The sequence below is a fragment of the Rana temporaria genome, chromosome 3, assembly GCF_905171775.1.
Source record: "Rana temporaria chromosome 3, aRanTem1.1, whole genome shotgun sequence".
Taxonomy (NCBI): Eukaryota; Metazoa; Chordata; class Amphibia; order Anura; family Ranidae; genus Rana; species Rana temporaria.
In genome coordinates, this window is record NC_053491.1 from 251,370,377 (window position 1) to 251,492,272 (window position 121,896).

A 121,896-nucleotide genomic window follows, 5' to 3' on the forward strand; every position below is an offset into this window, starting at 1 on the left:
TATATGTACATTCCCAGCCCTCAGAGCCTTCACTTACCCCTAGTTTGTGGTAATGATGATGATGATGATCATAATCCTGTTGGAAAGGTGTTGATCGCGCTGTCGGCCCATGGTAGCAGCTTCAGAACCAATGCCCAACTTGGCTCATGCTGGCAGTTACAGTGGTGCTGTGGGTGTCTGAGTAGGGTCTCCTTATCCTTTGTAATCTTTCATTACAGCTTCTGTCCTGTCAGCCTGTGCACTGACACTTCCAGTCAGCGGTCCTCTTCTTTTGGTCCCTGTAAAGTCCCAGTGTTGATGTGATGCTCCTATGGTCTTGCCTTAATAAAGTAGAATATATCCTGAATTAGAATGAAGTAGAATAGAATATGGACTGAGAGAAGGTCAAAAGAGAAGTGTAGAAGATAAAGGTTACACTCATTGGCTAGATGTTTCCCGCCAAAGAATTTGTCACCAATCCAGTGCTCTGCAAGTATTTCTCCCTAGCTACAGCAGGCAGCTTGTCACCTGGAACACAAAACAGAAAGGACCAGCAAAGCAGCCATAGGGAGACATGTACTTAACAATTGTCATAGCTTTCTATTAAGAAAAAAAAAAATATTAAACAAATGGGTAACAATCCCATGGGGCCAAGGGGCGGATTGACAATTCATGGGGTCTCCAGGGAATAGGAGATCCTGGGGCCCCATGTTTTCCCAACTGATCACCAATGTAAGGGACATTCTTCTCACTGATCACCAATGTAAGGAACATTCTTCCCACTGATCACCAATGTAAGGGACATTCTTCCCACTGATGACCAATGTAAAGGACATTCTTCCCACTGATGACCAATGTAAGGAACATTCTTCTCACTGATCACAAATATAAGGGACATTCTTCTCACTGATCACCAATGTAAGGGACATTCTTCCCACTGATCACCAATGTAAGGAACATTCTTCTCACTGATTACTAATATAAGGGACATTCTTCCCACTGATCACCAATGTAAGGGACATTCTTCCCACTGATCACCAATGTAAGGGACATTCTTCTCACTGATCACCAATGTAAGGGACATTCTTCCCACTGATCACCAATGTAAGGGACATTCTTCCCACTGACCACCAATGTAAGGGACATTCTTCTCACTGATCACCAATGTAAGGGACATTCTTCCCACTGATCACCAATGTAAGGGACATTCTTCCCACTGATCACCAATGCAAGGAACATTGGGCCAGATCCACAAAAACCTGGCGTAACTTAAAAAATCCCATTTAAGTTACACTGCCTTAAAATTTCTACATAAGTGCCCGATCCACAAAGCACTTATCTAGAAATTTCAGGCCGTGTAACTAAAATTCCGCCGGCGCAAGGCGTTCCTATTCAAATGGGGCGAGTCCCATTTAAATGAGGCGCGCTCCCGCGCCGGCCGTACTGCGCATGCGCGAAGTTACGTTACGCCGAGTTTTGTGGATCGCGCCGGCTTAAAAAAGTTGCGTCGGGAAAAAAAAAAAAAATGACAGCGTCGCTCAGCATGCATTCCTGAGGGAGAACTCCATGCCAATTTTCAAAGAAAAAAACAACATGGGTTCACCCCCCAGGAGCATACCAGGCCCTTAGGTCTGGTATGGGTTGTAAGGAGACCCCCCTACGCCGAAAAATCGACATAGGGGGTCCCCCTACAATCCATACCAGACCTAAGAGCCTGGTATGCTCCTGGGGGGGAACCCATGCCGGTTTTGTTTTTACAAATTGCCGTGGAGTTCTCCCTCGGGAATGCATACCAAATGCCGTTGCTGGAATGGGCTTTTACATGGTGTTACTAGTTTACACTTTGTAACACCAGCCCTAGTTTTACACTTGCAAACTAAAACTTACGGCGAAAAAACAAAGCTGGAAAGCTTTGTGGATCGCCTTAAGTGCTAATTTGCATACTAGAAGCGGCATTTCGACTCGAAATGCCCCCAGCGGCGGATGCGGTACTGCATCCTAAGATCCGGCAGTGTAATTCAATTACACATGCCGGATCTTCTGCCTAACTTTGGAAAACTGCTTCTGTGGATCAGTTCCAAAGTTAGGACAAGGGATACGATGGAGTAACAGCAGTTACTCCGTCGTATCTCTTTTGTGGATCTGGCCCATTGGGCCTAATCCACAGCCAGCCGGTGTAACTTAAATATTCGGATTTAAGTTACACCGCCGGAAAATTTCTACCCAAGTGCCCGATTCACAAAGCACTTACCTAGAAATTTTCGGCTGTGTAACTTAAATCCGGCCGCCGCAAGGCGTTCCTAATTTAATGGGTCGAGTCCCATTTAAATTAGGCACGCTCCCGCGCCGGACGTACTGCGCATGCTCCCAACATCATTTTCCCGACGTGCATTGCGCGGTTTTACGTTGCGCCGGGTTTTGAGAATCGCGACGGGCGTAAAAAAAAAAATACGAGTTGCGGCGAAAAAAAAAAAAAAATTGAAAAAAAAAAAAAGACGGCGGGATAGAAGGGTCTACTTTTACAAGGCCTAAACAGTTTAGGCCTTGTAAAAGCAGCCCTAATATTGCGACGGCAAACTAATACTTACGGAGAAAAAACGAAGCGTAAAAGCTTCGTGGATCTCCGTAAGTGCTAATTTGCATACCCGAAGCGGCATAGGAGGAATATTGCACTGAGGTAAAGAAAACTTTTAATTCACACACCAAATACATGAAATAAGCCTTCAAACAAACCTTAATAAATCCACAACCATACATGCGATCGATAAAGCGACTTCACCGTTTGAAAGACACGGCCCTTGTTAACGCATTGATATTGTTATGTTGATAAACTTGTTGATAAACTTAAAAATATGGCCATGTCAGCGATTTAGAAAAGAGCGTCTTTGTGCGTTTTGCAGGAACATTTTTTAGACTTTTTAACATGACTGTCAATGGGAGGAATTTTGGGACTCTTGTAGAAGCTCCTGGAACTAAAAGTAAAATGCCTATCACAAAACTGACCACATTGCCTGAAACCAGACAAAAATACCTACGTTTTGATATATAAATTGTGTATGACAAGTAGATCTTGTGGGCGTGAGAGCAATTTGTTCCCCCTTTTTTATAGATAATTTTTTTTTCAATGATCTCCACTCTAGTGATGTCATCATCCACAAACACCCCCATAGGAACACATTATAATCGATACAATTTTCTGAAAAAAATCACTAAACGTAAATTGCTTTTTCACAAAAACTATAAAAGATATCAATCTGAAAAGTCATAGCCGGATAAATGAATATTTTGTAACCGTTTTAAAGTTTGTTTGGTGTCTGTAAGTGAAAGTATGAAGGAGCTGAAACTTTTGGCAGCACATGAGATTTTAAGCGGTAAAAAGGATGTTTTCATTGACTTCAATGTTAAAGAAAGTGTCTAAAAGCTTAATATTTTAAAAAGTATAAATAGTACAAAAAAACTTGAAGAAGTCCCATCGTTAGCTGAACGAGGTGAACATTTTAAAAGTTGAATGGTCTCAATAGCTGAAAGTATGCAGAAGTTACGCAGAGCCAAAAAACGTACGGAATAAAAATAAAATTAAGAATAAGAACTAGAAAATGCATTTCCTGAGGAAAATGCGAGTGGGAATGCTGAATTGCTGAGCCCGCACCAAAGCCATTCACCATAACCACTACACTATCTTTAGGACACACAGCTCCTTTCTCTATCTGCAAAGTAGAGAGTATCCTGACTTCCTGGTCGCCCCTCCCCCCTCAAGAGGTTTCCCCCCCCCCAGGTCAGTGAGGAGGACTTCACTGAGGTAAGGAAAGATATTTATGGAAAGAAATACCATTACAAACGCCTTTTAATTCACAGACCAAATACATGAATTATGCCTTCAAACAAACCTTAATAAATCCACAACCGTACATGCGATCGATACAGCGACTTCAATGTTTGAAAGACACGGCCCTTGTGAACGCATCGATATGAAATTTATGTTGATAAACTTAAAAATGTGGCCATGTCAGCAATTTAGAAAAGAGCGTCTTTGTGTGTTTTGCAGAAACATTTTTTAGACTTTTTAACATGACGGTCAATGGGAGGGAGTTTGAGGCGCTTGTCCTTTAGAAGCTCCTGGAACTAAAAGTCAAATGCATATCACAAAACTGATCACATTGCCTGAAACCAGACAAAAATACCTACGTTTTGATATATAAATTGTGTATGACAAGTAGATCTTGTGGGCGTGAGAGCAATTTGTTTCCCCTTTTTTTAAAGATCATTTTTTTTCAATGATCTGCACTCTAAAGGTCACATGACACACTCTAAAACTGTTCCATAGGATTACATTATAACCGATAAAATTTTCTGAAAAGATCACTAAACGTAAATTGCGTTTTCACAAAAACCGTAAAAGATATCAATCTAAAAAGTCATGTTTGGATAGCTGAATATTTTGTGACCGCTTTAAAGTTTGTTTGGTGTCTGTAAGTGAAAGTATGAAGGAGCTGAAACTTTTGGCAGAACATGTGTTTTGAAGCAGGAAAAAGGATGTTCTCATTGACTTCAATGTTAAAAAAAAGTGTCTAAAAGCTTAATATTTTAAAAAGTATAAATAGTACAAAAAAACTTGAAGAAGTCCCATCGTTAGCTGAACGAGATGAACATTTTAATAGTTGAATGGTCTCAATAGCTGAAAGTATGCAGAAGTTACGCAGAGCCAAAAAACGTACGTAATAAAATTAAAATTAAAACTAGACAATGCATTTCCTGAGGAAAATGCGAGTGGGAATGCTGAATAGCTGAGCCCGCGCCAAAGCCATTCACCATAACCACTACACTATCTTTAGGACACACAGCTCCTTTCTCTATCTGCAAAGTAGAGAGTATCCTGACTTCCTGGTCGCCCCTCAAGAGGTTTCCCCTCCCCCCAGGTCAGTGAGGAGGAATATTGCACTGAGGTAGAAAGCTATTTATGGAAAGAAATACCATTACAAACGCTTTTAATTCACAGACCAAATACATGAATTAAGCCTTCAAACAAAACGTAATAAATCCACAACCGTACATGCGATCGATACAGCGACTTCACCGTTTGAAACACAAGGCTTTTGTGAACAAATCGGTATAAAATTTATGTTCATAAACTTAAAAATGTGGACATGTCAGCGATTTAAAAAAGAGTGTCTTTGTGCGTTTTGCTGGGAATTTCTTTAGACGTTTTAACATGAGAGTCAATGGGAGGGACTTTGTCGCTCTTGTCCTTTAGAAGCTCCATGAACTAAAAATAAAATGCGTATCACAAAACCGATCACATTGCCTGAAACCAGACAACAATACCTACGTTTTGATATATAAATTGTGTATGACAAGTAGATCTTGTGGGCGTGAGAGCAATTTGTTTCCCCTTTTTTTGAAGATAATTTTATTTTTCAATGATCTGTGCTGTAAAGGTCACATGACACACTCTAAATCCCCTCCATAGGAATTCATTATAACCGATTACATTTTCTGAAAATATCACTAAACGTAAATTGCGTTTTCACAAAAACCGTAAAAGATATCAATCTAAAAAGTCATGTTTGGATAGCTGAATATTTTGTGACCGCTTTAAAGTTTGTTTGGTGTCTGTAAGTGAAAGTATGAAGGAGCTGACACTTTTGGCATCGGGTGTGATTTGAAGCAGGAAAAAGGATGTTCTCATTGACTTCAATGTTAAAAAAAAGTGTCTAAAAGCTTAATATTTTAAAAAGTATAAATAGTACAAAAAAACTTGAAGAAGTCCCATCGTTAGCTTAACGAGACGCACATTTCAATAGTAGAATGGTCTCAATAGCTGAAAGTATGCAGAAGTTACGCAGAGCCAAAAAACGTACGGAATAATAAAAATAACTAGACAATGCATTTCCTGAGGAAAATGCGAGTGGGAATGCTGAATAGCTGAATTGCTGAGCCCGCACAAAAGCCATTCACCATAACCATTACAGTATCTTTAGGACATACAAGCAGTGTTCCTTCAGTACTTATAAAGCCTAATATCACACAGCTCCTTTCTCTATCTGCAATATAGAGAGTGTCCTGACTTGCCTGGTCGCCCCTCCCCCCTCAAGAGGCTTTCTCCACATGAGGTGGGGGAGGAGGACTGCACTGAGGTAAAGAAAGCTATTTAGGGAATCAAAATACCATTAGAAATGCTTCAATCCACACACAAAATCAGTTATTGAAGCCTTCAAACAAAACTTAATCCACAACTGTACATGTGATCGATACAGCGACTTCACCGTTTGAAACACAAGGCTTTTGTGAACAAATCGGTATAAAATTTATGTTGATAAACTTAAAAATGTGGGCATGTCAGCGATTTAGAAAAGAGCGTCTTTGTGTGTTTTGCAGAAACATTTTAAAGTCTTTTTAACATAAGTCAATGAGAGTTTATTTGTCCCTCTTGTCCTTTAGAAGCTCCTGGAACTAAAAATAAAATACGTATCACAAAACTGATAACATTGACCTGAAACCAGACAAACATACCTACGTTTTGATATATAAATTGTGTATGACAAGTAGATCTTGTGGGCGTGAGAGCAATTTGTTTCCCCTTTTTTTAAAGATAACATATTTTTCAATCATCTCCACTCTAAAGGTCACATGACACACTCTAAATCCCTTCCATAGGATTACATTATAACCGATTACATTTTCTGAAAAAATCGCTAAACGTAAATTGCGTTTTCACAAAAACCGTAAAACATATCAATCTGAAAAGTCATAGCCGGATACCTGAATATTTTGTGACCGCTTTAAAGTTTGTTTGGTGTCTGTAAGTGAAAGTATGAAGGAGCAGAAACTTTTGGCAGGGCATGTGATTTCAAAGGGAAAAAGGATGTTCTCATTGACTTCAATGTTAAAAAAAAGTGTCTAAAAGCTTAATATTTTAAAAAGTATAAATAGTACAAAAAAACTTGAAGAAGTCCCATCGTTAGCTGAACGAGACGAACATTTTAAAAGTTGAATGGTCTCAATAGCTGAAAGTATGCAGAAGTTACGCAGAGCCAAAAAACGTACGGAATAAAAATAATAATAAAAAACGAATATCAATACTGGGAATGCTTATTAAGCATTCCCACTAATAATAAAAAACGAATATTAATACTGGGAATGCTTATTAAGCATTCCCACTAACTAGAAAATGCATTTCCTGAGGAAAATGCGCGTGGGAATGCTGAATTGCTGAGCCCGCACCAAAGCCATTCACCATAACCACTACACTATCTTTAGGACACAGCTCCTTTCTCTATCTGCAAAGTAGAGAGTATCCTGACTTCCTGGTCGCCCCTCCCCCCTCAAGAGGTTTCCCCCCCCCCCCAGGTCAGTGAGGAGGAATATTGCACTGAGGTAAGGAAAGCTATTTATGGAAAGAAATAGCATTACAAACGCTTTTAATTCACAGACCAAATACATGAATTACGCCTTCAAACAAAGCTTAATAAATCCACAACCGTACATGCGATCGATACAGCGACTTCACCGTTTGAAAGACACGGCCCTTGTGAACGCATCGATATGAAATTTATGTTGATAAACTTAAAAATGTGGCCATGTCAGCGATTTAGAAAAGAGCGTCTTTGTGCGTTTTGCAGGAACATTTTTTAGACGTTTTAACATGAGAGTCAATGACAGAAAATTTCAGGCACTTGTCCTTTAGAAGCTTCTGGAACTAAAAGTCTAAAAATGCCTATCACAAAACTGATCACATTGCCTGAAACCAGACAAAAATACCTACGTTTTGATATATAAATTGTGTATGACAAGTAGATCTTGTGGGCGTGAGAGCAATTTGTTCCCCCTTTTTTAAAGATAATTTTTTTTGTGGATGATCTGTGCTGTAATGGTCACATGACACACTCCAAAGCTGCTCCATAGAAACACATTATAACCGATAACATTTTCTGAAAAAATCACTAAACGTAAATTGCGTTTTCACAAAAAACGTAAAAGATATCAATCTAAAAAGTCATTTTCGGATAGCTGAATATTTTGTGACCGCTTTAAAGTTTGTTTGGTGTCTGTAAGTGAAAGTATGAAGGAGAAGAAGCATTTGGCAGCGCGTGTGATTTGAAGCGGGAAAAAGAATGTTCTCATTGACTTCAATGTTAAAAAAAAAGTGTCTAAAAAGCTTAATATTTTAAAAAGTATAAATAGTACAAAAAAACTTGAAGAAGTCCCATCGTTAGCTGAACGAGAGGAACATTTTAATAGTTGAATGGTCTCAATAGCTGAAAGTATGCAGAAGTTACGCAGAGCCAAAAAACGTACGGAATAATAAAGGAGAAAAATAATAATAAAAAACGAATATCAATACTGGGAATGCTTATTAAAGCATTCCCACTAATACATTTACGGATATCAATACTGGGAATGCTTATTAAAGCATTCCCACTAACTAGAAAATGCATTTTCTGAGAAAAATGCGCGTGAGAATACTGAATTGCGGAGCCCGCGCCAAAGCCATTCACCATAACCACTACACTATCTTTAGGACACACAACTCCTTTCTCTATCTGCAAAGTAGAGAGTATCCTGACTTCCTGGTCGCCCCTCCTCCCTCAAGAGGTTTCCCCCCCCCCCAGGTCAGTGAGGAAGAATATTGCACTTAGGAAAGCTATTTATGGAAAGAAATAGCATTACAAACGCTTTTAATTCACAGACCAAATACATGAATTACGCCTTCAAACAAAGCTTAATAAATCCACAACCGTACATGCGATCGATACAGCGAATACACCATTTGAAAGACACGGCCCTTGTGAACGCATCAATATGAAATTTATGTTGATAAACTTAAAAATGTGGGCATGTCAGTGATTTAGAAAAGAGTGTCTTTGTGTGTTTTGCAGGATTTTTTTTTAGACTTTTTAACATGAGAGTCAATGAGAGAAAATTTCAGGCTCTTGTCCTTTAGAAGCTCCAGGAACTAAAACTAAAATACGTATCACAAAACTTTTTTTAAAGATAATTTTTTTTTCAATGATCTCCACTGTAAAGGTCACGTGACACACTCTAAAACTGTTCCATAGGAATACATTATAACCGATTAAATTTTCTGAAAAAAACACTAAACGTAAATTGCTTTTTCACAAAAACTATAAAAGATATCAAGCTGAAAAGTCATAGCCGGATAGCTGAATATTTTGTGACCGCTTTAAAGTTTGTTTGGTGTCTGTAAGTGAAAGTATGAAGGAGCTGAAACTTTTGGCAGCGCGTGTGATTTGAAGCGGGAAAAAGGATGTTCTCATTGACTTCAATGTTAAAAAAAGTGTCTAAAAGCTTAATATTTAAAAAAGTATAAATAGTACAAAAAAACTTATAGAAGTCCCATCGTTGGCTGAACGAGACGAACATTTTAATAGTTGAATGGTCTCAATAGCTGAAAGTATGCAGAAGTTACGCAGAGCCAAAAACGTACGGAATAAACGAGAAAAATAAGAACTAGAAAATGCATTTCCTGAGGAAAATGCGCGTGGGAATGCTGAATTGCTGAGCCTGCGCCAAAGCCATTCACCATAACCACTACACTATCTTTAGGACACACAGCTCCTTTCTCTATCTGCAAAGTAGAGAGTATCCTGACTTCCTGGTCGCCCATCCCCCCTCAAGAGGTTTCCCTCCCCCACCCAGGTCAGTGAGGAGGAATATTGCACTGAGGTAAAGGAAGCTATTTATGGAAAGAAATAGCATTACAAACGCTTTTAATTCACAGACCAAATACATGAATTACGCCTTCAAACAAAGCTTAATAAATCCACAACCGTACATGCGATCGATACAGCGACTTCACCGTTTGAAAGACACGGCCCTTGTGAACGAATCGGTATAAAATTTATGTTGATAAACTTAAAAATGTGGGCATGTCAGCAATTTAAAAAAGAGTGCCTTTGTGTTTTTGCTGGGAAATTTTTTAGACGTTTTAACATTACAGTCAATGAGAGAAAATGTGGTACTCTTGTCCTTTAGAAGCTCCCCGAACTAAAAATAAAATGCGTATCACAAAACTGATCACATTGCCTGAAACCAGACAAAAATACCTACGTTTTGATATATAAATTGTGTATGACAAGTAGATCTTGTGGGCGTGAGAGCAATTTGTTTCCCCTTTTTTTAAAGATAATTTTTTTTCAATGATCTCCACTGTAAAGGTCACATGACACACTGTAAACCTGCTCCATAGGAATTCATTATAACCGATTACATTTTCTGAAAAAAATCACTAAACGTAAATTGCGTTTTCACAAAAACCGTAAAAGATATCAATCTAAAAAGTCATTTTCGGATAGCTGAATATTTTGTGACCGTTTTAAAGTTTGTTTGGTGTCTGTAAGTGAAAGTATGAAGGAGAAAAAGCATTTGGCATCACATGAGATTTTAAGGGGTAAAAAGCATGTTCTCATTGACTTCAAAGCTTAAATATTTTAAAAAGTATAAATAGTACAAAAAAACTTGAAGAAGTCCCATCGTTAGCTGAATGAGATGCACATTTTAAAAGTTGAATGGTCTCAATAGCTGGAAGTATGCAGAAGTTACGCAGAGCCAAACGTACGGAATAAAATTAAAATTAAGAATAATACATTTACGGATATCAATACTGGGAATGCTTATTAAAGCATTCCCACTAACAAGAAAATGCATTTCCTGAGGAAAATGCGGGTGGGAATGCTGAATAGTTGAATTGCTGAGCCCGCACCAAAGCCATTCACCATAACCACTACACTATCTTTAGGACACACAGCTCCTTTCTCTATCTGCAAAGTAGAGAGTATCCTGACTTCCTGGTCGCCCCTTCCCTCTCAAGAGGTTTCCTCCCCCCCCCCCCCAGGTCAGTGAGGAGGAATATTGCACCGAGGTAAAGAAAGATATTTATGGAAAGAAATACCATTACAAACGCTTTTAATTCACAAACGAAAAACATGAAATAAGCCTTCAAACAAACCTTAATAAATCCAAAACCGTACATGCGATCGATACATCGACTTCACCGTTTGAAAAACGCGGCCCTTGTGAACGCATCGATATGAAATTTATGTTGATAAACTTAAAAATGTGGCCATGTCAGCGATTTAGAAAAGAGTGTCTTTGTGTGTTTTGCAGACTCTTGCCCTTTAGAAGCTCCAGGAACTAAAACTAAAATACATATCACAAAACTGATCACATTGCCTGAAACCAGATAAAAATACCTACGTTTTGATATATAAATTGTGTATGACAAGTAGATCTTGTGGGCGTGAGAGCAATTTGTTCCCCCTTTTTTAAAGATATTTTTTTTTTGATGATCTGTGCTCTAGTGATGTCATCGTCCACTGTAAAGCTGCTCCATAGGAACACATTATAACTGAACTGAAAAAAACACTAAACGTAAATTGCTTTTTCACAAAAACCGTAAAAGATATCAATCTAAAAAGTCATTTTCGGATAGCTGAATATTTTGTGACCGTTTTAAAGTTTGTTTGGTGTCTGTAAGTCAGTGCTTCTCAATTATTTTCTGTCATGCCCCCCCCCCCCTAGGAAGAAGAAAACATTTCGCGCGACTGTAAATAGTATCATTTGTCTATAAAATTGTTATAAGTACACCTCTGCATAACAATGTATCCACATATCCCCCCACACAGTATTGCCCTTCTTCACATATCCCCCCACACACAGTATTGCCCCATCACATATCCCCCCCACACAGTATTGCCCCATCACATATCCCCCCACACAGTATTGCCCCCTTTACATGACCCCATCACATACCCCCCCCCACAAAGTATTGCCCCCTTTACATGACCCCCATCACATATCCTGCACACAGTTTCCCCCATCACATAACCCCCCTTTTCCCCCCACAGCACAGCCCCCCTTCCTCGTCCTTAACATTTCCATATATTTTTCCTCCCTTCCTCCCTCTCCACTCCTACCTGTAACTTTTCAGCACGGAGAGCAGGAGGCGGGACATTCGTCAAGTGAAGCCGCAGCAGCACTGGGCGGGGAGACTTTTGGGCGAACTGGTGATTGGCTGCTAGGACCGCCTCCTAGCAGCCAATCACCTGCCGTCCAACATGACAGGCTGCTACCTCTCTGGTCCCGTCCCCCAGTTCAAAAATGTCCTGCCTCCCGCTCCTCTAACTAGCGGAGGATGCTGGGGACAGAAGCGGATACTAAATGGCGCGATCGCCGCGGTCCGGAACGAGCCCCCCTTTATGGAGCCTCGGGCCCCCCCTGGGGGGCGCGCCCCACTATTTGAGAAGCACTGCTGTAAGTGAAAGTATGAAGGAGAAGAAGCATTTGGCAGCACATGAGATTTTAAAGGGATAAAAAGCATGTTCTCATTGACTTCAATGTTAAAAAAAAGTGTCTAAAAGCTTAATATTTTAAAAAGTATAAATAGTACAAAAAAACTTGAAGAAGTCCCATCGTTAGCTGAACGAGATGAACATTTTAAAAGTTGAATGGTCTCAATAGCTGAAAGTATGCAGAAGTTACGCAGAGCCAAAAAACGTACGGAATAAAATTAAAATTAAGAACAACTAGAAAATGCATTTCCTGAGGAAAATGTGCATGGGAATGCTGAATAGCTGAATTGCTGAGCCCGCGCCAAAGCCATTCACCATAACCACTACACTATCTTTAGGACACACAGCTCCTTTCTCTATCTGCAAAGTAGAGAGTATCCTGACTTCCTAGTCGCCCCTTCCCCCTCAAGAGGTTTCCCTCCCCCCCCCCAGGTCAGTGAGGAAGAATATTGCACTGAGGTAAAGGAAGCTATTTATGGAAAGAAATACCATTACAAACGCTTTTAATTCACAGACCAAATACATGAATTAAGCCTTCAAACAAAACTTAATAAGTCCACAACCGTACATGCGATCGATACAGCGACTTCACCGTTTGAAACACAAGGCTTTTGTGAACGAATCGGTATAAAATTTATGTTGATAAACTTAAAAATGTGGGCATGTAAGCAATTTAAAAAAGAGTGTCTTTGTGTGTTTTGCTGGGAAATTTTTTAGACTTTTTAACATTACAGTCAATGAGAGAAATTTTGGGGCTCTTGTCCTTTAGAAGCTCCACAAACTAAAAATAAAATGTGTATCACAAAACTGATCACATTGCCTGAAACCAGATAAAAATACCTACGTTTTGATATATAAATTGTGTATGACAAGTAGATCTTGTGGGCGTGAGAGCAATTTGTTCCCCCTTTTTTAAAGATCATTTTTTTTCAATGATCTGCACTGTAGTGGTCACATGACACCCTCTAAAACACCTCCATAGGAATACATTATAATCGATTACATTTTCTGAAAAAAACACTAAACGTAAATTGCTTTTTCACAAAAACTATAAAATATATCAATCTGAAAAGTCATAGCCGGATAGCTGAATATTTTGTGACCGTTTTAAAGTTTGTTTGGTGTCTATAAGTGAAAGTATGAAGGAGCTGAAACTTTTGGCAGCACGTGTGATTTGAAGCGGTAAAAAAAAACGGAGTTAGGCTTACCGGTAACTCTGTTTCTAGGAGTCTTCCAGGACAGCCTCTTGAGACCTTGGGCTCCTCCCTCCGGGACAGGAAACACGTACACCCTTTTCTTTAAAGGGCGGTCCTCCAGGTCTCCTCCTCAGTTTGCCTGAGAAATACCAGAAGATCCTGAAAGACATAATCTACTAACACATCGTTAGATCATCACCACAATACCAGTTCCTAAACAGACACCGGGTGGGAAAAGCTCCGGCTGTCCTGGAAGACTCCTAGAAACAGAGTTACCGGTAAGCCTAACTCCGGTTTTTCTCTAGTCGTCTTCCAGGACAGCCTCTTGAGATGACAAGCAAGAACTTACTCGTTTTTAGGGTGGGACCACTGCCTGGAGGACCCTTCGTCCGAAGGCCTGATCTTTGTCTAACAGCAGGTCCAACCGGTAATGTCTTGCAAAGGTTGAGTAAGAAGTCCAGGCTGCCGCCTTACAGATCTCTTCCGGTGAAGCTCCGGCTCTCTCTGCCCAGGAAACTGCTACTGCCCGGGTAGAATGTGCTTTAACTGTAGGTGGTTCCCTACCCCCTATCTGATATGCCTCCATAATCAACATCCTAAGCCATCTGGCAATAGAGGATTTAGACGTTCTGTGGCCCTTGCGGGCACCCGAAAAATTAACGAAAAGAGAGTCACAAAGCCTGAACTCCTTTGTGATTTCTAAATAAAATAAAAGGTTTCTTTTCACGTCCAATAAGGACAGGAATTCCCCTTCATCATCGTCTGAAGAGGAAAACAAGGTTGGCAGGATAATATCCTGAGTCCTATGAAAGGTAGATGCCACTTTTGGCAAGAAACTAGGATCCGTCCTAAAGAGTATCCTGTCATCAAACACTGTTAGGAAAGGCTCCCTAATAGAAAGGGCCTGAAGGTCGCTAACTCTCCTGGCTGAGGTTATAGCCACTAGAAAGGCTGTTTTTAAAGTAACATGCTTTAGAGAAGACTCCTCCAGTGGTTCAAATGGCTTGTTGGTAAGGGCCTTTAATACCAGTGACAGATCCCAAGAAGGGCAGGCTCTGACCCTAGTCGGATTAGACCTTTTGAATTTTTTTTTAACAAAACGATCTTGCTGAAGAGGAGTATCCAAAAAGATACTTAAGGCAGCCGCCTGTACCTTAAGGGTGCTGACCGATAACCCTAGCTCCACCCCCGCCTGCAGAAAATCTAGCACTACTGGAATGTCAGAAAGGTTCACCCCCTGTTGTATCTTCCAGGAATTAAATTTCTTCCAAACCTTTGAGTAGACTGCCCTCGTTATTGGTTTGCGACACTCCAGGAGGGTCCTAACAACTCTATCTGAAAACCCATGTGCCTTCAATAGTTGTTCTTCAGAAACCAGGCGGTCAGTCTCAGACTCTTTATTTGAGGGTGAAGGACTGGACCTATGGATAACAGGTCCTCTTTTTCTGGAAGCGTCCAAGGCGGATACAGGGCCAGCCGCTTCAGGCTGGCGAACCATGGCCGTTTGGGCCAAAAAGGCGTGACCAAAATCAGGTCCGCCGGTTCTCTGAGAATTTTTTTATTCACCCTGGGAATCAGCCTCACTGGGGGGAATGCATATGCCAGGCTGAAATGCCAGGGATGGGCGAAGGCATCTATCCCCTTCGCTCTGTCTTGTGGGTGAATGGAGAAGTACGCTGTAGTCTTCCTGTTCCCTTCTGCTGCAAATAGGTCCACCTCTGGAAGTCCCCAGAGAGACACTATCTGACGGAAAACTTCCTTGTCTAAAGAACACTCGTCCTGACTTATGGTCTGTCTGCTGAGAAAATCTGCCAGGGTATTCAGAGAACCCTTTAAGTGGACTGCCGAAAGGTAAACCAGATTCTTCTCTGCCCAATTCAGAATTTGAGTAGCCGTGGCCTGGAGGACTGGACCCTTGTGCCCCCTTGCTTGTTTATATATGCTACCGTGGCAGCATTGTCCGTTCTGACTTGTAGATGCTGACCCACTAGACAGGACTTGAAAACCTGAATGGCCCTCAGAACGGCCAACAGTTCCTTTTGATTTGATGATCGAAGGATCTCTGAGGATGACCATTGCCCTTGGGTCCAAGCTTCTGCTAGGTGGGCTCCCCAACCTTCCCTGCTGGCGTCGGTGGTCAGCACCAAGGCTGCTGGAGGATCCCAGAAAAGACCCTTCTCTAGATTCTCTCTGGACCACCACCACCATAGATCTCTCTTGATGTTGTTTGGGATGGGCATTGGGAGGTCCAAACCCTCCCTCCTGCCATTCCAGTGCTTGAGCATGAGCGCCTGAAGAGGGCGCAAATGGGATCTGGCCCAGGGCACCGCCGGGAAACAGGCCGACATAAGGCCCAAAACTCTCATCACCTCCCTTACGTTGGTCTCCTGATTTGTCTGGAGCTGTGCAACAGCCTGATCCAGCTTGAGAATTTTTTCCCATGGAAGGAAAATCTTTTTCTCTACTGAGGAAATCCTGTACCCCAGATATATTACCTCCTGGGACGGTAATAACTGCGATTTGTCTTTGTTGACCAGCCATCCCAAGGAACGCAGGAAGGACAGGGATACCTTCAGGTCGCTCTCTAGCTGAGGACCCGACGGGGCTATGAACAAAAGGTCGTCTAGGTATGGAATAATCGTGATGCCCTGGAGTCTCAGGGGTGCCAGGGCCTCTGCTAGGACTTTGGTAAATATTCTCGGGGAGGATGAAAGGCCAAAGGGAAGGGCCCTGAATTGAAGATGCTTGGTGGCTGAACCCAGCCTCACCGCTAGACGCAGGAATTTCTGACATTCCGGGCGAATCGGGATGTGTAAATATGCATCTCTTAGGTCCTCTTCCACGTCCCTTCTGGTTTGACCAGTGTTTTTTAGGACGGGAATCCCCATCTTTCTGGTTTTGCTTAAACCCTCGAAAAAAGCGTTTGTTCCCTTCCTTCTTCTTTCTTTCGGGAAAGGCTTTTTTCTTGTCCTGCGTTCTTTCCAATGCCTCTTGGAGACCAGGACCAAACAAATGATCGCCTGAAAAAGGCAAGCCACAGAGTTTTAATTTAGATGCGGCGTCCCCGGTCCAGGTCTTCAACCAGACCGACCTTCTGGCTGCGTTAACTAACGCTGCTGATCTAGCAGCCAGCTTCACCGATTCTGAGGAAGCATCCGCTAGAAAGCCGACCACCTTCAAGAGCAACGCAAAAGATTTTAAGATTTGTTGCCTGGAAGTACCGGCTGTTATATGGGCTTGGAGCTGGTTTAGCCAGCACTCCAAGTTTCTGGCTACGCAAGTAGCCGCCAATGCTGGTTTCAGCGCAATAGTGGAAGCATCCCATGCCCTTTTGAGAAGGATATCACCCCTTTTATCCATAGGGTCCTTAAGTGACCCTAGGTCATCGAAGGCCAGGTCGGTTCTTTTTGAAACCCTGGCCAAGGGCGCATCCAGCTTCGGAACCTTGTTCCAGGGCTGCGCTGCGTCCTCCTCAAAGGGAAATCTTCGTTTCAAATTCCCCGCAAAAAAAGTCTCTTTTCTGGCTGCTCCCACTCCAACAAGATCGCTTCCACCAGCGACTTGTGAACAGGAAAAACCCTGGTCTTTTGAGCACTGCCCTGATATAGCTGGTCGTGCTTAGACAACTGGACCGGTTCCTCTCGGATCTCTAAGGTTTCATAAATGGCATTAAGCAAGTCTCCTACATCTTCCAGAGACAGCTTGTACCTAGTCCCCCTGGAGGAGTCTTCCTCTAGCTCAGAGCCAGACGCAGAGTCTACCTGGGAGGAAGCCTGGGATCGAGTATACCCTCCTGCTTCCTCCTCCTCTTGCTCATCCCCTCCAGCAGGAGCTGCCAGGGACGGTGCATCTCCACCCTGTCCATCATCCCTCTGAAGGACCTAAAGGTGGATGCCAACTCATCCTTTATGGATGTTAAGACTTTGTGACATTCCGCCACAGAGTCGTCTTTAACCAAACTGGAGATGCACTCAGCACATAGAGGCTTTTTCCAGCTGGAACCTAATTTTTCCCCACATACAGCGCACTTTCTCTTAGGGGCCTGGACTGGTGTCTTGTCCTGAGCTTTGACCTGAAAGTAAACACAAAACACCAAGGAAAGTCCATTTAGAATAAATAAATACCCCCTGACCTTACACCACTGTGCTTATGTCAGAAAAAGAGTGTGCGGGGGATCCCTCCACCACAGGTTCCCCACCCAGGGAGGGAGAGAAATGGTCCTGAGATCTTTTCAGACCTGGTCCCCCAGAAGTAAGGAAAAGTCAGCCTTGCCCCCTTACCTGGGAGACGCCGGAGCCGGTGGACCCAGGGTCTGTGGCCGGCCTCGCTTCCTCCATTAGTCCTGGTGCCTTAGTGCTGCCCGGCTGTGTTTTAACACACACCGCTCCGTGTGCCTTCCTTCCACTGCCGCGCCTGAATCGAATGGGACCAGATTCGACGACCCCCCCTTTGATGACGCCGTTCCGATGACGCACTTCCGCCCTGTGGAACGCATCTGCCCCGCCCCTCGGGGCCGCTCCAGAAGGAGGAAATCTGCAGTGCAGACCGGCATGGCAAAGCAAGCGTCTCTCGCCGCCATCGCTGCTGTACCCCGCTGGCCTCCGCAGACGAAAAGCCTAACGCACACAGGTACTGGGGAATGTGGGGGGGATGCCGCCAGTCAGGGGTTCCCACTCTCTCCGAGCGTCGGACAGCAGTGGAATCGGTGACCGTCTCTTCCTATCAGGAGCAGAGGGGTACCAAAGCAGAGAGGGAAAGTCCAGCGTTTTTTAAAAGGTCCCTAAACGAGCTCCTTCCCTTCTGGCAGGAAACACAATAACTGAGGAGGAGACGTGGAGAACCGCCCTTTAAAGAAAAGGGTGTACGTGTTTCCTGTCCCGGAGGGAGGAGCCCAAGGTCTCAAGAGGCTGTCCTGGAAGACGACTAGAGAAAGGATGTTCTCATTGACTTCAATGTTAAAAAAAAGTGTCTAAAAGCTTAATATTTTAAAAAGTATAAATAGTACAAAAAAACTTGAAGAAGTCCCATCGTTAGCTGAATGAGATGAACATTTTAATAGTTGAATGGTCTCAATAGCTGAAAGTATGCAGAAGTTATGCAGAGCCAAAAAACGTACGGAATAATAAAGGATAAAAATAAAAAACGAATATCAATACTGAGAATGCTTATTAAAGCATTCCCACTAATAATAAAAAACGAATATCAATACTGGCAATGCTTATTAAAGCATTCCCACTAATAAAAAACGAATATCAATACTGGGAATAATTATTAAAGCATTCCCACTAATTAATAAGAATAATAAAAAACGAATATCAATACTGGGAATGCTTATTAAAGCATTGGTTTCCTTGCTCACCGCCCAGCAGGGTGAGAATATAGCGTACTTGTACGCTTTAGCTTTTCCCCACATGATGGCGACAGTGCACAGCCGCCCTATGTGGGGGATGCACTCTCCCCCTGCTGGCGGCATGTGTAACCGCTCCCACACCCTGTCACACGCACCGCGCGTGGCTGGTCCGCGCGCACGCGGTGACGTTACGCTGGGGGTGTCGGAAGCGGCAGCTGGTGCCGACGCCGTTGGCGTGTCCACACGCCGAGGAGGCCACCGCCTCTATGCACCTGGCTCTCAACCAGGTGCATAATTGGGACCCTAGACCTACCAGGGAGGGTAGGACTTATGTGCTTGATTAGGAAAGAGGGTGGGTTGGGACAATTTAGTTTTCCCCTCCCTCCCCCTCTTTTTGGCCACAGGTGCATTACTTATACCCCTGCCCCCACCGCTTCTTTGGGAGGATCACACCTCCAAGCATAGCACACTGCTCGCTCCTCTGCTACAGGTAAGCTATGGTCGCTTATTATTTAAGCCTTCCTAACGGCCGTATTCTGTCTTCTTTTTTGATGACCTATTTGCTCTTTTACCACAGAGGGAACCACTTTGATAATTGCTGCTGTCATTCAGTACCAGCGGCCTTTCCATCTGATAGTGTGATTTCTGCTCTGGATGCCTGCTAATTTCTTTTAAATCAAAAAATGTTTTCTATATTTTATAAGGTACTGTTCTCCTCATTTCCTATTCACCCCTACGTCCCGGGCTATTTCACACCCCCTCATTTATCCCCACTCACTCCTTCCACTCCGAGTATACCCCCACTCTTGCACCACTGCTCCACGTTCCATCACCCCCTCTTTATCCCATTTTCCATTTTTTTCCCCCCGCTCCTTTCTCTCTTCTCCCTCTTTTCTTTTCCCCCCTTCTTTCACTTCTCTCCTGTCACATGTCCCCTTGTTTGTTTTTCCTCCCCCTCCTCTTGTTTCCTCACCTCCCCTTCTCATTCACTCCGATTGTCCACCACACTTCCCTTCCCCCCTTTCTTCTTTCCCCCTCTCCTTTTCCTTTCTGTCCCCCTCTTTATTTTCAACACATTTTCTGCTATTTTCTTCCCTCTCCCTTTCATTTTTTACACTCAATTTTCTTTCTTTCTTTTTCTTTTCCTTTTTCCCCTTTTCTTTTCTCTTATTTTTTCTTATTTTCTCTCTTCCCTCCTCCCCCTTCCCCTTCCCATTTTGTCCTCTGTTTCTTCCCCCATTCTTCTTCTTTTTTAACACCTCACTTAAGTGTGCCTCCTTCACGCTCCTTTTTCTGTTTTACCTCCCATCACTATTTCTCCCTTTTTTTGATTGTTTTCCTTTTAACACTAGGCATACGCCATACTCCCTTTCCACTACCTCACAGTCTCCTTGGCCCTTTTTCTTCTCTTCCTTTGTCTGTTCTTTTCTGTTTTTCCACACCCATTTACCCCTCCCCCTTCCCTATGTCCTTACTTTCTCCCCCCCCCCTTTTCCCTCACCATCCCTGCCATTCACCTTCACCTCATTTACCCCCTTCGATCCATCCTTCACCCACTTTTGCACCTTACCCTTCTATTCCTCCTCCCTCTCCCCGTCCTTTGGAGATATAGGTTTTTCCTATCCCTCAGGGATATACCATCTTACTCTTCTATCTACAGCATCCTTGAGCCCGCACTTTACTTTTGGTTCCCTGAGGTTAACACCATTTTACTTTTTACCCTCAGCCTTCTAGAGCTTGTAATACAAAATACCCCATTAGTATGCACCTGATATGTATAAACATACATTTCAGAATGATAACATTATTATTCTGCTAGCAGGCCTTTCCCTATTTTCTCACACATTTTTCCCCTCCCCCTGGATATTTGGTCTTTCCAACGCTGGCCCCACCCCTTGGGGGTGACCCCCTGTCGTGTTGAGCAAAAAACCCTCCTTGGCGTGGACGCCTGTATGTGACACCGGAGAATTGGACCGTCCCTGGATGAGCTGTCGGACGTTGCCGTCCAGTTTATAGCATCACATTGAGACATTTCTTACATCTTCATTAAGGTAAATAATAAAGTTTATGATCTCTTCCTTTTGTTTACATATATATCACTCTGCCATTTTATTTACTTTAACCACTGCTTCCCTACTTCAAGGTTTTTCTATGTGGATGTAATAGCAGATGTAAATTTTAAAAGTGTACCCTAAAATTAATATTATGAGATGTTTAATTGGTATGTGTTCCCTTTCAGTCGCACAAATCCTCTGAAGAAGACCTGCAAGGTCGAAACGTTAGGATTAGTCTATACTGCAATGCAAATTGTTGGCTGTATAGATACATATTTGTGTACTGTAACATACATTTATGTAAATTGTGTCTGTGTGCCTTGCTACAACTTATGTTCTATTTTGCTACCCACCCTTGCCCCACCATTGACTTATCAATTTTATAACATGTGAATAAATACTATTTTTTACTACATGGTATTATATCTTTCTATCTGAGCTGCCTAAAAACCCCACCTGGGAAAACCATGCTTATTAAAGCATTCCCACTAATTAATAAGAATAATAAAAACGAATATCAATACTGGGAATGCTTATTAAAGCATTCCTACTAATAAAGAAGAAGAATAATAAATTTACGGATATCAATACTGGGAATGCTTATTAAAGCATGCCCACTAATAAAGGATAAAAAGAATAATACATTTACGGATATCAATACTGAGAATGCTTATTAAAGCATTCCCACTAATAAGTGGGAAGAGCAGGTTGATGAAGAAAAAAAGAAGGAGAACCTTGCAGTATCAGGCCTGGATATTAATTGAGCAGTCCTTGCTCAATAGAGTACCAAATTATAACGCGTCGCCACTCTTAGCTGGAGTGGGTAAAGTTCCCCCGGACAGACCCCTCTCACAAGCCTGGCAGCCGAAGCGTCACTTAGGATTTTCTGGGAGAAACAGGTCTCTCTCACAGACCTGGCTCTGGGGCCTCTGCCACAGGCCAATTACTTTAAATGAGCTAAGTGGTTAAATGGAGCAAATCCTCCCAGTAGATTTCTGCATAGGTCACCAGATGACAGTAAAGCATACCTGTCAGCATTCCGGTCACCAGATCCCCGATTGGTTCGTTCAAGCCCTGCTGGACAACCTGCCTCCGGGCTCTCCTCAAGCCGACCCCCCAATCGAACGGCACCCAGCCTGGGATCCTCTCAATAGAACCGGGAACCCAGTAAGTCACTGGGGTCCCCTTTTACCTCCGGGTGAGGGTTTGTGTAGCCTGCAATTCTGGCCTGGTGAGCCGCGCTGGCGGGGTCCATGGATGCGCGCACCCTGAAGGTGGATGCCGCACCTAGAACTGGGACCCTGCAAAACTTGTCCAGCACATGACACCTGTCACAGATATACCCCTCCCCAGCATGCCTTGCGAGGGAGAAACGTCTCTAATTGGCTGCTGGGGAAAGTTGCTCTGCCAGAACCCCTCTGGTGCCAACTGCTGGCCAGGGATGGTATTGCATCCCTGGAACACAGACTAACCCAATGGACGTTTCTGGAGTGACAGAAGTCCCAATTTAGCAAATTGTGAAAGGGAGCAAAATAACTCTCCCATTCCCCACTAACTTTAGCGTAGTGCCCATACTGAAAGTAAGGGGGCGCTACACACATATGTGTTACAACAATCCATATAAAATAATACACAAGCATCTAAAAGCTCTATGCGTTTCATGAGACATTGCTTGCTTCTTCAGGAGTGTATGTGTATGTAGTGTATCTGAAATAGAGAATAACAATTGAAGATATATATCACCGTAGTAGATGTATTTTTTTTAACAAATTGTAAGGGGAGCCTTAGTATGGGAGACCCCCATACTTATCAATTGACAAGACTAGGGTACCAAAGGCTGATTTCCCAAATGTGGCAGCGGCATTTGTCTAGCCCGGGAACTGAAGAGATGGAATCGTCAAAAACAAACAAAAATCTGGGGCCAATTGGAGGGCAAGCATAGCATGGGTGAAGGATGTACGTCTCACAAAAAAACGATATTCTATTTATCCCATCCCCTCTGTTATATAACAATATGTGTCCCAGTGTCTGATCTACAGTATATAAAAAGGATGTGCCTTATATCAGAGCATCTCCCGGCGCTCACATGACTCCTCGGCTGACGTCATCGAGAGAGCTCGACCCCTCCTGCTATAGCTGTCAGCCTAGGAGAGGAGAGAGCCGAGGAGTCAGATGCTCTGATATAAGGTAGAAATCTGCATCTTTTTTTATATAGATCAGACGATGGGACACATTGTTATATAAAAGAGGGGATGAGATGAATAGATTATAGTGGCTTAACAACCACTTTAAAGTGTATGAAAACCCCCACAATGAACTGCTCTTTTTCCATCTTGGTTTGTAAAAGGCAACACTTTTTTTTGCTGTTGTTCTGGATAGAGTGGACTTGGATTAGAACACTGGTCAGTTTTTATTGATGTCTGTGTCCTCGTAAAAGGAAATTCATATTCTTTACTTGTCCTGTTTACTTTCACTTTGAATGATAAAAAAAAAAAATCAAAAATTTTGGGTTGTCCCCAGAAAGGTAATAGAGGGTAAATCTTCAGATGGGGACCTGAGGGATTCCCCTTAACCACTTAAGGACGCGTTTACATATATATACGTCATTTTATTAAAGATGGATATCTCGGTGCCGGCAGCAGCCGCTGCCACAACCGAGATATCCATCTTTCCTGTGAGCGGTCCTTTAACCTGCCTGGCGGTGTTCCCGAGTCTGACTCGGGGTTAGATTTTCCTGCTACGATCGGTAACCCCGAGTCAGACTCGGGCTTGCCTCGCTAGATCCACAGGCACTTTTTACTTACCTTGTCCCTGGATCCAGCGATGCCACCGCGCTGTGTGAGCGAGCGGGACCTCGCTCGATTCACATAGTGCCTCCGTGTGACGCCGATCTCCGTTCCCTGCGACGTTACGACGCACGGGGACGGAGAACGGCGCCAAATTCAAAAATGTAAACAAACACTATACATACAGTATACTGTAATCTTATAGATTACAGTACTGTATGTAAAAAAAACACACCCCCCCTGTCCCTAGTGGTCTGTCCTGTGTCATGCATGTCATTTTATATAATAAAAACGTTTCTTTCTCCCTGCAAACTGTAGATTGTCCATAGCAACCAAAAGTGTCCCTTTATGTCAAAAATAGTTTTAGATCAGCTAAAAAACAGCGATAATAAATTATAATCACTTGCAGAATTGTGCGATAGCGATTTGTGGGGAAATTCGTCATAAAAAAAAAAAATAATGACAGCAACAATTCTGCAACTGAGCAAATTTCAGTGATTTTAATTTGATTACATTATTGAATAATTTTTATTATAATTATATTATTATTTGTTATAATTATTTATAATTATTTATTATATTATAATTTATAATTTTGTTTTTAAAAAAATGTCATACCCGGGATGCCTATTAGAATCTTGTTTGGTCAGATTTAAGTGAGTTATTTCTAAAAATTACAGACCTACAATATAAAACGCCAAATTTCCTTGCAAATAATGGTACCGCTTTCAGCATGTTTTTTCAGAAAGAATCATACCGCCAGGGAGGTTAAACGATAATGGTGGTCTCCGCGGCGGATTCGCCGCAAGATCACCGCTATCGGCAGCGGGAGAGGGCCCCTCCCACCGCTCTCCTGCGCCCTCCGCCGCTTACCGGAGCCGTTGGCAGCGGCGGAGGTGATCGGGTCCTGTCGCCTGCTCGGGTGGGATACGAGTGAGGGCAAGATGGCCCCCACCCGTCTCCATAGCATAGCAGGGCGGAAGCGACGTCAAAATGTCACTTCCGCCCATGCTTAAGGGCATATTTTCTTGTAATTTTTTCAAATTACTTTTTTTTTTTTGCATTTTAGTCTAAATATGAGATCTGAGGTATTTTTTACCCCAGATCTCATATTTAAGAGGACCTCTCATGCTTTTTTCTATTACAAGGGATGTTTACATTCCTTGTAATAGGAATAAAAGTGACCGTCGCCTAAGGAGATTTTTAAGGGTAAAAGTTTGACGCCATTCTACGAGCGGGCGCAATTTTGAAGCGTGACATGTTGGGTATAATTTTACTTGGCGTAACATTATCTTTCACAATATAAAAAAAATTGGGTTAACTTTACTATTGTCTTATTTTTTAATTAAAAAAAAGTTAATTTTTTTCCAAAAAAAGTGCGCTTGTAAGACCGCTGCGCAAATACGGTGTGACAAAAAGTATTGCAATGACCGCCATTTTATTCTTTAGGGTGTTAGAAAAAATATATATATAATGTTTGGGGGTTTTAAGTAATTTTCTAGCAAAAAAAAAAAAACAGTTTTAATCTTGTAAACACCAACTCACTTCCTGTTTGGCTATGGAATAGGAAGTGAAGGGAAATATCTTGTGAAGAAATGTGACAAAATAGGTATTACAAGTGCAATATTTCAAACGAGATATTCATAGAAAATACCAATATAAAACAGTTAAAAACTTGATCAATATATATATATATATATATATATATATATATATATATATATATATATATATATATATATATATGAAATCATGAAATTACTGTGTATATTCAAAAACAAACAAAAAAGTCCATATAAATAAGGTGAAGTGTCCACGATATGGAACTCCGTAGATCTTCCAATACTCTAAAGCCAGGAGAATAATATCAATGCCGCTTACCAGATTCGTAAGATCTCAAATTATAGAGATCAAAGACGCCTGTGCATCAGCCTACGTCGGCAGAATGGTGCGGGCGTGTGCCCCTGCCGCAAGCTCCCTGACTGTGCCTGCAGGACCCGCTGTCCACGCGTGTCCCATGATCGCGTCACGGAGCTGCCTAGTGACAGGACAGTGATCTACTGCTCCCTGTCATCGGGAGCAGTGATCACTATCGTGTCACTCGTAGCCAAGCCTCCCCACAGTTAGAATTCCTCCCTAGGACACACTTAACCCCTTCCTCGCCCCCTAGTGGTTAACCCCTTCCCTGCCAGTGTCATTTACACAGTAATCAGTGCATTTTTTTTAGCACTGATCAATGTAAAAATGACAATGGTCCCAAGTTTACTAGTAGAAAAAAAAAATATTAATAAAAATGCCATAAAACTATCCCCTATTTTGTAGACGCTACAACTTTTATGCAAACCAATCAATATACGCTTATTGAGATTTTTGTTTTACCAAAAATATGTAGAAGAATACATATTGGCCTAAACTGAATAAGAATTTTATATATATATATATATATATATATATATATATATATATATATATATATATATATATATATATATATATATATATTTTTTTTTTTTTTTTTTTTGGGGATATTTATTATAGCAAAAAATATTGCTTTTTTCCAAAATTGACACTCTTTTTTTTGTTTATAGCGCAAAAAAATTAAATCGCAGAGGTGATAAAATCCCACAAAAATAAAGCTCTGTTTGTGGGGGGAAAAGGACGTCTAATTTGTTTGGGTGCAATGTCGCACGATCCAGGCCATTTTTTGCGATACGGCACTGCGTCGCTTTAACTGACAATTGCGTGGTTGTGCGACGTGGTACCCAAACAAAATTGACAACCTCAAACAAAAAAAATAAACAAAAAACAACTACAATCTCTCCTCTATATGGCTTCTTGCCTGGATATCTGACCGATACTTTGCCACCTGCCTGTATGCACTTCTGACCCTCCCAAAGAACATTAATAGGGAGGAGAGGAAATATACTGATATTTCCCAGAAGATCACTGCTGTTTATTTTGGAAGGTTTGATGTTATGTAGCCTTACTTTCCACTATAAAGTATCCACTAACCAGTCAGAGTCCCAGCCGTCTTGAAGCTCATCTGCCAATGCAAATATAACTTCAAACCTTCCTGCCAGATTCCCTTGCATTCCTAGATAGGCTTCAGATATATGACTCCTGGTTTCTATGTCATGGGAAGCAGTAATATGGTATCTAAGCCCTGTTCTTTCAGGGACCTTACATAAATACTGGACTCTGCACTCCAGCTGTGGAATATGTGCCCCAGCCCCTACAATCCTCTCATATGGTGTGCTTTTGGCTATTGGCCTAGAATTTAACAACATGACTGCCCGTGTGAGGACCCGATCCCACCCCCTTAGAGTATGTGTGGGTGTAAGTTTGCGGTTATCTGGTCCTTCAATAGCCCATTGTATCTTTCAATCAAACCAGCTGCCTGTGGATGGTATGGGATATGGCACAATTAGTACACTTCAAAATCTTTTGCCCACTGCTGACCTGTTGATCCGGTGAAGCGTGAGCCGTTATCACTTTGGGACTTGTTTGGGACAACCATAAACAACGACAAGTTTCTGAAACAGATGTAGTGTTGCGGATTGATCTGCACAATTGCAAGGATGAACAAGCATTAGTCCTGAATAGGTGTTCACTGCAGTGCAACAATATCTCAGTCCATTATTTCCCCAGGGCAGGGGACCAATGAAGTCAATCTGCCAGATTTCTGCAGGCCTCTCACCCCTCTTAATCAACCCGGTGGAGTACTTTTGCAATGGCCATTGTCGCACCTCTCCACACACTGTACAGTTCCCTATTACAGTCCTTATCATGTCCAGGGATATAGGCAATTCTCTGCCCATTCATATGTTGCTTTCTGCCCCAAATGTCCAGATTGCTTGTGGGCCCAGTTGGCCAAGTTCATCAAGACAGAATCAATTGGCACAACTGCCTTCACTTTGACGATTTCATCTGCAACTCTGTTATAGTTCTCAAAGTCTGGGACTAGGGGCACATGTGCATCAACATGCCCCACATTTATGGTGCAGGAGTGATCTTCCTTCCAGATGTAGTCCGAGACGTCCTTGCATCCCCACACCACATTTCTATGAATCATCCATTCATTGGACTTCTACATGGGCATCCAAGTTGTCAGTCCTTTAAAAACGGCCCAGCTGTCAGTGTAGATAGTGACATGAGAAGAAGGATCCTCCTGAAGAGTGATCACTACAGCTTTCAACTCAACTAGACCCTCCAATTCTGGTCTCCTGCAGGACTGTGTCTGTACTTGGGTTGTAGTCTGCTGCTGTCCATTTACACCCAGATGAGGCGACTATGGCTAAACAATCAATGAACCATGCTGACTCCTTCATGTCTTCTGACAGAGACTCAAAGGGTGGGAATTTCTTCTTCTGGCCGGGTGCTGGTAAAAGTAACAAGCCCTGCCAACTGTTTTGAAATGTCTCTAACATCCCTAGCTGCAATACCCCCTCTTTCTTGAAGGTACCACTTTAATTTCATCAGTGTCTGGTTCTGGGCTACAGCTGCCCCAGTAGTCAGTCCATTATCTTTCACCCATCCTGCTATTGACAATTCAGTATGGATGGTGACTGTGTCCTTTCCTGTAATGGTCTCTACATGTTGAAGTGCTGTGTAGGCCCCAAACAGATACTTCTCTAGGGGCATGTATCTCTTCTGTGCCCATTTTAGTTGTTTGGACCAAAATCCAATGGGTATTGCTCTTAGTCCTTTCTTTTCATTTGGCTGCCACAAACTCCAAGATATGGTACCATGTTGCTCCACTACATCCAGCTGAAATGGTACTCCTTGTCTCACGGGCATCTTTAGCAGCAAGGAATGCGGTCTGCTGCTATAAACACCATGAGAGCTCTTTTTTCTGGTAACATTGTATATAGGCCTCAGAATCAGTCCAAAATGTGGGATAAATGGTCTCCAGAATCCCACAACTCCAATGAACTTCTGTGCCTAATTTTTGGCAGTAGGGGGCGACAGCGCCTGGATAGTTTACACAACTTTGTCTGGAATTTTCCTCTCTGGCCCAGTCCACATCATTCCTAGGAATTCCACCTCTGTGGCAGGTCCTCGGACTTTGTCTCTGTTGATAGCCCACCCTCTGTTCTCCAAGTGCTGTATCAGCAGGTGCAGTGCTTAAGTTACATCTTCTTTTGTCCCAGAGATCATGATGTCATCAATGTAGTGAAACACAGCGACTTTCAAATTCAGGGTACTTAAATCTCAGGCAATCAGTCCATGACAAATTGTTGGAGAATGAACATAGCCTTGCGGAAGGACAGTGAAAGTGTACTGGTGGCCGTCCCACACCATAGCAAACTGGTATTGACACTCTGGGTCCATCAAAATTATAAAGAAAGCATTAGCCAGGTCCATTACAGCATGATATTCTCCTGCCTCTTTAGCAATTTTCTCAACAATTGAGATAATATCTGGTACAGCTGACTTCAACGGAGGTGCAACTTTGTTTAGACCTCTCTAATCCACAGTCGTTCTATGTCCCATCAGGTTTCTTTACTGGGAACACTGGAGACGAGAAAAGGACTTACAGCAGGTCGAAGGATCTCTACTCTCAACAGTTCTTGAATAGTGTCCCAGATTTCTTTGCAGCCTCCAGGAAGTCTATACTGCTTGAGACAGACTGGCTTCTCTAGTGGAGGAATGTAGCCAGGGGTCCATTTTGCATGACCTCTGACCACAGCCTTCACCATCCTAACCACATACGCTTTATCAGGATACCCCAATGTGAATGTACCGCTCTGAATTGACCGACCTTGAAGTACATTCAGCCCAAGAATATTTTCGGGTAACTCTGATACCAAAACATTAGTCATAAATCTTGATCCCTTGCCAATAGCCAATTTCACCCATATCCTAACTGCTGGTGCGATTTGCCCTCCCAAACCTTCTACATAAATCAATTCTCCTTTGTGATGGGAAGGATTTCCTTGCAAAAGTGTAACTTCAGCTCTGCTATCAACTAAAGCCATTACATGTGTATAAGAAGATGAATTCCCCCACCATACAGTGAGAGGTGCATATGGGCGTCGGTCTCCTGCTGTCCATACTCTCATTGCTATTACAGGAGACTCACCTTCCCTTCATAAAGGATAAGGAACCTCTCAATCCCCTTTTCTGATTCTTTCTAACTCCTCCCCAGGATAAAGGGATTTGGGTTTGGGTTCATGATCTTAGGCCCCATTCACACCTGAGTGTTTGTAGCTTGAAGCTACAAAACGCTTGAGGTTGAAAAAAAAAAAATCTTCTCTATGGAGATGGTTCACATATCCACTCCAAAATGCCTGAAGCCAACCAAGTTCTGGAGCTTTTTTTGTCGCTCGAATCAGGCAGATTTGGGCATTTTTGGAGCGTTGGTATTCCCATAGAAATGAATGGAAATTTGCCATTTGCGTGTCTAAGGCCCCATTCACACCAGAGCGTAGAGTTTTTAGGCAGAAAGTTGCGTGATTTTAACATGTTTTTTGCCGCAATTTTGTACAGGTCAAAAGGTCACCAATGTAAAAAGCAGAAAACAGCATTTAATCTGCCTAAAAAAAGTTCCAGAACTTGTTTGAGCTTCAGGCATTTTGGAGCTTCTGGCTTTAAGCGTTTGAGTGGAGATGTGAACCATCTCCATAGAGAATAATACATTTTTTCCCCTCCAGCATTTGGTAGCTTCAGGCTTCAAGCTACAAAATGCCCAGGTGTGAATGGGGCCTAGGGCATTTTGCCGCTTGTATCTGCTCAAGTGAAATTGATTTCCATAAAGGAAATTACATAAAAATGGTTAGCAGCCATGGAGGAAAGCAACATGGATGAGGCAGTATCTTTTTTAGAGACGAATGGTAAAGAAGCACCCCTGCCTCTACGATTCAAAATATCCATGCTACAAGTCCAGAGTAAGCAAGAGGGCATGGAACCAGATTGCCAGCCAAGTGTTCCCAAACTGGGCAGACATAAGAAGTGCCCATGTGAAGGATAATAAAAGGTAAGACAAACCCCTGCAAACTGAACCAACCACCAAATCCACCATAGGGAGATGATATGACTTTATTGTTGTTTAGTACATTATCTATACAAGTTTAAACAACAGATTCCTAGCACCAGAAAATATTCCTATGCGTTGCTCACATGATCATACATATGAGTAGGGTTGAGCGAACCCGAACTGTAAAGTTCGGGTTCGTACCGGACTTTTGGTACCCGGACCTGAACACGGACAATTTACTGTAAGTTCGGGTTCGGTGTTCGGCAATGTAATGGCGCGCTGCAGGGCAGCCAATCAACATTAGTTTAACTCGTGACCTAGAAGCCATCACAGCCATGCCTACTAATGGCATGGCTGTGATTGGCCAGTGCAGCATGTGACCCGCCTCTATATAAGCTAGAGGCACACAACACAGCACGTCACTCTGCTTTAGATAGGGTAGGGAAAGGCTGGCGCTGCTGCTGCTCTGAGGGAGAGAATTAGATAGGAGTCAGACTCCATCCTGCTTCAGAAATCAAATTGCTCAGCGATCTACATAGCACAGCAAGTCACTCTGCTTTAGATACTTTAGGGAAAGGTTCCTGGTGTTGGTTCAGTCCTGCTTCAGAAATCAAATTACACCAGCACTGCATAGGTTACTGTGAGATACACCCTTTGGATACTGTTCTTCTATTGTTTGTGCTATTCAAATAACATCCATTTAGGGGGAAATTTTTTTGCAGTGTTTCCACCATATCTGTACGTATCTAAAGAGATAGGCCTAGATTCAGGTAGAATTAGGCGGGCGTAGCGTATCTCAGATACACTACGCCGCCGTAAGTTTGAGCAGCAAGTCCTGTATTCACATAGAAATTGCGCTGAAACTTACGGCGGCGTAGTGTAACTGGGCCAGCGTAAGCCCGCCTAATTCAAAATAGGCTGGTTGGGGGCGTGTAGTATGTAAAATACTAGTGACCCCACGTATTTGACGTTTTAAATGAACGGCGCATGCGCCGTCCGTGGACCTATCCCAGTGCGCATGCTCCAAATGACGTTGTCAAATCTTCATGCTTTCGGCGTGAACGTAAATTACGGCCAGCCCCATTCATGGACGAGGTACGCAAACAACGTAACATTTTAAAATTTCGACGCGGGAACTACGGCCATACTTAACATTGGCTGCGCCATGTATTTGGTGGAATAACTTTACGCCTGAAAACCCCTTACGTAAACGGCGTATCTTTACTGCGACTGCCGGGCGTACATTCGTGAATCGACGCATCTAGCTGATTTACATATTCTAGCCGTAAATCAGCGTACATGCCCCTAGCGGCCAGCGTAAATATGCAGTTAAGATACGACGTGTAGGAGACTTACGCCGGTCGTATCTTAGCAACATTTAAGCGTATCTCAGTTTGAGCATAGGCTTAAAGTTGCGACGGCGGGGATTCGGACTTACACCCGTCGTAAGTCTATGTGAATCCACCCCATACTGTTCTTCTATTGTGCTATAGCTAGAGATTGTGCGTTTCCTGCATATCTCTACGTGTAAGATACACCCTTTAGATACTGGTCTTCTATTGTGCTATTCAAAAAACACCCATTTAGGGCAAGACCCTACATTTGAGAAATATGAGGAGAACGTCAAATAAGGGACGTGGCCCCGGTCGTGGTGCTGCTGGTGGAGCTCCTGTTGCAGGGAGAGGACGTGGTCGATCTGTGCTAGCTACACGCACAAGTGAAACACCTTCTTCAGGTGCGAGTAGGTGACAGAGCCTGCAGCGGTATTTGGTCGGGCCTAATCCGGCTCTACAAATGTTGAGGCCAGGAGCAGTACAGGCGATAGTAAATTGGGTTGCTGACAGTGCCTCCAGTTCCTTCACATTGTCTCCCAACCAGTCTTGTGCTGAAAGATCAGAGTTGGCACCTGCAGCCAATGTCCATCAGTCTTTCACCTCACCCCCCTTGCAAATCAGCCAAGCAGTCTGAGACCAAAATCATGCAGCAGTCTCTTCTGCTTTTTGATGACTCTGTTAGCAGGGTTTCCCAGGGCCATCCACCTAGCCCTGCCCCAGAAGTGGAAGAGATTGAGTGCACAGATGCCCAACCACTTACGTTTCAAGATGAGTACATGGGAGGACCATCGCAGCACGTCTCGGATGATGAAGAAACACAGTTGCCAACTGCTGCTGCTTTCGCAATTGTGCAGACCGACAAGGAGGGCAGGAGTGAAGACTGGGTGGAAGATGATGTGGAGGACGATGAGGTCCTCGACCCCACATGGAATCAACGTCATGCAGGTGACCTGTGTATTTCGGAGGAAGAGGCGGTGGTCGCACAGAGCCACCAGCACAGCAGAAGAGGGAGCAGGGTGCAAAAGCGGAGCGTCTGTCCCCTAGACAGTACGCCTGCTACTGCCCAACGCAGCAAGGGACCGAGCACACCAAAGCCAGGTCCAAGGAGTTCCCTAGCGTGGCAGTTCTTCACACAATGTGCTTATGACAAGACACGAGTGGTTTGCACGCTGTGCAATCAGAGCCTGGAGCACAACCTGCATGACCAGGCATCTAAGTGCAAAGCACGAGCTGCTGTGGTGTAGACACCTCAAAAACCAAGAAAGGTCTCTGGCTCCTCCTGCTTCCTCTTCTGCTTCAGTCTCGCCTCTTCATCCACCTCTGTAGTGACAGTGGCAACTGCCACCCCGCAAACAGAGGATCTGCCAGCAACACTACCACCTGGGTCCCATGGAAGCGTTCAGCTCTCTATCTCCCAAACACTGGAGCGGAAGAGGAAGTACCCCCCTACCCACCCACGATCCCTGGCCCCGAATGCCAGCATTTCAAAATTACTGGCCTTTGAAATGCTGTAATTTCGTCTGGTGTAGACGCAGAGTTTTAAAAGCCTGATGGCATTGGCTGTCCCACAGTACGTCGTGCCCAGCCGCCACTACTTTTCCAGGCGAGCCATCCCTTCCCTGCACAACCAAGTGGGGGACAAAATCAGGTGTGCACTGCGCAACGCCATCTGTGGCAAGGTCCACCTAACTACGGATACGTGGACCAGTAAGCAGAGTCAGGGACGTTATATCTCCCTAACAGCACACTGGGTAAATGCAGTGGCGGCTGGCCCTGAGGCAGATAGCAGTTTGGCGCATGTCCTTCCACCACCGAGGATTGCAGGGCGCTTCAGTTTGCCTCCTGTTGCTAACTCCTCCTACTCCGCTTCCTCATCCTCTACCACCTCCTCATCTGGTCAGCGTAACACATTTACCACCAACTTCAGCACAGCCATGGGTAAACGACAGCAGGCAGTTTTAAAACTTTCCTGTTTGGGGGAAAAACCCCACACCGCGCAGGAGTTGTGGAGGGACATGGAACAACAGACCGATGATTGGTTGGCGGCAGTGAGCCTCAAGCCAGGCCTGGTGGTGTGCGATAATGGGTGAAATCTCGTAGCAGCTCTGGGCCTAGCCGGTTTGACACACATCCCTTGCCTGGCGCATGTGCTGAATTTGGTGGTGCAGAGGTTCCTTAAAAATTACCCCGATATGCCACAGCTGCTGCAGAAAGTGTGGGCGTTCTCACCCTGCTGCTGCTCGCCTGTCAGCGCTGCAGCATAACTTCGGCCTTTCCGCTCAACGCCTCATATGTGACGTGCCCACAAGGTGGAACTCCACCTTGCACATGCTGGCCAGACTGTGCGAGCAGCAGCAGGCGATAGTGGAGCTTCAGCTGCAGCATGCACGCGTGAGTCGCTCTGCGGAACAGAACCACTTCACCACCAATAACTGGGCCTCCATGCGAGACCTGTGCGCCTTTTTGCGCTTTTTCGAGTACTCCAACATGGCCAGTGCCGATGACCCTGTTCTCAGCGTTACTATCCCAGTTCTATGCCTCCTTGAAAAAACGCTTTGGGCGGTGATGGAAGAGGATGTGGCACAGGAGGAGGAGGAGGAATCGGGATCATTTCCAAGGCTTTCAGGGCAGTCATTCACAAGTGGCTCCGAGGGTGGATTCCTGCACCAACAAACGCCAGGTACACAATTGTCCAGCAAGGGCACAGTTCTGGAGGATGACAAAGTGGAGGATGAGGAACCATGTTCTCAGCAGGGTGGCACCCAGACCAGCTCATGGCCACCGCCAGCACCTCAGAAGGCAGGGTTAGCATGGCCGAAATGTGTAAAAGCTTTGTCAGCACGCCACAACAACCAGCACCACCAGCTGATATGGAACGTCTTAGCAGGAGGCAGCATTTCACCAACATGGTGGAGCAGTATGTGTGCACACGCCTACACGTACTGAATGATGGGTCTGCCCCCTTAAACTTCTGGGTCTCCAAATTGGGCACATGGCCTGAGCTTGCCCTTTACGCCTTGGAGGTGCTGGCCTGCCCTGCAGCCAGTGTAATATCTGAACGTGTATTTAGCACAGCAGGGGGCGTTATCACAGACAAGTGCAGCCGCCTGTCTAGAGCCAATGTGGACAAGCTCACGTTCAATAAAATGAACCAGGCATGGATCCCACAGGACTTGTCCGTACCTTGTGCAGAACAGACGCGTATACCGGCCTTACCCAGCCATTCTTGTACTTTTGATGTTGCTCACTCTTTTGGGGTGTACCCTAATTTAAAAAATAAATACATTAAAAACAAAAACCTGTGTTGGCTACCTCGTCTTCCTCCACCGCCGCTTCCACCTACACCGCCACCTCCACTGCCACCTCAACCTCCATATGGACCTCGTCCTCCTAGGTCAAAATTATTATTTTTTTATTTTTATGTATTTTATGTTATTTTAAGTTTATTCCCTATCCACATTTGTTTGCAGAGTACTTGCCATGCTCTTACCAACATTTTGCTGCCATTTGCAGCCCTCTATCCCTTTCCATTACTTTTTTAGAGACATTTTGGTCCCCATTGACTTTAATGGGGTTCGGGGTCAAGTTCGGGTCCCGAACCCGAACATCCAGGTGTCCGCTCAACTCTACATATGAGCATACAGACAATAGATTCTGCAATTGCAGTTCACTATGGCCATATGTGTACACATGCACACAGGAATCTGGTATACCTTAACTTGCATGTGTGCAGGAATGTGGCCATGAACTGGAATGGCACATCTATTGCCTCCTTGTTCATAAGTATACAAGTATAAGCACCTAAACAATGCATAGGAATATTAGTATAAACTTGTATTGTTTACGGGTGCTAGGAATCTCTTATTTTTGAACACAGTAATTTGCACAGCACCAGAAAAACAGCTCACGTTTACATGCTCATATTCCTAGGCATTGCTCATTATGGTGTCCCATAGCAAGCTGCTGGCTGTGGAGGCACTCAATAGGAGGGAGGGACCAGGATCAGCGAAGAGGGGCCAAGAAGAGGAGGATCCGGGACGCTCTGTGCAAAACCAACCTAAACTTTTTTAAATAACAAACATAAAACCTTACAATTACTTTAATGTTGCCAGCTACTCTGGCACCTGTGCCACTTCTTTCCCTCACACCCTGTCTCCGCCATCAGGAGTGTTGAGCAGAAGGTGCAAGAGAGGCTTCCTCAACTTCCCAGTCTTAAGCAGGTACTTCCAGCAGGAGGTATAACAGGGCTACATGGGGATACACAAGTAGATATGTGTCAGCATGTCACAAACACATGAGGGTACTCTCTGACCCCTAGTGGATATTGTATGGATGATGTGCACACAGATAAACATATATATAAAAAAAAAAAAAAAAAAAAAAAAAAAAAAAAAGACTACTTATCAATAAAGCATTTTTTTTATTATTCAGTACAGCTTAGAATATAGTTATATTAAAAACAAACAGATACAGGGTAAAAATTCACACTTTAATATAAATGTAAAATTATTCAATTGCCTCAAGCTTCCATGGGACTTGTCTTTCTGGAGACATAAAGTAGGATGCATATTGATCCCCGACATGTGCACCTTGTCTGCTTCCACACACACACCAGTCCAATGAGCTCTTACCATATTATGAAGTAATAATTCTTCAAACTCAAATCCATCCCCGCTGCCTTACACAGTTATGCAAGGCACATGCAGCTTTGACAGCACAGACCACATTTTGAATGTTCAAGATTATGGGAGCGTGCAGGACCTTTCATTTGTTTGACAAAATGCCAAATGCAAAGTCGACAACTCTACATGCTCTTGTTAACCTATAATTGAACAATCTCCTGTACACTTAGATTGTGCCCCGAATAGGGCCATAGGAGATGCTAACCCAGAGTAAAGGTATCATCCCCCACAAAAACACTGAGTAGGAGAGGTCCATTTGTGCCCGGAAGTGGACTGTTTTCCGGAAGGTCCAGACTATTGGTACGCAGCATGTGTCCAAAACAAGAATTCCCCAAAACACTAGAGTCAGTGCTGCTGCCATACGACCCAATATCAATATAACAAGAGCAATAATTAGCATCAGTCACTCATTAAAAAACAAAAGATAAATACTTATTGTAGTTAAAATAATGGCATGCGCTGCCCATGGGCTTTATGATCCTAATATTCTTCCCATCAATAGCTCCAATGCAATGGGGGGAGTTGCAGTGTTGCCAGAAAACTTTAGCGATCTTTGACCATTCTTCTGTTGTAGGCTTTTGAAACACAATTTCCTTCAACATATCCCAAATGGCAGAGCAGGTGTCACAGACTATGTAACCGGCAATACATTTTCCAACCCGAAAGGCATAGTGTAGACGTGCTAATGATTGTCCGGTTATGTATATTAGGAGTGGAGCTGCGGCGTGTGCTCCTGCAGATTATGTCCATGCCAAAAACTTGTAGTTCCTTCTGCCATTTGTGACTTTGGGGCGGTAAGCTATCATCTGTATGCATGTCATTAACCACTTCCAATACCGCGTATTGTAATGTGACAGCCGCAAGGTGGCTCTGCCATCCCAGGTGGCCGTCATATAACGTCCTCTGCTTCGGCGGGCACCCGCGATTGCTGGTCACAGAACAGGAACGTGGATCTGTGTGTGTAAACACACAGATCTATGCCCTGTCAGGGGAGAGGAGACAGATTGTGTGTTCCTTGTATATAGTAACACTGATCGGTCACCGACCCCAGTCAGTCCCCTCCCCCACAGTTAGAATCACTCCTTAGGTAACACATTTAACCCCTTGATCTCCCTTAGTGTTAACCCCTTCCCTGCCAGTGACATTTACATAGTAATCAGTGCATATTTATAGCACTGATCGCAGTACAATTGCCAATGGTCCCAAAATAGTGTCAAAAGTGTCCGATATGTCTGCCGCAATGTCACATTCAGAACAGAAAGCTTCTGAGAAGATCCTACTCAAAATGAAGATTTGGATTAGGCTGCAAGCAGACCAAGAGCCTATGGAGGGCCAAATGTCAACTCCAGCACGCTCTACCTATTCAAAACTTGTGGTAGACGAGGCGTCCACACCACCCATTTGTCCTTGTGTACCTGCAAGAGGAAACATACATGCAACAAGGAGGGCTCCTGACCCGGATGTTAACCGTATGCGAGACATTATGGCCAGTATGTTGGAAAGGATGAACACCAACAGGACTCATGTGCAAGTTGCAAGGTCTGATGGAGAAGGTACAATTAGTACTCCAAGCAGACATTTTGGCAGGTACCATCCAATAAATTGCCACTTTTATTCCGCCAACCACCACATATAGGTCCTTAGAACCTCCACCACCTTATGGTCCCTATGCAAGTCTCCCTCCGCCCCCTCTGCCAACACCACATTCTTTAACCCTTCCTCAGTTGCCAACACCACATTCGGCCACCCACCTTCCTCTGCCAACACCACCACCTTCTAATTGGCAGAATGTTCCTCAAAATTGCTCTACCTCCACCTGGTCACATTATGGCCATGCCATGAATGTGGTTATGTCACCTAATGAGCCAGTCAACTCTTCGCAAACTTACCATTGCCTCTAAAGTTTGTTTTGTATGTTAGCTCTATTTTTTTTGTTCTGATGAATAATGACTCCTTGTTGTTGCGTGTACGATTGCCTGTGTGTGACCAGGACTGGAAGTCAGAAACCTGTATCCATGCTGTTAGTTTTTCATCATGGAGTACAACTAGTTTTGGCAGTGTAGAGCTTGTTGTTTTGTCTTATTTGTTATTATTTTAAAAACATACATTTATACTTTGTTACTTTCTATATGTATATGTGAAGAGAAAAAAATATTTAAAGTTTCCAGAATATTTTATATTTAAAAAAAAATAGTTTTGTATTACTTTAAAAACGTGTGTTTGATGTTTATTTTATGCATAAAAAAAATTTAAATATTGGTTTCTTGATGTATCAGTCTTAAAAAAAATATTTACAAAAAAAATAAAAATAAAATACCTCAGTGTGATGATTAGTTGTTCCACAGTGGGTATATTGTTACAGAAATATACCCACTGTGTCCATTTGTTGCAACCGACTACTGAGTAAACCAAGTAACTCACCAAAACTGAGCGAAAATAAAAAAATTAGGGGTTTTGTGGACATAAAGAACAAATGGCAAACATCAGGATTCAAAAGAAGTTTGAATAACCTTTTTACAGACATCCTAGTGTAGTCCCAAAAAATTTCCTCATGATCACGTAGGTCACTGTACAAGACCCAAAATTGGCCTCTCTTCTCGCTCGGCAGTGTCTGCTGCCACAAAACATGCCATCTCCTCGTCACTCATCTTTGTATAGCAATTTACGCCGCACAACACAGCCAGGAACAGGAAGAACAACGAAGAAGAAGAATATTCACCCAGAAAGCAGATGAAAAAAAATGAAAAACTAAGCAACAAATGATAAAACAGATGATCATTTTTCCTATTAGCTAATTAAAAAAAAACGCCAAAAACGCCTGCAAAAAGGCCACATGGAAATGCGCCATAACATGCCTAAAAAACGCTACGCTCAGGTGTGAATGCAGCCTTAGGCTACATATACACCAGTGATTAGGACAAGTGGAGATAGTAGCAGCAGGAATCAAGAAGTTCCTGTCAAGCTGTCATTATAGTGAACAAGGCCAGTGGCCACCACTAGATGCTGAGAGCTGCAGAGGAAATCTCTTATGCCGCGTACACACGATCATGTTTCAGCATGAAAAAAAAAACGTTTTTCAGCATGTCGAAAAAACAAAGTATTCCCAACTTCATCATTAAAACGATGTTGCCTACACACAATCGGTTTTTAAAAATGATCTAGCAAAGTGCGGTGACGTACAACACGTACCATGGCACTATAAAGGGGAAGTTCCATTCGCCTTTGGGCTGCTTTAGCGGATTCCGTGTTAGTAAAAGACGATTCGCGCTTTTTTGTCTGTTACAGCGTGATGAATGTGCTTACTCCATTATGAATGGTAGTTTTACCAGAACGAGCGCTCCCGTCTCATAACTTGCTTCTGAGCATGCGCGGGTTTTTTTTTTTTTTTTTTTTTTGATACTGAGAGCACTAGATCTTTTTTATTCTCCTTTATACATATGCTCTGTGAAGTGAAAATTCACTACATCACCATCTGATCATTGGAGGTATATGTCCCATGATACTGAGAGCACTAGATCTTTTTTATTCTCCTTTATACATATGCTCTGTGAAGTGAAAATTCACTACATCACCATCTGATCATTGGAGGTATATGTCCCATGATGTGGGAAACTGCTGAGTGACCTTTTCAGGTCACACATATGAGGTTTATTTTAACAGTGAGTGCCACGACTCTGCAAGGCGATCTGCACACGCATTCAGAGGCGACTTGCAAAATGACTTCTGTATTGAAGTCAATGCAAGTCGCCCAGAAAGCTTTTTCTAAGACGGAGCTGAGTCGCTCCAATTAGAACGGTTCCATAGTACAGAACGGAGCATGACTTGTCAGGCGGCTAAGTAGCCTGATAAGTTGCCCCTGTGTGAACCAGCACTTAGAGACAGAATAACAAAAACATCCAGAAAAACACATTTCAAAAAAGTTATAAATTGATATACATTTAATGAGTGAAATAAGGATTTGACCCCTATTGCAAAACATTACTTAGTACATAGTGGCAAAACCCTTGTTGGCAATCACAGAGGTCAGATGTTTCTTGTAGTTGGCCACCAAGTTTGCACACATCTCAAGAGAGATTTTGTCCCACTCCTCTTTATAGATCCTCTCCAAGTCATTAAGGTTTCAAAGCCAACATAACTCGAACCTTCAGCTCCCTCCAGGACCTTAATGTGCTTCTTCTTGAGACACTCCTTTGCGATTGTGGCCGTGTGTTTTGGGTCATTGTCATGCTGGAATACCCATCCATGTTCAATGCCCTGGCTGAGGGAAGGTGGTTCTCACCCAAGATTTGACGGTACATGACCCCATTCATTGTGCCTTTGATGCAGTGAAGTTGTCCTGTCTCCATAGCAGAAAAACCTCCAAAGCATGTTTCCTTCCACCTCCATGTTTGACAGTGAGGATGGTATTCTTGGGGTCATAGGCAGCATTCCCTCTTCCTCCAAACACGGTGAGTTGAATTGATGCCAGAGTTCAATTTTGGTCTCATCTGACCACAACACATTCACCCAGTTCTCCTCTGAATCATTCAGATGTTCATTAGCTAACGTCAAATGGGCCTGTACATGTGCTTTCAAGAGCACGGGGGCCTTGCAGGCTCTGCAGGATGCAGTCCTTCACGACATAGTGTGACAAAATTCTCCCTTGTAGTTCTGAGCCGACTTCTTATGATCACTGAACCTCCACGAGGTGAGATCTTACATGGAGCTCCTGACCGAGGGGGATTGACAGTTATTTTGTGTTTCTTTCATTTGCAAATAAATCGCATTAACTGTTGTCACCCTCTCACCAAGCTGCTTGACGATGGTCTTGTATCCCATTCCAGCCTTGTGTAGGTCTATAATAATGTCCCTGACATCCTTGGACAGCTCTTTGGTCTTGGCCATGGTGGAGAGATTGGAATCTGATTGATTGCTTCTGTGGACAGGTGTCTTTTATACAGGCAACAAGCTGAGATTAGGAGCAATCCGTTTAAGGGCCCTTTCACACGGGGCGGATCAGTAATGATCCACCTCCATGTGTCCGTAAGCTCAGCGGGGATCACTCCGTATATCCCCGCTGAGCCGACGGCTGACAGGGCGGTCCCCGCACACTGTGCAGGGACCGCCCTGTCTTTTCTCCGCTCTCCCCAATAGGGGATCGGATGAACACGGACCGTGTGTCTGTGTTAATCCGATGACGGAAGAAAAAAAAAGGTTTTCTTCCGTCTGCATAATCGGATCTTTGCGGAGGCGGGTGATTACGGGTGTCAGCGGATGTTTATCCGCTGACACCCGCAATCACATAGGGACCAATGTATGTCCCTTTTTCATCCGCAAACGGATGGATGAAAAAGCGGACATACAGTCCGCACATGTGAAAGGGACCTAAGAAAGTGCTCTCATCTCAGCTCGTTACCTGTATAGAAGACACCTGGAACCAGAAATCTTGCTGATTGATAGGGGATCAAAATGTGTTTTTCAGGATATTTTTGCTGTTATTCTGTCTCTCACTGTTAAAATAAACCCACCATTAAAATTATAGACTGATCATTTATTTGTCAGTGGGCAAACATACAATATCAGCAGGGGTTCGAATACTTTTTCCCTCACCATACACGTGGCAATATTGCTTCACATTAATAGACCTAGCGAGAGCCTCAAAAGCCTTCTATTCTTTTCACTGGAAAGGGTACCTAAGCTACCTCACCGTTTGGAGCTCATGAATTCTAGTCAGAGCAGTAAACCTGCACATAACTAACCTCCATACAACAAACGTTCTTTTACTCAGCCTGTCACCAATGTGAAGACACGGTGAGTGTAAGCTAGTGAGAATACTTGCTTGTGATGCTCATTATTCCTGTACCGACTACCGAGCTCAGTCCCTTCACGGACAAGACACATAAAAACACGTTCCCGCCTTTCAACCTCCACTATGCTCCCCCTCCAGCCGCTGACGTCGGTGGGCTCATCTTGCAGACGTTTTGTCCAAGCCCAGCCCCTGTACTTGGGTGACGTAAGCGTACCACGTGATTCGGAGCCACCGCAGCAAAGAGCTGGCACGGAGCGCCGTACATACCGGTTGTATATACTGTCTGCTGCTACACACCGCACCACCGTGAGTTTTCCCATTCATTGTTATTTCCCGCCCTGTCACCTTATTCTCACTCCATGACACACACAGCGAGACAGTGCTGTTCTCTGTCAGTGTGCTGCACATGTTCTGAATGGTGTCATGTATGGAGTGGGCTCAGGTGGGGGAGATGCCGCTGCTGTTTAGGATGGGGGTTTGTATTGTAGTCTTACCTACATATAATAATAGACTGCCAATTGTATGAATGACAGTAGGTGGGCTACAGCCAGCGGTGCAAGGCTTCCAAAGAGAACCTGTCACCGTGCAATGAATGCTCAGGATGCAGCAGTTTGCTTGTAGTGGTGATATATGACTTGCTAAAAATGTCACAGTCTGGATTCCTGCTACAAAGCCTCCCAGTGAGTGGTAGTGATCAGCCATTCTGAATGGGCTTCTGCAATGGTGTGTGCAGAATAATGGTAGCATTAGAAAAAGCAGCTGTTCACTAGGAGGTTAGGCCATAGACACGCAATGGAGGAATAACGGTGAAAGAATTACTTTAACCTCTTCCCACCCAGCTTATTGTAAAATGACGACAAGGCAGGAGTTTTTCTAATCTTGGGTGGGCATCATATGATGTCCTGCAGGAGCGTGCCTTGTGGGTGCACAACATCACAGTCTGTCACCTGCTGTGTACAGCAGAAGACAGATTGTTGTACCAGGCTGATCCCAGTACCATGTGATCGCTGTGACCAATTGCATGCCAGTAGTACACAATGGCTTTCATTCATTGCCATTCAATTTGTATTATTGTCAGCCCTCAAATTTTCCACTCTCCTACTCACATTTTGGAAAGTGAGCGTGGGCTGCCTATGAGCAGGGGGCGAGCACCGTCAGCAGGCAGTATTGAATGGGAGCCATTCTCCCAGCAGTTGCCCCAGGGGAAGAGGTGAGCCGGCCGGATCACAGAGCAGGGATTGGCTGCTGTAACAGCTTACATTTGAATTGTCACAAAATATTCCAACTGCACACCTTCCAGGAAAATGGCCAATAAGTAAAAGGGTGCTGAAACGATCACCAGCTGGGAACCGGAAAGCAAATCATGTACACATATTCGCCAGCACACCAAGGATCATTGAAAAAACGTCCAAAAATTTAATGCATAATAGCGATCCAAAAAGCAACGTTTCAAGGTCACGCAGGACCTCTTTGTCAGGCAAAAGATCTTTTGCCTGACAAAGAGGTCCTGCGTGACCTCGAAACGTTGCTTTTTGGATCGCTATTATGCATTAAATTTTTGGACGTTTTTTCAATGATCCTTGGTGTGCTGGCGAATATGTGTACTACATTTGAATTGTCTGTTTGCGGTCACACACAGCCCCGCCTCCTGACGGGGCGCCTGTGATAGACAGAACACCGGTCCAATGCTGGGATGTGTTCTGTCTGCCACAGGTCAGGAGGCGGGGCTGTGTGCAAACATAAGCAATTCTAATATAAGCTGTTCGAGGCAGCAGACAATCCTCTTCCTCCCCTCTCTCTTCCCCTGTGATGATCTGGCTGCCTCCTCTCTTCCTCTGCACAGGTGAGGCTGCAATGGTGGGCACAGGTTCAGTCTACAATGGTGGGCACAAGTCACTCTGCATTTTTGGGCCGCCAGTGTGAAAGGGCCCTAAAACTTTGAAAAATAAAGTTGGAAGCTAATTGGTTGGCATGCACAGCTGCCTTACATTCTTTCTGCTCTAGTTTAGATAAATTCCATTGAATGTATTTACAGATTTCTACACTTGTCTTGGACACGAATATTCCCTGTAGTAGATTTGCATTAGAATTCTGTTATCTCCCATTCTTGCTGTAGTGTAGAATGTGTCAGGGTTTATCTACAGAGCAGTTTGTGTATGTTTGCTGATAAAAAAAAATGTACAAAGCCTTCACTGCTGCTTCTGTGAAATGAATGAAGCTGCCTATCAAAATCTAAATGCGTATACTTAGGACCCAGTGGCACCAAAGTGTTGCAATAATGCATCTCACATGTGCATGTTGCCTTTCATGTTGAATGGTACCACAAAGAACCTGTATTGCAAAAAAAAAAATCAGTACAGGGATTTCTATCACCTGACACCCAGGACATGTAGTTTGGTTACCTGACAGGTATTTTTCAGTGTTTAGTCCTGCTGCAGGCAAGCAGTAGGGTTTACTTGTTGGATGTACGCATTCGGGCGGCTACACTGCTGACCGAATGCTTCCATACACCCCTTTTGTATTCCAGGCTCCGCTTGGCCATCTGCGAGAACCGGATCGGCATAGCAATTGACTCCAGGTGGGGGGGAGTGGACACACATCCACTCTCCCCCCCCCCCCCCCTTCATGTTCCTGACCCAGAAGCGACATGTATGTTGTCACATTTGGGTCCCCGTTGACGGTTTCCTTGTTCGGAATGTGAATTGCATTACATTTACTAGAGCACAGAGAAAACATGCAGCGTCTTTCAGACGCTGCATGTCTCACCAAAAATGTTGACATGCAACTTTTTGTGATTTAATTTTTCTCTATAAAAATGCACTGATTACTGTGAAAATGACACTGGCAGTGAAGGGGTTAAGTGTGCCCTATGGGAGTGATTCTTACTGTGGGGGGCGTGGCTTGACCTGTGACGTCACTGATCGTCGTTCCCTATGACGGGGAACAGACGATCAGTGAGAGTCTGACTAGAAAGCACGGCGAGAGGTTTGTTTACACTTACCTCTCCCCGTTCTTCAGCTCTGTGATCCGTTCGTGGGACACCAGCAGCGATCAGGTCCTGCGAGCGCAGGCATGTAGTACCCGACCGGGTCGCGAGCGCCGTGCATGCGCGACCCACGGCTGTGCATACTAACCACTTCCCTACCTCCTCATTGTGAAATGACGGCGGCAGGGGCCCCTTCTCGATCAGGGTGGACGTCATATGACGTCCTGCGTTCCTGGCAATCTAGGGCGCGCGCCCGCGGCGACGCTCGTGACCCGGCGCGGGCGGCCGCGATTGCCGCCGGGTGCCCGCGATTGTCGGTAATCACGGTAGGAGTGTGGATCTGTGTGTGTAAACACACAGATCCACCTCCTGTCAGCGGTGAGGAGACCAATGTGTGTTCCCAGTACAGAGGAACACACATCGGTCTCCTCCCCTTGAGAGTCCCCTCCCCCTACAGTTATAACACATCTTAGGACACATATTAACCCCTTCCTTGCCCCCTAGTGGTTAACCCCTTCCCTGCCAGTCACATTTACACAGTAATCAATGCATATTTATAGCATTAATCGCTGTATAAATGTGAATGGTCACAAAAACGTGTCAAAAGTGTCCGATGTGTTCGCCGCAATGTCACGGTGACAGTAAAAAAATCGCAAATCGCCGCCAATACTAGTAAAAAAATTAATAAAATAAAAATGCCATAAATCTATCACCTATTTTGTAGACGCTATAACTTTTGCGCAAACCAATCAATATATGATTATTGCGATTTTTTTTTTTTTTTTTTTTTTTTTTTTTTTATTTTTTTTTTTTTTTTACCAAAAATATGTAGAAGAATACGTATCGGCCTAAACTGAGGAAAAAAAATGTTTTTTTTAAAAAAAAATTGTGATATTTATTAAATTAAAAGTAAAAAATATTGTGTTTTTTTAAATTGTCGCTATTCTTTTGTTTATAGCGCAAAAAATAAAAACCGCAAAGATGATCAAATACCACCAAAAGAAAGCTCTATTTGTTGGAACAAAATGATAAAAAAATTGTTTGGGTACAGTGTAGCACGACCGCGCAATTGTCATTCAAAGTGCGACAGTGCTGAAAGCTGAAAATTGGCTTGGGCAGGAAGGTGCGTAAGTGCCCGGTATGGAAGCGGTTATGGAAGAGGATGTACCTGTTCGCCAATATGCGCAGCCGTGCCATTCTGCCGACGTACATTGGCGGTCGGTAAACGGTTAAAGGAGCAGGATCAATTTATTTTTGTTTGGGTTAACAAACACTTTAAGGCCCCATGTGTTCAGAGGCAGTTGGACACTCATTCAATGTTATCTTATGTGACCATGTGTACACAGGTTAATTTACTGTCGATTTTAGGCAGTTGTGTTTATAGGCCTTTTTTTTTTTTTTTCAAAGGCAAAAAAATTAGTTCAGACACCATACGCGGTAACCCGCTTTTAGCAGCGTTTCGTTTATAGGCGTTTTTCATTTTTCCCATTGTTTTTTTAACACAAACGCGGCATCTACTGATACGCCGACGTAACTCGGAATCTAAGCCCGTCGTAAGTTTTTAAGTGTACGTTCAAACTGAGATACACTTAAACCTAGCTAAGATACGACGGCCTGCGCCGTCGTATCTTGGGGTGCAATTTTTCCGCTGGCGCTTCCGTTGATTTCGGCATAGAATATGTAAATTACTAGATACGCCGATTCACGAACGTACGCTTGCCCGTCCGTAAGCGGTACGCCGCGCAAAGATAAACCTGCCCCCTAGGTGGCGTAGCCAATGTTAAGTATGGCCGTCGTTCCCGCGTCGAAATTTGAAAAAAAAGTCGTCTGTGAATGGGGCTGGACGTAATTTACGTTCACTTCGAAACCAATGACGTCTTTGCGGCGTACTTTGGAGCAATGCACACTGGGAAATTCCACGGACGGCGCATGCGCCGTTCTGGAAAAGCGCCAATCACGTCGGGTCACCAAAAATTAACATAAAACACGCCCCCTCGTCCTCATTTGAATTACTTGCCTCTCTGACTTGCGGTGTAGCGTAAATACCATACGCTGCCGTAACAATGCGCGCCCCTACCTGAATCCGGCCCATTGGATGTAGGCTGAAATATCTGACTGCAAAAGATCACATCTCAAATACTTGCTTAAACATGAAATTTCCCTAGGGTTATTCTCTCAGAGGGAATCGACAGGGTGTCACTTGGAAAATGAAATAAGTTTATCCCCAGTCTGATCCTTCTGGGGGGCTTTGCTGGGGGCATGTGCACTCAAGGCAGCAATTTAAGCATCAAATTATTTGTCTTGCTGACATTTGCCATTTAGCTGCATTTATAGGTTGAGGTCAAATTAATCCTCTTTGTATTTACAGAATGCATTTTATCTTTCTGTTTTTCTCAGAAATCTGAATCTTAGCATTTTGCCTACCAATCCAATGTATTCATTCTGCACACTATCACTGTATGAGATTTCAAATGCATAATGAAAATCTGCCACGCTCTTTTGCTTGGCCCTCAGGCTAGTTTTCTGGATTTATATTTCATGTCTGCTGTGTTGCTTCCTCTATGCTGGGGAATAAGAGATTTGAAGCATGTGATACCATATTTGTAAGCATTTTTGCACTAGTCAGCATGTTGAAGGTGCCAACACTGTAAAAGGGAAAACCTTTGACCTCTTTGTATTTATATAGAATGTAAAACCTACACTGGTGCATGCCTTCATTGCACTATTTAATGTCACACTGGCTACTGGTGTTTCTTTGATTTACTACTAAGTCAATACAAGTCTGTTATTGATTAGTGCAAGATCAATAGTTACAAGGAAAATTGCTTGTAGGTTTAGATGGTGTTTGTGAAGATCATCTTGACATATGTTCATGATATATGATTCACTTTCTAATTTGTACTATTGTTATTTCCCAGATTACTCTTATGAACCAAGAGTGAACAAATCCATGCCCCACCGCTAAATTTTCAAAAAATAAATAAAAAAATCAAGCTTGAAAAAACATCTGTTATCTGTTTTTGGGCCTTCAGAGCTACTATTTAGTGTACCAACCCCCACAACAATTTGCAGAGCCCATGTGGTACTAAAGAATGTTGGGGTAGACCTATAAAAAGCTAAATTTATGAACTCCCTCACCAAAGGATTCAGTGGGCTCACACTGATTTTAGATGTTAAAAATATAGCAGTGTGTGCATATTATGTATTGTAGATTAATCGGTATGCTGGATCCTAGTCGGACAAATATGAGATCAGTTTTTGGGCACATTAATGATATCTGGTTTTCAATGGCAGCAAATATGGTGACTTGACACTCCAGATGAGCAAGACCTGTCAAATGTGGCTAAATGAAAGTTTGCAAAAATCTGAACATACAGTTTAATGTAATCTGGTAGTCATGTAATTGTTAGTCAATGCTGTTAAAGTTGAGAAAGATTTATCCCTGTTTCACATAGTATGCATTACAATTTGTAAACAATGGTACATAATATCTCTTCATACACTGATAAGTGATAACTACTATTAACCAATTTTGTGACAATTTCTGCATCCACCACGGAAATGGAAATTGATGCCACAGAGCTATGCTGTGGCCACTTTCATGTCCTTAAGCTGGCTATACATGGCTCAGTGTGTTTTTATTTTTTATTTTTTTTTATTTTTTTTATTCAGCCAGCTAGCTGAATAAAATCAACTGATTTTCCTAGGGCCGAAACAACTAATCGATTATGAAATCAATCGATTAATTGGCCAGTAACATAATGGGGTTAAAACAACTAAAATTAGCCCTTTATACTACAAAAAAGCTAAATCGCTAATGTAAATATTACTTTCACTGTCCCACAGTAAAAAAAAATGAACTGGGGCGGCACGACTTCGGGGGCGACTCGGCAAGTCGTCCTGAAGACGACTTCAGAGGTGACTTGCAAAATGACTTATGTATAGAAGTCAATGCAAGTCGCCCCGAGTAGCCCCCAAAGTCGTACAAGAACCTTTTTCTAAGTCGGAGCGACTTGCGTCGCTCCTATTAGAACGGTTCTGGTGAATAGAATTGGACGCGACTTGTCAGGCGGCTGAGTCGCCTGACGAGTCGCCCCAGTGTGAACCGGCTCCTACAGTAGTGGTTATTTGCGCTTTTTGTACTTATTTTTTATTTTTTTTTAACCCCTTTATGTTACTAAACATCTCAGGCCTGGGTTCACACCTCTGTTTTTTGGTGCTTATTGCAGAAACGCACTACAGTTCATGTTTTCCTATGGCATACATTCATTCACATCCATGATTTTATTTTATTTTTTTCAGCTGCTGCGTATTTGGAAAGGGCAAGGACTTTTTAACGCAAAACGGTGCTATTATGTTTTTTTTTTTTGGTTCAATATACTTCAATGGAGAAGCTACAGAAAAGCATGTAATGTGTTTTTGCGGCAATTTGTGTTTTGTAATCTGCCCAACAACATATTGGCCCAAAAAAATGTAAACTTTTTATTTCTTTAAGGCTTTTATCCGATTAATCTAAACAATAATCGGCCAACTAATCGATTATGAAAATAATCGTTGGTTGCATCCCTAGATTTTCCCCATCTACACATTTGGATAGGGAAATTCTCCCCACTGTATTGCCATTGTATTCTGACCGTGAGACTCCCCTGCCCTCAGAATACTCTGATCAGCCAATTGGCTGAATGCGTTGGACCTTCCCTATGCCAGTGTCAGCCCACAGATCTTAGAAGGTGGCCTCCTTTACGAGACCTCAGCTGGCAGCTCCCCCTTGCAGGGTTTCAGCCAGCAGCCTCCTTTTTATAAGTCCTTAGCTGGCTCACTCTCTCTTTTGCAGAGACTCTGTGAGGGGTTTCCCTTGTGGGGCCTCAGTCATACGGGACCTCAGTGGTCTCCTTTTACAGGTCGGCCTCCTGGGTGGCTTAGCCAGTGACCATGTTGGGCGGGTCCACCCCTTGGAGCATGGGCACATGCCCTTCTTGGCATGTAGGCTGGCTTCCACCATGATTTCCAGGTTTCATGTCACCATTGTTGGTTTACGGATCCTCGTATTACAAAGTATGAGGGCCATGTACTGTGTCTGTCAGACCACATTGTGGCAATAGTTCCTTCCTGCAGGTCTTGTTCCGGCCCTTCAATGCACCCGCTGATGGAGGCAAGCGCTCCTAGACCTACAAGTCCATCTGGACCGTGGAAAGTCCGAAGGTGGACTCCTAGGTCTCACTGCCAGACAACGTGGGGAGCACCAGATGCTCCCTGCAGGGCTTCGGACGGATTTAGATCCTCAAGAAGTCTGCCCTGACCGAGAGACTGCAGTATCTTAGCAGGCCTACGTGTCTCTCCAGGGTGGTCAGACTCTGGCAGGTGCAGGCTGCAGTCAGACTGCTCCTGTTCTTCTTGCGGTGTTGCATGTGGACTCTGGGTCCTCTGGTATCCGATTTCAGGCAGTCCTATGTGCTGTCCATATGAGACTTCGGCAAAGGGAACTGTCCAAATGGCACAAATCTACAGGCTCCCTAGACAACCAGTTTCATCTGGAACGATCAATGAGGGCTTTCCTCTTATGGGGATTCCGGTCCCCTGTCCTGCAAGCTGGGAAGTACTTCCTCACCTTCCTCTGGACGGTCACTACTACGGATGCCAGCCTGCCCTGCCAGGGAGCAGCCCTGTGTTTGAGATTGGACTTTGGAGGAGTTTCACCTGCTCATCAATGTCCTGGAGTGGCGAGCATTTGTTTATTTTGCCTCAGGTGGACTGGACTACGCTTCTCCACAGGCTCCAGGTCAGAATCTATTCGGACAATGCCACCGCAGTGGTCTATGTCAACCATCAAGGCGGCAAGAGAAGTGTAGCAGCGGCACTGGAGGTTTTCTGCCTTTTGCAGTGTATGGCACTGCACGTTCTGGCCCTCTCCACTGTGCACGTTCCCGGTGTCAGAATTGACAGGCAAATTACCTTGGTTGTCTGATGCTGGATCAGGGGAGTGGCCTCTGCTCCTGGGTGGTTTTCGTCACATCTGCCTATGGTGATGTTTAGGGCTGCAACTAACGAATATTTTCATAATCGATTAGTTGGCCGATTTATTGTTTGGATTAATCGAATAATAGCCTAAAAATAAAAAAATTGAAATAATTTTTTTGCCAATTTGTTGTTGGGCAGATTACACAACACAAATTGCCGCAAAAACACATTGCATGCTTTTCTGCAGCTTCTCCATTGAAGTATATTGAACCAAAAAAAACAAAATAGCACGGTTTTGCGTTAAAAAGTCCTTGCCCTTTCTAAATGCGCAGAAGCTGAAAAAAAAATCATGGATGTGAATGTGTCTCACTCTAATAGATAACTGGATGACAAACAGTTCTCTTAAACTCAATGGTTCGAAAACAGAACTTCTCCTGTTTCATGCCAACCGGAAAAATCGCCCCACGTCAACATGGACTCTCCCACCCATTCTGGGTAAAACTATCACCCCTAGCACCAAAGTCAAAAGTCTCTGAGTCATTTTCGATACCTACATGATAATGGATGCACAAATAGGGTCAGTAGTCAGCGGATCCCACCATCTGCTGCGCCTACTACGCAGACTCGCGCCCTTTATCCCGAAAGAGGACATTGCAGTCATGGGGGGAACAATCATCAATTCCAGACTCGACTACGCAAATGCCCTCTATCTAGGACTCCCCAAATACCAAATCGCATGTCTGCAAGTCGTTCAAAATACGGCCGCTCGACTAGTGACTGGGAAAAAACCATGGGAATCAATCTGGCCTTCACTGAGATCCCTTCATTGGTTGCCAGTAAAAGACAGAATCACTTTCAAGGCACTCTGCCTAATACATAAGTGTATTCAAGGCAACGCCCCCCAATATCTATGCGAAAAAATAAAAGCCCATAACCCCAATCGCATTCTGAGATCCACCAATCAAAACCTCCTCCAGATACCCAAAGCTAGATACAAGTCCAAAGGAGATCGAAGATTTGCAGTCCAAGGACCCCGCCTGTGGAATGCACTACCATCCGACTGGAGTCGGACCACTTGGCCTTCAGGAGAAAGATTAAAACCCATCTCTTCTGAGGTCAAGGGGTTCCTTACCCATGAAATGGATACAGCGCCCAGAGGCGATTCAGTTCGCATGTGTTGTGCTTTACAAGTCTCTCCCTGCCTCCCTCTCTCTCTCTCTCCCTCTCCAAAAAGCACCTAAAAACAGAAGTGTGAACCCAGGATTAAGATGTTTAGTAACATATTGGGGGACAGTGAAAGTAAAATTTACAGTAGAGATTTGCTCTTTTTGTACTATAAAGGGCTAATTTTAGTTTTTTAACCCCATTATGTTACTGGCCGATTAATCGATTTATGAAAATTGTAATCGATTAATTTCGTAATCGATTAGTTGTCGATTAATCGATGAGTTGTTTCGGCCCTAGTGATGTTCCTAGGGAGTCGATCTTTTGGCTTTCTGCCTTACAGGGAGGTGCCACATTGTGGAAAGAGTGCAGATGCTCTGTTGGCGTCGTGGGACCAGTATTGTCTTTTTCCTCCTTTTCTGCTGCGCAAGTTTACAGAACAGCGACCAAAGGGATTACAGTTAGGGGTGCACCGAATATAAATTTTGGTGCCAAAACCAAAAATGCAATTTGCCGAAAATTACTGTTTTATATATAAATATATATTTTATTGTATTTGACTTTTTATTTAATCATCAATTTAAATTAATATTAATTTGTTGGCCGTTATTGCCATCTTTAGTGCAAGAAAAGCTCAAGAAAAATGCAGTCTGCAGTCTGACCATCTCATGTATCATGGATGCAATCTCTTACTTAAACACACTGCTAATAGTATTAGCAAAATTTCCATTTAGTGCACCTCTAGCAGACATGATACAGGATGTGATCAGAGACTGCAGACATGATGCAAGAGATCAATGCAGCCTTGCCAGTGCCTGTCAGATGCAGCCTACCACTGCTTGTGTATGCAGCCTACCAGTAACATAGATTGAAAAAAGACACAAGTCCATCCAGTTAAACCATAAATAAATAAATAAATAAATAAAAATCGTACAATCCCGTATACCTAATTCTATACCCACAGTTGATCCAGAGGAAGGAAAAAAAAAACATCAGAGCATGATCCAATTTGCTATAGCAGGGGAAAAAACTCCTTCCGGACCCCCTGAGAGGCAATCGGATTTTCCCTGGATCAACTTTACCTATATTATGTACATTTAGGAAAGTATCCAGACCTTTCTTAAAATCTACTGAGCTGACCAGAACCACCTCTGGAGGCAGTCTGTTCCACATTTTCACAGCTCTTACTGTGAAGAAACCTTTCCGTATTTGGAGATTACATTTTAGACGTAAAGAGTGCCCCCTTGTCTTTTGTGTTGACCGTAAAGTGACTAACTCAACACCAAATTCACTATATGGACCCCTTATATATTTGTACATGTTGATCATATCCCCCTCAATCTCCTCTTCTCAAGAGAGAATAAATTCAGTTCCTCTAATATTTCCTCATAGCTGAGTTCCTCCATGCCTCTTATTGGTTTGGTTGCCCTTCTCTGCACTTTCTCCAGTTTCCCGATCTCCTTTTTGAGAACTGGTGCCCAAAACTGAACTGCATATTCCAGATGAGGTCTTTCTAATGATTTGAACAGGGGCAAAATTATATATCTCTCTGGAGTCCATACCTCTCCTAATACAATAAAGGTCTTTGCTCGCTTTGGAAACCGCAGCTTGGCATTGCATGCTATTATTGAGCTTATGATCTACCAAAACCCTCAGATCCTTCTCCACTACGGATCCCCTCAGTTGTACTCAGTATGTATGATGCATGCATATTCTTAGCCCCGTAAGTGCATAACTACATTTATCAATATTAAACCTCGTCGCCCAATTAGTGCATTGAGGTTGGCTTGTAAATTGGCGACATCCTGTAAGGACGTTATTCCACTGCATAGCTTGGTGTCATCTGCAAAGACAGAAATGTTACTTTTTGATCCCAGATCCAATGTCATTTATAAAGATATTAAAAAGTAAGTGTCCCAACACTGAACCTCAGAGGCGTTGCTAGGGGGTGCGGGGGGTGCGGTCCGCACCCGGGTGACACCCGCTAGAGGGGTGACACCATCCCGATTAAAAAAAAAAAAAATTTCAGCTGACGTGGGGGGGGGCGGCTCCTCCCACCCCCCGCGGCTGCAGCGATGAGCGCCGCGGAATCGGAGCGCCGCGGTACAAGAGGGGGGTTGCGGGGTGACACCGCAGCACCATCCATCCCCTTCTCTCACAGCCACGGGCTGTTAGCGGTGCTCGGCAGTCGGCACACAGGCACAGCCCACTCCTCTCTGTTTGTGTGTACAGAGGGGGAGGGGCTGAGGGGACCTTCTGTCCATGTGGCGCTGCCTGCGATGATCTGAGGTACTGAATGGGGAGGGGGGGTGTTTGCACCTAGGGGGATTTCACTTAAAGGGGGGGGGGGTGTTTGCACTGAGGGGGGGTTGTACTAAGGGGGGTTGTACTAAGGGGGGGGTGTCTGCACTGAAGGGGGTCTGTGTAACATGCAGGGGTCCAGAGGTGCAGGTGGCTGTGTAATGTAAAAGGGGTGCAGTGATGCAGGGTGCTGTGTAATGTAAAAGGGTCCAGAGGTGCAGGGGCTGTGTAATGTAAAGAGGTGCAGGGTGCTGTGTAGGGGTGCAACGGATCAAAAAACTCACGGTTCGGATCGTTCCTCGGATCAGGAGTCACGGATCGGATCATTTTTCGGATCGGCAAAAAAAAAAAAAATCTCCCCCACTGTAATATCCACATCTCCTCCTCCCCCCCCCCCCCCCACCAACTATAGTACCCCCTCGGTGCAGACATCCCCCCCCTCCTCTTAGTACAGTGACCCCCCCCTCTCAGTCAGTACAGTGACCCCCCCTCTCAGTCAGTACAGTGACCCCCCCTCTCAGTCAGTACAGTGACCCCCCCTCTCAGTCAGTACAGTGACCCCCCCTCTCAGTCAGTACAGTGACCCCCCCTCTCAGTCAGTACAGTGACCCCCCCTCTCAGTCAGTACAGTGACCCCCCCTCTCAGTCAGTACAGTGACCCCCCCTCTCAGTCAGTACAGTGACCCCCCCCTCTCAGTCAGTACAGTGACCCCCCTCTGTCAGTACAGTGACCTCCTTCCCCCACCAGCTAGTACCGACAGACTAGCGGCGTGTCCCACGAGTGCGGGCTCCTCCTCTGTGGGTGTAAACAGAGGAGGGCCGCCGCCGGGTGTACCAAGATGGCCGCGGCTCCGGAGCTAGGCCGAAGCCGCGGCCTTTCCTAATGTTACGGCAGCGGCTCCGGAGCTAGGCCGAAGCCGCGGCCTTTCCTAGCGTTATGGTCGCGGCTCCGGAGGTAGGCCGAAGCCGCGGCCATAACATTAGGAAAGGCTGCGGCTTCGGCCCAGCTCCGGAGCCGCCGCCGTAACATTAGGAAAGGCTTCGGCTTAGCTCCGGAGCCGTGGCAATCCGCGGATCACAGTGTGTTCCGATCCGAAGGGGGTGACCCGTTCGGATCACGGATCAACTGTGATCCGTTGCACCCCTAGGGCTGTGTAATGTAAAGGGGCCCAGAGGTGCAGGGTGCTGTGTAATGTAAAGGGTCCAGAGGTGAAGGGGGCTGTGAGATGTAAAGGGGTCCAGTGATGCAGGGTACTGTCTAATTTTTAAAGGGGCCCAGAGGTGCAGGGTGCTGTGAGATGTAAAGGGGTCCAGTGATACAGGGGGCTGTGTAATTTTAAAGGGGTACAGTGATGCAGGGTGCTGTGCAATGTAAAGTGGTCCAGAGGTGCAGTTGTGGAGAGGGGTACACAGTAGTAACAAAAAGATATTGAAGTATGCAGGGGGCACAGTGGGGTGTTTTTACATTTTAACGTGGGGGGGTTGCCAGATATTGGATCCACCCCGGGTGCCAAATGCTCTAGGTACGCCCCTGGCCTATAGGCTCCTGAGATGTGAATTCCGGTCCTGGAGAAAGAGAGGTGGGGGGAGGGGACAAAGAAAAATGGAGAGAAAGAAGGGATAGAATGAACAAGAAAGATGGATAGGGAGAGAGAGAAAAGGGGAAGAAAGGAGAACGGAGAGCAAACAGTAGGGTAGAAAATATTTGAAACATTTTATTGGGGGGGGGGGGGTGACACCATATTTTACCGCACCAGGTGACACCAACCCTAGTGACGCCACTGCTGAACCTTGGGTTACACCACTGATGACCTTAGACCATTCAGAGTAAGAATCATAAACTACTTCTCTCTTAACCAGTTTTCTATCCATTTACAAACTGATATTTCCAATACTATAGACCAGGGTTTGACAAATTTGCTTGGAATCTAGGAGCCAGCTAAAAAAGTTAGGAGCCAGAAAACGCGCCCTGTCCCTCCAAGCTCGCGCGCAGAAGCGAACACATACCTGAGTAGCGCCCACATATGTAAACGGTATTCAAACCACACATGTGAGGTATCGCCGCGATCGTTAGAGCGAGAGCAATAATTCTAGCCCTAGACCTCCTCTGTAACTCAAAACATGCAACCTGTAGAATTTTTTTAAACGTCGCCTATGGAGATTTTTAAAGGGTAAAAGTTTGTTGGCATTCCACGAGCGGACGCAATTTTGAAGCGTGACATGTTGGGTATCAATTTACTCGGCGTAACATTATCTTTCACAATATAAAAAAAAAAATTGGTATAACTTTACCGTTTTTATTTTTTCATTAAAAAAAGTGTATATTTTCCCCAAAAAAGTAAACTTGTAAGACCGCTGCGCAAATATGGTTTGGGCCCGCTGCGAGGGAGGTAGGGGTGCACGGAGACACAGGATCCTGTGCCACCCCACCTCTGCGCGATCACCAGTAATTGAGGCCGCGGCCTCAATTACCGGCGGGCGCCAGGTCACAATTTCTTGTCGCAATTGCGACCGGGCGCCCGGATTTTGTTGAGCCCTGCTGTAGACTTTACCTTACACATGAGCCGTGTGTGCGGAACTGTATCGAACGCTTTTGCATAATCCAAGTATACCACATCCACCCTCTGTCCAAGGTTTTACTTACCTCTTCATAAAAAGAAATCGGGTTTGTCTTTCATGAATCCATGCTGTCTGTTGCAAGAACTCATCTATGTGGTATTTTATTAATCTCTCCAGTATCTTCCCAACTATAGAAGTTAAACTAACTGGTCTATAGTTACTTGGTAAAGACTTTGTTCCCTTTTTAAATATAGGCACCACGTTGGCCCTGCGCCAATCCAGCGGTACTATTTCCGTCATTAATGAGTCCCTAAAAATTAGAAACGATGGCTTTGAAATTACAGAGCTCAATTCATTTAGGATCCGTGGGTGGATGCCATCTGGTACAGGTGCTTTATCCACCTCTATTCTGTCTAGGGCTGCAACGGATCACAGGTGATCGTGATCCGAACGGGTCACCCCCTTCGGATCGGCACACACTGTGATTTGCGGTTCCGGAGCTAGGCCGAAGCCGCGGCCTTTCCTAACGTTATGGCCGCGGCTTTGGCCTTCCTCCGGAGCCATGGCTATAACGTTAGGAAAGGCCGCGGCTTCGGCCTAGCTCAGGAGCCGCGGCCATCTTGGTACACCCGGCAGAAGCCCTCCTCCTCTGTTTACACCCACAGAGGAGGAGGAGCCTGCACTCGGACACACCGCTGGAAGTGACTCTGTACTACCTGAGATGGGGGGGGTTGTCCTTCCTGAGGGGGGAGGTTTGTCTTGCCTGAGGGTGGGGGCTGTCTTGCCTGAGGGTATGTGGATATTACAGTGGGGCGGTGTGGATATTACAGTGGGGGGGGAGAGATGTGGATATTACAGTGGGGGAGAATTTTTTTTATTTTTTTGCCGATCCGAAAAATGATCCGATCCGTGACTCCTGATCCGAGGAACGATCCGAACCGTGAGTTTTTTTTTTTGATCCGTTGCACCCCTAATTCTGTCTAAATTAGGGCTGTGCAAATTAACTTTTAATTAATCGATTAATCTTTAATTTTTTTGATCGATTAAAATTCTTTTGATTGGTACTCGCCTCTCCGGCGGCTTCTGGGCCTTCAGGGAGTTCCGTCGGAGATCTAGTAACGTCACGGACACTGGCGTGGCTTGCCGTGTCCATCTGAAGGGCTCCTTTGCTGTGCCTTCATATCTGCATCCCGGCGGGACCTTACTATCTGCCACACGCAAGGGCTGTTACACTTCCCTCTATCACTTCCCTCTATCAACCTGGGATTCTACAACCATCCACTGGGAGTTGTGATAGTTCCCTTCATAGGACATCTACATGCCGACGGACTGATGTTAACCTCTCCTCATCTGGATTCAGCAGTGGTATCGTTGTACACATTTTTATACCAGTATCATACTTGGCTACTTGTTTTTATGACTGCTTTTGCTACCGTTTGGTATTACTCGCACCATTTTTACAGTTTGTCGCTACATCGATTTTTATCTCCAGTACAATATTTATTTTGTTACCTACTTGAAGACTATAAAAGTTTTAATGCTATTCCCATCGAGTGCTGCCTTTGTGTGTTTTTTGTATCCTGCTATCCATTTTTCCAGTGGTTGGTAGCTGCACTGGGAATCGGCCTGCAAGGAGATCAGCTAAAAGTAGTTGGATCTGTATGTGCGTTTATAATTAATCGAAATTAGTCGATTAAAAAAAAAAGATTAATTGAACAGAAAATTTTTGATCAGTAACGGCCCTAGTCTAAATATTTCTGGACCATATCACCTTTGAGCCATTGTGGATCATGCTCCGTTGTATACACAGAGCTGAAGAAAGTATTTAATTTAGCCTTCTCTTTGTCCCCAGTCACCCACTCTAGATTATTTTGTAAAGGGCCTACATGCTCAGACCTGACCTAATATATTTGAATAATTTTTTGGGGTTTGTCCTATCTTTTGCAATCTGTCGTTCGTTTTGAATTTTTGCATCCTTGATTTCCTTTTTACATATTCTGTTACATTCTTTTTAACATTTAAATGACACTAGTGTTCCTTTTTATTTTATTTTTAAAAGCTCTTTTCTTATTGTTTATAGCTTTTTTTTAACTTTGACAGTGAGCCACATAGGTTTTATTTTTAGCCTTTTAAACTTATTGCCCATGGGAATATACTTTGCAGTGAGGTCCCAAACAGTCTTTTTGAAGAATTCCTATTTCTTTTCTGTGTTTATCGATGCCAATATTCTCTCCCAGTTGAAGTCCTGGAGAGCAGCCCTCATCCTTGGAAAATTTGCAATGTTTTTATCTTTCCCGTATGTATTTCTTGCTTACAGCGAACATCAAATTAAATCATGTTGTGATCACTGCTACCCAGGTGTTCCTTTAGCTGAACATTAGTAATAAGCTCTGCATGGTTTGAGATTACCAGGTCCAACAGAGCATCAACCCTAGTTGAGGCCTCAATAAACAGGACCATAAAATTGCTCTATAACAGGTTTGTAAATTTATGCCCTTTAACTGTCCCAGTAGTGCCATTTACGCTTTGAGATCGCTTCTCACATAGCGACAGACCCCGCCACCTTCCTTTTTACCCTGTCTCTCTAAAAGCGTGCATAGCCATGAATATTTATTGCAGGGGTTGACAAATTTGCTTGGAATCTAGGAGCCAGCTAAAAAAGTTAGGAGCCAGAAAACACACCCCGTCCCGATGAGCTTGCGCACAGAAGCGAACGCATACGTGAGCAGCGCCCGCATATGTAAACGGTGTTCAAACCACACATGTGAGGTATCGCCGCGATTGGTAGAGCGAGAGCAAAAAATTCTATCCCTCCTCTGTAACTCAAAACATGCAACCTGTAGATTTTTTTAAACGTCGCCTATGAAGATTTTAAAGGGTAAAAGTTTGTCGGCATTCCACGAGCGGACGCAATTTTGAAGCGTGACATGTTGGGTATCAATTTACTCAGGGTAACATTATCTTTCATAATATTAAAAAAAAAATGGGGAGTCTGACACCCCGCAACACCGATCAAGGTAAAGAGTCTCATGGAGTCTCAATGGGATATTTATAGCAAAAAGTAAAACAATTTTTTTTTTTTTTTTTTTTCAAAATTTTCACTCTTCGTTTTTTCTTTATAGCGCAACTAAATTTAAACACAGAGGTGATCAAATACCACCAAAAGAAAGCTCTTTGTGGGGGAAAAAATTATCAACATTTCAAATGGGTACAGTGTTGCACGACCGCGCAATTGTCATTCAAAGTGTAACGGTGCTGAAAATTGGTCTGAGCAGAATGCGGTGAAAATGCACAATATTGAAGTGATTAATAAATCTTCCACCTATGTGTTAATATTGCACAGCTTTTTTTTCGGAAATTGAGTTTGGGTTATGTTATTTTGGCAATGCCTAGCAGCTTTGTTCTTTTGACACTCCTTTTAACAATTACATTTTTTTTTTTATTTCTCATGTAACACGGGACAGACACATAGTTTCTTTCTTGGATAAGTGAACATATGTTGCACTTGTGTTTGTCTACAAATTAAAATGTTGTCATTCATGTTTTATTTTTTATTTTTTTTCATGCAGATTCAAAAGATGTCGGGTGAATTGCCATTAAATATTAACATCAAGGAGCCTCGCTGGGACCAGAGTACATTTGTTGGAAGAGCCAACCATTTCTTCACAGTAACTGACCCCAGAAACATCCTTCTGTCTAATGACCAACTGGAGCATGCTAAGAAAATTGTTCAAGACTACAGGTACACATCTGCAATAAGTAATATATGTTCTAGAGATGTAAAATTTCCGGACATTTTGAAGCCATAAGAAAAACCTTTTTATTTTTTTTCCTTTTATTTCTGGTAATTTTGGAAAAATATAAAAAAAAAAAGTCCAAACTGAAAGATATTTTGTTACACTGGGAACGTGAAATCTAGTGTAAATAAAAAGTATTCTGCTTGAAATAAAAGTACAGCTTATCTGGTAAATGAACTAAAACTTTTTTTTTTTTTTTTTACGATTTCAATAACAAAAACTGTATATAGAGAGAGGCTGAAACATATCAGCTGAAAATGGTGTTCTCTGCGTTTTTGCCGATGAGAGAGAGGTGTAAATGGCGCTGAAAACGCCACAATTTTGCTGTGATTTTACCACAATTATACTTGCTTATGGTGTGTTTTTCCTAGGTCTTGTGATTCAAAGGTAGTATGGGTGCATTATTGATGCATTCTTGCTGCATTTTCAATGCATTTCAACAGTAAGATGTTTGTTTGGTTGGGTTTTTTTTTTTCTGACCAAAAATCCAGCAAGCAGGATTTTTAACACCGCAACGGAAGCACAACTGACCAGTGTGAAGACATACCATACATAGAATTTAAAGTGGAGTTCCACCCAGAAATGTAACCTTCGCGGATCGAATTGGCACCTTTCAGGGGGGAGTGGATACCTGTCAAATCCAGGTATCTGCTCCCACTTCCGGGGAAAGATCGCTGCAATCTGGCGAACTTTGCAATTTTTATATATATTTGGTCTTTTTTTGTTATATAGCGCAAAAAAAAAAAAAAACGCAGAGGTGATCAAATACCACCAAAAGAAAGCTCTATTTGTGGGTGAAAAATAACATCAATGTTTATGCGGGTACAACGACGCGCGACCGTGCAATTGTCAGTTGAAGCGACGCGGTGCCGTATCACAAAAAAATGGCCTGGTTAGGAAGCGGGTAAATCGAAATTCTTCTGGGGGCGAAGTGGTTAGATGAACAGGATCCCCCACTTTTTTTTTTTGGGTAGCAAACGCTTTTAGGGCTAGGCACTAATATGGAGCTCCACAGAGACCTTAAATGAATAATTAACTGATCTTCCATCATTTTATGAAGCATTTTTTGACCCCCCACCCCCCCCCCCCCTCCCAGATTGTCCCATCAATCCTTGGGGCTGTTCCTGGGATAACTTGTAAGCCTTGCCCCCTAAAAATGGGCAAAACCAAGTAAACTGTTCTTCTTTTTCTTTTCCTTTTTTTTTGGTGATAACACATGGAAGTGCTAGAACCATCATGTTTTAGAGAAGGGCATAAAGAGACTTTTCTGACTAATAAAGAGGATACTTGTGGTGTCTGTTCTTTAACCACTTATGGACTGCCTCCTGCACATTTACGTCGGCAGAATGGCACGGCTGGGCACAGGCACGTACCTGTACGTTCCCTTTAAGTGCCCAGCCGTGGGTCGCCCGCGACCCGGTCTGAAGCTCCACGGGACCTGATCGCCGCCGGTGTCCCGCGATCGGTCACAGGAGCTGAAGAACGGGGAGGTGTGTGTGTTCTTCCCTGTTCTTCACAGTGGCAATGTCACTGATCGTCTGTTCCCTGATAATGGGGAAAGGCGATCAGTGATGTCACACGTCCAGCCCCGCCCCCCTACAGTTAGAAACGCATATGAGGTCACACATAACCCCTACAGCGCCCCCTAGTGGTTAACTCCTAAACTGCAATTGTAATTTTCACAGTAAATGCATTTTCATAGCATTTTTTGCTGTGAAAATGACAATGGTCCCAAAAATGTGTCAAAATTGTCCGATGTGTCCGCCATAATGTCGCAGTCACGAAAAAAATTGCTGATCGCCGCCATTAGTAAAAAAAAAAAAAAATATATTAATAAAAATGCCATAAAACTATCCCCTATTTTGTAAACGCTATAAATTTTGCGCAAAACGCTTACTGCGAATACGTATCGACCTAAACTGAGGAACAATTTTTTTTATATCTTTTTTTTTTTTTTTTTTTTTTTTGGGGGGGGGGGTATGTATTATAGTAAAAAAAAAAATTCAAAATTGTCGCTCTATTTTTGTTTATAACGCAAAAAATAAATACCGCAGAGGTGATCAAATACCACCAAAAGAAAGCTCTATTTGTGGGGGAAAAAAAGGACGCCAATTTTGTTTAGGAGCCACATCGCACGACTGCACAATTGTCAGTTAAAGTGACACAGTGCCGAATCGCAAGAACTGGCCAGGTCCTTTATTTGCATAATGGTCCGGGTCTAAAGTGGTTAAGAAAAAATAGTAAGCTTCAAGTTAAGTCTAATAAATGTTTTTTTATTTTTCCAAGGCATGGGATTGTGCAGCCAGGACTCACTGAAGATGAATTGTGGAGAGCTAAGTATGTATATGATTCTGCCTTTCACCCTGACACTGGTGAAAAGATGATTCTGATTGGAAGGATGTCAGCTCAGGTACCAATGAACATGACCATCACTGGTTGCATGATGACCTTTTATAGGTAAGACACAAAATATACGTATAGACAATCCCCTGCCAACAATATGATCATGTGTAAGAGGCTTAAGGCTTCAGCCCTTCTGGGAAGGCGATCCACAAAGTTTAGGAATGTGTTTATAGGAATGTTTGACCATTCTGCCAGAAGAGTATTTGAGAGGTCAGGCACCGATGTGGACAAAAGGCCTATCTTGCAGTCTCCGCTCTAATTTATCCCAAAGGTGTTTTTATAGGGTTGCAGTCAGGCCAGTCGAGTTTCTCCACCACAAACTCTCTCATCCAGGCCTTTATGGACCTTGCTTTGTGCATTGGTCCAAATCATTTGGTGGAGGGGGGATTATAGTGTGGGGTTGTTTTTTCAGGGGTTGGGCTTGGCCCCTTAGTTCCAGTAAAGGGAATTCTTAAGCCATCAGCATACCAAGACATTTTGAACAATTTCATGCTCCCAACTTTGTGCGAACAGTTTGGGGATGGCCCCTTTCTGTTCCAGTGTGCACAAACAAGGTCCATAAAGGCATGGATGAGCGAGTTTGGGGTGGAGGAACATGCTGTTTCTCCAGTGTGAAAGCCCGAAGGCTTTCACACTGGAGTGCTGCGCTAGCAGGACCGCTCCAAAAGTCCTGCTAGTTGCGTCTTTGGAGCAGTGATGTGTTTACCTCTCCTCCACTGCTCCTTCCCATTGAAAGCAATGGGAAACCGCGGCTATACGCCTCTGCAGAGGCGCATTGCCAGCGGTATTAACCCTTTTTCAGCTGCTAGCGGGGCGTAAAACCACACCGCTAGCGGCCGAATACTGCCGCAATTCTGAAGGTAAAACGCAGCGTTTTACCGCCACCGCACCTCCCTCCCCAGTGTGAAAGGGGCCTTAGTCAAAGCTTGCAAAGAAGGGAAAAGGCTGCATGCAAGTGCATCCCACATCTGTTTGAGATAAATTCTAAGTTCATTCTTGAATTCATTCACAGGTATAGTTTAGCTGCATTTGACCTCCTTCTAAGCTGCTTCAATGCAGAGCGGTTGATAAGGTGGTTGACTTCATCAGCAGTATTGAAGATGGACTGAAGGGGTATAGCCTACATAAAGGTAATCCAGGGAGTTGCAGTAGTCGAGGCGAGAGAAAACCAGAGAGTGAATTTGAAGCTTTGTGGTGTCATTGGTTTAGGAGTGTATTTTGGAGATCTGGCAGAGGTTGACCCGGACAGATTCGGACAGTGATTGGATGTGGACTGAAAGGGAGAGTTCAGAGTACAGTATTGCACCTAGCATCTTGACATACAGGGACAGGTTGACTATTTTACTATCAATTATGACAGAGAAGTCAGGGAAAGGGGAAAATGGGGGGGGGGGGGGATATGAGCTTGGTTTTGGATAGATTAAGTTGAGAAAGTGGTGTGACATCCAGACTGATAAGTATGTTGGTAAAATAGTGATGCATGAGCTGGGGGGGGGGGGGGTAGAGAGATAGATTTGGGTGTCATCAGCATAGAAATGGGATTTAAAGCCATAGGAGGCTATCGGCTGACCCAGGTAGGAAGTGTAAATCAAGAATAGGGGGTCCAAGAACAGAACTTTGGGGGACCCTGATAGAAAAAGGTAGAGCAGGTAGAATTGTAAATGGGGCTCAAACAACTAATGGACATAACCATTTTTATTATTGATTATAAATCGATTGTCAGCTACTGTAAATTTTCCTTATCAATTAGTTGGCCTACGTACAGAATGCATTATTTGTTTACATATTCGGAAACAGTGCAGCACACGTACAGCTCAGTACACCGTCCATACATGTAAGTAATTGCCCAAGAACTTGTCAATGTGTGAGGAGCAATGCCTCATGGGACATGTACTCCTGGGCAGGAGAAGGAAGTGATTCTAAAGACAGTCTATTTTTTACCTTAATGCACGCTATGCATCAAGACAAAAAATCTGATGGACTGGCCGAGCATGTCTTTAGACCTAAACCCTATTGAGCATCTATGGGGCATCCTCCAACCAGCTCTGTGATGCTGTCATGGAGGAGTGGAAGAGGACTCCAGTGGCAACCTGTGAAGCTCTGGTGAACTCCATGCCCAAGAGGGTTAAGGCAGTGCTGGAAAATTAAAGGTGGCCATACAAAGCTGTACACTCACTACTTTACATTGTAGCCAAGTGTTGTCACATGAAAAGATATAATAAAATATTTACAGATGTGAGGGGTGTACTCACTTTTGTGAGATACTGTATATGATATAAGATGTATACTGTGAAAGTGTTTATATATTAACCACTTCCGGACTGGCTCACGGCGATATACGTCGGCACTTTGAAGAGGAATATCATTGTTATGGCAGCAGCAATCTGCCATAATCCCGGTATCCTCTTTAGTGAGTGGTCCAGTTTCAGACAAAAGTGGTCTCTGCGGTGGATTCGCTGCAAGATCAGTTTTAATGGGTGGCGGGAGGGCCCCTCCCGCTGTGCTCTGGTGGGGGCTATTGGATCCTTCCCCCTGTGTGGTATGGATCTGAGTGAGAGGAAGATTGCAGGGTGGAAGCGACGTCAAAACTTCATTTCCGCCCATCGCTCTTAAAGGGACTTTTTGACCCCAGATCTCATAATTAAGAGGTCCTGTCATGTTTTTTTTTCTACTAAAAGGGATGTTTACATTCCTTGTAACAGGAATAAAAGTGACACAATTTTATTTATTTAAAAAAAATAAGCTTCTTTTAATGCGCTCTGTCCGGTCGAGCTTGCGTGCAGAAGCGAGCGCATATGTGAGTAGCACCTGCATATGAAAACGGTGTTCAAACCACACGTGAGATATTGCCGCAATCGTTGGAGCGAGAGAAATCATTTTAGCCCTAGACCTCTGTAACCCAAAACATGCAACCTGTAGAATTTTTATTTTTATTTTATTTTTAACATCGCCTATGGAGATTTTTAAGGGTAAAAGTTTGTTGCCATTCCACGAGCAGGCATAATCTGGAAGCTTGACATGTTTGGTATCAATTTACTCAGCGTAACATCATCTTTCACAATATAAAAAAAAAATTGGGCAGACTTTACTGTGGTATTTTTTAATTAAAGTGTAATCTTTCCCCAAAAAAGTGCGCTTGTAAGAACTCTGCTCAAATACGGTGTGACAAAGTATTGCAACAACTGCCATTTTTATTATTTAGGGTGTTGGAACCCCCCCCCCCCCCCCAAGCATTATATATTGTTTTTTTTTTTTTTTCTTTAACGTGTAAACACAAAATCTCAAAGAGGCACGGTCCTTAACGCCCGCCGCACGACTATTTACGTCCGCAAAATGGCACGGACAGGCAGAAGGGCAGGCGGATTCCCGCGGAGAGCGATCCGAGACGACGGCGCGGCTATTCGTTTATAGTCGCGATTGCTCCCCGGAGCTGAAGAACGGGCAGAGCCGTGTGTAAACACGACTTCCCCGTGCTTCACTGTGGCGGCGTATCGATCGAGTGATCCTTTTTATAGGGAGACTCGATCGTTGACGTCAGTCCAACAGCCACACCCCCCTACAGTTGTAAACACGCACTAGGTGAACCCTAACTCCTACAGCGCCCCCTGTGGTTAACTCCCAAACTGCAACTGTCATTTTCACAATAAACAATGCAATTTAAATGCATTTTTTGCTGTGAAAATGACAATGGTCCCAAAAATGTGTCAAAATTGTCCGAAGTGTCCGCCATAATGTCGCAGTCACTAAAAAAATCCCTGATCGCCGCCAATAGTAGTAAAAAAAAAATAATTAATAAAAATGCAAAAAAAACTATCCCCTATTTTGTAAACGCTATAAATTTTGCGCAAACCAATCGATAAACACTTATTGCGTTTTTTTTTTTTTACCAAAAATAGGTAGAAGAATACGTATCGGCCTAAACTGAGGAAAAAAAAATGTTTTTATATATGTTTTTGGGGGATATTTATTATAGTAAAAAATATCGATTTTTTTTTTTTCAATTGTCGCTCTATTTTTGTTTATAGCGCAAAAAATAAAAACCGCAGAGGTGATCAAATACCACCAAAAGAAAGCTCTATTTGTGGGGGAAAAAGGACGCCAATTTTGTTTGGGAGCCACGTCGCACGACCGCGCAATTGTCTGTTAAAGCGACGCAGTGCCGAATTGTAAAAACGCCTTTGGGCATTTAGCAGCATATTGGTCTGGGGCTTAAGTGGTTAGTAGTAGTGATCATCTGATAGTAGTGATTATCTGCTGTTTTTGTACTATAAAGGGCTACATTTTTTTTTATTTTTATTTTTTTTACCCCATCATGACAGGGGATACAAAAAGCATACTGCTACTAAATGTCTTAGTGACAGCAGGTGGCTTATATCAAGCCTATGACCATGGAGTCTGTCAGGCATAATGTTACAGTCCTGTCTGAAAATCTTCAAAACAGTGTTTTAGGCCTTTTTTTTCTTGTAAAAAAAATAAAATAAAATGTTTAATCTCTAAGCCTGATGATATATATGACATATAACCTCTAATAATATTTTATGTATCTTCTCTTATTCTACAAGTAGATTAAATGTTTTAGTAAATCATTTTGTGAGTTTTAGGAGAGCTACTTTTCTTTCCTCAAAATACAGAAAATGTTATTCTATATGATCATATTTTAAATGGTGAGACCCTTTCTGGATTCTAATAGAAATGAATTTGAGCTCCCAGGCCTGACATTGCAGCTACAAGGGTTTTATTTCAGGTTATGGATAATGCAACCAGAGCTGGATTACCCATTGTAGAAGTAGGAGTGAGACTCCAAGGTAGGTGAGCAGTATTGCTAGCCCCACACAAATATACGAAAGCATTGGTATTATGACCAACAGACTTTAACAACTGCAGTGTCTTTTAGTGCACTAGATCAAAAAAGATTGCTTTTATGCATTTCATACCTGATCTTTTACATACATCTCTGGGAATATGTAGCAGTTAGTGCAGTTGTAAGCATTAGAATATGTGCAGGTTCGTTAAATGCATTTTTTGACGTACGGTAATATATTTAAGTATGAAATTCCAGTTTTAACATGACATGCCATTTTCTGCTTCAAGAGATGAAATGAAGAAGGCAGTCAGTATGTGTTCATCTGTCAGAGGAGTTTCTATATAGAAATAGAGCCAGAGCCTAGATGTTTTAGTCGTTCTGACTGCTGCCTCTAAGCACTATGAACAAAACTTGTAAATGCTATTTTCTATTTTTAGAACAACGCCAGCCGTGATCTTTTGGCAGTGGATTAACCAGTCTTTTAATGCCATCGTTAACTATACAAATAGGAGTGGAGATGCTCCCATCACCGGAAGGTAGGACAATGTATTGTGTGAGGCTTTGTGCCAGCATCCTCAGTTCACACTGCTATAACTATGCCAATATGACTTTGGAATCTTGCCATGTTTTGGAGTGAAATGGGTGACCTTGTGTCACAATTTTACTATGCTGGTTTCAGAGGGCAATTTATAGTCTCTTGATTTGACTTCAGGACCATCTTTCCATTTTACAGTTTGACCTTTTCCTACCTATTCTAATGAGTTCCCAAAGTCCTTGTAGTTAGGCATTGTTGACATTGACGTACAGAACTATTTACTTTGCATTAATAAAACTTTCCATAACAAATGCCTGTTTATAGGAATAGCAAATGGTCTAGTATACACTTGTAATTATTTTTATATTTTTGCCAGCAACGTTTAGCAGGCATTAAAACTTGAAATAAACGCTTCCATTCAAATCAATGGAAGCGCAACATAAACCTATTGTGTGCGTGTTTGCAAAGCACTATGGGCATAGCCCTTGTCCTGCCACACAACAAATAAAATAAAACAGGAGTTCAAAAAGCTTCATAAATTGCTTTCTAATGGCTCTAATTTAGTTTTAACACCTGTCCGAACTTCGCCTTTTAAAGTCTTTTTTCATTTGCATTTAGTCCCCTTTCTCCATTTAAAAAAACAATGAACAATGCATCCATCTTTCTGATTCATGACCAATTTGTATTATGAATGGATAGTATTGAATTGATAGCTGGCCATTGTCCGTCAGCTGAACGTAGTGTGCTCAGCTTTAAAAATTTTATTGTGGAAGTGTCTTATCAGCCTGTTCATGGGACTGCAGGAATGCCTCCAGAAGAGAACACCTTTTTTATGTTCTTGCGAGTGCACTTGTCTGGGCTGACAAAAAAAGGTGCAGCTGTGGAACAGATCTGTTCCCTGATGCAGGAAAACCCACCTTATGAGAGGATCCCTGTCATTAAAGCAAACGGTCATGAAAAGAACATGTGTCGTACCATTCATGTTCACTGTAATTTCACCAAGTGTCTAGCTGTTCTGCCTTTAATACTTTCCACTGTCCTGGATCAAGTATGTAGCGTTAAACCTCCAGCTTTAGGCTAACATTCCTGTTTTGGGTACTTGTTTCTGGTAAGTGACTCAAAGTTTTTAAGCCAGATCCAGGTCCACATAACAGCCGACAACCAGGTATTTTGAATATTTTGAGTTCAGTAATGACTGCCTTCATGTTCCCTTTTGACAAGTTTACAGGAGTTTAGTAGGAAACCAATGAACCATTGTGTTTATAAAATGACTCAGTAGCAAATATCTACGATATGTTATTTAAAATTGACAATTTCAATAAAGTGCTATATCAGGTTTATTAACTATCACGATACCCAATACTGACCTAATATACAGAGCATGTGTTTTGGAAACCATAATATTGTAGATCAGTTCCTAAAAACACTAAATTTCCACTTACCTTTTCATTTTTTCATGTAATGCTTTTCCATGCACATGCAAACACTTCTACCTCTTGTTGTTTTAGCCAACTGGGAACAGCTTATGTTTCTGCCACCACAGGTGCTGTTGCCACAGCTCTAGGACTTAACGCACTAACCAAGGTATTTCATGCATTTCAACTTATTTTGTATTTTAATTACTTGAATGACTAATATCCATTTCATCAGTGCTCACTTCTAACTCTCCACATCTAGCAGGTCAAAAGGGAAACTGGTAACCCAAATTAACCATGCCTCAAACACGGCCTTTTGTTTTCATGGCATACAAAACTTGTCATATATATCTGATGTTATATCTGGACAAACCACACGGCCCATTAACACTTCCTTCTTCCCCTTCCCTGTGTTTCCTGCTTTCACAGGAAACCCAGAGCAGAGGGAGCCGTAGGCTCCGGCTGCTTTCAGTCAAATCCTGATAGGAGGGAGCTGGGGGCATGTGTATTTGTGTATCTGATCCTCCCAGTGAATGGCTGTGCAGATTGGGGGGGTTGTCAGGACAAGTCTGATCATTGGAGGAAAGCAGGCTGAGTTGCCAGCACAGCTAGAGAGCTGACCAGTGTTCTCATGTTTTAGTGTGGTCAGCTTTTAATAGGAAAGCAGAGAGCCTGGCAGGAACACCAGGGATTTCACACAGAGGAAGTACTGCAAAAAGAACAGGATCATTTTTCGCACATGGTACAGCATGCACATATCGGGAGTATGAAATATTGTGTATACATATTCTTTTCACGCTGGCCATACATGAAATTAAATCTGTCCAGTTCAGCATGTGTGACGACTGTGGTTGAACAAGTTAATCAAAGCATATACTTCTGTTTAACCACCCTGTCGGTATCTGCTTGTTCGATCAGCATCAATCTGTGCATTCTGACGGTGGGGGATTCTCTTCGCTGTCAAAAAACAGTGATACAGTGGGGAAGGATTCCTGCATCCACTTTGAATATGGGAATTGGGTCAGATTAATAATAATATTATTATTGTGTGTATATATATTTTTTTTTTTCAACCTGTTGGTTACATAAAAAAAACTGACCCGCTTTTACACAGTGCAACAGTTGTCAGCAGTGTAGGGAGGATTCAGTGGAGCTGGGCTGAACAAGTCTACAAAGTAATTGCAATTGCTTATTTTTCAAAACTGCTTATATTTGAATATCTTGCAGCACTAGGTGTGCTTCCTGTCATGGTGACCACCTTTGCTGTGCAGGTAAATTTGCATCAGGAGCACTGGCACATTTTTCACCAAATTCCCTAAATATGGAAAAAGGGAATCATTTACAGCAGTGTGTGGAGGCATCAGTACAGCCCTGCAGAGCAGATGAAGCCTATGCACACTACTGGTAAGTGGAGTGCAACAGGCAGAGAAAAAGCTGACTGTTGCTCTGACTGGGACCTCCCTGCTCAGACAGCTCTGACGTCCATATACTGTACATCTTGCCTGCACAAAACAAGAAGTGTGCTCTGAGGTGCAGTGGCCAGTCTACATGACAAGACTTTATAGGACATCTCCATTACAAGTGCCTGCTGCTGTCTAATTCCTGGCTTTTAGGGATGATCACAAGCATCTGCAATGGACGCTACATTAAGGTTGCACATGAAGCCACTCTAGCTCACACATTTTTTTTATAAATTTTTTGCACATAGTCCAGCTTTAAACATAGGATGGCTTAGAAGGGTTTTGGTGGTTGGGTTTTTATTAATGAGAGTTCTGTTTTATAGTGTTTTTAATAAACCAGTAAAAATTAAGGTTATTTAGTGAAGCAGCGAACAATCCTCATCTGCTCCAAACATGTAACAGGGAAACGTACAAATGCAAGGTTTAAAAGAAACTGGTGAGGACCATGGTACATATGCAAGATGTTGTAGGGCCCTCTGGTGTACATAAGTTTGTATTTGAGTTTGAGGAAGACATCAACTTGCTGTGTACAACTACTAGAGCGTTTAAATAACATAAGTGAGGGGATTACCGCCCGCTTAAACCACAATGAAGTGCAATAAAAAATATATATATAATATACAAAAGATAAAGTTCATGAATTTTTAAGCATGTGATTATTATAATTCAATCACTATGAAGTCGTTTTGACATGATTGCCTTTTTTTATTATTTATTTATAACATACAGAGTGACTGGTCCACAAGGGCCACAACAACAGATTGAATCCATAGACATTAATACAGGTGTTGTTACAGAGATGGATAAGCACATACATTTTCCCACTAACGTGGAACGTTTCACATGTATTCTATATATGGGCCTCTATACATACGGGAGAATGTGGAATCTGTGTGGGGTTGTGGGATCCCCGACTGTATCTGGTGTGGTTTGGTATGTCTGAAACATAGATATGATAATATCGCTCTCTGTTCCCGTAGATTCAGTCTCCCCTCAAATTTTCAAAGTAACAGAATAAAGAGTATAGTAAGCGGGACAGTGCCCCAGAATCAGAGTCGAGGCGACGCACCGGTATGAGGAAGAAAGATGAAAGAGTCAGAAGACTAGTGCGTGGAAAGGGGGGGGCGGTGGGGGGGGATGAAGGGGGGGGGGACTGGTAAAGTGCGTGTACAAGAACACAGATTCAGATGGCCACCTTGCCGTGGCAGCACGGCTCCAACATGGCACCCCAGTATCCAAGGCCTAGATTTATGGCCCCGGTGAGCGGCGAGGCAGGGCAAGCCGTCAAGCACTTGGGTCGCCTCCTCCGGGGGACTGTCCCTCACCCGAATACTTACACTGTCCATAGCTGCCATGTCTTGGTGTATGTCTCTAGCCTATGTTGGCTAGTGAGGATCAGGTCTTCCAGTCAGCCAATTTCGTCCACTCTGTGGAAGCCACTGGGCAACGGTTGGTGGGTTTGGGGACTTCCGATTTAAATGGGATGCAGGCCATGGCTGTGTCTAGGAGGTGACCAACTACAAGCTCTTATACGCCTTTGCAGGTGTGTCCGACGCGTGCAAAAGAAAATGGGCCGGTTCCGTGAATTTTTGAGTGATGCGTCGAACCTCCCCCCAAAAACTCTGCCGTCGGGGGCAAGACCAGAAAATGTGCAGGAGGGTATCCTTTTCCTCCTGGCATCGCCAGCAATGGTCTGAGGTTGTTGGGAATAATTTGTGTAGTAGGTCGGGAGTCCCTGTACCAGTGTGCGAGGATCTTATAGTTTGTTTCCTGGGTTCTAGCGCTCAGGGATGACTTTTGGGTAAACTTGAGTATGTGTTGTTTCTTATTGTCAGAGAAGTGGCAATTCAGGTCCCTCTCCCACTTGGCGAGGCATGGGATTTGGTAAGTCTCTGGCGGTTCTATCAGCATGGCGTATGTCAAAGAGAGTGTGTGCGGTATCGCTCCGGACTCCGCACAACTCCTCCAGATTCGTGAGAGGCTGCTGTGAGTCATTAGGGGGAGGAGGGAGACTACTGAGGAAATGGCTGAGTTGCAGGGCCCTCAAGAAGTCCAGTCTGTACAGACCACCAGGGTCCGATAGTTCCGCATGCGTCCTCCATCTCCCCCAGATACTATAGTGGGATGCCTGGTAGAGCCCCGCGTCTCTCAGCGCGTGGAACCTCTTGTCGTGTAAGCCCGGTTCAAATTGGGGGTGGCCTATCACCGGTCTCAAAGGGGAGTTGCTGGACGAGAGGGAAGATTGCGTCAGGCAATACCGTGAGCGTCTGCTCAAGATTGTTTATCAGGGGGTGGCGCTTGAGCTCAAACGTCATCGCTGAGTGGCACCAGGGAGATCTGTGGAGGGGTATTTCACTCTGACCCTGTTCCTGCGTCCACAGTTTAATGTCCCTGCGTCTGAACCAGTCTAGAAGCCTACTAAGATGGGTTGCGTGATAGTATGTACGGAGAGCCGGCAGCTCCAGACCCCCATGTAGCTTTGGGAGAGAAAGTAGTTTCCTGTTCAGGCGTGGGTGTTTCCCTGCTCAGAGGAACCGGGTCATAGTGGCATGGGCCTGTTTAAAGTAGTTCCCGGGGGTAAATATTGGGAGGGCCAGTAGGAGGTAGATGAACTTGGGGAGTATTGTCATTTGAGGATGTTACAGCGGCCCAGCCACGAGTGGAGGCCACCGCCCCATCCCTCAAGCAGCCTCTGGACGTCTCAAGAGAGGCAAGAAATTAAGCCTGAACAGTTGGGTCATTGACCTGGGCACGTAGGTCCCCAGATATTTCAGGGCCGTGTCAGTCCATTTCAGTTTAAAGCGGTGTTTAAGTTGCGTGAGCTGGTGGGGTGGTATCCCTATGCCCATCGCCTCTGACTTGGTGAAGTTGATCTTCAGATTCGATAAACCGCCGGTTCGGTAGGGAGACGGTGGGGTTTGTGAGGGTAAACATTAGGTCGTCGGCGTAAGCAGACACCTTGTACTGCGTCCCCTTGACTCCTACACCCTTAATGTCCGGTATTTGTCGGACGTGGCAGAGAAAGGGTTCTAGGGTCAGAGCGAAGAGCAGGGGTGAGAGGGGACATCTCTGTCTCGTTTGTAATTGGAAATGTCTCCGACACCACCCCATTCGCCCTCACCCTGGCTGTCGGCTCTGCGTAAGCGGCGCCACCCAATTCAACATTGTGTCTCCTAGACCTATGTGTTCAAGCGTTGCAAACATAAACCCCCAATTCACGCTGTCAAACGCCCTCTCCGTGTCTGTTCCAAGAAAAATACTCTGTCTTGCTTTGCACCGCCACATGGAGTAGGTTGAGGACTTTGGTGATATGGTCTCTAGCCTCTCTGGTCGGGACAAAGCCCACCTGATCTAAATAGACCAGGAGTGGGAGATGCTGCTGTAGTCTGGAGGCTAAAATTTTGGTAAAGATTTTAAGGTCAGTGTTTAGGAGAGAAATTGGGCGGTAACTGCCGCATTGGCTGGGGTCTTTGCCCTCTTTTGGTATGACTCTATTTGGGCCAACAGTGTGGAACCATGAAAACGTTCCTCTGATCCAAGACTGTTGTACAAATCGGCCATATGTTGGCCCAGGGAGGGGAGTAAGGTCTTATAATAGGAGATGGTCAGTCCGTCCGGGCCTGGGGCCTTGCCTGTTTTAGTGTTTTTTTTTTAAGGCCAAGTGAATTTCAGGTAGTGTGATGGGTTCCTCCAGGAGATCCCGGGCGTCAGCTGCCAGCGAGGGCAGTGATGACCGGTCCAGGTAATCTGTCATCCTATCCCGAGTGGTCGGTGTCTCAGGTAGGTTATATAGGGAGCTGTAGAAAGTTCTGAACTCCTGAGTGATCTGTTGGGGAAGGGACACCCTCTGTCCAGTGGATGATTGGATGTGTGGTATGTACGATGCCATGAGTTGTGCATGCAGGGATTGTGCTAGGAGTCTACCGCACTTATTGCCTGATTCGTAATCATTCCTCTGGCAGATTTGGAGCGCCGCTTTAGCTTTGAATTGCAGGAGGTCAGTCAACTGCAATCGAAACGCGTCAAACTCTACCCCGAGCTGTCTGGTCGGGCTGTTTTATGGGCCGCCTCCAGGGTCCGCAGTGTGGTCAGGAGCGTGTCCATTTGTGCTGTTCTTTCCCATTTCAGCCTGGAGCCATGCTTAATCAACACCCCCCTAATCACGGCCTTGTGGGCCTCTCAGACCACCCTGGGGTTGCTGTCAGGGGTGCGGTTTGTGTCAAAGTAGTGACCCACCTCCCTGATCACATCTGCCAGGACGTCTGGGTCATGTAGGAGTCTTTAATTAAGTCTCCATGGTGGCCGCTGCACCCCGTGCGTGTCGGACAGAGCATAGCGTATACCTATCGTGCGTGGTCCGACCATGTAATCGACCCGATGGTTGTGTCTTGGATCGCGTGCAATTGGCCGTGAGGTATAAAAAAAATGGTCTATGGGCGAGTATGCCTGGTGTGGTTTAGAATAGAACGCGTAATCGCGTTCTCCCGGATGAAAAAGGCGGCAAGTGTCAATCAGGTGTGCGGAGTGGAGTGCTGCGCCTATACGCTTGCGCGCGTCCCGGGAGGTAAATGATGTCCCAGAGGAGGTGTCCTCTGACGGTATCAGTGGGTATGTTCAGGTTCCCCCCTACAATAAGTTGGCCTTCCGAGAAACGCACTTGCTGATCTAGGCGTCGCTTGAGAAACACGTCTTGCTGTTCGTTTGGTGCATAGAGGTTTGCCAGGGTCACCTTTCTATCCCCTATCACAGTGGTCATCACTCCGGCGGAGGCTCTTTACCACGTGATCAGCCGTGTCCAATCACGGCTGATCATGATGTAAACAGTAAGAGCCGTTGATCCCTCACTCCCGTCTGACAGACACGAGTAGAGGAGAGCCGATTGGCGGCTCTCCTGCCGGGGGGGGTTGCGCTAATTATCAGCGCAGCCTCCCATCGGATGCCCACACTGGACCACCAGGATACCGCCCAGGACCACCAGGGAAGCACCCAACATGTGGATGGCCAGGTAAGTCCCCATGGCCATCCACATGTAGAAATGTATGCATAACATATGCCAATCGGTGCCCACGAATGGGCACTGACTGGCACCAGCATGGCACAAATTTGTGATGCCCAGCAATGCCACTCACCAATGTCCATCAGTGCCACCTATCAGTGCTCATCTGTGCCTGTCCATGCCACCCATCAGTGCTGCCTATGAGTGCCCATCATCGGTGCCGCCATATCGGTGCCCGTCAGTGCCGCCATATTGGAAGAAAAGGTACTTATTTATGTCCTTCAGATGTAGTTGCAGGGACACGGCGGTGTTGGTCGCGGGACCGTTCCAGCTCCGACACTCGGCTCTCCAGGAAAGTCACCAATGCCTCTCCCGCCCCCATGCGCTCCGCAAGGTTAGACACCTCTCCCCTAACTTCTTGAATGTCCCTCCTGTGCGTCTCTTCCAGGCGGAGGATCAAGGCCTCTATGGCCGTCTGGGTCGGGAGGGCCTGTAGCATCTCCCTGATGTCCGGCTGTCGGGAGGACGTCGTCGCGTTTCGTGGGGTGTCCGCGGCCGCTGCCTGGGGGTCGTCAGGAGGTGCCCTGCAGTGAGTCTCCAGTACCTGAGGGGCCAGCTTCTTGTGTGCCCTTGCGATGCTGCCACTGCGGGGGAGATCTCCTGTAGGAGCTTGAAATATCTGTGGATTTTGCCAGAAATCTTACCTGCGGGGGTTCCCCTGGTAACTGCTCTAGTTCTGTACTTTTTTGTTGAGCTCATACCGGTATTAATGTGCAGATTTGCCGGGGTATGAGGGTATAGGCCGGGAGCTCGGTAAAAAAGCTCCCTCACTCAGCCATGTCCAGGCCACGCCCCCCGTCATTGCCTTTTACTCACGTGTGTTAATTAAGGCACTTGTAAACCCTGAAAGTTGGATTAGGATTAATTTGATTCAGCAGTAAGAAATGTATATATTGGATTGCAATGTGACAAATCTAGGTGCCTATTTAAAGCGGGGGTTCACCCTAAAAACAATTTTCTAACATTACATTGAGCTCACTCTCGACATTGACAGTGTGCCGTTTTTTTTTGCTGTACATACCTCGTATAGTGATTGACGTGATGACAAAAACTACCCCCCCCCCCCCGTCGCATAAGGAGCGTCACGAATTGCCGAAAGAAGCCGAACGTCGAGTCGGCGCTAAACGGCGCCTGCGCACCGACGTTTGGCTTCTTTCGGCAACTTGTGATGCTCCTTATGTGACGGGGGGGGGGGGGTAGTTTTTGTCATCACGTCAATCACTAACTGCTGCATAGGAACGCCCAGTCCCGCGGGAGGCACTACCCGGAAGCCGGGTAAGAAAATGGCTATATGAGGTATGTACAGCAAAAAAAAAAAATCGGCATACTGTCAATGTCGAGAGTGAGCTCAATGAAATGTTAGAAATTTTTTTTTAGGGTGAACCCCCGCTTTAAGTCATTCAGACTAGATTCACCGTTTAGGTGTAGGGAGGCCACTGGCCTGAATTTGTAGCCCAAAACCATTTTCAACAAAGAAGGAACATGGATTAAGTACTGCATCTGTGCTTTTATTTATTTATTCATTTATTTTTTAGATCGGCACGTCACAAGTTCAGCATTGTAGGCATTTTCTGCTGGTCATGCTTCACCACATATTGTCCAACCAGCAGGCTAAATGTTTTCAATTAAACTTTTTGATAACATTGCTACCTGTTTCAAGGGATCTATGCGGTGTGCCATGATACTTTCTGGGTTTCCATTCCAAAAATATTTTGCTCTACTGATTTTGTGTATTTTTGTTAATGTGATATGCAAAGTGAAATGATTTGTTCCTTTTTTTTTCTGTGGCTGGTATTCCTGATTGCTGGAAAATGTAACCAATGTGGCAGACTTTTGTTTTGCCTTGCTGCTTATTACAGCATGTCTCGACTAAAACGTTAACATTGATTGTAGGGTGCCTCCCTCTGCCCTTTGCATGTTTACTAAGAACTAAAGCAGGGGTGGCAAACTCAAATTCATCGGGGGCCACATTAGCAGTATGGTTGCCCTCAAAGGGCCGGTTGTATCTGTAAGACTACGTGTCCACTATTATAAATAATTGTCACTGCATTCGTTTTATTACTGGTTTTATGGAGCGCAGGATTCAGGAGTTTGCTGCGTACGAAATGCAGGATACAGGAGTATGCTATGGACCGTGTGCAATATCTGACCTCTGCACCCTCCACTCTCCTTCCATCCACCCTGGGATGGGATGAGGTGGTGTAGGATGGGATGGGGGTGGATGCCGTAAGATGGGGTGGGGATGGGGTAGGGTAGGATGAGATGTGATGGGGTATGGTGGGGTGGGATAGGATGAGATGGGCTACCTGACATACATGGACCTACCTGACATACACAATGACCTCACCTACCTGACATACATGGACCTACCTGACATACACTGACTTCACCTACCTGACATACACTGACTTCACCTACCTGACATACACTGACTTCACCTACCTGACATACACTGGCCTCACCTACCTGACATACATGGACCTACCTGACATACACTGACCTCGCCTACCTGACATACATGGACCTACCTGACATACAGTGCCTTGCGAAAGTATTCGGCCCCCTTGAACTTTGCGACCTTTTGCCACATTTCAGGCTTCAAACATAAAGATATAAAACTAATTTTTTTTTTTTTTTGAAGAATCAACAAGTGGGACACAATCCATGAAGTGGAACAAGATTTATTGGATATTTCAAACTTTTTAAACAAATAAAAAACTGAAAAATTGGGCGTGCAAAATAATTCAGCCCCCTTAAGTTAATACTTTGTAGCGCCACCTTTTGCTGCGATTACAGCTGTAAGTCGCGTGGGGTATGTCTCAGTTTTGCACATCGAGAGACTGACATTTTTGCCCCTTCCTCCTTGCAAAACCGCTCGAGCTCAGTGAGGTTGGATGGAGAGCGCTTGTGAACAGCAGTTTTCAGTTCTTTCCACAGATTCTCGATTGGATTCAGGTCTGGACTTTGACTTGGCCATTCTAACACCTGGAAATGTTTATTTGTGAACCATTCCATTGTAGATTTTGCTTTATGTTTTGGATCATTGTCTTGTTGGAAGACAAATCTCCGTCCCAGTCTCAGGTCTTTTGCAGACTCCATCAGGTTTTCTTCCAGAATGGTCCTGTATTTGGCTCCATCCATCTTCCCATCAATTTTAACCATCTTCCCTGTCCCTGCTGAAGAAAAGCAGGCCCAAACCATGATGCTGCCGCCACCATGTTTGACAGTGGGGATGGTGTGTTCAGGGTGATGAGCTGTGTTGCTTTTACGCCAAACATAACGTTTTGCATTGTTGCCAAAAAGTTCGATTTTGGTTTCATCTGACCAGAGCACCTTCTTCCACATGTTTGGTGTGTCTCTCAGGTGGCTTGTGGCAAACTTTAAACGACACTTTTTATGGATATCTTTAACTACTTCAATACCGGCCCATTGTAAAATGACGTCCACAAAGGACCTCTATCGTTCAGAGTATGACGTCCTGGGCTTTGTGGGGGGATATCTGAATGATACCTGCAGCTAGAGGCATCATTCATATATCCTTCTCTTCTGCCGGCGATTCTGCACAACGTAAGAACGATCATAGCGGTGGGTCCGACGCTAGATTGTTGTTACAGGCGGTGGGAGGGGACCCCCCCCCTCCCGCCGCCATCCTGTGCTTCTCCGGGCTCTCCCGTGCCATCGGAGGCCCGGAGAACGAATCGTCCGGCGCTGGCAGGAAGCATAGAGATGACTGGTGACCAGATGGTCACCAGTCATCTCTATGACCGTCGGAGGACCCGGGCGCGATGTGGTCCCCGTAAGTAAACAAAGCCGCGATTGCGGCTGCTAAGCAACTGTAATCATGAGATCGGTGAATTTTTTTTCACCGATTTCATGCTTTCAGGCCTGGAGGAGAGATGCAGGGTCTTATTGACCCCGCATCTCTCCATAAAGAGTACCTGTCACACACATTCCTATTACAAGGGATGTTTACATTCCTTGTAATAGGAATAAAAGTGATAATAAAAAAAATATATAAAAAAAAGTGTAAAAAAAATAAATATGTAAAAAAAAAACGCCCCTGTCCCCAGTAGCTTGCGCGCAGAAGCGAATGCACACGCAAGTCCCGCTGACATATGTAAACGCCGTTTAAACCACATATGTGAGGTATCGCCGCGTGCGTTAGAGTGCCAGCAACAATTCTAGCACTAGATCTCCTCTGTAAATCTAAACTGGTAACCTGTAAAAATGTTCAAAGCGTTGCCTATGGAGATTTTTAAGTACCGAAGCTTGGCGCCATTCCATGAGTGTGTGCAATTTTTTAAAGCGTGACATGTTGGGTATCTATTTACTCGGTGTAACCTCATCTTTCATATTTTACAAAAAAAAATTACTTTACTGTTTTGTTATTTTTTTTAATTCATGAAACAATTTTCCCAAAAAAAAGCGTTTGAAAAATGATTGCGCAAATACGGTGCAAGATAAAACGTTTCAATGACCGTCGTTTTATTCCCTAGGGTGTCTGCTAAAAAAAACATATATGATGTTTGGGGGTTCTGCGTAATTTTCTAGCAAAAAAATTATGATTTGTACATGTAGGAGAGAAGTGCCAGAATAGGCCCGGTATGGAGGTGTGTATAAAAGCCCTGTATGGAAGTGGTTAAGAAATGGCTTTCTTCTTGCCACTCTTCCATAAAGGCCAGATTTGTGCAGTATACGACTGATTGTTGTCCTATGGACAGAGTCTCCCACCTCAGCTGTAGATCTCTGAAGTTCATCCAGAGTGATCATGGGCCTCTTGGCTGCATCTCTGATCAGTCTTCTCCTTGTATGAGCTGAAAGTTTAGAGGGACGGCCAGGTCTTCGTAGATTTGCAGTGGTCTGATACTCCTTCCATTTCAATATTATCGCTTGCACAGTGCTCCTTGGTATGTTTAAAGCTCGGGAAATCTTTTTGTATCCAAATCCGGCTTTAAACTTCTCCACAACAGTATCTCGGACCTACCTGGTGTGTTCCTTGTTCTTCATGGTGCTCTCTGCGCTTTAAACGGACCTCTGAGACTATCACAGTGCAGGTACATTTATACAGAGACTTGATTACACACAGGTGGATTCGATTTATCATTAGTCGTTTAGGTCAACATTGGATCATTCAGAGATCCTCACTGAACTTCTGGAGAGAGTTTGCTGCACTAAAAGTAAAGGGGCTGAATAATTTTGCACGCCCAATTTTTCAGTTTTTTATTTGTTAAAGTTTGAAATATCCAATAAATTTCGTTTCACTTCATGATTGTGTCCCACTTGTTGATTCTTCAAAAAAAAATACAGTTTTATATCTTTATGTTTTGAAGCCTGAAATGTGGCAAAAGGTTGCAAAGTTCAAGGGGGCCGAATACTTTCGCAAGGCACTGTACATGGACCTACCTGACATGCACAATGACTTCACCTACCTGACATACATGTAACATGGACCTACCTGACATGTGTCGCAGCATCCATCCAGCCAGCCAGAAAGGAGGAGAGGAGAGCCGCCCGCCCATGCACTAGTGTTGTCATATTCTGCTCCCTAGTGCATGGTGTCGAGGAGGCTTGTAATTGCCGCCTTCTGGAGTCTGCGGCGCCTATGATGGACGTCACACATCCCACGGTCCTGTGATTGGATCTCCAGGACGTCCATCATGGGAGCCGGGTGTACCAAGATGGCCGACCGCGCCGGAGCTAGGCCGAAGCTTAAGGCCGAGGCAGCGGTGCGCACCGCGGATGACAGATCGGTCACGATCATATGGCAAGGTCGAGAGGGGCGGATTCGGCTTGCGGGCCTTGTGTTTGCCACCCCTGCCCTAAAGTATACATGCAGATTAAAGTTGAATTCCAAGCAAATGGAAAGTCACAAATTCAAATATAACTAAAGGCACTCTATCCAAAACTAAAAAAATGGTTTTGAAGAGAAATTGGAACACAGGTCAGGTTTTTATTGCGGTCTGAGATTCATGTTTCGTCATGTTTACAGTTGGCATCAAAAGTAATGGTGAAAGAAAACTTTGGGTTATCCCCAGAATAGTAACCAATGGGAAATCTTCCAATCGGGACACCTAGTTCTGGTGACAACCAGGGATGCCTTCAGTTTGGAAGGATTTCTACTCGCATTATGCTTTGGTTTATAGACGGGAAGTGAAGAGATCGCTCCCCAACGGGACACAGATGTCAAAGAAAATATGTGTTCTAATCTTTTCCTTTCTCATTTTTTTTTTTTTCCATTTATTTCTACTTTAATATAGCTTTGTATTTAGTCATAAATGTATTTTCTAAAGCTAGTGCAAGTACCTGAATTGTTATCGGCATGTTGCTATGCAGCAGAGGGAGGGCAGCACTAAAATCAATAGGGCATGCTGCATTCCGATATGTTTACAGGGAACATGCTTATAGAAGGAGTGCAGATAGGGATGACCACATTAGTTTGCTTTTTCTGTTTCACTGTCCAGTCTGATAGCTGGGGATGGAGAGAGAACACAACAGGGTTGCTGTGTGAGGGGCTATAGAAATCTCAAGCATAGATGGGACAAAGATATTAAAAAATTATTTAGGAGGTAACCGAGCTCCGATATTTATTTAAATTGTGTTTTGAACTTGAGTTCAACTTTAATCGGTCTTTGTCAAAATTGGGGTAGGCACAAGAACTGATTAGGTTTACATTAATGTACTCTGTAAAGCACTGTAAAATATGCTTGTGCAAAAAAAAGTACAGATTGGCACTTGTTGACTGAACCTAATTCAACCATTGTTGTACTACTAAAACAAAATGTAAAATAATATATTGTAAATTAATTTTATTGAAATAATTTGGATGAATATTTTAAATCCATGCCCTAATGGGAGAATTTCTTCTTGCTTATCATGGTTTATATTACAGCCTGAATACAGATTACATAGAAGTCTATACACCTGTCAGTTGCCCAGTACAAAGGATTATAATTTTAGAGATCAAAAGTTGCTCTGTGTCAGTAAGAACTATTCTAACCTCCATTTAAAAACAAAAAGGAAAGAAAATGCTTGTTTATGGAGCTCAATAGTTCAAGCTACATTTTACACACAAATAGTGCAGTGCTAAAGTAACAAATAAAATGAAATTTGCATGAATCTTGAATCACAGAATGTAGGTATGACATGCAGAAATTTATGTTGAAAAAATCCCATATCGAGAGTCCATGTAATTGGTGATAAATACAGAGATCCTCATGCGTGCTACGTGTAGCAAAACACACTTCAAGTGAAGAAAGGGTGATCATCCTTAAACCAGAGAGAATCTTGCTCAACACCCAGTGTAATTTACCAGCTAAAATGTGACCAGTAGCTTATAGGTGGTCCAGCTGAGAATGGGGAAATGGGTCTCCCCAAAACCTATTATTATGCTCTCTTCAATCCTCACCGCTCACACGGAACTCGGGAATGAGAAAGAGAAAAGCGCTTCCATAGTGCAGTACGTCAAAAAACAATTTAAAGCGGATGTGCCACTAAAACAATATATTAAAAGCTAGCAGCTACAAATACTGCAGCTGCTGACTTTTAATATAAGGACACTTACCTGTCCTGGAGTCCAGCGGTGATCGCAGCAGAGGATGAGCCGATCGCTCGTCACCCTGCTGCTCCCCCCTCCATCCACGGTGAGGGAACCAGGAAGTGAAGCGCTGCGGCTTCACTGCCCGGTTCCCTACGGCGCATGCGCGAGTCGCGCTGCGCCCGCCGATTGGCTCACACGCTGTGTGCTGGGAGCCGAGTGTTCCCAGCACACAACGGGCGACAGACGGGATGTGACGGAATGCCCGTCTTTCGCCCGTAGCGTGTGGCCGGAAGTGGGTGCAAATACCTGTCTTTAGACAGGTGTCTGCACCCCCCTCCCCCCTGAAAGGTGTCAAATGTGACACCGGAGGGGGGGAGGGTTCCGATCAGCGGGACTCCACTTTAGGGTGGAGGACCGCTTTAATGTTAAAGTGAATGATTGCACTTACAAGAATTCCAGATAAACGTTGGCATATGATGAAATCCAATAAACCTATCCCCAGACAACGTTATATGTGATGAACCATGTAGGATGTGGCCTACGTCTGTGACATCATTACGCGATTCCTTCCGAGAGGTCGATACACGAGTGAGCCTGGAAATTAAGCTCGTAGGGATGCCGCAACCTTTCCCATTTATTGGATTTTATCATCCCTGACGTTGGGGTGTAAAGTTCGCAATGTATCGTGTAGAGTGAGGTTTTGGAGGAGGGTTTTGAGCACCCGGAGAGCCCTGTAAGACGTGGACGAGGATCCCGAGGACGAGTCTACTGAAGGGTTAAGGGCGACATTGAAATCCCCACCCACAATAAGGATTCCGGAGTAAAATTTCATGAGTTGTTGTAGGGAGTCCCTAAAAAAGGGAATTTGCTGTTTATTCGGCGCATACAAGTTCGCCAACCTAACGGGCTTACCATGGAGTGTTCCCTTGAGAGATAGAAATCTGCCGTTACTTGACCTCTGAGACCTGGAAGGGGCAGTTTTTGGATATAAGGATTGCAACACCTTTAGTCTTTGACCCATCAGTAGAGGCGTGGGGAAATCGCGATTAAAAAGCTTCGGGACCGCATCCGACCGAAAATGCGTTTCTTGAATGGAAGCAATTTGCGTTTTATTTCTCCGAAGGGTATATAACAATTGGGATCGCTTTTTGGGGGTGTTGAGGCCAACCGTGTTCAGAGAGATAATCTTAACCTGTGCGGGGGGTAAAGGTCTAGGGACATCAGGGTCAACGTGGATATGAACGTCCGTCATCTCTAGGGGCCGACAAGCTGACTAAAATGAGCAAGAAAATGTAATCCCACCGCTCAAACGGTACCCGAGGCGTGAGCGTCTGTCTGTCCTCTAAGAACGCCTCTGGGCAATCTAGTGGGGAGAAGGAGGGGGACACAACAACAGTCCACCAACTCTAACCAGAGGGGGGGAGAAACTGTACAGTGAGAGACCAGTGGATTCCGGCCCAATATACTATCAGGCCGAACCACTGCACTGTGTGGGGGTTGGCAAGACACTAACACAAAGGTATCTCCCAATCGTGAGCTGCCCGCCACCACTAAGAGACAGGCAGTAATGAGGGAGGAAGGCATATATAGGAGAGAGCGGTCTCGGTGAGGAAACCGCCTACATGAAATAGTCAGTGAACAGGAGGTATAGGAGGAGCTCCGTCAGGAGCCACTGAGCGTGAGGGAGTTCCTGCGCTGAATCGCAAAAACCCAGCACCGAAACTCCCCCAGGGAAAATATGGTAGGAAGCATGAGCAGAGCAACCCAGCAGTGTCACGTAAAACAAAAGCAAAAAAAAATACTAATAACCATAATAATAGCCCGCAGCCGCAGGCAAACATCCCAAGGCTCCATAGAAGAGCCCAAAATTACAATAAAGCAATAAACTATCAAGTGCTAACCATGGTAATATCCCGTTACCCGTTCAGCCACAGTGAGCACTATTTCCTAGCCACCCCATTCGAGTCTGGTAGAGGAGAGTGTGCCTGGGGCTCCGCATATGCGGAAGGTAGGAAATTTCTCTGGATTCACTGAGCCCGGGCATCGCCCGGGGGGGGGGGGGCATAGGGAGCGCATCAAAAGCCGGACATGGCCGCTGGACCATCTAGGAGAGCGTCGGAAAGAGTGTCCCCCCTCAGTTGAGTGTTTCTAAAGCTGCGCCATGGCTTGCGGGAGTCAGGGACAGGAGGCGTCCGGGCTCATGAAGGTGCAGATGCTGATGACCTGAACCTTTTAGAAAGATAGCACGGGCCCTGACCGAGACCATAGTAAGAGCAAAGCTCCCCACATGAAATCCAGCTGCCCCCCCCCCCCCCCCCCCCAGTTGAACATGCCAGGGTAGAATAAGGAATCGATTGCAGTTGGCGGGGATGTGAGGGAGGGGCGGAGCGGCAGCAATAACTCCACGAAGCCCCAAAAAGAAAGTGTAATGGCTAGCCCAATAGTCTTAACCACCCGTAATATCTAGCATACATCCAAGGAGGGGGGAGCATGAATAGAGATGAACTACCCCCCCCCCCCCCTAGCCAGCCTAACACTACCACATGTAATACTAGCGATGCATCCTAAGTACAGTCTAATAAAACGGAACTAAACAAAATACCTTGACCCGTCAGCCAAGCAGACCTCGGATCACAGCTGTACAGTCTTTGGGTTCAGGTTGTCAAGTCCGAGTTGCAACGGAGAGTCCCCAAAACAGAAAAACGCCCAACATGTCTTGCAGGGGACGAGAACTAGGTCTAACACGGATAGGGAGCAAAAGCATCCCAGACCAGACCCAAGGGTCAGAAAGGGTCCGCTGATAGCCGGGGATCACAAACTCCCCGAAACTCATTAGACGGTAGAGCGGAGGAGATGCTGGGATCTGGGGCCTAAAACTAAGATTGGGACTTTCAATTGAGGCAATAACTAGCATGCCTCCATCCCCGATAGGTTGAATGAGAGAAACTAAGGGTGGGACTTTAAGGAAGAACATCACTGGCATATGAACCAAAAGCATATGGTAAAAAAATATTTATTATACAAACAAAGAAGGTATGACATATACACATTAAGATGATAAAATGGTACAATTAGTGACCACCTAGAAATTATATAATGGTACAAATTAGTCCAACAAAACATACATGGTAATGCATAATAGTAATGGGTCTAGGTACATAATTCTAGAGGAAACAAGAGGGTACATGGTGGTCTATGGTAGGTACTCATAATGGGGCATCTGGTACATGAGAACCGGCTTTGTAGGGGTAGCATAGAAAAGATAAATAAAAATGAGTTGGTTCATAAAATTGCAATGTTAGAGGGTAAATATTATACATGTACAGGTTTCTCGACGGGTGACGTCACTTGTGACGCCGCAATGGGGGCGTGGATTATCCATCTGCGGCTAGTACGAGGAGGGTTTGCGCGCCAACGCCAGGCACGTTACTGCCTGGACGGCGAGGCGGGCCTTCCCCCCTATTTACGCTGCGTGGCGTTCATTGGCCACTTTTGGTATACGGCTGCTATATATACTTACCCATATTGAGCCATCACGTCGGATTGCATCACCTTCATGGGACCCTACACACTTTATGGTGCCACCTCTTGATCCACCCTTGCTGGGTAGGTACCTACGGTGCAGTGCTTTCACTATCACACCTGCACCCTTACTATCTTTTGTATGCAATTTCATTTTATTTGTTTTAGAGCTGCACTGTTTGTATATCCTATTATTTGTGGAGTTTGTATCTTGACTTATTCAGTGCTGGCAGCTGAATTCCATTGTGTTTGTTTTTTGTTTGTTTTTTGTTTTTTATACATTTTACACACACAAGTGATTGAGTCAAAAAACAAATCTAATTCCCCCCCCCCCTCTTCACCTGCTTTGCACAGGGTTTGTTCAATCGGAGTCCTAAAGTAAACAGATTCTATGTTTATCTACAATTCTCTGCCATTAGTACACATTATTAAATGTTTAAATAAAAAAGCTTTTATATACAAATTCATAAAAAATATTTAAAATGGGTTTAAAATTAAGGCAAACCCATTATGTTAGATTTTTGCACTTATATGTAAAATGTGTGTATTCTTCTTGCCCTTGCATAAGAAGCATTCAAAACCCTGGGTGCTTAAAGAACACCTGTATTTTTTTCATACAAGATGTATTTTAAGGCATGGTTGCATCCCCCTGAGTGCAGACCACCTAGTTCATTACTTGCCTCTGTCTCCATTCAAGGAAACTTAAAGGGGTTGTAAAGGTAAAAAATGTTTTCCCTAAACGGCTTCCTTTACCTTAGTGCAGTCCTCCTTCACTTACCTCATCCTTCGATTTTTGCTTTTAAATGTCCTTTCTTCTGAGAAATCCCCACTTCCTGTTCTTCTGTCTGTAACTACTCACCGAAATGCGAGGCTTTCTCCCTGGTGTGGAGAAAGCCTCTTGAGGGGGGAGGGGGCGAGCAGGAGTGTCAGGACACTCTACTTTGCAGATGGAGAAAGGAGCTGTGTGTTTTACCTTTGCAACCCCTTGAACTTTGTGTCCCTTCTTGGAAGAAAGTCTGTGACTCCAAAAGCTTCCCTGCCGGGTCCTCTTTATTCCACGCATTTGCATAGCAGCTCCATTAATCCTTTAGAGAGTTGATCAGTGGTGGCCTTCCCCAGTTCTGTGGAGTACAGGTTTCCCCATAGGAATGAATAGGGTCCCATGCGCAGGATGAAAAGTACCCTGAATCCCCTGACCCTAATTCTAATAATGAGCAGGCATGTCTTTTTTGTAAACTAATTTTTCCAGCGAGGCTCCTGTTATAGGGGTTGTTGTTTACAGTGTGAACATATTTGAGGCCATTTGAGGCCTTCTTGCTTAATAAATGGTCAGAACTGAAATTCCACAGAATTTGACTACATATACACTTAATTAAAAAGTATAAATACTGCTCTGCATGTGGTTTTTGCACAACATAATCTTGACTATATAGGTTTTTAACGTGAAAAATCCTATCTGTTTATTTTTTTAGCATATTTCACCACTTATAGGAAGATTTGTTCCTTTTGCTGCTGTTGCTGCTGCTAACTGTATCAACATTCCATTAATGAGGCAACGGTAAGATGTTTGGGTTATTGAACCATCGAAACCCATAAGTAAACGAGTACCTGTTATATTTGTGGCAATAGTAGACATTTAGTAAAATGGCAAAATAGCAACTTCACATCTGTTAATAGAACTTTTTTTTTTCTAACCTACACACCTGTTGCGTTGCTATTAATGTTACTATTTTTATGAATACAATTTGATTATTTTTGCTTTCTCCCTAAGCAATGCTTGGCCAAGCTATACAGTGCATCCATAAAGTATTCATAGTGCTTCACTTTCTCCACATTTTGTTATGTTACATCTTTAGTCAAAAATGGATTAAAATCGAGGTCTCGGGTGCGGCACTTTCTCATTAACAGTCAATGGCGGAATCGGCAACAAATTCTAGACGATCCAGCCCTGAGTGGGCTCTCCTTTTGGCAGAAGATTCAGTTACCCCACTACTTCTGCACATTGTCTTCTCCGACCGCCTATGGGCGGCAGCTGACACCATTTGAGCTATTATGCCTGCAGACACGCTGAGACACACAATCTCCCTAATGTACCAGGTTCTTGTATCTCCGCCCCCGGACTATAGACCCCCTTATGTTTCTTTGTGGGAGCGAGAGCTGGGCTTACAATTTACCGAGAAACAAGTGGACCGGATCGTTCTCTTTACTCAAAAAACTTCTATCTGTGCAAGACATCAGGAGACAGGATACAAAATTCTGTCCCAATGGTACTATACTTCAGAAAAAATACACAGGATGTTCCCCCAGAGCACATACTTATGCTGGAGATGCGGGGAGGAGGTCGGAACGCTCCTTCACATTTTTTGGTCATGCCGCATTCTGAGACCCTTCTGGATAGAGGTACATCGTATTATCCAGAAATTCACGGACCGGGAGTTGCCGTTGACTCCTGAGCTCTTCCTTCTGCACCACCACGAAATTCCTAGTAAGAGTTATAAAAAGTCCATATTGCCGCTCCTGATCACTGCGGCAAAGGGCTGCATTCCTCTGAACTGGAAGCAGACTCGGCCTCCATTGGTGACCGGTTGGTTGAAGAGGGTAAAAGATATCCATGACATGAAAGACTTGATGGCTATGGAAAGAGGCCTACATGAGAAATTTTCCAAAACCTGGTATCACTGGCACGAATTCTACTTCTCTGAGGAATACTGACAGCTAGTAGCTCGGTCCCCCTGAGAGGATCGACTCTGAACGCTCCCCAAGTGGGGTGGATGTGACTGGAGGGTGGTGGTGTGTGGTTTTTTTTTTCTTTCTGTTTCTACCTTCCCCCTTGTACTCTTTCCTTATTTTCTTTCTACTTTCTCTGCGGGTGCAGATATTGAGGTACTATGCCTGTTTGAGCCAGTTATTACTGAGCTTGACACTCCTATTTTTGATAAAATTGTCTTTTTTGCCACAAAAACAGGGCCGTGCGGGGGACTGAGGATTCCTGTGAGCCTGACATATGTAGCAATTCCCCTTTGTCAAGTGATCTTCCCTTCTTTTCTGTTTGATATGTGTAGGGGATGTTGGGAATGTTCGATTTACAATGTTATGAACCTGTGTGTTCTCTGTGTTCCCGCATGGATTAAATTCATTATTTTCCTCAAAATTCTACAAATACCCCATAATGACAACGTGAAAGAAGTTTGTTTGAAATCTTTGCAAATTTATTAAAAATAAAGAATAAAAAAAAATCACATGTAGATAAGTCTTTGCGTTTGCTATAAGCATGGCACACCTATTTTTGTGTAGTTTCTTTTATTCTTCTTTGCAGAACATCTCAAGCAGCATCAGGTTGAATGGGTAGCGTTGGTGCACAGCGATTTTCAGGTCTCTCCAGAGATGTTCAATCGGGTACAAGTCTTGGCTCTGGCTGGGACACTCAAGGACATTCCTGTAGCCACTCCTTTGTTATCTTGGCTGTGTGCTTAGGGTCGTTGTCCTGTTGGAAGATGAACCTTTGCCCCAGTCTGAGGTCCAGAGCGCTTTCATCTTTCCCTCGATCCTGACTAATCTCCCAGTTCTTGACGCTAAACATCCCAACAGCCTGATTCTGCCACCACCATGCTTCACTGTAGGGATGGTATAGGCCAGGTGATGAGCGATACCTGGTTTTCTCCAGACATGACGCTGGACATTCAGGCCAAAGTTCATTCTTTGTTTCATCAGACCAGAGAATTTTCTTATGTCCTAAGAGTGCTTCAGGTGCCTTTTGGCAAACTCCAGGTGGGCTGTCATGTGCCTTTTTACTGAGCATTTAGCTTCTGTCTGGCCTCTCTCTCCCATACAGACCTGATTGATGGAGTGCGGTAGAGATGGTGGTTGTTCTGTCCACAGAGAAACGTTGGAGCTCTGTCAGAGTGACCACCTGGTTCTTGATCACTTCACTGTCTAAGGCCCCTCTCCCCCAATCGCTTAGTTTGGCCGGGTGGCCCACTCTAGGAAGAGTACTGGACTGTGCTCATTGGTACCTTCAATGCTGCAGAAACTTTTCTGTACCCTTCCCCAGATCTGTGCCCCGATACAATCCTGTCTGAGGTCTACAGACAATTCCTTGGACTTCATGGCTTGGTTTGTGCTCTGACATGCACTGTTAACTGTGGGACCGTATATAGACAGGTGTGTGCCTTTCCCAATCATGTCCAATCAACTGAATTTACTACAGGTGGACTCCAATCAAGTTGTAGAAACATCTCAAGGACGATCAGCAGAAACAGAATGCACCTGAGCTTAATTTTGAGTGTCATGGTAAAGGCTGTAAATACTCAAGTGGTGATTTTCGTTTTTTTTTTTTTTTTTTATAAATTTGCAAACATTTTAAACTTCTTTCATGTTGTCATTATGGGATATTGATTGTAGAATTTTGAGGAAAATAATGAATTTAATCCATTTTGGATAATTCTGTAACATAACATAATGTGGAAAAAGCGAAGCACTGTTAATACTTTGCAGATGCACTGTGCGTTCACATAAGCAGCTGAAGTCTGCTTTAGAAGGAGCAGATTGTATTGCTGAACCTTTGTAAGTTCCCCATCTTTTTAAAACTGCACTTTAAGCCCTGATTAAGGAGACATTGTACAACCCTCCCCAAACGTATATGATGTTTTATTCCATTTATGATGTAATAAACCATTTCCACTCTATAACCACTGATCCCTTGTTTTGGCATGTTCCTGCATTTGTATAAATGACAGGGCTGGCCTCCAGTGATGACAAAATGGGGTCACAACATTTTTTGCACACTTCATCGCATTCTTATATTTACAGGCACCCTTAGATCCCATACACACTATTAGATTTTCTGCAGATTTTTGTCTTCAGATTTACCAAAACCATATAATATGAGGTCTAACCTTTAGAGCCCTTTCACACCGGAAACGCCTATAGCAGAGCGTTAAAATAGCGGTAAAACACTGCGATTTTACTGCGTTTTTACAGCGTTTTCAATTTATTTCAGTGGAGAGGGGCGTTTTTGGAGCGTTTGAATAGCGCTTTTTTTACCGCAAAAACGCACCAGTGTGAAAGGGCTCTAAGCGTTTTAATTAGTATACAATCAGGTATGCCCTTGCACTACATGGTTTTGGTGAATCTGAAGACAAAAATCTGCAGAAAATCGAATAATGTGTATGGGGTCTTAGTCTGGATGTTGTTGTAAAATCTGGTTAGGTTGCATGCTGCCAATTATACTTGTCTCAAAGGTGCCATGTAAAAGAGGTATAGCCTCCTGTAATGGCGGAGACAACAGTGTGTTGTTTATATGGAAACCGTGTCTTAAAATTAAAAGGCTATTCAATGGATGCATTGTATTTTTATAGTGTATTAAATGAAGTACATTGTATTTTACAGGGAATTGAAGTATGGTATACCAGTCACAGATCAGAATGGAAATCGAATAGGAGAATCTCCTAATGCTGCTAAACAAGCCATCACTCAGGTGGTCGTCTCCAGAATTCTGATGGCTGCGCCTGGCATGGGTGTGTACACATGGGAATAAATCAATATATTTTTTTTTCTCAGACTGCAGACTATTCAACATTTCTTCCAAAGTCTGTATTTTACCACTGTATAACTTGGTGGAGTTTATTCTGGCAAGCTAATTTGTATTGGGTGGACCATGTTCTTTGGGGTGTGTGTGTGTGTGTGTGTGTGTGTGTGTGTGTGTGTGTTTTTGTTTGTTTGTTCTACAAAAATCTTTCTGTGTGCAACACAATAAAAACAAACATCCACTCTGAGGTTCCAGCTTTTTCTTGGGTGATGGACTTGTTCACCTAGATCAAGTTCCTCTTTGTCTTGCCTTTTGGGCCCTTGTAAAGGACACCCTGAATCCTGTTCCACCATTGCCAGGTTGATCAGACAACTAGTCTCCAGGGCCTGCACCCTTAAAGGGGTTGTAAAAGGTTTGTTTTTTTTATTTTCTAAATAGGTTCCTTTAAGCTAGTACATTGTTGGTTCACTTACCTTTTCCTTCCATTTCCCTTCTAAATGTTTTTTTTTCTTTGTTTTATTTGTCTGAATTTCTCACTTCCTGTTCCTCCTCAGTATGATGTTTAGTAAGCTGTTCTAAATGACTTTCCACCACTCGGATGATGGTGGAAAGCTTACTGAGGAGAAACAGAAAGTGAAAAATTCAAATAAAGAAGAAAAAAAACATTTAGAAGGGGAAGGAAAAAGTAAGTGAACCAACAATGCACTAGCTTAAAGGAACCTTTTTAGAAAATAAAAGACAAACCCCTTTAAAGTGATGATATTATAGGCTGATTTGTTTAGCTAACATGTTATACTTGCTTACTTTGTGCATTTGGTTTTGCACAGAGCAGCCCTGATCCTCCTTCTCGGATCCCCTGCTGGAGCTCCTTTCCCCTCCCTCCTTCTGAGTGCCACTATAGCAAGCGGCATCCTCTTGGGGCCACCCAAAAAGGCTCCCTTCGATTCAGACAGAGAGCAGCAGAAGGAAATATTCTAGAGTGGCTGCTAAAAAAAAAAAAGCCTTCTGCCTTTACAACCACTTTAAGGAACTGGTTCCCTCCTTTTCCATCAGAGCCCATTCTACCAGAACTGTTGGTGTCTGCGGGGCACTTTATTATCTATGTAACTATGAATTATACTGCCCTGTGTAAATTGTTAGTATAGTAGGTTTTCAAATTGAATGTGGTAGTTTTTACTACAGCAATCCCAGTTCATTTACAATGGACATTAGATCAATTTAGCCATGTGTAGCTAAGTAAAATTAGAGCTTCTTTAGGCCACTTGATTTTATCCATCTTACTGACTCGTCTGCATTGTGGAATGGCTGACTCTCGTAAAACAGCAGAATGCACTGAAATTAGCAGACTGGCTGGTTCTTTTTTTATATGGTAGTTTCAGCATTGGGGTCGACCTGAGGTATGAAGCTTTATTTTTATACACTGATATGCCATATGTATTACTCCCCATTTATTGCTCTTCAGACATACAGTGCTCAGCATAAATGACTACACCCCAACAGATTTGTCAGAAAATCTTTACTTTTCTTTTCAGAATAAACATTTTCTATGGGTAAGTATACTACAAAATACTCCCACAAATGAGGACCATTGCTTGCAACCAAGATTTAATTTGCACACACACAAGTATTTTGTGTGTACACGACCGTGTTGCAAAAATGAATACACCGCAATGAAAGTCTTAAGAGCAATGCTAAATTTTAGACCACAAAATCCTAATTAACAAGAATTCAACTACAGGTGAGTAATCATTCAAAGAAAACCTCTTCCCATTTCATGCTGTCAGCAATGGCACCACATTCAAGAGAAATTTCAGAAGGCATGAGAAAGAGAAAATTATTTCTTTACACAAAAAATGAAGGCCAGGCCATCCACGGAAGTTAACACCATGACACGACAGGGAGTGTCTTCTGATGAAAAGGGTTGAAGACAATTGCCAGTTTGCTAAAGAAGCAGAAAGCCAAACTGGGGTGATTGTTCCCTGTGACACAACAGTGTACACTACAGAGGAATGGCGTGCATGGGTGTCGCCCACGAAGGAAGCCTCTCCTAAAGGCCATGCACAAAAAAGCCTGCCTTTAATTTGGCAGGGCCCATGCTGAAAAAGACTACTGTATTCTGGAGTGATGAAACCAAGATGAATGTTTCTGGAACTGATGGCGTCGCAAAGGTGAGGAGTACAAAAAATAAATGCATGGTGCCTACAGTGAAACATGGTGGTGGCAGTGTCCTTCTGTGGGACTGCATGAGTGCTGCTGGTGTGGGGGGGAGGGGGTGTGCATTTTATTGATGGTATCATGAATTCACAGATGTACTGCTTTGTATTGAAAGAAAGGATGCTATATGACAATGATCCAAAACACACATCTAAGGCCACTGTTGCTGATCTGAACCCAATCGAACACCTATGGGGAAAGCTGAAGTTGAACATCACTCTCCATCCAGCTTCCAGGCTCTAAAAGAGGTTGTTCTTCAAGAATGTAAAAAAATTGATGATGCAATATGTTCTTTCCATGCCTTAAAGACTTGGTACTGTCCTTACAAATCATGGAGGTCATACATAATACTGGATGTAGTAGTTTTTGTTGTGAGGTGTATTCATTTTTGCACCAACTCATTTGAGTAAAACTGAATATTTTGTCATCTAAGTTCTAATAACCTTTCATGTAATGAGCTAAACAAATGTTCTATAAAACTCAGCTTTGCCAACATTTTGGAAATTGTTTTTGTGTTTATTGAGATATTAATGAATTAAAATCTTACTTTTCAAAAGGGGTGTACTCATTTATGCTGAGCACTGTATGTGCAACATTTAAAACTGCTTATTTAAGCCAAATTTAAAGCCAATGTAAATCAAGGGAATTGCAACATTATTATCTGCTAACATAAATTCTATGCTATATTTACAGCTATTCCTCCATTTTTAATGAACGCTTTGGAAAAGAAAGCATTCCTTAAGGTAATGTGAAAATTCTGTAGTGTACAATGTAATGCCATCTAAATCATTCTGCTTAATTTTCATACAAATCTCTTTTCCATATTAGCGATTTCCATGGATGAGTGCCCCCATACAAGTAGGATTAGTGGGATTCTGGTAAGAAGTGCTGCATTTTTATCTCTTTTGATAACATCTGCAATACCAATAAACCCTACTGCCATAGTACTTTGTAATGATAACTGTTCTCTGCATTTTTAATACTGTGATTTATTAGTAATATGTTTGCCTTCTGTAAATAAATAAAATCAGCAGAACAATGTATTGCCCTCACACATGATCCATATTTTCAAACAACAAAAACATGCTCTTACTTACTAGAGCAATTTACAGCTAATTCCCCAAAAATGTTATTATCTTAAAATGGAAGTAAACTCTCCTCCCCTCACATTCCATACCAGTCTCTCCCAGGTGCAGGGTCTTCAACCATTGCGATTGGCCAGGCCAAATGATACACCTCTCATGCATGCGCCCAATCATTCCAGCCCTGAGTTGTGCTGAGGATATATACTGAGCTGCACAGGTCGGTGTACATTCTAAAAAGGAATACAAACAGACAGGTAAGTCTATTTTATTGCAGATGACACATAACATGTCTTATCTCCAATAAAAGAACTAATATGAAAGCAATTTATAAAACATATCATCTTAAAGTGGAGGTAAACTCCACTTTTGAACTTGTACCTTCAGGTAAGCCTATAATAAGGCTTACCTGTAGGTACAGTGAATATCTCCTAAATGTACACTTTGTAGGAGATGACCCCGCCGATGCATGCGCTCGGAAGGGATGGCATACCCATGTTGTACCTTCAGAGCTCCATGCTGGAGCTGAGGGGGCTCGGAAGGAAGACCGGGTGAAGATGGCAGTGCCAAGGATTCATGATAGAGCTGCGTGGGAGATATCTGCTTTTCAGGTAAGTCTGTCATAATGTGCTAGTATGCCGTGCATACTAGTACATTATGACTTAACCCTGCAGGGGGCCCACTTAATTTTTATTTCATTGGCGGTTTACTGACGCTTTAAAGCCGTTTCCACTACTGCGAGTTGTTTGACTTGACACGTGAAGTCACATGACAAGTCAAAACCCACGTACAGTATTTCAATAATCCCCCTTTTAACTGGTGCGACTCCAAAAAAGGTTTTTCACTACTTTGTTCTGACTTCGGTGCGACTTGTTCTCACATGGTTTTCACTGGTCGCATGACATCGCATCAAAAATCACATTGCAAAGTCACTGTAAATCACACGACTTCGGGGTTGCAGTGGTGGAAACAGAGCCTTAGATTGCAGCAAAAAAATTGTGGGCTGTCATTACTGAATCCTGGTTATTTTTTTTTTCTTGACGTTGTCCAAAAGTTTAGAAACGAGGGTCAGTATAAACAGCCAGGTCTTTAAATTGTTTGGAAGGTCAGCAATGGTAGCCTCCTTGTTTCTCTGAATATATGGGATCAATTACCTTCTTTAGATAAAATTAAGAAACAAATAGTTGGGAGACCTAAAACATTTGGTAAATGGCAAAAATCACCTTAGAGAAGCTATGCACATTCTGGAAAAATTAACAAAGGTGCTTGGTGTTTGTGGCGGGCACCACATTAACTAACCAGATAGACCTGTTTCAGGTCTATCTGCCCTACCCACACCAATTTCTATTTCGGAGTGAAAAAAGTATATATTAAAACATTTTATAGAAAACTGCCACAGATGCCCACCAGGTGTGACTTGGCATACGGGATGTAAACTGTCAGACAGCTCAGGTCCCCACCCTCTGCTTGTTCAAGCAGAGTGTAGACAAAGCTACCTCTTTCCTCTTGCACACAGATGACCGCAAGGGCTGGGACAGGCTTAGAAATTCAGAGCAGTCAGCTCCACCTTAACTGCTGTCTGTGCCATGTCTTTCACAGACACAGCATAGAACAGAGATTAGATAGTCCTAATTACCCAAGGGGGAGTTGTTAATTAGGGCTTGTTTATTAGGAGCAGCATCTGCTCTGGTTTCCGAGTTTAGAAGAGTGGCACAAATATTATGCTTGCACCACTCTGTTAATTTTCCCTTCTGTAGTTTGAAGGGTCACCTTCTCAGGAGGCAGCGAAATGCCAGCTATGTGCTACACCAGGGGTCTCCAAACTATGGCCCTCCATTTGTTCAGGAACTACAATTCCCATCATGTCTGTGAATGTCAGTTTTACAATGCCTCATGGGATGTGTAGTTCCACAACAGCTGGAGGGCCGTAGTTTGGAGATCCCTGTGCTACACTATTAATATGAAATAACCATAGTTTGGGTCATGCACTAGAAGTTTGTCTCAGTGAAGAATCTTCCTGTCCAAGAAATGTGCATGCCAAGTTCTACAAGCCACACATTTTAGGGCTTATTTGCATGGCTCAGCGTGCAAAGAGCCATTTGTTTATCATGTTGTGCTGGCATGAAGCTTCATAATGGCAGACTATAGAAGTGAGTAGATGAGCATTGATTGTACTGTCTCACCCGCACAGCCGAGTTATCGGGGATGGGTGTAAGGCCCTCAACACAAAACCTGTGCACCCATCCTGGTGAACCTTTACAACTCAGCTGTGCGGGTGGATTCATACAGATGGTGCATATCCATTCACTTCTATAGACTGCCTACACCAGGGGTCAGCAACCTTTTTCCACTTAAGGGCCGGATTCAATGTATGTGAATGTATGGAGGGCCGCATTCACCTGCTAATAATAAATTAAGATAATAATCCTAACGGTAATAACCGTGCAGCTTTACCTCACTTTAAAGCGCTTCACGAATACAAAGCCAGTTCACCATGAAGGAGCATGTGGCAGGTTTTAATGTCCCCTATCCTGACACTAGCCCTGTATGCCAGCAGGGTCTGGAGATGGGGTGCCTGTTTCTAGGGAGAAGGGGTCCCTGTCCCCAGGGGATAAGGGGTCCCCAGGGAAAATAAGTTCCCTGTCCCCAGGTGAGTGGTCCTCTGTTCCCCGTCACATCAGTGTCCTCTGCCTTCCTTCCCTCCATAGCAAGTTTCCTGTGCCCCCCAAAGCAGTGTCCTATGCCACCCTGCACTCCACCCCACACAAATACAAATACACACTGTGTAGGTAGAACTCTTCTAGAAGAGAACATCACAGGTCTGGATGGGGACGGGAACCGCTGCAGGTAACTTTTCACATTAACAGGCTGGTGATTGGTTGCTATGATCGCCCGCCAACGAATCGCCTGCTGTTTAATGTAAAAAGTTAACTCAAGCGGTTCCCGCCCCCATCCAGCCCTGTAATACCGGTCGTTCGCAGCTGTCCAATATAGAGGACATCGGCGCAAATGTCCGGAATGTGTGTCCATGAATTACCCACCGGCACTGACAGGCTGGACATTAAACGGTGGTGGGCCAGGAGCGGCCCGTGTGTTGTTGACCCTTAGCCTACCCGCTAATGGAAAAACAAACAAATGGCTTTTCATTCTATACAGTGCTTTAAACCAGTGTAGGTGAGACTTAACAGTGTTGCAAATTGGACCATAGAAAGAAAAGGTAGAAAAATGATGCAAAAAATAAGGATACACCCTTTAAGTTGCCTTGTTTCATCAATCCTGGTGTATTTAAAGAGAAATGCTGCTATGGATATACCTTACAATACGTATGTTTAGTGTATTACAGGCATATTTTTGTAATTCATTATTGTAATTCATTATTTTAAAGAATATATACAGTATACAAATTTTTTTTAAATATGTTTTTACTTTTTTCAGCTTGGTATTTGCGACACCACTTTGCTGTGCATTATTTCCTCAAAATAGGTAAGTGTATTTTTTGGATCATTTGCTAATACCATCAAAAGTGTACTAATTGTGTAACATTTTTGAGGCTCACCTGAAAAGCAGGCATCTGGTAGTGCTCCAATGTACCTCTATTTTCTAGGGGCACTCTTTTGTTCTGAAAAAATGGCAATTAGAAATGATATGGCAAGCTTTGAGCCCAAAAAAAAACAGATCTCTTTCATGCAAATCTCCACATTTCTCCATATCATGCTTTTCTTACCAATACAGAGGCCCAAGAAGCTCTGGAATATAGAAAAGTGCAAGAATCTCAAGGTGTACAATTATAACTCTGAGAGTTGTGATATATAATATTGAATGTGTTGCAAATTTTTACTGTAACTTCTGAAAGCACGGACACACAAGTCTCTGTGCAGCAGTAGTGAAGGGGGTGATAAGTACTGTATATTTCTTGTACAGGTTATTGTAAAACTCTGCTTATCGCATATTTTTAATGGACTACAAGTGCTTCTGTGGGATTTCCCAGAATCGCTATCCCCCTGCCCTTGTTGAGGGCTCACTTCCCCTTTCACAGTAATGTGCACATAACTTTTAGCCATATTGCACAAATTGTTAGGCAGCTCCTCGTAAGTAAAATGTGGACAAGCTGCACTTTTTAGTGTATGATACCTACAATGACTCTTGTGATAAGTGTGGGGGCTGCAGTTGCTCATCTTTCATTTGAGAATGTTGGTTCCCATGCTGATGTTATGGCTTCAATGCTTTTAACTCTCTGATTTGAAATAAGTATTGAGATAAATAAATTTGATACTTTAAAAGGAACTGTAGTCTGCTCACATAATTTTTAATACAAACATCTTTGGAATCCTGAAGCTTCCCTCCAATCACTTTGCATATTAAAATATATATATATATACACTGTGATTCTGTACTTGCTATATATGCTGCAGAAATCTTTGGCTGCATCCATTTTAACTGTGGGCAGCTGAAGCTGATGCCAGTTCATTTTCTGAATTTATACAAACGCACAGAGGCACACCTCCAACTCTGCAGCTTTCATTGGCCCTCTTATGACTCACCAGCCAGTCCCCCTCCCCCTTCCTGGCAAACTCACAGGAGTAAGAGAGGGAGCTGTACATGTCATAAGCCTAGGCTAATGATCAGACAAGAAATACTAAGTGGGCTATATAAGGCAGCCCTCAAAAATTCACTCTTTTACTCGCATTTTGCGAGTATAATTTTTTCCAGGGCGAGTGAGGATCGGGGGTGAACCAGGCTGACAGCCATGAAACTGACAGGCGGCAGGGCTGGACTGCCCTGGCACCGCTTTGAGTGAGGCTGCAGTAGGACACTTTAATTGCAGGACAACACAGTGTGGGAACTGGGGTGGACCGAGCTGCCATAGCGCTGGCTCTGCCTCCACCTCTTCCACCTACTACTGATCACTGGTTGCTATAGCCGCTTGGCGTCTGGCAACCAGTGACGTCACTGCCTGCATTGAAAGCAGAGGAGGATTTCACTTCTTCCTCCTCCGCGCTAGTGCTGCTGGGGAGTCATGCTGCTGGTTCTCTCACCTAAGCTGACTGGCTTGCTGCTTCCTTTTGGGTGTTTCTGACACCCTGCGAGGCATCTCTCCCTCTCACTTCCTCCCCCTTCCTGCAGTGCCCACCTCACACTAACACTCGGACTGAAGCCCCCCCCCCCCCCCCCTCTCCTTGGCTCGGATGTCAGGAGGGAAGGAGGGGGAGGAGAATGTACACACAGCACTCAGGAGGACGGGACATGCTGATCTGAGGTCAGTACATACACAGTACATACATACACATACTTGGCACTTGCAAGAGAAGGAGACCCAGAAACAGGGGGCAAGTTGGCAAAAAATAATACTTGCAGTGATTTGGGGGGATAAGAGCATGTTGTATGTGCTAGAGGGGCACTTTAGGAGGGGAGATAAATTGTTTTTTATTCAACCCCCCCAACACATACAGCAAGCTCTTATCCCCCAAATCACTGCCAGTATTCTTTGACAACTTGCCCCCTTCCCATCTTCAAAGACAAGCTGTCTGCTAGTGAGGGGAAAGTTATACCTTCTGGAAACTTTGCTGAGATTCAGGGCAATTGCTCCGGGTGTCAGTGACCCCCCCCCCCCCCCCCGTCAGGTAAGTTAGTGAAGCCAAGTGCCTGACCTTTTTTCAGCAATGGGCTCCAAGACTCTGGACTGGTTCACAGCACAAATCACATAGGAACACGCTCTGCGTTCCTTTGCGATTCACATGCCTTCCAGGTTCTGTGCGATTTCAGCCCTTTCGTTTGAATGGGATGAAACCATGTCGGTCTGCACCAAGAGCTGTGCATGCGCTACCTGCCCCAAAAATCGGCAAAAAATATGTCAAAAATCATCTTTTTGTGGGGGGCACAGTAATGAGCAAGTGATAGGGCTCAGTAATGCTACATTGATGGGGCTCAGTAATGCTGCAAGTGATGGGGCACAGTAATGCTGCAAGTGATGGGGCACTGTAATGCTGCAAGTGATGGGGCACTGTAATGCTGCAAGTGATGGGGCACTGTAATGCTGCAAGTGATGGGGCACTGTAATGCTGCAAGTGATGGGGCACAGTAATGCTGCAAGTGATGGGGCACAGTAATGCTGCAAGTGATGGGGCACAGTAATGCTGCAAGTGATGGGGCACAGTAATGCTGCAAGTGATGGGGCACTGTAAGGCTGCAAGTGATGGGGCACAATAATGCTGCAAGTGATGGGGCACTGTAATGCTGCAAGTGATGGGGCACTGTAATGCTGCAAGTGATGGGGCACTGTAATGCTGCAAGTGATGGGGCACTGTAATGCTGCAAGTGATGGGGCACTGTAATGCTGCAAGTGATGGGGCACAGTAATGCTGCAAGTGATGGGGCACAGTAATGCTGCAAGTGATGGGGCACTGTAAGGCTGCAAGTGATGGGGCACTGTAAGGCTGCAAGTGATGGGGCACTGTAAGGCTGCAAGTGATGGGGCACAGTAATGCTGCAAGTGATGGGGCACTGTAAGGCTGCAAGTGATGGGGCACTGTAAGGCTGCAAGTGATGGGGCACAGTAATGCTGCAAGTGATGGGGCACAGTAATGCTGCAAGTGATGGGGCACAGTAATGCTGCAAGTGATGGGGCACTGTAATGCTGCAAGTGATGGGGCACTGTAATGCTGCAAGTGATGGGGCACTGTAATGCTGCAAGTGATGGGGCACTGTAATGCTGCAAGTGATGGGGCACTGTAATGCTGCAAGTGATGGGGCACAGTAATGCTGCAAGTGATGGGGCACAGTAATGCTGCAAGTGATGGGGCACAGTAATGCTGCAAGTGATGGGGCACAGTAATGCTGCAAGTGATGGGGCACAGTAATGCTGCAAGTGATGGGGCACAGTAATGCTGCAAGTGATGGGGCACAGTAATGCTGCAAGTGATGGGGCACAGTAATGCTGCAAGTGATGGGGCACAGTAAGGCTGCATTGATGGGGCACAGTAAGGCTGCATTGATGGGGCACACTGAGGCTGCGTTCACGGGCAAAGTGAGGCTGCACAGATGGGTACTGATATGCTTTGTTAATTTTGTTAATATTTATTTTTGGAACGTAATTCTGTTTAAAATATTTAACAGTGAGATAATTTACATTTTACAAGGTCGTGTTTAGGGGTGGGGCAGGGGAGGTGTTGGTTGGGGCAACTGGTGGCGAGTAACTCTTAAGGTCTGGCTAGTGGCTCAGGACTTGAAATTTTGAGCCCTGATATAAGGTATTTACTGGCAAAAAAAAATTGTTTTATTATCCAAAGTTAAAAAAAGGACAGAGGATTTAATGGACGGAAAGATGAAAAATGACTGAAGTTCCGCTTTAAATACAGCATGCTTGCTCTAGGTCTATAACTCAAGAGTATTTAAGCCAGACACATCTAGCAATTTCAAAAGATGCCCAGCAATAGCATCCTTAATAATTATTATTTTTTTTTTTTCATGACAGTCGCTGTTAGAAGCTTTGTTCATCATAAAGATTTAGCACACAGGCATGTCGGCCTATAGCTTGCCATTTTTACAATGTGATGGCAATGGAGGATAGCTAGCATGCTGATTTCCTTACAATACTGCCACTGACCATATGTTTATGATCTTTGCAAGCTCAACTTTTGCACTTATTTTGGAAAAAATATAAAATTATCAGGTAGGGAAGGCGGTACAATGCTTGATATTGTAACGTAAGCCTGTGCACAGACTGGGCATGCTAAAGTATCTATAAGCATTGGGGAGAAAATTAATGTGCAAAGTTTACTGAGCCTTAGTTTTTTTTAATTGCAACAGAATTTTGGTAGTCTGCCAGCCTTCTAATGTAAACATACAGTAGCGGGTGTTTTCTAAAAAACTAAGGCCCTATTCACACTTGAGTGATGCTACTACATTGCATTTTTGGAGCAGCACCATTCATTTGAAGGGGCCTCTCTTTGCTCAAAAAACGTGCTAAAAGAAGCTCACGTACCAAGCGCTTTTTGCATTTTGGCATGAAAGGACAACATCAATTTAAAAGCTAAGATTATTAGGATTATAAAAATAAATCGGGGGTAGGCAACCTTTCAGTGCCTTTAAAAAAAAAAAAAAACGGCCCATTTAAAATATAAAGCTCCCAATAGAAAAACGACATGAACACAGTGGGGGTTATTTACTAAAGGCAAATCCACTTTGCACTACAATTGTAATGAAAGTGCACTGAAAGTACACTTGAAAGTGCAGTCGCTGTAGATCTGAGGGGGACATGCAAGGAAAATAAAAAACAGCATTTTAGCTTGCACATGATTGGATGATAAAATCAGCAGAGCTTCCCCATCATTACAGAGCTTTCCCTAAGATTTACAGCAACCTACAGCGATTGCACTTTCTAGTGTACTTGCAGTGCACAGTGGATTTGCCTTTCGTAAATCACCCCCAGTGTGTCACGGTTGTGTCCTCTGCCCCCTTCGCATCACCTCCCACAGTAGTGTCCTCTGCCCCTCTTTAAATTTCAGGTAGTTTGACAACTTTACAGTGAAGGAGATCTCCTTCAAAACTGTCTCCAAATATCCAAAGTACTTTTCAGATGCCGCAGACTTTTTTGATTGTGAAATCAACTTCCAAACGTCTGCACTCTAGTCTTCCTTGCATCTGGAATATTTTGATCTCATCCTAAATACGCCCCAGGCAAAGATTTACCTTCAGACCAAATAAGCTTCTCTTTCTAAGGTCTCGTGCTTGGGACTTAAAGGGGTGTTCCAGCCAAAATTACACTTTTTAAATAAATATACCCCTATAATACACAAGTTTAATGTATTCTAGTAAAGTTAGTCTGTAAACTGAGGTCCGTTTTGTTAGGTTATTACAGCATTTTGAAAGTTTATATACTAGCATTAGACCGTGGCCATCTTAAGTGTGGGCATTTGAAGCCAGACTGTATTACTTCCTGGATTTCCTGATTGCAAATCTCGCACATGCTCAGTGCTGCACAAGAGGTGTAATAGGTTTTTAGGTCGGGTTTCCATAGCAACGGCAGTGTCCGAGAAAGTTGACACTTTTCTATGCAAACTTTTCCCCTCCTCCTCCCTGCAAGAACCAGGAAATATTCTGCATGTTCAAGAAACAGATATTTTATATGATACAGTGATGAAAATAAGTATTTGAACACCCTGCTATTTTGCAAGTTCTCCCACTTGGAAATCATGGAGGGGTCTGAAATTGTTATCGTAGGTGCATGTCCACTGTGAGAGACATAATCAAAAAAAAAAAAAATGCAGAAATCACAATGTATGATTTTTTTAACTATTTGTATGATACAGCTGCAAATAAGTATTTGAACACCTGAGAAAATCAATGTTAATATTTGGTACAGTAGCCTTTGTTTGCAATTACAGAGGTCAAACGTTTCTTGTAGTTTTTCACCAGGTTTGCACACACTGGAGGAGGGATTTTGGCCCACTCCTCCACACAGATCTTCTCTAGATCAGTCAGGTTTCTGGACTGTCGCTGAGAAACACGGAGTTTAAGTTTCCCTCAAAGATTCTCTATTGGGTTTAGGTCTGGAGACTGGCTAGGCCACGCCAGAACCTTGATATGCTTCTTACAGAGCCACTCCTTGGTTATCCTGTCTGTGTGCTTCGGGTCATTGTCATGTTGGAAGACCCAGCCTCGACCCATCTTCAAAGCTCTAACTGAGGGAAGGGGGTTGTTGCCCAAAATCTTGCAATACATGGCCCCGGTCATCCTCTCCTTAATACAGTGCAGTTGTCCTGTCCCATGTGCAGAAAAACACCCCCAAAGCATGATGCTACCACCCCCATGCTTCACAGTAGGGATGGTGTTCTTGGGATGGTACTCCTCATTCTTCTTCCTCCAAACACGGTTAGTGGAATTATGACCAAAAAGTTCTATTTTGGTCTCATCTGACCACATGACTTTCTCCCATGACTCCTCTGGATCATCCAAATGGTCATTGGCAAACTTAAGACGGGCCTTGACATGTGCTGGTTTAAGCAGGGGAACCTTCCGTGCCATGCATGATTTCAAACCATGACGTCTTAGGCCCCATACACACGAGAGGATTTATCCGCAGATACGGTCCAGCGGACCGTTTCCACGGATAAATCCTCTCAAAGATTTCCGCAGATTTCTATGCGATGGAGTGTACACACCATCGCATTGAAATCCCCGCGGAAATCCTCTGCCGATGACGTGTCGCGCCGTCGCCGCGATTATGACGCGGCGACGGGCGCGACGCTGTCATATAAGGAATTCCACGCATGCGTCAAATCATTACGACGCGTGCGGGGAATCCCTTTGGACGAATGGATCCGGTAAGTCTGTACAGACGAGCGGATCCATCCGTTGGAATGGATTCCAGCAGATGGATTTGTTGTGCAGCACAGCAAATATTCGATCTGCTGAAATCCATCCCAGAGGAGATTTCTCCGCGGAAAAAGATCCGCTGGCGTGTACACACCATAGGATCTATCCGCAGAAACCCATTTGCTGGGATTTATCTGCGGATGGATTCTATCGTGTGTATGGGGCCTTAGTGTATTACCAACAGTAACCTTGGAAACGGTGGTCCCAGCTCTTTTCAGGTCATTGACCAGCTCCTCCTGTGTAGTCCTGGGCTGATTTCTCACCTTTCTTAGGATCATTGAGACCCCACGAGGTGAGATTTTGCATGGAGCCCCAGTCCGAGGGAGATTGACAGTCATGTTTAGCTTCTTCCATTTTCTAATGATTGCTCCAACAGTGGACCTTTTTTCACCAAGCTGCTTGGCAATTTCCCCCGTAGCCCTTTCCAGCCTTGTGGAGGTGTACAATTTTGTCTCTAGTGTCTTTGGACAGCTCTTTGGTCTTGGCCATGTTAGTTGTTGGATTCTTACTGATTGTATGGGGTGGACAGGTGTCTTTATGCAGCTAATGACCTCAAACAGGTGCATCTAATTTAGCATAATAAATGGAGTGGAGGTGGACATTTTAAAGGCAGACTAACAGGTCTTTGAGGGTCAGAATTCTAGCTGATAGACAGGTGTTCAAATACTTATTTGCAGCTGTATCATACAAATAAATAGTTAAAAAATCATATATTGTGATTTCTGGAAAAAATAATTTTTTGATTATGTCTCTCACAGTGGACATGCACCTACGATGACAATTTCAGACCCCTCCATGATTTCCAAGTGGGAGAACTTGCAAAATAGCAGGGTGTTCAAATACTTATTTTCCTCACTGTGTGTGTGTGTGTGTATATATATATATATGTATATATATATATGTATATATATATATATATATATATATATATATATATATATATATATATATATATATATATATAATATTTATTGTGTGTGTGTGTATACACACTCAGCGGCTACTTTTTTCTGTACAGCTGTTCATTTAAAAAATAAAAATACAATCTCAGCAACAAAATGCATTTATGCATCCAAATTGCATCGCCCCAGCACATTACATCAACCCCCCCCCCCCGAGGGTTTAAGGGGCCTTTCACACGTACGGACCGTATGTCCGCATTTTTCATCCATCCGTTGCGGATGAAAACGGGACATACATGGGTCCCTATGTGATTGCGGGTGTCAGCGGAGATTTCGGCAATAGGCAAGGACTCCTGGGATACATGACGACTATCCCATCCCAGGAACCCTTGCAAATCGCCTAGGCTAATTAGAGGAGGAAGTAATCAAGATATGCAAAATAAAGGTATTTACAAGCAAAAAATTTAAATAAAAGTTTCCATTGTGAAAACAATGGGCTATGGGCATGCAGCACAGACAAAGTTAAAAAAATGGGTGGAACTCCTCTTTAAGGTCAAAAAAGCATCCTTCTATGAGACTTTTCATGAGTCTTATGGTTGCCTCTTTTGAAGCTAGCCCCTTCAACACAGCATTCTTTCGATTGGAACAACTACATTGCATCTCAAAGCTTCCTTATGCTTCTATCCAGCAAAGCAAGAAACTCCCTTTCTTGGTGGATTACCAATCCAGTTATGGAATTGGGAAAGTATTTTCTCCCACCTTCATGAAAGGTGATAAGAGATGCCAGCTGGGGTGGAGTGGTTTAATCTCACAGTTCAGGGAACCTGGTCACCCAGAGAAGCAAAGCTCCCCATCAACAGCTCAAAGCAGTAAAATAGGCTGTGTACCACTGGGCTCGCCTTTTCGAGGGGCACCCAATCAGTGAGTGCCACTGAACTGGGATATATCGATCATTGGGGGGGGGGTTAACCAGGAGTCGGGTAGCCTTTAAAGGAAGCAAGTCTGATCATCTCTTGGATGAAACACTGCCCACCAATCTCTGCTGTTTACGTGCTGGGAGAGAACAATTAGAAGGTGGATTTCTTAGCCTTCATCACCTGGACCAAGGGGAATGGTCCCAACATCTTTAGTCACCTTGGTAAGAAATGGGGAACCCCTAGATCGGGTATCACTAAATGGCAGTCCGGTTCCAGCCCCAGTGGCCATTCTACCCAGACCGCAGCCTCGTCAAGTAGTTTCCTGTGTCTCCCTGTCGCCGGCTCACCCGCCTGCCTGCCGCTATATACACAGCATGGCAGGCACGGCATATCCATGCCTTCTCTATTCTCTGCACTGCCCCCTCCCCACCTGCCTGTCTAAAATCACACAAACATGAAGCACGGCCGCGCTACACAATGGGCGAGACTTTTTAAGTTAAAAAGTGGGTGATTGGTTGCTAGGCTGCGGGGCGGTCCCAGCAATAAATCACTCACTTTTAATAGGAAAAGTCCCGCCCATTGTCCAGAGCGGCCACGCTTCATGTCCTGTGTAAATAAGGTAGGTTTTCTGTGGGAATGGGGGGTGTGGTGTGCAGTGCAGGGGTTTGATATTGGGGGGTTCAGTCTGTAATGGGGGTGGTCTGTGAATGTGGGGGGTCCGTCTGTGATTGGGTGATCAGTCTGTGATAGGTGTTCGGTGATTTGGGGGGTCAGTCTGAGATCGGGGGTCTGTGATGGGGGGGGTCAGTCTGTGATGGGGGGTTCAGTCTGTGATTGGGGGGGGTCTGTGATTTGGGAAGTCTGGGGGGGGGGTCAGTCTGTGATGGGCCAGGTCAGTCTGTAATGAGGGGTCTGTGATTTGAGTGGTCAGTCTGTGATGGGGGTCAGTCTGTGATGGATCTGTGTGTGATGGGTCAGGTCAGTCTGTAATGGGGGGGTTTGTGATGAGGTAGAGGGGGGGGGGGGCTGATGACACGGATGTAAAAGGGGTCTGTGATTTCTGCACTAGCAAAACACAGGTCTCTGCAAGGGCAATAGAAAACAATTGTTTTCTATGTGTCCTGTTCAGACTGAAACAGCACCCCCGTGTGCTGAGCAGTGTGGTGCAAAATGCATACTGTTTCTATGCACCGCAACTGAGCTGTGGTGCATAAAAACAAATTAAATGTATTTATAGTTGTATAGTTGAAAGAAAAAAAGCACAATGTGTGATGTGTGTGTGGGGAGACGCTGTGAAGTGGAGGATATCATGTGGAGTCATAGCAACATAATGACATTCGGACCTCCGCTGGAAGATTTTTTTTTTTTTTTTTTTTTTTTTCGACCAGACCCCCTTGAATTTTAATTAGGTACCCCTGCCCTTGATGAAGACACACTGGCCTTTAGGTTTAACAACCAGTTGCCCCTTTTAGTGGCTAGGACCAAGGGTCTTCTAGTACTGGCATCCGAAGCTCTGGTTCTGACTCCCTCATTCCCACTTTATTCAAGGCCAGAAAAGCCACGTTATGAAATATCTACTTCCATACCTGGCGATCCTTTTTCACTTTGTGTGAACAGAGGCATTTCAACCCCAGAAATGACTACTTTGTCTTCTGGCCAGTAATTCTGTGGAAAAACAGAACAAGCTTTCCTGCAAATGTAAAGAGTGAGTCAAACTGATTATTGCTAACAGGGGTGCTTACCATGACCAGCTTGTATTTATTCATGTAAAATCTTTATACTAAAAGGAAAAAAACTGTTCCTGTAACTCCAGTGTAAGCTGGATTTTGGCTTCAATGTGTTAATGCGGTGGTACTCCTGTCCTCAGGACCCACTAACAGGCCAGGTTTGCAAGATAACTGAAATACAACAGAGGTGATATAATTTGCTGCTCAGTGATTGCAGTATTCTAGTCTGTAGCTCTCCAAGGCAATACCAAAAATCTGGCCTGTTAGTGGGTCTCGAGGACAGGAGTTGAGAACCACTGTAATAATGTATCTAAATCTGCTAGTAACACTAGCCTCCCCCCCAGAATAAAAGTGCTGTTGTGCCCCTATGATCCCTTATCCAGGGTGGGGGCGCTTTAAAGCGAAGGTCCACACAAAAATGGAACCTATGCCACTTCCCGTCGTTGTCCAGCCCCCCCCCCCCTTCTGGGGAAGACAACAGGGACCCGTGAGGACGCGCAGCGCGACTCACGTATGCACAGTAGGGAACCGGGAAGTGAAGCCACAACACTTCACTTCCTGAGGATGGCGGCGGAGGCAGCCGAGCGATTGATCGGCTTTGGCTTCCGACATTGCAGGCACCCTGGACAGGTAAGTGTCCATTTATTAAAAGTACGCGGGCTGCATTTAATTGTAGCTGCTGTGTGTGTGTATATATATGTATATATGTATGTGTATATATATGTGTGTGTGTGTGTGTGTGTGTGTGTGTGTGTGTGTGTGTGTGTGTATATATATATATATGTGTATGTGTATGTGTATGTGTGTATGTATATGTATATGTATATATGTATATGTATATATATATATATATAATATATATTTAGGCGGACCCCTGCTTTTAATACAGAAGGTATGTTCCTGCCAGATCAGCAGGTAAAAACACAGGGGGGAAAAAAAGGCATTAAAAAGAAACTAATACAGCCACCATTTTTAAGGATTGGTTATCCTGATCACAGAAAACAATTCTATCGCTAAAGACCCTGCAGCTCTCTTTATTATCCGCTGGGTGGTGGACATGGATCTATACAAACAAAGGAAAAGAGTGCATGACCACCTTGGTATAATACTGTTTATTTGAGCAATTGATAGTGTTCCATAAATTGCCCTCACATTTGGAAGCATAAATAAGGGCAAGTATTGATGTTCTCTACTGGATGGCCCCTGTAAGGTATGCCTGTAAATGAGAAACGTCCAATCTCCCCAGAGCCATTTGGCAGCTCACAAGCCACCTGACATCACCTCCCGCTTACATTTGTTGTTTCACAATGTTCTCTCCACAGGATGGTCACTGTATTTGCCATGTTGGCAGTTAAGGGTTAACGCCCGCACCAGTTGGGGACAGTGCAGGGCAGGAATGGGGGTTTTATTTGTTAGAGACGATATGTTTGGTTATGTTTATGCTTGCTCTGTTTGGTACTGTGCTATTTATACTATGTTGCTGGTGTGCACTCCCCCTGGGAGATTATATATATTGTTGTACGATTTTAGGGGTGACCTGGATCCTGGAGCTTTATATCCCACACTCATTTCCCCATAGCCACACTAAAGTTCCTCACCTGGAATGTTCGTGGTGTGAGGGACCCGATTAAGAGGTCGGCTATCTTTGCCCTACTTAAAAAGCAGAGAGCTGATGTGGTGGTTCTAGTGGAGACTCATGCTGAGGGATCGGTCGAGAGGGCGCTTAAACGCCCATGGATGGGATGGGCTTTCCATTCTGTCCACACCACACATTCCAGGGGGGTCTCGATTTTGATTGCCAAGACAACACACTTTGAGCTCCAGGATTCAAAAATTGACCCGCTGGGTAGATTTGTTTTTCTAAAGGCCAAGTTGCACGGGGATACAATGTTATTGCTAGCTTTCTATGTGCCACCCCCGTTCCAAACTACTATTCTCATAGCTGGGTTTGACTTTATGGCTCTACACCCTGACGTACCCACGATATGGCTAGGTGACTTTAACAACGAGCTTGACCCGTCGCTCAACAGGATGGTGGGACCTCCTCGCCCTGCCGTCCCACAAGATTTGTGAGACTCCTTGGTGACTTTCACCTCGTTGACTCGTGGAGATTCAGGAATCCTACATCCAGGGCATATTCCTGCTTCTCCGCCTCCCATCACTCAATGTCCCGCATAGACCTCATACTCGTGTCTGGACCGCTTCTCCCTAGATTGACAGGTGCAAGATTCTCCCCTAGATTGCTCTCTGATCATTGCCCATATTGGGTTGAGCTCTCTCTACCCCACGCCCACCTGCCACCCTCTTGGAAGCTGAATCCTTTTTGGCTGACTCTGCTCCCGGAAGATGACAATCTTGCCACTGAATGGGGACAGTACTTTGGAGTCCAACGCTGACTCGGCAACACCGCATATAGTCTGGGAATCGTTCAAGACGCATGTGTGCATGACATTGACGGCCCGCATTAACACCCTGAAGAGGACTTCTGCTGAGGCTCTGGACAGCGCCACAGAACTCCTTCTCATGACAGAAAGGGCGTTTTTGGAGGATCCCACAGCTGATAAGGCCGCTAATCTTAAGCTATGCAATAGGTCAGTTGATCAGCTGCACTGGGAGAAATCTAAGCGCAAACTCTTTTTTTCATAGACAAAAGTCATATGAACATGGAGAGAGGGCCGGGAAGTTATTGGCCTACCTGGTGCACTGTGAAGAGAGACCCCCAGTGGTGATCTCACTCCGATCTCATGGCGATGCACCTGTAACGGAGCCCGTGCAGGTAGCATCAATGTTCCGTGACTTTTTTTTACCAACTTCTACGCCACTGTGGCTCCAGACGACGTTTACCTGATAGAGACTTTCCTTGCAGACTTACCCATTCCTCGGCTAACCGAGGAGCAGACCAGAGAACTAGAAAAACCACTGACGGCGGAGGAGATCTCCAAGGCAATAGCGCAGCTCCCCAGGTCTAAGGCCCCGGGCTCGGACGGCCTACCTGTGGAGTTTTACTCTACTTATTCAGACGTGTTGGTCCCCAGGCTCCTTGCCTTATATACCTCCATATTTGATAGCTCTGAACTTCCGACCTCTGAGGGAGGCCACCATAGTGTTGATTCCCAAACCTGGAAAGGACCCGCACCTCCCGGAGTCCTATCGTCCCATCTCACTGCTTCAGGTGGACGTCAAGATACTTGCAAAAATGCTTGCTCTCCGCCTAAATACAGTAATCCCCACCCTGATACATAGTGACCAGGCCGGATTTATGCCGGGCCGGAACACCTCTTTTAATTTGAGAAGACTGTTCATTAACCTCCAAACTACGCATGACAATCCGGGATCCAGGGTAATCGTAGCCTTGGACACTGCCAAGGCTTTCGATTCAGTTGAGTGGAGATACCTTTTGGACTTGTTTGGATAGGTTTGGTCTTGGCCCTAGGTTCATAAAATGGGTGCTGCTTCTCTACCAGAATCTTGTGGCCAGGGCTCTGGCCAATGAATGGCCCTCAGAACAGTTTCCCCTATCTAGGGGTACGATATGTGTCTCTTAATTAAGGCAGGATGATAGCTCAGCTGTGTAAACAGTTTCTTCTCAGGGACCCTCGTTGGTCAACATTGTCCATTGTTTTAGGACGGCTAAAGCCAACGTTTTTGTCCACATCAGGCCTGTGCTTTCGTTTCCACCAAGGGTGCATGAAAATATGGTTAGTTTAGCCATCTGTATATTCCTATGGCAGGATCAATTCTGAGGCCTACTGGACCTTCATTATTCCCCCAGTAAATATTAAATTATTATTATTATTTTCGTCATAACCCATAACAGGGGAAATGGGCTCATTGGAGGATGATGAATGGAGTGATGCCCTAGACACTTGTAAACTAGCATCCCCTAAGCTGTCGGATCAGCTAACACAAATTTTTATCACACACAGGGCGTACCTCACGCCGCTTAGAGTTTCCAGGTATAAATGTAACTATCCCGCCACCTTTCCAATGTGCGGACAGGGGGTAGGCACCTTCTACCACCTACTGTGGCAGTGCCCCAAAATCCAGGCTTTCTGGGAGCAGATTGTGCGGTTTCTACACGACACAATGGGCTCCCCCATAACATTGCAGCCAAAGCCATGCCTCCTGGGTATTTTCCCAGACTCAGAGCTTAACAAATTTACTAAAGTGTTCCTACATGAAACGCTCTTTGTGGCACGGAAAGTTATAGCCAGGGTCTGGATGAGGCCCAATCCACCAGAGTTTTCGCAATGGATAGTGGAGGTCAATCAAGTATTGCCCTATAAGTAATTGGTCTACTCCCATAGGGGCTGCCCCTCAAAGTACAACAAGATATGGGACAGGTGGCTCAGGGAATCTGCATCCTGTATTTGATTGGGATTGGTCATAGTTTGGCCTTCGGGTCATCGCCAGGGGGGGGGATTGTATGTCGCAGCGCAAAATGTACGATAAATGAATACGATCAACTGTTCACGGTACCAACAACTTAGTCTCGAATTAATACATACAATGATGGAGGATGTTTTATGCTTTTGCTGAGAAATTCTGATAGATACGCACAATGTTAGTCAAAGTCCGTTGTATGTATTTTTTCTTTTTGTTCAATAAAAGCCTTTGTTTAAAAAAAAAAAAAAAATTGACATCTCATTGAGTGGGGTAAGATTATAGGGGTATGCTCAAGTTTGTTGGACAAAGCTTTACCAGTGATCAATTGCCTGAATAACCCAGTCTGTGCCCTGTACTATACTTCTAGATATGGGATTTACAGATAGATAAAAATGTTTTTATATGTTTCTGGAGTTCCGTTTTTAAATTTTATGTTTCTTTAACTGTAGAATTATTTACAAAGGGAATTATGCTGATATGCAGCTGCTAAGTTATTCAGGTGCCCCAGGTTGAGTCATCTTATTTTTAGTCTCAAAGGTTACCCTGAACCTGTTAATTAATAATCTTTCTGTTTTTGTCTAGCTCAATGTCTGTGTCACGCTTGGAGCCTGAACTTCAAACATACATCAAGGAAAACAATCCAGGGCTGGAGAGAGTCTACTTTAATAAAGGATTGTAATCCGGCCTGTTCAGTCACCTCAGGGGTTGTGCATTTTCTGGAAATGTCTTCTTCACCTCATAGGAAAGAAAAGAAGGTCCTAAACACCCTTTTACAGAACACAAGATATTTGTTTTATATGTTTTAAAGAAATGTAGCCTCATGATTTATTTTTACACAAAAGAACGTTCCGACATGACATTCAATTTATTTTTACAGGTTTGACACTTTATCTTGTTAAAATGTTACTTTATTTTAGTAATGTTGTCTGTCCGCTTCTTGCCTGGTTTGCATTTGAACGCAAACTGTTCTAAGAGTGAGACAAGTTAAGGCAGATATGAAATCTTCTATCCAGAAACCTATTGTTCAGTATTATTTTGATTGAACCACTTTCATTTTAGTTTGTTTCACTTCATTTTGGTATTTTGCATCTTTTTGGAGACATCATAATACTCTGAAAATTGAGCCTCTTTTTCTGATTGGTGCTATGGGTTATTGCTCATCATTGCCATTTGCCCTGTGTATTCTATTAAACGAAAGCCTTAACTGGCATCCATTTTGGTAGTTGCCGAGAGCACATGACATATTCATTTCTTGCGAGTGTTTCTTTCAATGGTGGTTGTATTCAAGGTGGGGATTAACAGGGTTATCAAAATTACCAGAGTGTGGGAGTAAGAGCAAGAGTGCATGTGTTCTACAGAAAATTCTTAAAGTACATATGTCCATTTGCTTGATACCTGTCCATCAGCCATGGTGAGTAAGACTGTGACTGCTATGGCACTCTGATGTAAGGTCTGCATATGCTTAGTTAGCATTAAACATTCCAAGTATAGTAGACAGTTGGTCTCATATTTTGTTCACATTTGTTATATTGCTAAACCATTTATTGTGGTTGCTGTTGGTCAGCATGTAATCCATTTGTCACAAGGTTTTTGCAGGCAGGGTTCCAGTCTGCTTTAGGTCTGCTGCAGAATCACCTGTCCTATTCTATTCTCAAAAGTTTAAATTTTTCTATGAAGTATGATATAATCTTGGTGCTGACCAGATTACAGAGAACTTTCTTGTCCACCTGCGTACCTGTTTTCAGTCTGAAGCTTTAAATAGAGCTAAAGGCAATACTACTTTTTTTTTTTCATCTTGAATAGAGTTAGACCCGGTTCACACTGGGGCGACACGACAGGCGGCTCAGCCGCCTGACGTGTCGCATCCCATTCAATGCAATGAAACCGTTCTAATAGGAGCGACACAAGTCGCTCCGACTTAGAAAAAGGTTCCTGTACGACTTCGGGGGCGGCTCGGGGCCATCTGCATTGACTTCTATACAGAAGTCGTTTTGCGAATCGCCTCTGAAGTCGTCCTCAGGACGACTTGCAGAGTCGCCCCCGAAGTCGTGCCGCCTATGTGTGAACCGACTCTAAGGGAGACGTTAAAACCCTTGTCAGTTTTTTTTTTTGGGATGTGTCCCATTGGTTATTAGTGCTGTAATGCGCACACCAAAAGTAAATGTGCTAGCTGTCATTGTAGTAAGAACAGGAGAACAAAATTGACAGTTGGTAGCTTTGGAATATTTTGTCTTTTAGCTTGGGAGCCAGATCTTAGCTTGACTTCCTCATTTTGAACACATTCTGTTCCTATAAACACATATATCATCACACTATTGAACCACCTTTTACATAACCCAGCTTGAAACTTTGTTTCATTGGCCTTCAAGGGGTCATGTTGGACAGTAGCCATCTCCTGTAAGTTTGACAGCTTAATGTTATTTCAAAGTTTTGGCTGTGGTTCATTGATTCATGCCCCAGAACTGCATTGCACTGAAAAATATTTCATGTGACTGGAAGATGGTGAAGGTTTATGTTTTTTTGTATCTTCCAGAACACAGCAATGTTGTGCAGAAGTGAAAAGAAAGAAAAAAGGCAAAAACAAAAGTTCTCATTATTCGCATTTTGTGGTAAAGCACACAATCATGAAATGAGAATTTGCACACCATCCTCCTGATTATTAAAGTATAATTGAAGGCAACACTTTTTTTGTTTTAGAGAAAGTAGAGAAGGACTAGAACACCAAACAGGTCTATTTGTGCCCCATCTAGAAAGATTCAACCCTCCTAGTTGTCCTGCTGACTATTATCACTGAAAGGGAAAGAAAATCCCAAATTCCGAGTGTTCATCAGATCAGGAATACAGGCAAAATCTTCCATTAGGGGTACTAGTTCTGGTGACATTAGTGATTACCATAGATTTCCCTTTCTGTTTTGGCTATAGAAGTGAAGGAAAATTTTCCCCTACAGGACACAGATGCCTAGCGTTGTACTTTTAACCTCTTCCCAACCGCGTAACTAGTGTATGTGGTGGCAGGAAAAGTGGGCTTTAGTGCTGAACCCCTGTACATATGCATCCACAATGATCTGAGGCTGTGGCCAGAGAGCAAACTCCCAGCGCACTGACAAACTATCTCCTGACCACTATCGACCACACCTTTTGAATGGAAGCCAGCAGGATGTACTCTTGACCAATGCGACAGCTGTGAGAGCCAATCACAGCAGTCATGTGTCTGGCAGCTGCCCCGCCACCCTCAAATTAAGGGCCAATGGCAGCTGTCAGGAAGGGGTTAAAGTGAGAAAATCGCAGTTTTAAAATGAAAGTAGTATGCATCAATGTAAATGTATTTATTGATACAGATTGCTTCAGAAATTGATGAAGTGTGATATGTTGTCTTGCCTGCCAGCAGTGCAACATTTTGGAAGAATTGCCTTCATTGTATTTCATAAGTGCATTTATGTGACAAATGAATTTGGCTGGAGTCAGGTGTAAGATTATACTTGGACTGTTTACTGTTCTACAAACTGCCAATGTCGATTTGAGTAATATTTGTATTTATTGTATCATTCTCCAAAGCTTTTCATTGACGGGGTAAATTTGTACTTGAATTTGGAAATGTCTGTAGTGATTATAGTCCATTTTCAAATGGAGAAACCTTTTAGTGTAACTATTTTGTTAACAACTTGAGAGCTGCTGCCAAATCACTTTGGCCCCCTGTCCACTTTAATAATACAGTTTGCAGTGTCCTGTGTAAACTGTAGAAGTGCTTTTTAATGATGCAGTTATGCAGCCAAAAACTTGGTGAAATAGAATAACATCTGCTTATTTTGTTCTTAAGCCCCATACACACGGTCACACTTTTTGCCAACCAACTTCAAAATCTGCAAGTTTTCTAATTTGTCTGACTGTGTGTACGCTCCATCGGACCAACTTTTTCGGGTTTCATCCAACAAAAAGTTGGGTCTGCAAACGGACCAACTTTTCGGCAACAAAAGTCTGATGGTGCTTTGTGTGACTGTGTGTACAGCAATCCAACCAACTTTTGGACAAAGTGCAAATACAAATGCTGAAAACCAATGTTAAAAGCAACAAACAATAGCAGAAGTTAACCAAAGGGTGGCGGTAAAGAGCAGAAAAGAGCAAAAAAAAAAACGTGATGTTAGGAAACTTTTAGAAAAGTTTGCAGAAAAGTCTGACTGTGTGTATGCTATGGGTGTGATCGGACAAATCAATTAGGACAAAAATCCAAGGGAAATTTTGTTGGATGTCCTACCGTGTGTATGAGCCTTTACTAACCCACCGATGTTGGCAAGCAACACTCAAGACCTTGGATAAGGCTGAGGCTGATGGGAGTGGCCAGACTCCGCTAGGTTGTCAAGAAGTGCCACTACATTCAGTTCCGGAGTATTAATGATTGAGACCTTCATGAAGCTTTGATAACAAGGTTGCTTAAAAGTTAAAATGCCATAAACGTTCCATTGTTCCCATATACATATTCATTAAATGTTCAGCCACACTTGTGTGTGCATTGTGTTCATTGGAGTTTGTTTTCAGTGTGTCCTCAATGCATGTCAGCGAGCATAATAGCACACCTGAACTTTTTTTCTGGTGCACCACAAGGTTTTTGAGGGTTGGGGGTCAAGTGTTTTTGTGCTAGTATGCGTGTTGGGGTGCCATTAAAAGTAAAAGGCAATGAAACACCCATACACTGCATGTGCTACCATGCACATGTACAAGTGCGGCCTAAACTATTTATTTCAATTACCTGCAGACTTTTTATGAAATTCTCATGATTGCTCAACTGACAGTGGGGGTGCTTGCCCAGCCCCTTGCAGTGGGAAAGAAAGTGCAGTGATTGACACAGAAAATTTAATTTACCCATTACAACACCTGCATTGCATGGGAGTGAGCCTGATGGAATCCAGTTGACTAAAAGATTTTGGTTAACAGTGGCCAACCTATTACCTGAACACAGCCTCTGGAATACCTGTTTAATCCTTTGTGTCCTGGACTTCTGTGGCATTTATTTTGTGGGACATCCCTTGTTGTCCCTAGAAATAGTCAAAATCCAGAGCATTTGTTTAGATTTTGGTTCTTGTTTAGAGCTTGCCATAGCCAGACCTATTTCTTCTCAAATACACTGCTTAGTATGATCCCTCCCCTTTACTGCTAGCATTGTAGTATTGGGATCTGCCATAGTCTTCTCGTTTTGTAAAGCTCAAAAGCAATTATCCTCCATTTTTTTTTTTTTAGGACACATTTGCACAGGCAGCCACTAACGATGGAATATTGCTGGAGGAGGAATAGTGGTCTTTTATACACAGGGCCGCTGTTAGAAACCATGAGGCCCTGACATCCCCCCAACCCCATTCCCAGGGTGCAGTGGAGCAGCGGCACTGACTTTATCCGGCTACGCCCTGAAAATGAAAAAAAAGTCCCGCCTCCTGAGCCAAGCTGTTGACCTGATTGGGGCCCAGGGAAATGTAATTTAAGCCCTGGTAAGCAAGTAGGAGTTTGCATGTAACTACTCATCTGAGCAGTTGCATGTGATTAGACACACTGATTGGCCCTGGACACAGAAAATTGTGTCCTCATTGGCCAGTTTGTATGTGGCCATAGCACAGAGGAGGCGTTTGACTGCCTCCTGAATGCAGCAGCCTATCCACCATCATTTACTTGTCTGAATGATATCCTAATCCCTACATAGTTTTCTCCTTACCATTCACAAAGGATGATCAAATACAAATCATTTTCTTTAATAAAGTAGTTGCTAATATTGCATTTCTTCCTTTTTAATGTTGTGAACTGTAATTTTGTTTTGTGTTTTTTAAAATATTTCAGAACAGTAAACAATGGCACACATTACAGCAAAATGGGCAAACATAAAAACGTAGCACATGATGGTGGCAGTTCAAGCCCAGGTACACACCGAATGTGAATGACTGCCAGTCAGTTTGATTTCATGTGTGGCTTGCCAACATCTGTTCCATTTTATGCACACATTTCAATGCAAGTCGCTCATGAAATTGCCGAAAATAGTGCAGGAACCTTTTTCAAATAGGTGTAAGTCAGAGTTGCACCGATTCGAATTGTTCCATTGACAAACAGGGTGTGACTTGTAATGCGATTTTTTTTGAACTGTAAATCGCATGACAAGTCGCACCGATGTGAACAGGGGCTTAGCTGTCATCACATACCTTTTTTGTTATGGTCTGATAAATATCTGCCCACGGCCCTTCTTAAATGGGCTGAAGTCGGCATGGAATGACATCATCTTACACATGTGTCTTGGGCAACATAATCTCAGAATAAAATCCTGGTTGCAAATTTTGGTCCTGTTGGTGAGTTATGACAGGTTATTGCTTTGTTGCTCCATAACACTGAAAACTGTTTAAATTGTGTTAAGGTTATTTTGAAGTAATAAAGTGAACTGCCTCTCCATGGCCTTGTTTTACGCAATAATATATTTTTTTTTTACTAGCATAGGTTCCTATGATCAGCCAATGCTGAATTCTCACCTTTCTTTAGTTTGGTGGACATGTAAGGCCTCTTGCACACTGCAGCGTGAAAACCCACAGTACAGCATTCTTCTTTTTTTTTTTTTTTACTGATCTAAAATGCAGCCCATTATTTATAATGTGCCTGTACACACAGGTGCATAAACAAGTGCTGCATATTGATCAGTAAAAAGAAAAAGTATTTTTGTGTGTATACTCGCAAATACGCACAAGAGCCATGCTTCCAGCTTGTGTGCATACTAGCAAATGCGCGTAAGTGGTCTACAGACCATTCTCACGTTTTTTCAGCCTAGAATGTCTGATGCTTATTCATCAGTATA

General features: G+C 43.9%; 1 protein-coding gene across 1 annotated transcript; it reads left to right on the forward strand.

Moving 5' to 3' along the window:
• The first annotated feature begins 42,584 nt into the window (after window positions 1–42,584).
• SFXN1 (sideroflexin 1) lies at window positions 42,585–116,326 on the forward strand. The gene is made up of 11 exons (XM_040344558.1): window positions 42,585–42,759; window positions 60,991–61,163; window positions 63,505–63,675; window positions 68,863–68,961; window positions 70,469–70,544; window positions 89,423–89,508; window positions 93,339–93,466; window positions 96,385–96,434; window positions 96,520–96,569; window positions 100,209–100,256; window positions 115,662–116,326. The coding sequence occupies exons 2-11, from the start codon at window positions 61,000–61,002 to the stop codon at window positions 115,756–115,758; spliced, it is 969 nt and encodes a 322-aa protein (XP_040200492.1). The 5' UTR covers window positions 42,585–42,759; window positions 60,991–60,999; the 3' UTR covers window positions 115,759–116,326.
• The last annotated feature ends 5,570 nt before the right edge of the window (window positions 116,327–121,896 follow it).

Coding starts and splice junctions, on each gene's coding strand:
- SFXN1 (XM_040344558.1), top strand. CDS start 61,000: ATGTCGGGTGAATTGCCATTAAATATTAACATCAAGGAGCCTCGCTGG. Junction 68,962..70,468: donor GATGCTCCCATCACCGGAAG/GTAGGACAATGT, acceptor TTGTTGTTTTAG/CCAACTGGGAACAGCTTATG. Junction 100,257..115,661: donor GCATTATTTCCTCAAAATAG/GTAAGTGTATTT, acceptor GTTTTTGTCTAG/CTCAATGTCTGTGTCACGCT.